The 133690-nt window shown below is 40.8% G+C and overlaps 11 protein-coding genes and 4 non-coding genes across 18 annotated transcripts in view; 6 read left to right on the top strand and 9 right to left on the bottom strand.

Moving 5' to 3' along the window:
- Positions 1 to 9912, top strand: part of LOC118115653 (uncharacterized protein C4orf54 homolog) — a 9951-nt gene extending 39 nt beyond the window's left edge. Inside the window, exons 1-2 of one of the 2 annotated variants that reach the window (XM_035166959.2) lie at positions 1 to 4172; positions 6821 to 9912. The exon at positions 1 to 4172 is cut by the window's left edge and continues 38 nt beyond it. In XM_035166959.2, the coding sequence (XP_035022850.1) occupies positions 114 to 4148 (4035 nt within the window). In that variant the 5' untranslated portion in view covers positions 1 to 113 and the 3' untranslated portion in view covers positions 4149 to 4172; positions 6821 to 9912. The other variant, XM_035166968.2, reaches the window with a different exon arrangement.
- Positions 9913 to 11809: 1897 nt separating this feature from the next.
- On the bottom strand, positions 11810 to 25351 carry LOC118098027 (microsomal triglyceride transfer protein). The gene is made up of 19 exons (XM_035141410.2): positions 25263 to 25351; positions 24762 to 24830; positions 23122 to 23309; positions 22801 to 22944; positions 20301 to 20408; positions 20096 to 20212; positions 19423 to 19562; positions 19190 to 19340; positions 18419 to 18576; positions 18120 to 18288; positions 17743 to 17850; positions 17324 to 17536; positions 17001 to 17212; positions 16798 to 16895; positions 16399 to 16520; positions 16063 to 16290; positions 14986 to 15110; positions 12780 to 12950; positions 11810 to 12683 (listed from the first exon to the last, which is right to left on the bottom strand). The coding sequence occupies exons 2-19, from the start codon at positions 24814 to 24816 to the stop codon at positions 12536 to 12538; spliced, it is 2655 nt and encodes an 884-aa protein (XP_034997301.1). The 5' UTR covers positions 24817 to 24830; positions 25263 to 25351; the 3' UTR covers positions 11810 to 12535.
- A 3140-nt stretch (positions 25352 to 28491) lies between these two features.
- Positions 28492 to 38537, bottom strand: LOC118116443 (tetraspanin-5). Its single transcript, XM_035168144.2, has 10 exons — positions 38058 to 38537; positions 36924 to 36974; positions 35227 to 35373; positions 34954 to 35124; positions 34722 to 34847; positions 32817 to 32864; positions 31990 to 32106; positions 31838 to 31899; positions 30752 to 30804; positions 28492 to 30649 (listed from the first exon to the last, which is right to left on the bottom strand). The coding sequence occupies exons 1-9, from the start codon at positions 38139 to 38141 to the stop codon at positions 30792 to 30794; spliced, it is 819 nt and encodes a 272-aa protein (XP_035024035.1). The 5' UTR covers positions 38142 to 38537; the 3' UTR covers positions 28492 to 30649; positions 30752 to 30791.
- Positions 38538 to 42085: 3548 nt separating this feature from the next.
- acer2 (alkaline ceramidase 2) lies at positions 42086 to 53243 on the bottom strand. Its single transcript, XM_035168133.2, has 6 exons — positions 52827 to 53243; positions 52369 to 52483; positions 49799 to 49940; positions 48936 to 49073; positions 43226 to 43363; positions 42086 to 42648 (listed from the first exon to the last, which is right to left on the bottom strand). The coding sequence occupies exons 1-6, from the start codon at positions 52938 to 52940 to the stop codon at positions 42462 to 42464; spliced, it is 834 nt and encodes a 277-aa protein (XP_035024024.1). The 5' UTR covers positions 52941 to 53243; the 3' UTR covers positions 42086 to 42461.
- A 2226-nt stretch (positions 53244 to 55469) lies between these two features.
- rps6 (ribosomal protein S6) lies at positions 55470 to 59925 on the top strand. Its single transcript, XM_035181005.2, has 6 exons — positions 55470 to 55572; positions 56192 to 56323; positions 57744 to 57954; positions 58313 to 58459; positions 59262 to 59419; positions 59789 to 59925. The coding sequence occupies exons 1-6, from the start codon at positions 55567 to 55569 to the stop codon at positions 59882 to 59884; spliced, it is 750 nt and encodes a 249-aa protein (XP_035036896.1). The 5' UTR covers positions 55470 to 55566; the 3' UTR covers positions 59885 to 59925.
- A 2177-nt stretch (positions 59926 to 62102) lies between these two features.
- trnas-uga lies at positions 62103 to 62184 on the bottom strand. The gene has a single exon. It is a non-coding gene; the product is annotated as a tRNA-Ser (tRNA).
- Positions 62185 to 63696: 1512 nt separating this feature from the next.
- On the bottom strand, positions 63697 to 63778 carry trnas-cga. The gene has a single exon. It is a non-coding gene; the product is annotated as a tRNA-Ser (tRNA).
- A 643-nt stretch (positions 63779 to 64421) lies between these two features.
- On the bottom strand, positions 64422 to 64503 carry trnas-cga. The gene has a single exon. It is a non-coding gene; the product is annotated as a tRNA-Ser (tRNA).
- Positions 64504 to 66065: 1562 nt separating this feature from the next.
- On the top strand, positions 66066 to 73609 carry LOC118123118 (WD40 repeat-containing protein SMU1). Its single transcript, XM_035180261.2, has 12 exons — positions 66066 to 66189; positions 67351 to 67561; positions 67648 to 67800; positions 67893 to 68009; positions 68691 to 68813; positions 69368 to 69487; positions 69696 to 69812; positions 70001 to 70128; positions 71025 to 71151; positions 71277 to 71438; positions 71855 to 72007; positions 72183 to 73609. The coding sequence occupies exons 1-12, from the start codon at positions 66164 to 66166 to the stop codon at positions 72282 to 72284; spliced, it is 1539 nt and encodes a 512-aa protein (XP_035036152.1). The 5' UTR covers positions 66066 to 66163; the 3' UTR covers positions 72285 to 73609.
- A 667-nt stretch (positions 73610 to 74276) lies between these two features.
- dnaja1 (DnaJ heat shock protein family (Hsp40) member A1) lies at positions 74277 to 79951 on the bottom strand. 2 transcript variants are annotated; one of them, XM_035180274.2, is made up of 9 exons: positions 79805 to 79951; positions 78785 to 78946; positions 78069 to 78267; positions 77678 to 77782; positions 77214 to 77441; positions 77004 to 77118; positions 76563 to 76678; positions 76219 to 76319; positions 74277 to 76057 (listed from the first exon to the last, which is right to left on the bottom strand). In XM_035180274.2, exons 2-9 carry the CDS (start codon positions 78914 to 78916, stop codon positions 75824 to 75826), a joined length of 1230 nt encoding a protein of 409 aa, XP_035036165.1. In that variant the 5' UTR covers positions 78917 to 78946; positions 79805 to 79951; the 3' UTR covers positions 74277 to 75823. The 2 variants fall into 2 exon arrangements, with proteins under 2 accessions (XP_035036165.1, XP_035036174.1); XM_035180283.2 differs by having other exon boundaries at positions 79815 to 79938.
- On the top strand, positions 79879 to 82999 carry aptx (aprataxin). The gene is made up of 7 exons (XM_035180298.2): positions 79879 to 80139; positions 80761 to 80807; positions 81030 to 81308; positions 81399 to 81458; positions 81551 to 81777; positions 82276 to 82379; positions 82471 to 82999. Exons 1-7 carry the CDS (start codon positions 80010 to 80012, stop codon positions 82623 to 82625), a joined length of 1002 nt encoding a protein of 333 aa, XP_035036189.2. The 5' UTR covers positions 79879 to 80009; the 3' UTR covers positions 82626 to 82999.
- A 1164-nt stretch (positions 83000 to 84163) lies between these two features.
- trnai-aau lies at positions 84164 to 84237 on the bottom strand. Its single transcript has one exon. It is a non-coding gene; the product is annotated as a tRNA-Ile (tRNA).
- Positions 84238 to 84719: 482 nt separating this feature from the next.
- On the bottom strand, positions 84720 to 87782 carry scpp1 (secretory calcium-binding phosphoprotein 1). The gene is made up of 9 exons (XM_035177116.1): positions 87617 to 87782; positions 87361 to 87418; positions 86927 to 86974; positions 86554 to 86604; positions 86408 to 86434; positions 86253 to 86294; positions 85988 to 86029; positions 85816 to 85875; positions 84720 to 85375 (listed from the first exon to the last, which is right to left on the bottom strand). Exons 2-9 carry the CDS (start codon positions 87412 to 87414, stop codon positions 84947 to 84949), a joined length of 753 nt encoding a protein of 250 aa, XP_035033007.1. The 5' UTR covers positions 87415 to 87418; positions 87617 to 87782; the 3' UTR covers positions 84720 to 84946.
- Positions 87783 to 90382: 2600 nt separating this feature from the next.
- On the top strand, positions 90383 to 96275 carry sparcl1 (SPARC-like 1). 2 transcript variants are annotated; one of them, XM_035178213.2, is made up of 12 exons: positions 90383 to 90504; positions 91464 to 91519; positions 91606 to 91671; positions 91755 to 92039; positions 92076 to 92801; positions 93249 to 93357; positions 93710 to 93831; positions 93929 to 94049; positions 94144 to 94280; positions 94666 to 94814; positions 95322 to 95470; positions 95690 to 96275. In XM_035178213.2, the coding sequence occupies exons 2-12, from the start codon at positions 91466 to 91468 to the stop codon at positions 95716 to 95718; spliced, it is 1947 nt and encodes a 648-aa protein (XP_035034104.1). In that variant the 5' UTR covers positions 90383 to 90504; positions 91464 to 91465; the 3' UTR covers positions 95719 to 96275. The 2 variants fall into 2 exon arrangements, with proteins under 2 accessions (XP_035034104.1, XP_035034096.1); XM_035178205.2 differs by having other exon boundaries at positions 91755 to 92801.
- A 7767-nt stretch (positions 96276 to 104042) lies between these two features.
- Positions 104043 to 105987, top strand: odam (odontogenic, ameloblast associated). The gene is made up of 9 exons (XM_035169894.2): positions 104043 to 104102; positions 104197 to 104232; positions 104326 to 104373; positions 104522 to 104758; positions 104835 to 104891; positions 104990 to 105112; positions 105616 to 105648; positions 105749 to 105832; positions 105952 to 105987. The coding sequence occupies exons 1-9, from the start codon at positions 104043 to 104045 to the stop codon at positions 105985 to 105987; spliced, it is 714 nt and encodes a 237-aa protein (XP_035025785.2).
- The last annotated feature ends 27703 nt before the right edge of the window (positions 105988 to 133690 follow it).

Here is a 133690-nt window from a genome sequence, read left to right as displayed (position 1 = left end):
CACTCGCCCTCCTCGCCCTCCGTCCTCCCCTGTCCCTCCAGCCCGCAGAGTTTTCCGTCCTGTGTCAGGATAACATCGTAGACGAGGACCACCGGACGGTGAGACCGGACTCAATGGAAGCAGCGGAGGAAACTCTCACTTACCTACATGACACCGGACTTCACAGGAAGCTGCTCCCAGGGGACACGGGGGACAAGAAGAAGACGGAGCTGGAGGACATTAAAGGCCACGAGTCCAACTATGTGGATCTGGACATGAAACCGGAGTGCGCAAAAACTGTGAAAGTGACTTTTACCGGCGAAGGGAACCAGCTGTCTGTCATCAAATGCGACGGCTCGAAGCAGAGCACCGGGGACGAACGGGGCGACCCCCCGCCGGAGACCCAACTCCCAGACTCCGATCAGGGCTCAGAGACCGACGCGCGGTCGCTCCAGGACGAGCGCGACCCGAGCGACTGCAGCGAGCATGTGCGCAGCGAGAGCGACGAGCTCCAGTACACCGACCTGTACCTGAACAGTAAGACCGAGTCAGACGACGGGGCCAGCGCCGTGCTGTCCGACCACAGCGGCTCCGACACCGTGGAGGACGAGTCCCACTACATCACGACGCATGAGATCCAGCTGACCGAGCTCGACCACGACGTCGACTACGACCTGGGCCGCGGCACCTGCTGGGAGTTTGAAGACGACAACCTGGTTTACTCCTTTGTGGATTACGCGTCTTTTGAGAGCGATGAGACGCAGGAGGGGACTCTGATCCTGGAGGGCAGGAGTCAGGGCAAACCGCAGGCTAGTCTCGGGGGAGCGGCTGTCAGCACCGAGCAGGAGGAGAGTGATCTGTGCGCCAGCTCTGATGAAAGCCTGTGCAACAAACCCCAAAGCGGAGACGCAAATACTGGGAAAATCCATCTATCCATAAAAGCCACCTCCAGAGCAGTGAACGAGCCGGTCTGTGTCCCCGAGAGCCACTTCTCCTTTGTCGGCCCCGGCGCCAGAGCGGGGCCCTTGAGCGACAGGGCCCCATATTTCATCCCCGCGCCGGGCCGTCAGCACCTTGCAACCAAACTGAGACGGAATGAGTATTCCAGCGGAGCCTCCAGCTCCATTAGTGAGCTGGATGACGCTGATAAAGAGGTGCGTAATTTAACGGCCAAGTCTTTCCGCAGTCTGGCATGTCCATACTTCGATGCCATTAATCTTAGCACCTCCAGCGAGTCCTCCATGTCGGAATATGGGCTAAATAAATGGTCAGCCTACGTGGACTGGAATTATGGAAACATATCGCGGGGGGGAGAGCGCAGCGTAATTGCGCAAAAGACTTCCAGCACAACAGTGGAAATGAATAACACTGTGGAGAGTAAGAGTCACGATAAGCCCACTACAGACACGAAATCACCACAAAGCAAAATGTACGCACTGAACAAGAGAACAACTTTTCAACAAGCTTCCAGCAAAAAGATCCAAGTGAAAGATCCAGTTCAGCCAAAGCAGCAAGGGGTGACTCTGAATTTCCGCTGTAATGTTGAAGCCCCTGAAGGCACCAGGCGTCCAAAATGCTCCAAAAATCCAAGATCCACCGAGGACAGATCCGGGTGTGACATGCAGTGTCATCTCACTGAGAGCCCAGGGGACACGCACAAAAGGGCCATTTTTGCATCAAGTTTGTTGAAAAATGTGATTTCCAAGAAGATGCAGTTTGAGAAGGAGCGCGAAATGGAGAGGGGCGACAGACAGATCCGTGACAGACAGAGGAGCCTGGGAAGAGGCTTGCAAAGACAAACCTCAGAGTCAGGCTCAGGACTGAGCTATAACTCTGCTGATGATCACATGGAGGGCAGCAGACCCAGTTCCTGTGGCTCTGCAGACGAACTGAGAGCCAACAAAGCCCCAGAGGAGTCTCCAAAGGCATCACTCAGCCACAGTCAGAGCAGTGCATTCAATTCGCTGAAAGCAGATGAGCCAGAACCGGTAAAGGAGGCTGAGCCCACAGCTGTAAGTGACACACAACACACCACAAAGGAAGGATTAGACACCAGCAGCATGCTGACAAAACTGATTTTTGTTCCAAGCTACCAGCTTCATTCAAAAGAGAAGGGTTTTGCAGAAGACATGAGCCACACACCGGCCTCAGGCACAGCGGCCGGCCTGCAGAACTTTGAAAAAGATGAAATTGGAAAGGGGGGAAAACCGCCTGAGATAAAAATACGCCTGAGAACCGTGAAAGAAAATAAAGGTTGTACATTGAATATTGCCAGCCTGTTAACCCCTAAAATAAGTTACAACTCTGTTAACACGTTCGGGGCAGCAGGTGAAGCTAAATGCCACATTTTATCTGCAACGGATAAAATGCCAAACTTCACAGTCAGAGACATAAGAGACACCAAATGCAAGTTTCAAATGCCGATATATCGTGTCAGGGATGTGCGTAAACTGGTAAAAAGCTCATATCGCTTTGTTTCCCTGGATAATAGTGAGAGTAAATGTTCCACAGCAGCAGAGAAACTTGAGGAAAAGGGCAAAACGGAGCCAGTGAAACATTTATCACCATCTCCGATTGTGATTAAATGTCAGTCTGTGAAGACAAATGTTAAATCACAGGCAACCGAGGGGTCACAGACCCAAACGGAGACATGTGAAATAGCTCAAAGTGAGAACGCACCATCTCATTGCGTGACGAGCAGGGGGCCACCTATCGTTTCCAAGCAGCTACACGCTGACCAGTCAGACATCCAACCGAACGCTGAAACCAAACTGACAAAGCAGAGGCACGTCCCAGGGGAGACGGCGGAGTGGAGAAATGAGCCCACGATACCAAAGCAGGCCGCGATAGAGAAGCTGAAAGCTGCAGTCAAAACAATGGAGCAGCTTTATGTGTTCGATAGAAATGAATGGAAGCGTAAAACTCAAGCTCCACAGCCCATCACTGACAGCCACGTGCGCTCGCTTATAGCCAGAGAGGAGCAAGGAGGAGAGCAGCTGGAGGCCACGAGCACCGACAGGATCCCTCAGGCCACAGAAACAGGGAGCGGAGCTGTTGATGTAATCGCGGTCCCATTTAACGCCGACACTTTTACAACACAATCCCAGCAGAGTAAAATATTCAGCAATAAAAGCGTCCTTCATTTTGGCAATGGCAACCAGGCACGTGTCAGCATCAGTTCAGTTAGAAACTCTATTCCACAAAGTTCTGCGCCGCAAACATCATCGACTATGAAAAGCTCCAGGGCACCGGCGGCTCCACTGTCGGTGAAAATAGGGCCCCCGAAACACGTCCAGGTGCAGCAGGGAAAGGTCAAAATCATTCCCACTAATCCCACTGTCACACACGGCTGCACAGACTCCGAGAACTATTTAACCATCCCGGGGATGGGGTACACAAGTGAAATCAAACTCTCAAAGGAGGGGAGTCAAGCCCACACAGGTGAGGGCAACATACCTGAGCAGAAAAGGTCTCCGTTAATCATGGAGTACCCAGCTGCGAGCATCTACCATCACTCTGCAGCGCCAAAGGCGACAGGGCCGCAACCCCAACAGCAGGTGTTGTGCTTCTCCCCCACTGCATCTTCGATCAGGGAGGCCGCCCCACAGACCCAGCGCAAGATGCTTTTGGACCCCACAACAGGACATTATTACATGGTGGACACTCCCATACAGGCCACCACCAAGCGACTGTTTGACCCCGAGACAGGCCAGTATGTGGACGTACCCATGACCCATTCACCAGCGTCCCCTGTCACCCCTGTGCCTCTCTCCTTGTCCCCCCTGACACTGGGCCCAGGAGCGTTCGCCCCAACATACATGATCTACCCAAGCTTCATCCCCTCGCCAACTCTCCAGGCTCAGGCCGTGCCGCCACAGTCGCCGTGCCAGTCCGAGGACGCAGGCGGGTACAAGATGAAAAATGCCAGAAGTCCAAGGCTGGAAACGAACACGACAGGTGCAGAGAGTGTGTATTACAGTGCGACGGGAGAGGCTCCGCAGGGGCCGCTGAAGCTACCTGTGAGTTTGGGACACGTGACCAGCAGAGGAGGTGGCGCGAGCTCAGACAGGAAGCCGGTCATCAGCATCACGACGCAACAAGGTCCAAGAATCATCGCCCCTCCTTCCTTTGACGGAACCACAATGAGCTTTGTAGTGGAGCATCGGTGACCAAGAAAACACCTCAGCATCCATGTAAGCTCGCACAAGTTCCACTTTCAGAGTGACATCTACTGTGTGAATGATGAGATCCCTTCTAACCAGAACAGACACAGTAGAGTTTTTAACGTGTTTTCGATATTTAATGTTTTTTGAAATCTTGCAGACAAATGCACAACTAGAGAAAGATATTCAATTGTGTAAGCCATTGTAATGCAAGTTGCAGTTTTTTAAGTATCACAATAAGCAGTATTCAAGTACAGTATGAGTAACTTAAGTTGTATTAAGAACAATTTTAAAGTATGAAACCAAGTTACATTTGCATCCAAACCCTCAATGAAATGAATATAAGACGGACAATGCAGCACACAATCTGTATTTTCTACAATCCAGTTTTGGAAAAGACACAAATAGCTGCACAAAGGCACTTATATACTTCAGAAACTTTTACATGAGGTTTTTTGTTTGTACTTTTTGTGTTGTAAATGCTGCTAAATCAGAAGTCTGGCGTGGACGCTGCAGTAGTGGTATGTCAGTGTTAATAGACATGCTGTAGCTTCTTGACAGGTAACCTTACTCCACTGAGCTCAGGCCGGTCTCGCTGGGAGATTGGATGTTCAGCCGCGGCTCACACCAAGTTGGTTGAGATCCCTTTTCTCTGCATTACACACCGTCGGGCTATTTTGATAGCGTGAGGCGAGTTTGTTTACACGGTTTATTCTCATGCCTGAAAAGTGTCACAGGAAACTATTCCAGTCAGTGACACCTCCGTCGAGTTATTCTATAATCGGTGTTATAAAATGCTTTAATTGCTCAGGTAACGTTACACTTCTTTAACGTGTTTGTTCCTCGTTCGTGACATTTCGTGAGACTTTGTCACATCTGAATGTGTTGGAAACAATTCTCTTTAAAATACTGACATGAAATGCTCGTCCAACAGTTGGAAGTCCAAACGATAATATAACATTCAATATTTATACTATAATCATGTCTGTTTAAACAAATAACAGCCGCATTTTATATGACTAATCTGATATTTTCGACAAGATCCATGTGGGAGTTGTTCATAGATTGACAGCTGAGACAGGGCTTTAACAAGGTGTGACATCCTCTGCCCTTAACCCTCAACAAGAGTAAAGGAAAAACTACAAAAAAAACTTTTAACAGGGTAAAAAGAAGGTAGAAACCTCAGAGAGAGCCACATGTGAGGGATCCCTCTCCCAGGACAGAAGTGCAATAGATGTCAAGTGGAAAGAAGAACATCATCAAGACTATCGCTTCACAGCCAAGCTATCAAAAACCAAACCTTCTTTGGTCTCCATTTGTGATAAGCAGCATCAAAGTTAACTCGTTTGTGGCTTCTATTTCCATTACTTCTACTTCTTTGCTTCTGCTGAAGTCAGCAAGCTAACCGGCTATAACCCCGACCCCGCCAGCCTGTCTTGTTATTAACGATTGCGAGTAACTGTAGCGTTGGATCTGCCCTGAAGAATTAGCACTTCTTAGGGAGCGAATTATAAACTTGGCTCTTGTAAATGCAAGGGTGGCTAAAGCTCTTGGCAAGGGATAGTCCACAAAACACGCTCCTGGCAAGAAACCACGTTCTGCGGCAGAGAAAACTTACATCGAGTAACTTTAATAAAAGTTATTTATTACACATGACATTTTGGCATGTCATAGCAAGAAACAGCAGGTGTAACTACGGACATTAATCAGGTGTCTATTTCATTCAAGTGTCTCACAGGCAGCTAAAAGAAATGAACACTTCAATTTCCAGTTATCAATTTGAAGCTGGTGTGTGGTGAAGCCTGCAGTAGATCATTGCCGTAACCCACTCCTTATTAATGAGTTTCTCGGCAATAAGAAGTACTGAAAGATAGACACATAGAAAAAGAATCATCAAACTGTTAATTGACTTTCAGTCTCTCCTACACCTATAGATACACACTTACAACCGGTCACAGTCCATTCACAGCTAATGTGTCAGAGCAATAATACAACTGCATGAGCATGAGGGATACATATCAGCTGGGTGTGTGGCAGGCAGGGGCCTAGCATGGGGTTGAGTAGTGGTGTGAAGGGGAACACAGGGTATGTGTGTGTGTGTGTGTGTGTGTGTGTGTGTGTGTGTGTGTGTGTGTGTGTGTGTGTGTGTGTGTGTGTGTGCGTGTGTGTGTGTGTGTGCGTGTGTAGTTCGTCGGGGTAGTGGTGGGGGTCTTTCGGGCGGAGGGACGTGGGGGCATCGCTGAGATAGTGATGCAGGAGGAAAAGGTCAGGCAATGTAAAGTATTTGTTGTGCTGATGCAGGGAGAGGACAGCTGCTCGCAGAGATCAGATGCTGCTGCAGCTCCAGCTTGGAAGCAAGTCTGCAGGGCTGAGATGGGGTCAACTTTTTATAGCCCCCTCCCCCTCTGCTTTTTCCTAAACAGGGAGAAGGAGGCGGAGAGCTCTGCCGACCTCCAGCACTCCTACGTAAACAAATCGAGTAGCGTGCCCCCAGAAGTGAGCTGGCTGAATCTGGTCAGCTGGTTCACAACCAGGAACTGCAAAGTGAAAAGTCACTGCACTTTAATGGCTCATGGCAGCGCCCTCTTCCATTAACTGGATGAAAACTAAATATTCTTTCCCTCTTGTATCATCAACTTGAATATTGAACTACTTTCATTTCTTCTTTTTATTTTTAGACATCTCCTGTGAAGAATCTGGATTCAATCACCACCAAGTGCAGGTTTGGTCCCCCCCCTCACTCCACCCTGCGATCCACTCCCCAGGACAACTTCCAACAAGTTATACCCCCCTTTTGTTGTGTTGTTTATCCTTGCGGCAGACATTACTGTATTCTCTATGCATTGCAGCACTTTGTAGGGTACATGGATTCAGCCACATCCTCTGGCTGATGCTCTGCCATGTTGCTTTATGAATCAGCTTTGAAATACTTTCCATTCAGCTGCTGTGTAGAAAACTTATCTCTGCTGAGATGCTGTTTGGGCCCTGCAACATGTCTATTCAAAAGGAAACAAGGCAGGTCTTCTGTTACAGTTCAGTGTCACTCATCATCGGCAAAGCCGCCATTTTATCACTATGACTTAGGCTGTCTTTAAAGCAAGTCTGTATAACTTTCAAAAGGAAAATAATTACATTTTCCTCTTACCAATGAAAAATTATAATGCAACCTTGCTCAAGGAGACATTGCCAGGAGACATGTTTGTTGCTTCCTGCTTGTCTCTTTGAAAAGATGGACAACATGGCCTTACAGAGAAGGATATTTATCTTACCTTGCTTGTTAAAGTTTTAACAGCAAAGTATAAATATAAAAAGGGTTGGCTGGGGTTTTTGCTGAATGAATGGGCAGTGTATTTACATCCAGTATCTGGTGCTCATCATGAATTCATGGTTCCGGGGAATTCAGTGCATTCACTGCAAGTTATAAAGCCGTACATTAATCCACACAATAACATAATTTATCACAATAATGACATTTTACAATGTGTATTTTACACAATTTTCTCAAAGACAGGGACCATATGTCTGCACTGAACCAAATATATGCAGTAATGTTGAATTACATTATATTTTCTATCATAGTAACTTCAGTCAGAGGAGGATTTGAAATGATTTCTGGATTTCAAAAAAACATATTATAGAGTTTTCCAAGTTAACCAGTAGCCAAATTATAAATATATTACATTAATGTGTACCATGTTACTACCCCATCACTATTTTTTCACAATGACATTTCCATGTTTGTAAGAGCTGGTGGCTCAAGTTCTACTAAAAGTACATGTTTCCTTTGGGTCATGACTCACAAAAAGCTGCTAATACCTGCACGACTGATGTGCTGTGTGAATTGTTTGTTAAATTCTAAATGCACACATTTTGTATGTTACAGTGAAAAGAGAAAAACACCGAGTGTGTTGCTCAGATGTAGCAGAGCTGGGACTCTGGTTTAACAGTGTACTTAGGTCATTAAGTAGTGTTGGGCCTAATGAGTCAGAACCAGCTCAGACATTTAGGGGATAACTTCCTCTACTGGTCTTAGTTAATTTTACACTTTTGTGTAATGAGATGGGAGCGTGAATGTGTGTTTGTGGGTGTGGGTGTGAGTTATGTGTGGCATTTCAGCATTCTGTGATCGCACAACAAGGAGTCATGTTACTTCACTGTAGACAGCAGCATACAGACTGTACATGTACTGTGTCCTTTTCCCTTGTTTAAACTACTTGACCTTTGGCTTCAATATACATAAAGTGAGGTTTTTGTTATATTACACATTAACTGATGACACCCGGATAAGAATTTTTAAAAAATGGTTTATTACTTTCTGCACAATGTAGTTCTGTTTCCTTTTGAATACACATTGGAGCATGTAGGCCATTTTGCTTTACTTGACTCAGTTTTAAGAGCATCCCCATGTGGGAATAATGCAAAACATAGATTGCTATTTTTAGCATGTTTCAAAACTAAAGGTATTTGGAGCTGCTGGTCAGTCTGTGTACCTTAATCCTGTAAAATACATATGTTATTATGCCTCTGTGAAAACAGACTTTATTAAAAAAAAAATACCCTGTGAGTTGATTATGAATTCATGCAGTGATTTGGAAGATTTGTTGTTGATTGAGCAGTAGATTGGTTCGTAAATTGCTGTTGCAACATTTAATGCATTTTGCGGTGAAATGTAATTCAAAATTTGTACATTTAATTAGTGACATATTGTCATTCTTAATAATAATATTTTAACTATTATTTTAAATGAATTTTCCTTCAAGGCCGGTGAGCACAGTGCACATAAAACCGTTATTTATTTAGAAATAATAAGATCCGTTGTATAAAACTGATAAATTTTGCCTATGAATCCTAAAAAAAAAAAACTTTGAACCAAATTGAGAGATATGATAGTCTACCTCCTGCCATAGAGTTTTTAAAGTATGTGTTTGAAGAGCAAGTTGCCAAAGGTGAAAGATAATTAACATATTTTACTAATTTCAGATTATTTATTTTAACAGATTTACATATCATTTTAAAACCCTGTGAACAATAACGTCAGTCACAAATATATTTTGATTTGTAAGCTCCAATAAACCAGCTATTCTAATGTTGTCCTGAACATAAAATTCACAAAACGAATTCTTCTGATCCTTATTAGTTTCTTGTATGACCTTTATCTGTGAATAATAATGTACTTAATGCACTTGGATTGTCACTCTTTAGTCGCCCGCTCTGACACCAGGGAATGGCTGTAAACCTTGGTGACAGCAGGAGCACTATGTCGATTTATTGTAAAGTGAAACATTTGTAATGGTTTCTGATGAATCTTTCCCAAAGATGCACTGTAATATAGATGATATCATGTGTTAAAACATTCTTCCAGGTGTCCTTCAACAAGCCTGATGACTTCGAGGTTAAATATATGAGAAACGGACTGTGTCGATGCTTGCTTTTGTATGAAGAAAGATGGATAAGTGGAAGTGAGATGGTTCGAGGCAAGTGCATAAAGTTTGTAAAGGTTTGAAGTAAAAAGGGGGCACATATTTGAATGAAATGCCTTCGTGGCTTCACAGTCAAAGTGACATTGTACTGTGTTTTATGTCTGATACCAACCGTGTTGCATGGCTGCCCCCGAAAAAGACAGAGGTCAGGATGAACAGCTCGGTACCTTGAAAGCAGGAGTAAGTGCTGTGTTTGCACTTACTCACTTGAGAGTAATGGCTATGATGAATGTGTGTAATGTAGACTGACAAGCCTACATATGTTTGCAATAAATTCAAAATGCAAGCTACTCAACATGTTTGTGTCCTTGATTTTAAATCACTTTCAGGCCTAATTTTACACTTTTTATTGGAAGAATTACATAGAAGATTCATATATTTATATTTGGGAAGTTGGAAAAGAGCCAACTTGAATGATTGATTGATTAATTTATTAATAAATTGATTGATAAATGTTAATAAATGATTTTTTAATCTTCAAACCAATAAGTTGATCAAACAGTAGATGGGATTGTATATTTCACAACATGGAGACCCCCAAATCATGTTATTATGTATTAAAGGTTTATAACTGATCTTAGAAATGTAAATGAATTATGTATTTCTTATTAATGAATCCAATATAAAAACTAATTAATCCTCTAAATGTTTGGTTAAAAAGAAATGGTGCCATTGATTGAGGATGAATTGATCAAATTTACCAAAAGAAAAAATATAAAATATTACCAAATTATGTTGCAATTTTCCTCAATAAAGATAAAACTGTGGCTACATTGACCAATATATACAACCATGCATGAGTCCATCCCTCAATACTTAAACACTGGTGGATATTCCCTCCCAAACACTTTTCCTATATTGATTGACAGACTGTTCCTGAGCATTAGCACATATTTTTCATTCTGTAGTTTAATGTGTATCTATCTTTGAATCGTCTTCCCTTCAATCACCCTGACCTAATTATTGTGGCTGTCTGAGGTTTGATACATGGCCGATAGGGTTTCACCACAAAAAACACGGAAAAGTTAATGACACGGGTCAAAGGCAATCAAACAGATTTATGCCAGCAGAAGTACACATTTGGCATCTGCTAGCCTGCGAGGTTAGCTTTCTGGTGACACTGAAACATCACCCGGGCCGGGGGCTTAAGTTTAACCTGACAGTTTGCTGCTGTGTTGATTCGGTTGCCGTGGATGCAGCGAGACTGGCAGACACTGGTTTGGCCCCAGCTGCTCTCGGTGGTTTCTAAAGAATCTACATTAAGGCCCAGTTGTTGTGTTTGGATGCCAGCAGGGGCTCTGATGTCACCGCTGTGACACAAGAAAAGTCAAGATTGATTGCCTCACCTGGATCAACAAGATGCACTTAGGACACTCAGGAACATTTTGTCACAAACTACCAATAAAAACTTGTTTACTAGTGAAGCTAATGCTGCTGACAGAATCTTTAAAACGTGGAGCACAACGAAAAACGTACCTTTTAAAATCTGTGCGATAAGATCTAAGGTCAATTTTAGTTTTCCATCTTGAAATATCTCATCTCTTTCTACACTTGAAACCATCAGAAGAAAACACAGATTTTCAATAAGCACAACTGAGTCTAGAGCCATTATCAAGCTCTGTGAGGCCTGCAATGCCTTTAGCTTATAATGTTAGCCTGCTAATACGCTCATGCTGACAAAGTTAATATACTGATGTGTAGCAGACATTATACTTTATTTAACGAATTCATGATAATAGTTCATCTTCTTAGGGATACTAACATCGCTAACTGGCACTAAAACAGAGCACAGTTGAGGCTAATGATTTAGTTTCGCTGGTCACAAACCATAAGCAGTGGTGGAAAGTAAGAGGATCAAATCGGATTCATCCACTGGTAAATGTATTGCTTTTCTGTCAACTTTATTTGACATCAAGACATACGCTCTCTTAAGGTTTGTGATCATAAAATGTATTCAAAAGGCAATTTAACACAATATTTTTAAATATACATTTGTGGATTTTAAGCCACATTATAACGTACTTTAAATAAATATATTATGTACAATAATCTACTCATGTTCTAAGCAGCACTCATCATGACAAATAAACTGACTTTGACAAGGAAAATATGTGGAATGTCCCTTTAAAGACAAAAGGAACAACATTTGTAACTGTTTCGCTAAATCCATGAGCCAAGAGTCAAAGGTATTTCCAAGTGTTTCCAGTTCATGTTTATTGTCAGTCGATTACAAATCAAACAAACGGATCCCTAAATATGGAAACACAAGTTCAGCTGGTGCAGCAATGTACAAAAAATAGTTTCAAGTGTTGATGGATTCATTGTTTTATAGATATAATTTTCATCTGCCAACAAAAGGGGAAGGAAGGAAGGATGGATGGATGGATGGATGGATAGATGGACAGATGGATGGATGAATAGATAGATGATGAATGCATAAATAAAACACTGAACTGCTCCTCCACATTAAATACATTTAATTAAAAAACAAAGGAATGTTAACTAAAAAGAGAATTTCTGTTCATGGGGAAGTTAATTCATTATCTCCAGTGTGATATTTACATGCACTCTACATCTTCACTGTAGCTGTGCTGGGGAAAAATTACATTGGTACCATTCGTGCTGAGTATTACACATCAAGTAAAACATTCAGTATGTGCCTGTCATAAATACATTTTCAAAGAAATCCATATAAAGACAATGCAAGAATTCCCGATTTCAAACAAAAGGTCAAATTAAAATCACTTAAATACTCACAGGAATGTAAACACAGCATGTGTTGTTACAAAAAACATTCACCAATTTCCCCTCTTGCAGTCATTCACTGCTGGAGGCTGAGGTGTGCTATGCTGTCTGAATGCAATGAATCCTCTCTGAGTGAACATTAGCTCCTGGACACAGCGCGTGCTGTCTCTACCAGCTGGAGTCAAAAATCTTCTTGCACATGTTCGAGTTCTCCTGGTGAAGAGGGAATTCAGAGCCGGGGAGCAGCTGCTTCTTGCTCTTGCGCGTCATCACGTTCTTACCTGATGACAGGCTTTCATATCTGGTCAGGTGTTCACTGAAAGCAGAATATTAAGAGTCACAAGTTAGGTTTTGTTGATTCAATATTTAAACCCCAATTAATCTTTTGTATACTGAGACGGTCGTGCAGTACCTGTAGGGGAAGGTAGTTTTGTCCATCTGCATGCACACCAAGAAGGGATATTCAGAGAACTGGACAGTGGTGATGAAATCCAGCGAGGCCTCTGTTTCAAAGCTGACCTCCACACCTGCTCTCATGAAGTCCATGTCCACTGTAACATTACCAGTGACCACGAGCGCTCCTCTGAAACCACAAGTAGGGGAAAGTCAAGTTAAAATACGCTAAACGGGCAAAGCTAACACATTGTGCCGGTTTCACAAAGACAGACTATGAATATAGTTGAATTCATCCGTTGCACAAAATTTGCAATTTTGCAATGAATTCTGGATAAATCGAACATGCTTCACGATGCATCAAACCATATAATTCCCTTCACTCCCCCAAAACATGTTTGTCTTCGGGCGCCCACAAGCTCAGCTGCTAGCTCACTCATGCTACCAGATGAGCTAGCAGGCACCCGGCATTCAAAGGCTTGAGTCCTCGTGCTGTGGCCACAGGTTCGGTTCAGACAAAGCCTTTTGGTGCGTGTCTTCCCACATTGTCTCCCCCCACTTCCAAACATCCGGTGTTGTCCCATCGCAAAGCAGTGCAGAGCTGTAGCAGAGCTGAGTTGTGGGTGCTAAATGTGGCAGGACTACCTCTCTTTACTCAGGCTTATCATTTCCCTGTGCGATCTAAAACAACTGACAGGTTACAGCGGTCTGTTAATCTCTTTTCCTTCTCAGTGCTCAATCATCAACAGTTGTCAACAAACCATGGATTATGAGACTTATTTGACTTTTTTTTTCAATGCTGCTGGACACCAGGTGTTACACTTTTGTTTTAGTTGTAAGTTACTCTTGATAGGCTCAAAATAACTTTTCTCTGACACTGGCCCCTTGATTTCCTTGTTTGAGGCCATGTTTGTGTTCCAGTGTCTCAGAAGCTCAAACACCGAACAAGCAGAGAGTTTAACCACCGTGTGCCAACTTCACCTTAGGTTCCAAGTCTGTGCCAGACCTGTTGAAAATCCAACCTCTGTAACTTTGCTCATGGAGACATGCCTTGGCAGAGATGCCAGTGTGGTTTGTTCTGCGTCTATAGATAGCCTGCCAGTCTATTATCAGAGTGGAAGAGGTACAACTATGCTGATCCATTCACCTGCCTCTGCCATTCCCCTGCACACACGGGTCAGATCGTTCTGCAGTGCAAACCCAAGACCCTCTGAAACCCATGTGACAGTGATGAAGTGCAGAGAAACTGAGAACATGTCTTAAATCACATTAAATCTCATTTTTCCTGTAATGCTGGTCAAAAAATATGGATTGTATTTATATATTTATTGTGTTGTAATCTCCCAGAATCATGGATTTTTTTGTTGCACCTAACTTAGATTTCTATATTCTTTCATTTCCATGTTTTGCAAGTCAATCTGTGATGAAAGTTTACACATAGGGCTGTACATTTAATGCATCAATATTGCAAGTGTAATCATATGGTTATATGTCTATATACTCTATATATAGATTCAAATGTGCATGCATTGCCAGTGCAATATACAGGCTGAAAAAAGTTTAGACTAAAAAAAATATTATTTTCCAGTTAGCAAAGAAAATTCTCAGATGTATTTAAGTCAAAGAATATGAAGAATATGACAAAGTGCTTAGAAAATCTCACCATATATGAATGTTTATAAAACCTGCAGCAGTGCTGTTCAAACCTGCTTTCATCACCAGATGCAGCAAGTTAAGAGGCACTGGTGTAATGACGTGCTCTGCTTTCAGCTGCCATTGACTGTAAAGTTTTAAAATAGGGAGCTGGACAGAGTTGATGTCATGTCCACACAAACGTAGAAATGAGACAGGTGTGAGGCACCATATTGGAGCATGTCCAACGTGCCGGTGGAAGAAATGAATCAGACGGTACTTATAGCCTTTCTAAAGTTCACATGAATCCACCATCCACAGGAATCTGTTCGCAGCAGTCACAAAGGTTCGTTTTCTAGGAATTATCTGTCTATCACAAAGGCCTTTGCCCTCTGTTAGATCACCCTGTACATATAGTTCTTCACAAACGCACCCAGTGAGATAATCTATCGTTCAGCACTTGTTCTCGACTCTGTGACCCACATACAGTATGTAGCACGTAACAGTACGTTATAGGTTGTCAGGCGACTAAGTTTGGCCACTGGACAAAAGCACCTGCTGCGGCGGCAGAGTGCATCGTCTCTGGAACGTACCTGTTGTTGACGCTGGTCTTGGACTCTCTGTACCACAGACTGATCTCCATGCCTCCAGAGATATCGATCGCTAACCCTCCTTGAAACTCTGCATTGGCCTTCAGACCAGACTGCAGCTGGATGACCTGGACCGGAGATGAGAAGAAAATAAACAATGGAAGATTTGATTATGTTGCACTCTAGATTTTAACACATAATTGATAATTGGGATTCAGGCATGATTTCATCAAACTGAGCAATAGTCGGTGCAATCCTGTTTTCAAATTTCTTATATTTCCTGATGTTTATATTGTATGTTGACACATTTAATACTTTTGTACTGATATTTTGTACTTTTTTACTGTCCCCTATATGTTGTAACACCAACTTTCCCCATAGTGAGTCAAATAAAGGATCATCTTATCTTATCCTATCTTATCTTATTCATACAGAATATGTTTTAAGGTTAAGGATTAGGACTGGTGACATTGGCGGCTGTGGCTCAGGAGGTAGAGAGGGTCGTCCACTAGCGTCATTGTCGGGGGTTTGATTGATTCTGTAGTGTCCATGGGCCACTGAACCCTTGATGACTGTGCAGATAGTGTATGTATGGTGAGTGATAGAAGAAGCGCTGTGTGAAGCGTTGTATGAATGTCTGTGTGAATGGGTGAATGTGACTTGTACTGTAAAGCCCTTTGGGTAAATCATCAAGACTGGAAAAGTGCTATATAAAGATACTCTTTATTTCTTTATTTTCATCTAATCCTATGAAAAGACCAAATTAAGTTATGAGTTTTTCCCAATGTAGCCATAGTCTATTTATCATTTGAGTCAGTCCCCCATTCATTATCCAAAGAACAATAGCCCCGAAGAAATGCACTGTTACTGTTTACTAAAATACTACGAAAGGCTGAAAAGGCTTCAAAACTGAAAACATGTATTTGTGATCTAAAAGATTTGAGTCTTTGTCAGAACCAGTGGATTTGGTGACCAGCGCCACAGACAGGGCAGAGAAGTCAGAAAGTGTTGACACACCAACACGTGTAGCCCTGATTCCCACCACCAGAGTTCGCTTGTTTCATGGTCGTGACTCGTTACCTCAGAGTGGTCAGTCAGCAGGATGAGACCCTTCACTACGTTCATGGGATCCCCGGTCATGGAGAACATTTTGGACATGAGGTCACTGTAGCCCTTGAAGAATGTGACGGGCCTCAGCTGGACATCGAACAGCAGCGCCGACATTCCGGCAAACGACTCCAGGTTTTCCTCTCCCTCGTCGGGTGTGGCAGCGATCAGCGACTCCAGACCCTGCGCCTCAATTGCCACCTAGAATACCCATACATCTTACCAATTAGGAAATTTCACTTACACGACCTGAAATTTAAATTTGATCGTACAATCATTCATATCTAATAATTTCTGTTATTTCTTCACCTGCAGTCCATGTAGCATTGCTCCTTTACTAGCACCATAAATATTCATGTTGCTTCTCCTCAGGATCCCAGAGCCTGAATACAGGATGTCCAAACTGTATGTGGACGTCACGTCAGCAGATTCTGCAGAGAATGGAATTCTGGTTTATTCATGTGCTCAAGTTAATCATTAAAAGTACTCACTTAGCATCTATGTAGCTGTAATGTTACAAGTCTTATTGCACAGGAACCTGGAGGAACAGGGCTCCATGATCAGTCTAATGGGCTCAAACATGTTAAAGCTATAATGCAGTCAGCCACCAGGGCGCGATCAAGATGGTTTGGCGTCACTTTTAGGAACTGCCGGGTCGTCCATCTTTGTTTATAGTCTATGGCTTAGAGAAAACGGTTGATTACTTACGAGTCATGAATCCTGAGTAGGAAGATGATGACCCAACTTTAGCAAACCGGTTGTAGTTATGGGAATTCATGTCCTTCATAGCTTGGCGTATGATTTTGCTGAAAAATGTAGAAAGCAGTTTTGAAAATCAATGTCAGTTTTTACCCACTTTCTATCAAAAAGTATATAATCTGTGTTACTCCACTGGATTTCCCTCAACACACCTGGCAGGCATCTGGAAGCGGAGAATGTCCTGGATCTTAGACAACATGTACTTGTTCATTTCATGAGGCAGGTTTCCGATGGACAGGAGCAGGTTCTTGACCTCGGTGTAGGACGGGTTGCTACTGAGGATGACGTCCGCAGCAGCAGCTCGCACGTTCTTCTCGTAGATGCGTCGATTCTGGTGGTAAACCCTGTTCACTGTCCGTTTCACCTGAGGTGAAAGGGAAGTACATGGATTCAGATTCTGTTCGACGCTAATTAAATCCACACATTGTTCACATCAACACACATCAGATCAAACTAAATGTTTACTGCTGCGTACCTCATCGGTCATGAGCTCGATGTCGTATCTCTGCAGGGAGGTGAGGGCGATGGTGCTGTAGGCTCCCACCTCTGACTCTGCATATTTGGTGAAGATGGGAATGGCCTCGGGGAGCAGAGAGTTTTTCAGAGCCAGCAGGTACATCTGCACCTCGGATGCCACCTTTGTGCTGTCAGGGCCGTCCAAAATCAGCCTCTTCACCTGCACCACGGCCTGAGAGGTAAACGTACACAAGAAGGTCGTCAGTCAGCTCATGGATCCACTGAGGTTTCATCAAAGGTTCAGACAATCCAACATATCTTACATCCTGACATAAAACGCGTGTTTCAAAATAAACTTTGCTGCTTTAGATTTAATATGAAGTTGTGAATTTGAATGAATTTGTGTTTGTATCTTCTCAGATGGTATCTTCCACTTACCGGTAGGTTGCACTCTCCTTTCTTACACAGTTTGTGGATCAGGGCTCCCATAATGATCACCACCGACTCTTTAATGTCAGGGCTGCCGATCTTTCCTTTAGAAATGTCCTGAAAAGGAAACAATTCTGATTAGAATTCATAGAAAACATTACATGCTGGCATATAATTTATGAATATCACAAATTGATTTTTGATTCTCAAAACGAATTTGTCAAAATTTCCCAACATGTTTCAAACATGACCATATTTTGGGGCAAAAATGTATATATGTCGCGTGGTTCTGAAGTGCAAAACACGGCAACAAACAAAAAAAGACACAAAACAATAAAATAGAAAATGTTCATGTCATTAACTACTGACAACTACATGCCACTCACCAGCAGAGACTGGAGCATCCTCTCATTGGGATGTGAAGCGAAGCCGCATGCGTAGAGAAATCTCTCCTGCAGGACCAAACCTTTGGAGTCGGTGAAGTTGAGGAATTGAAGCATGGCATCCAGAGACGCAGCAGTTTGGGAGGAGGTCACAGCATCCACCACCTGAGGTCTGGTAGCAGCAGGGCGACATAAAAACAGAGTAATAATAAGTGAATCCTCTTAGATCATTCAGAGGAACAGCAGAGCGGTGGTGTCAACAGGAGGTAAATGATGTAGGAAAAGAGGAGGGGTTGCTTTACAGAGATGTCTTGCTGGCACTCTTCAGGACTTTGAGGATCTCGTCCTTGGACGCCTTCCGAATGCTCTGGATGAGGGCCAGGAAGCTGCGTGGAGCCATGGATTTGGACAGGCTCGCTGGCTCCAGCTGCTTCTGTTCAGTCTGCCAATGTTCAAAAAGCTAGGAGGACAGACCCAGGAGAGGGGATTAGAAGACAGATCTTCTTCAGTCACTAATTACAGTACAGTTATATACAGTATCCATTAATTAGTGGTGCTTTTTAAGAGTAATTTGTAATAATATTCAGGAAAACTCAAAAGGGAATGAAATGTAAAGTTTACTGATTGAATAATGTTCTGCAGAGATCTTATTGAAACTGCATAAGAAAAAATACTGAAAGACTTCATATCCTGCAACTTATAATGACTTGTAAGAATTTATAAATAGTAACCAGCACATTTCAAATTTTTCCTTCAGTGCACACTTGCACCCCTCTGGTTGCCCGTGGCTAAAATGAGGGGCGGTCATGCAGTGATATTGTTTAGAATAAGTCAGTCTATGTCAATAAAGACAAGTGATAAGTCAGTGAGACAGGTTTTTAAAAAAATATTTGGTTGAGCCAAACTCAAAGGACCTTGTTTAAAACCTGAAGAATCATCTTTGTGCTTTCATGTCTTGAACAAAACGACAAAAATAAGGCATAGATTTGCCAGAATTATTCTTACATATGCAGAGTTGCAGGCAGGAGCTCCTAAATCTATTTTTAAGTATGAAAGTGAAGGTGTGAACTCACTGATGGACAACCCTTGCACTGGGCTTTGAACTTCTCAGCCACGATACCAACAGCTGCCAGTTTGTCATCGATTGACTTGACGACCCCGGCGGCGTCTTTCCCAGCAGCTTCCAGAGGTCCAGCCCCCGTGCCTGTCAGTGTGAGGCTTTGCCTGTAAAACAAGAAAATTCAAATGTACAGTCTGCTCATACGAGACACAGAACAGCAGATTTATGTGCTTGTAAGGTATTTACCTGGACACGACTCTAGCTGCCACAGCTCTGCGAACGTTAACGCCCAGGAAGTGGATTTCTTCAGCCGCGGCAGAGCGGATGAAACCATCCTCAAGAGTGAACACTGTGACAGAACTGGACTTCCTGTTCACACCCAAGACCTGAAGGGGGACATGTCGACACGGGATGAGCGATTCAGCAACATTCATATTTTAGCACAATTTAGTTTGTTTGTCTGATCAGAGACTCTATAGATGGACGACATGACGGCTCCCCAAAAGTGAAGCCAAAGTGTATCGATCGCCCCCTGGTGGCTGACTGCAGTATAGGTCATAAACCTTGCCTCCACCATGTTAGTGGATAGGACATTGACCCAATGATAAGTCAAAATGCACGTCACATGAAATTCTATCAAAGGTTTTTTTCTGTCATTTTGGATAGTTCTTATCACATTTTGGTTTTAATTAGTTATCTGATGTTATAAAATGTCATGATAGTCAGTTGAGATTGACTTGCAATTGCTCGAGCTCGTGTATCAGCGAGACCTTGACACAAGGAGTAAATAGGACGTGAGGACATGAGGTCCGAAGACAAATGATGTCAAGATGGCAGCGTTCGTATCTGGGATATTTTGGCTTCATTTCTGGACAGTGTCCATTTTTATATACAGTCTAAATTGTGGACGCTGACTGACCTGACTGTGTGTGGTGAATCCAGTCTCGGCCGTCTTACACGTCTCCAGGTTCTTGGTTCTCGTCACTTGACCTTGAGCTGCCTTGTACGCGACTATGCACCGTCCAGACACATCGTTCTGTTCAAAGACACAAGTCAAGATGTTACATGTCTTCAAATATAAAATAAGTACATAAATGCGACGGGAGAATTGTCGCGCAATTTACCTCGATGACCTTCCCAGTACTGAGCTGTAGTTGCAGTAAGCTGGCCAGCCCTCTCTTCAGGTTTTTGATGGTGACAGGCTCAGCCCAGTAGGAATAAAATGCTTTAGCCTACAGCAGATGTGTGAAAAGAAAGCAACATGTTAAACAGAATTTTATGATTTCAACTGTGGAAGTTTTACATGCACTGTAGGTAAAGCAGCTATTGATGCAGCCCTGTACCTACGTGCTGCAACCCACAAAGGCTGTGAGGGTGTCAGCTTTCCCTCCACACTTGTGCACATGACACATGACATCAGGTCCTATTTACAGATCATTACATATAAAAAGAACATATATTCTTTGAAGTGCAGATCAAAAACACAGCAGAAATACTTTGGTATTAGCACATTGCTTTTGGAGAAAGAATAAATCCCAAACATAAACTAGAGTTTGACTAATACGGGATAATGGCGGCGGATGATGATATTTAATAGGTTGAAGAAAAATCTTGTAATGATATATCAACCAATGTTGTTTTCAGCATAAATATATAATATAAATAAACATTTATGATAATTATTACTTGGACAATTGTAGTGAGTGAAGTTAAAAAATAAACTTAATTTTCTCTTTAAATTACCTTAAATACACCTTTAAATTCTGTACAGGAATGTTTTTGTACTTATCTGCCAACGTAAAAGGATAACGATAATGATATTACTAATGATAATGACAAGCTAAATTATATCATGGGTCATGCTACTGTATCAGTCAGGTGTAATAGAAGCATGTAATTGGTAAAACATGAGCACACAGCCCTGACCTGTGAACTTCTTTTAGAACATTTTATTTGTTTTTGAGTCATCGTCTAATAAACAACACATTCACATCACATCACACCACCAGCTCTCCCATGACGTTTCACTTTGGTTGAATGAACTCGTGTCCTGGTCATGAGTGTAGAAAAGTGGCGGATTACATCACCCCACACCGTCGCCTATACAGTATGTAATTTATCTGTGGCGCTCAACCACAACATCAGATAGGAGCAGCAGAATTAGACTGTCCACTGCTGCTCTGTGTATCTGCCACAGCCTGCCACTTTTATAAATAACCAACAACACCAGGGGAGACACTGATCTATCATGTTTCACACACACACACACACACACACACACACACACACACACACACACACACACACACACACACACACACACACACACACACACACACACACACACACACACAACAACGGCTCCTTCGTCCAAACATTAGACCAACATTGAGCCTAATAGGTGAAATCTAAGCCAACATGTAAGTGCTGCTTTACATTAGGGAAATTTAAATATTGTTTTCTCATATGGAGATAAGAAACTACTCAGACAATTTGTTAAAATTTGAAATGACACTCAATAGAGCTCATACCTCCACCAGGGCCAAACAGGAAATATAAAGAAAAAAGAAGGTGGTCTCAAATTTGTAAATGATTCATGTTGTCACAAAACATAGTTAAAGAAAGTGAAAAATCCTGGATCTTCCCCTTAATGTACATCTGCACCAAATTTGAATGGGTTCTTCTCAGGCCCAGGCCACAACTCTCCAGCGATGAGAAAGATGCAATATGTTCAGTTTGATGTTGACAGGTCTATATGCTCCACTGTAGGTTGCAGTACAAAACATTTGTATTTGTACTCTTGGAAACAGTTTCCTCAGCAGTATTTACCATCATATCATTTTTCTCCAGGGGTTTTAAATGGCATATCTTACAACCAGCGTATTGCTCATTTATTATTGGATGATATGACATGAGAACAGAGGATGAGTTTGGCTGAAGCTCAAAAATCTCACAACTAATGACGTCTTATCATTCACTGACCCTCTGAACCTGCTGACCTTTGCACACACACACACACACACACACACACACACACACACACACACACACCTGGGATTTCCCCTGCCAGCATCACCACTCCAGCACACAAAAAGTGAAACGTAATAATTCACTGAAGACAACAACTACAATTGGCTTCTGAACTTCTAATGTCACTTAAAGTAAATATCCCTCAAACGAATAAGACTCTTAATTGGTTGACAATAGAAATAAAACATAATGTGTACAATCACAGGTCTTTTGAGCAGTTTCTTATATTTTTTCTTACTGTCCAATACAAATGCCACTAATTACAGGTTAGTGTTGAGGTTAAGTGGGTAAGGTTGAAAATTATGGGTTAGGGTGAATATTATATTACATATATTACTCAGGAAGTACTACTTGGAGTGAATACATTAATGTTTGCCAACAATATTCCCCCTAATGGTAAAAGGTAAATTACTTTGATAGTAAAATAAGAGAAACTTTCTCAACAATAAGAGCTTGTACAGATGATACAAGTTGTAGCTTATGTTATATCAATGTATTTTGTTTAAATACCAAGGATTTTGACTTTTGCACGGCTAAAAATCCTAAAAATGATGAAAATGATGCTTTGGCTGAAAAGAAAGTCTCTTAACTCACCTTTCCATTCCTAAGATGCAACATGAAAGGTTTTGTCAGAGCTGCCAGTTTAGTTTTCCCCATAACGCCTTCGACTGTTGATCCATGGAGGACGCTCTTCTTCGCAGATCGATGGGACGCAGGCTCCAGCCTCACATTTGAGATCTATTCAACAGAGATTCATCTCATCATTCAAAGCCTCCAGTTCTTTTTTTCACACCATCAGTTACTCTGAAGAAAAGGGCGTGAGCCGACTCAACGTTTTGTTTACAGTTAAAAGTCAGTTAATTGAAAGTTTAATAAATGCACCACATAATGATATTCTGTTGTCTCTCTTCGTACCGTCAGTTGGATCAGCTGGTCGTCCTTGTTGCTCGGATCCCTCCACACCAGGTTGGCGTCCACATCACTTGAAATCCTGTATCCGGTGCTGCCCTCTCTCGACCCCCGGGCCTTGTCCACCAGCACCTCTGTGGTGTAGCTGAATTTGTACAGCTGGTTGTTGTTGAGCCGGGGTCCTGCAGCACCACCTGAAGAAACACAGGACACACACATGAGCGGAGGAAGTCAGAGTCATCTGCAGAGAGACTCTCGACTGTTATCTTATTGCAGTGTGGAGACACTGAAGGTCTAACTGTGCAGAATCTTTATATCTATTTTTTTATTACTATTGTTTGCCAAAAGAATCGCTGCATCTGTTAAGTAATATTTAATGGGTTTCTTCAGAGCAATCGTTTGGTTTCACTTCACGTCAGCACCTTAAAACATATTCATTTTAGTCTTTAGCTGTATCTTCCTATTTTAATTCATTAAACTTTCTATTTTGTCCGACTTGTTTCTCATATTGTTCTCTTAAGATTCACAAGGAGAAAGAGGTGAGACGAGACATTTAGTGAGTCATACCTGAGACTTAAGGGAGATACATGGAGACTTAAGGGAGATGCCTTGCTAAATGTATTAATGGCTCTCTATATCTCCCTTAAGTCTCAAGTATGACTCGCTAAATGTCTTGTCTCGCCTCTTTCTCCTTGTAAACTATAGGAGAAATATTTGGAATCATATGTCAGATAAAAATAGAAACTAAAATGAGGCTGAAGTGAGAATCACACTGAGCAGCAGAAAAGCAAACTTAGAGTAGTAAACTTTTGTTGCAGATCCAGATCAGGGGTCGAACCCAGGATTTGTTTTATAATCTTCTTTCTCATTGTATGATGGGGCGTTTTCACGATTTTCACAGGGAATAATTCATGGATCTAGTTGTTAAAAAAGGGCAGATTTAGGGAACTGATACTATGAGTGTGTGAAAGCTGCTGCTGCTTGATTGAATCGAAGGAGACCGGTAAAGGTATACGCTCTTCAAAGTAACTCACACAGCAACACAAATCTCGTACCTTCTGTGTTCGGAGCTTCTTAAAAACATTTTGTATTTTTCAGAATTTGACCTCCGCTAAACACACCACTCTGTTTCTCATCCTGTTTTCAGTTCCTTTTCAGAAAGACCCTCCCAGGATGCACTACTGAGGTGATTCAATCACTGGGTGTGTTCACAGTGTGCTGCAGATAATAATCTCTCCTCTGAACCTATTAACGACAGGCTCTTGGGCAGATATGACATTAGGCCCACGAGGGAAGACAGACTGACGTGTCAGTATATGATTTCTTCACCGGTCACTGGGGGACGTGGAGCTAATTTCGACAAATAAATGAATGAATGAATCTGGATCAGTTTGTCTTTAGTCAAAAACCAAATGAGATATTTCAAGAGGCAAAACTACTTACTACATACTACATACTTTTCTGTTTCATTATTTCCCTTGACTGTTTTACAGCTGTTTTGGAGGATAAATGTTTTTGACCTAGATTATTTTCTAGCTTCTTTATAAGAGATTAACTAAGAGGATCCGCTCACCTCCAAACATCCCAAGTAAATAAGCACACAGAGAAAAATAAATAACAAAAGTCACAACATATCATCCACTCACCTTTGGCAGAAGCTGAGACAGCTGTACAAAGCAAGAACACAACAAGAGGTAACATCGTGTGTCCTCTGTCTGCAGCCAGATGGATCAAAACCGACACACACACACAGAGGAAAAGAGACAGTGTCAGTAGCAGCAGAGGGCCAAAAAAAGAAAGGCAAAGCAGGTCCGATCTTCTCCTGTCAGGTTTTATCACAGAGGAGGGCAGACTCCAAACTCCACGCTCAAGTACTAAGTACGAGATAACCAGCGAATGATTAACCTGGGGCCGCACTGATTCCACAGGGACCTCTGCTATTGGCAGATGCAGCCAGGTGCCCTCTTTTATTACAGTGGGCCGGCTGTGATTGACTGATTGATCAATGTAATGGGATTATCTGATCATTCAGCTCATCAGTAAGTGAGACTTGACGTCTGGATGTTAAAGTTTCCAGATGCAAATGTCAGCAAACAATAGGTTGATGTTATTTTCGATAGAATTCATGAAGAAGCATGTATATTTACCAGGAGGTGGCGGAGAGACGTCCTCATGTTTAGCACCTTTCACCCAATTCCTCCTCAGGATGAACAGTCAGTACTTTGTCACTGGTGAGTCTTGGTGGAGGAAGTGGGCAGTCTCACTGAGGAACCAGCCCTCCAGCTCATATTGCAGCAGCTGAGGACGACCGAAGGTTTCGCAGATTTCAGCCTGTGTCCCAGAAAATGAATAGACGTTTTGTTCATTTGTTATATGAGCTCACAAACAAAATGTTTGAGCTGTGGGAGATGGAGGATTGCAACCTCCAGCTGTTATTCCACTGGTGTTCCTCATCATTAACATGTGAATGGATGGATGAGGTTAGATCAAAGGCCCCAATCACCTGAAAGGTCCCCTTAAAGTTCCCCTCACTTTCCCATTAATCATTTTTCATCACTAGGACGAGAAAAACCTCTTCACACCCACTCAACTGTCTCTGTTTCGACAGAATAGATCAAACACTCACTCAATGTTTCTCTCACCTGTTTCTTACACTGCACTGTTTTCACTGAACTTTAATTTCTTATTATTTTATTTTATTCAACTCTCTAACTCTATTTAATTGCACTCCAGATGCTTTTTGTATTACCTTTGCCAAGGAGGTTTTGTTTTGTTTTACTTAGCAGGTTTCGGCAAAAACTCCTGACAGAAAACAATGAAACTTGATTGAAAAGGATGTGATATGTGTTAAACCTCGGTGGAGGTGAGCACCATTCCAGTTGTCTCATTATTGCTTTTATAATTTGTCATGATGCCTTTTAAACCTTGTATAAAGCATTTTATATTCCTGTGCTGTTAAACTGTGGTATACAAAACTGTTCTTAGGGTAAAAAACTAAAAAAGTTCAGTCAAGTAGGCTACTTTTTAACAATGTGTTTTAGTTTTTTAGTTTTTACCATAACTTTCTGTCCTTTGTTTGTTTCATTGTTATTGTTCATTTTCCTACTTGGCAAAAGTTGTCTTGGGTATAGGTGTTATATAAATGAAATGTACTACTATTATTGTTAAAGTTTTGATTTATCACAGAACTCAAGAAAGGAGTCAATAACAGTATGAAGCAAAACTAAATCCAGCCAGTGGGTGTCAGTGTTTGTCTGCTGACATTAACTGTCTCCCTCTGTATTTACTGGTCTGCAGCCTCTGTGGGTGAATCTGAAGACAGACAGAGGATCAGCTCTCCTCTGCTTATCTGATGACTCTCACTCTCCTGAAGATGGAGACGTCTCCAGCTGTCAGGAAGCTGCTCTGTCCGTAGATAACACTTCTGATGTCAGTGTCCAACTTCAGCCAGAAGTCATGGAGCTGCTGCTGAGCTTCTCCCCTGAACACTGATCATCCTTCACAGGAAGTATGTCATGACCTGTGGCCACACTGGGGGAGGAGTACTGCCTCTAAAAAAATGAAATATTTCCCCCTCATTTTGCGACACAGGTCAAAGTTATAAATATAAACCAAATATAGCAAAAACAGAACAGAATACACTAAAGTACAAAACAATTACAATGGTTACAAAACAATGTAAAATAATGGAACAACATATATTCAAATAAACAGATACACAATCATACCAAGTACAGTGAATTGTTGAGATGACTGCAAAGTGATAAAACATCCCACAGAGATGAAAAATTATCATAAAGACAAACAAAATGATCAAAGGGATGCAAAATGACCACATAAAGACAAAATAATGACCATGAAGGGACACAAAACAGCTACACAACGACAGAACATGACCACACAATGAAGTCAGAGGGAGATTTCAGCCAGGGGGCGCTTTGTACATGCCCAGGGACCCATTGTATCATAATGACCTCCAGTCACAAGTTTCGATGAAGCAACATGTAGCCTAAGAGGTCACTATTCTAAGATGGAGCAATATTAACTTCATATGGCAACAATCAGTTCTCAAACCAAGCGGGAGCCAGTGGAGAGAAGAAACATCATTCAAAAAATGAAAAGGTCAATTACACAAAGTCAATTTTCACTGGGGGCTCTCGGGACAGGGAGTCTAAAAGTTTCATGGGGCGACAGAGCTCAGCAGACTTCTACTGTGTGAAAACTGTTTTCAGGAGACACAACGTTACTATAGCGACGTCTCTGGTTGTGTGATGATAAATGAAATTCACTGTAGCGTTTGGTTCGAATACATCTAACATCTGGATGAGACGCCTGCACACACATTAATTCATTACATGGGTTATATATCAAACCACAATCATGTCGCCAGGATAAACAACAACTGCAGAGTGAATGAAAGCGTTTGAGAGGAAGACTGATTGCATCAGCAGCAGTGAGTCTGATGTTGTTTTTCTATGCAGTCCAGAGAAGAGCTGCAAGTGACTCTGAGGTATCTGGTCAAAGGTCAGATCAGAGGTTTGTAACCAGCTGCTGATAACACTGCAAACACACACTTATCTGAGCTGCCTATCTACTTTAAATAGCTAAATACCTGTGATGTGTGGAAAGAAAAGAGTGCGTGTATCTGGATGGGATGTGACCATCTACCGTATATAAACTACACACTGATGACGCGTCTCCACTTCCTCCCACGATCCGGACATGAAGCAGAAACATATTGAATACAAATGCTGCCATCTTGCGTATTTGGAGTCAGAGTGTGCTCAGTAGCAAAGGGGGATGAAGCTGCTGTAGCGAGCTCCCACCAACACACACTTCACCCGTTTTTTATAACATCAAAAAACGAATTAAAACCAAACATAACTAATAAACTAATCAACCAACCTTAAAGGAAAAATGTAACATTACTGTGAACTACCTAAAATGACAGAAACATCTTTGAGAATAAAATACTTGAGGTGGACTTTGCAGCCAGCCACCAGGTGGCAATCAAGACCATTTGGCTTCACTGTCAGGGAGCTGCCATGCCGTCCATCTTTAAATACAGCTTGTTGTTGTGGTGGAGGTGAGAGGATGTGGACGATATGTGTGTGTGTCACTGGTTTTAAAGGGATGATAACCTCCTTGGCTTGGTTGTGTTTGTGTGGATGTGAGTGACTTTTGTCCACAGTAAACCCTCCATTGTTTGTCCTGTTATCATTACTGAATGATCCAGGAAGCCCCCTGATCCCATGGGCCTCTGGGTAAAAGGCTTTACTTTATTGTTTTTAGAATTATTAGAAAAAATAAATGTTGCATGTATAAGTGTGACAGAGAGCAACAAAAAAACATCACATTGCCACACAGACAAAAATGTAGAAAGAAACACATTTATTTAAGATATATATTTACAACTTGTCACGGTTCATTTACAAGTGTTGGGAGTACACATGAAACAAAATCATCAGGGGTATGTAGAAGGTACAAGTATGGCACTGAGTGGTAAGAAAGAGTGAGATCAGTAAACACCAACAATCATATCAAGCTCTTTAGTGGGGAAATAAAGATATTTGACATGAGGCTGCTTTGTACATTGATCAGAAGATTTCAAACTGCAGACATATACTGTTTAACATCCTTTGTGTAGGTTCAGGAAAAGCTGTGCAACCTTCACTTAATACTAGAAAAGGCTGCTTATACTTCCATGCTCCTGTTCTGCTTAGAGAAGCTTTTAACTGTAAAAGAACACACATATATATAAATCAGGGCATAAACAGCTATAATTTTCTTTAAATAGCTCAAAACTGAACTCTTGCATATGCGACATGTCGCTGTTAAAAGTTGTGCGACTGGGCAGCAAAGACAAAATGAACTCCAGTAGTGTAGCGTTGGCCAGAGCAAATTAAAATACTAGCTGAATCGTCACACTGTAAAACTGCGACGTGTACCGGATGCAAGACTTCAGATTCGAGCTATTTGCATTTCGGGGGAAAAAGAAATTAGCACGTTTATCCGGGTGAAACTAATATATTTTAAAGACGTGGCATCGGTACATAGATTTGCGTACTTCGCCGATGCCTGACCCGGCATTTTCGGCACTATCAGAGGCATTTCAGATGCTGGTATGGGAACACGTCTAGTTCTGTTATACTGTAGATTATAATGTGTAAAAGTCAAAGCATATAAATTGTATCTTAGTTTCCAAGTTTGCAGTTAAAAATGATGCTGGTGCGAGCGTCCGTGTGCTCTGATTTCAAGTACAACAAGATGTATTTATAAAGTATTTCTACGTTCATCAGGAGCTGCCAGCACGTCTTTTGTTTATGAGCCTTGGAATTAGCTTGTTTCCTTATTTTCCAGTGAAAACTTACAGATCAAAACAGGGGGGGGGGGATGACAACAAAAAGTACACCATCATTTAGGCAGATTTCATCAAAGAAACAAATCAATTAACAACAATTAAAAGAAATTTGAGAAAAATTAAAGAATAAACACTGATAAAAGGGATAAAGGTAAATGTGCAAGGAACGGCACAACACTTAAAATGTGCTGAAACATTTTTTTTCTGTCAGGCTGCTTTTGGACAAGATGAATCTGACAAATGTGAAGCACCATAAAGTTACAGATGCAGTTTCAAAGTTGTATTTTTTAAGGAAAGTGCCCCCTCCAGTGGCAGCTGCGTGACTAAAATAGTCAGTCGTGACATAAACTGAGTGACTGCAATGAGCATCATAACTTCATATGAAGATTAAAGTGCATAAGGCTGAGTTGTTTTTTTTTAATTATTATTTACATGCCGCATCTTCTAATTTCTTTCAGAATATTTAAAGATTTGACGTCACTGCCAAACTCATACAAACTGCAATTTTACCTACGACATCCATGATTTCCCTTCGTATTTCTACCTCAGCCCCACGAATCTGTATATATCTCTATGATATGAGTGTCTTCAACCCAAATATGCAAATACATTTTAAAGTAAACTCTCCGTAGCTTTTAAGTAAATTTCCCTAATTAAACATTCAACAAAGTGCTAACCAGCCGATTCTAGTGACAAATATATTTTTAAAATACTTTACATCAACGAAATAAAGTTAGGAGAGCCAATGTCCTACAAGTAGACAAAAGGCATGCAGTGCATTTCCAGAATCACTTCAGCTCTGTACACAACCCTAACATGCAGTGTTAAAAACCTGCAGCTGTGAGACGTATAAAACCACGAGCCTTTTATAAACGAAGTGCTACCTCAGAGAAAATGACAAATATACCTTCACATGTCCCGTCTACAAGTTCCATCATCATCACAGGCTGGTCTCCCACACTGTGTGTCGTCACACCTGCCAATACTGCATTTATACTGCATAAAGAGCTACAGCACATTTCAGAGGTGGTTCTTCATTCAAAAACAGGCCACGGATAACTCTAAAAATAACTCTAAGATTTACTATGTACATATGAAAGAGACTCGTCTTTGCTGGACACATCAACTGATTGATTTATTTCCGTTCAGTGCTGTTGTCCAAACTGCTGAGTCCTGCAGAAGAAACAAACTTTCAGTATAATGCGGCCCGCAGGGGAGGGATGGGGTCGATTAGTTTATTCTGAAATGTTAATGATGGAACAGAGTAGTACGAACCTGGTACATCCGTCTTGCCTTTGGTGCCTCTGTGGAGGTCTTAGGTGAACAAACTGCACAAAGCAAGTGGGCAGTTTTAAGAACAATCGAGAAATAAAATGCACAGATACAGAACAAGACTTGCTGACAGCTCTTTGAGGGGGTTACTAAGGTTAAAGCAACACTATGCAACTTTTTACTTTAAAAAAAAGCAGCTTTAAAATGAGTTTGATGGTTTACAGACTTGGAATAAGGAGAATGGAGCCTCTTTCATTCCCACTCCCCACCCTGGACATGATCTACTTGCTCTATGTAACATTGGTGAGAGGGAACCATCTCCTGTTCAAGAGTAATGCTGAACAGTAGATCAGTTTAAAAGACATTCAAAACCAGTGTTTATCTACAATATTCAGGGAAACTTTTATAGTATGAAGAATTCTAAACAGACTTTGGTGTATTTGATACAACTGCAGCTCTTCACCATTCAGTTGAGTTTCAGTTTGGACTGGGCCAAAAATCTTATCAAGATAACATTTTCAAATCAGTCAATATTGATAATCATCAGAATAAATGTCACATTATTATTTATTTTTTAGTTTAAAGGCAAATTCTTGCTCCTGAGTAAAGGTTGTGGTTTTAAACTCTTCTTTGTGGTTTAGGATTATCCCTCCTCGATGTGGTTGCACAATGGACTTTACAGATATATACTGGACTTTTGTTATATTGCTACTGATGAGAATTATATTGTGATCATTATTGATATTGTTTTATCACCCAGCCCTAGTTCTAGTTCTAAAAGTGGGACTATACGCAGTCAGAGCTACGGTTAACCCATTGACACACTTTGTTTTTTCTCGACATGTAAACAACACGAGTGCTCAGACACAGAGCCAAACAGAATGAATCACCACGTGTGGCTGCAGGGGGCGCTGTTACTGGGTAAAAGTTACATAGCGTTGCTTTGAGTGGAGATTTCTTGCAAGGTGATTTAAGTAAGGACCCTAGAAAAGGCCACAACCTGAACTACATCAGTCTCAAAATCCATTTGTCCAAGTCAGTCCAAGTACATATTTCCCTGAATTGATTTAAAGAACTGTTGATACTCACCAACTCTCTCTCACGGCGTCAATGTCACTCACGAGATTCTGCGCCAAACAGATGCCGAAAATCTGAGACCAAAGAAACAAACCGACATGTCAGATTGATGAGAAGTCGACAGAGATCAGATGTCAGAGCAAACCGCTGACACTGTTCCTCACCTGCAGTAACGCGATCCCAATAAAGATGCCTGCCACCACCGTCAGGTTGTCTTGAAGCCACTTCTCAAACTGAGGGACGCAGCCTTTGATATAAATGAAAGTTCGCTGCTCAGAGTCCTGGAAGAACAAAACACACCGGTCAGACCAATAATACAGCCTGATAATCACATGCAGATGAAATGTTTGGGCTTTTACTTTTATTAATCCTTGAAAAGCTTAAAATCTTAGAATTACTGTACAGCTGACAACATTTTTATGAAGCTTTTTTTAAAATGGTACCACATTATTCTTATTTTCATTACCTGGTTGTTAACACACACACACACACACACACACACACACACACACACACACACAACACACACACACACACACACACACACACACACACACACACACACACACACTCCACTCGCTGTTTTCCTTCTCTGACTCATTAAAACTGCTCCACTCTGCCTTTTTTTAAAGTCGAGAAAACAAACAGAGCCTTCCCCTTACATTATGCTTCTGTGGAGTACGGCCAAAGCTAATGATGCGCGGAGGGGGTTTGAATTCCCATTGCATTGCTGCAGCATGAGTAATACCACAGGAGCCAGTGTACTGATGCAGGGCCAGCTGCTGTGTTTTAGGGGAGTGGGGAGTTTTGGGGGAACACAGTGAAAGAGGAATATTGTTCCTGGGGTGGGGAACCTAGTGACCTCATCTAGACATATAAACTTCACTGAGGTAAAATAAGCGAGAGCAGCTCACACTCCTCGTGCTGTTTTATGGCTCCACTATGGTTTCAGACAAGGGGGGGTCTCAGGTTCTGCTAAGAGTTGTCTCACCGCTTTTGCTCGGATGTCGTATCCACACTGAGTGTTGATGACGTCCTCCTGTGAAGAGAAGTCAGTTCAAGTCAAGATATTTACAGAAATATAAAGTGAGCTTAGTGAGTTGATGCTGCCTGTATATGGACGACATGATGGCCCCTCAAAAGAGAAGCTGAAGCATCTCGATCGCCACCTGGTGGCTGGCTGCAGTATGGTCATAAATCTCGCCTCCTCTATGTTAATAGTGGGACATGGACCCAACTAAAATGTCAAAGTACAGGTTACATAGTTTTTCTCACTGATGGTTTTGTTCATTTTATTAACTGTTAACTGGTTGTATGGCATTTAATGAAAGTAAAAAAATATAGAAAAACTCCAGCCTCAGCTTTGTCTTATCAACTCGCTTTATAATTTGCCTGTGGCGTCATGTGCTGCATACATAAGCAGCACATGAACATAAACTGCATACAGCAACAAGTGACATGAAATCATAATTAAAATATACATTAGAACAAAACACTGATTTGTTATAATAAAACTTGGCCTAAAGATGCTCTGGTGTGTCTAATGTTTGACACACGCAGAAGTCAGTGTTCACTGGGTGTGTTAACATCCGGGAACATGGTGTTATCTTCATTTCCTGTTGGTGCAAATCATCATGAGGTGTTTCTCTGAAAGAGGGTGACCTCGCTGGAACGGCACGTCCTTATGTCAGCAGATGAAAACAGACTTTTGTGGTAAATGTTCTGCTGCTGTCACTGCTTTTCACAGTGGACAGCAGTTTTCTGCCAAAAAAAGTGCCACGATTTAAGTGAACTCCTCCCAGCCGCTTTGCTGCGCTGGCAGAGTCAGAGAGGTCTAAACACTGAGGCCTGGACATCCTGTTGGAAGTCAGCCATGACAGCCGACAACGTCAGTCAGGCTGCTGGAGGACGCTGATAACCAGGCTATCTGTCACAGGGAGGACCTTCACAATATCCCCTCCAACTGCAGACAGGGTAAACGTTTCAACATGTTAAACAGAGACCTACAGAGATTAAATTCTACCTAAGAGAAACAAGAACACCGAATTACACCCATGGCTTTTTAGTGTTTTACCATAAAAGGGTATTAACTGGTTGTGAATTAGAGAGACTTCCAGTTAAATCTTTTATTGTTTAAGGCCTGGTCCCCTGTCATCATTCTCCTGTCAGTCTTAGTCTCATGAATCCATTAATACTAGTGTAGTACAAGTCCTACAGACGAGATTACTGTAAACTTTCTAATGACCACTGCATCTCTCTAAACATCTGTTATGTATTCCCTCAAACACATAAACATCCAAGATCTCTCTCTCTCTCTCTCTCTCTCTCTCTCTCTCTCTCTCTCTCTCTCTCTCTCTCTCTCTCTCTCTCTCTCTCTCTCCCTCTCTCTCTCCCTCTCCCTCTCTCTCCCTCTCTCCCTCTCTCTCCCTCTCCCTCTCTCCCCCTCTCCCCTGGTGTTCCTCTGTCTCTCGTCTCTTTTCTCTCATGTTCTCTGGTGCTGGACCATCGGCCGTCCAGAGACCTCTCTCCCTCTCCTGGCTTTCAGTGCCTCATTCCAGATGTTTTGGATCTGGATCTTCATCCTCCAGGATCAGCCTCCTCCTTATCTCTCTCTCTGTCCCCCTCTTAGTGTTTGTTTCCTTCTCCTAGACGTATGAATGCTCTTGTATAACTGCTTTCGGACATGCACTGGACTCTGCAGTTCCTCCGTAGTTTCTCTGAGTATTTGTCCGAGTGAGCCACCTTTTCTCCACCTGGCCTCCTAGTATAGAGTCCGTTTTTGATGAGGGTCTGAGCACAGATTGTGTCATAATGCAGCACAGATTGTAAAGCCCATTGAGACAAATTTGTGATCTTAATAACTTTGGCTTGAGTTGTGTTTTTTGGTGACACATACCGCTGGATCTTTGGTGCAGCAAGAAAAGGGCACTCCACATTTCTCTCGACTCGGGTTCGAATCAGTGCAGTTGAAGTATATGTTCAAATTCCAGTCATCGGCTCCAAACGCTCCACAACACTCCCACTGCGAGTTTAAACAGACAAAAAAAACCTCATGTATATGATTCTCACAAGGTTAAAACAACACCGAGGTGAAATCAATACTCAGGATGAGGAAAGATCGTGCTCACATATTCCTGGGTGAAGTCTATCAGGTTCTGCAGGTCAATGTCGTCCCTGTACGCGCGTATGTTGTTGTTAATGAAAAAGTTGAGCTGGTCCTTGATCCAGTCTTTGAAGACAAAGGCCAGGACTCCTGCAGTCAGCTCCAGGAAGAAGATGATACCCAGGAACACGGAGAACTGAAAATACACAAACATTCACAGCTCTCTGAATTCCACTAATAATATTATGACACCAATGGAGGACTTAACCCCCTCTGACGAAGGCTTGAGGGAACGTACAAACTTGAGGAGGAAAGAGTTTTCCCGCAGCGCCCCGATGCAACCGGCAAATCCCAGGATGAACATCACGCCACCCACCACGAGGAAGAGCCACACGGGGTCGAAACCCCCCAGATCCGTGATGGACGAGATGTTGGAGAGAACGCCCTGGTGAGGAAGTAAAAGAGTGAATGGACAGAAGGGTCCCGTCATTGAAAGAGAAATAGTTAGAAATCCGATTTAAATCCATTCTTGTTAGCGAAGGTAAATCTAAGCTTCCATGCTTATAAACCCTTAAACTAGAATCAATCTGAAACTACTATCACATCTGTACAGTTAATATGTAAAAGGAACCAGCAGCATGTTAGCTTAGCTTAGCACAAATACCAGAAATGGGGATAAACATCTAGCCTGGATCTGTCCAGATTTAACTAAATCCTCTCTAAAGGCCTTAAATTCATACACAGTAGCTTGTTTGTTTAATCCACATTAAAACAAAGTGTTAAACTAGTAGCTTCCTGGTTAGCTCCTGGCTAAGAGAGACCCCAGCACATAGCACCTTCCATTGCACTTCAGTTTGTGTTTGGATTAAACAAACAGAAACATGTTGTGTTGATAAGTGAGCTCTAAAAGTGCAGATAGGTGGATTGTGTTACCTTTGGACAGAGCCAAGTTTGGTGTTTGTGCTACGTTAAGTCAAGCTAAGCAATGTTTATCTTCTTATCTAACTCTTGGCACGAATGCATGTTAGCTGAACTAAAGTAATAAAATGTAAAATATTCTCTGTTCCAGCTTTTCACGTGTGAGGATTTTGGCTTTTTTTTTCGTTTGATGTGAGAGTAAATTGAATCTCTTTGGATTCTGGATTCATTCAAAACAAGATATTTCAAAACTTCCTCTCTGGCTTTAAGAAATTGTGGTTGTCATTTTTTTACTATCTTTGGAAATTGTACTTAGTTGCAGTCATGTGTTGAGCATTAATCGTAAAATATTCGAAATCTTTAAAAGTAGAGCCGGACTGTTTTTTGGGAGCTGATTCCAATATTAGGGCGTAAAATATTCCCATACCAATTTGCAGGTATACAGAAAATTTGGCCAGATGTCGTTATCAAACCCTTCTGACAAAGATTGAGGGTTTATACATTTTAAAGTTTAAATGATAACACACACAACCAAAATATATAGAAATGTATGAAAATATATATAATATATAGAAACATATTATAAAATACATTATTTGACTTTTGTTACATAAAATATAAATGCAAATTCTTTCTGCATTTTTCATTCTGTTGAATGAAAGTTTTCATTGGTGCGTATCCAGAAAAATAAACTCTTATACCAGCGTGTCTGTGAATGGCTCAGCTCGGCCAACTCTGATTGGCCAACTGATAAATCAGACGGGCTCTTTTTGGAAAGTCTTCAGTGAAATCCAAGACTTTCCCTGGACTGTGTGTCCTCTTGTTACAAAACCACTACTGAGGCTACACAATGAATGAATCTGTGAAATGCATCAGATCCATTCAGAGCCTATTGTTCACAGGGTTGTCCCACCGGAAATCATGACATTCCTTTCTGATTCAGCCACTGCTTCCATTCTGTGCAGACAAACGGGTGTAACGACCAGTGGTGAAGGTAAATGACACCACTTAGTTCATGGATTTAAGTATTTGCACATGTCTTTGAGTGAAGAGATTCACAGTGTTCTTAAAACTCACCTTCTCGCTCCATGCCCACAAGCCAATGCCCAGAAACGCCACTCCAAGGAACTGACGGAGAGCAAGAAGAGAGAGAGAGAGAGCGGGATTATTTTTCTGTGACTGCAACATGTAGTGATCACCCAGAAGCACGGACACAGAGAAACCACAGAGAGAGTTTCCTGGCTCGGGTCCATTACTAAATATTTCTCAGCTCAGTCTGCAGCCAGCTGGAGACTCCCACATTAGAAAGCATCTTTAAAACGGCCCGAGCGGATTAGTACGAGTTTCCACCTACAGTGGAAGAGTTCAAATCCACAACTCAAGTCAGGATTCAGGGCATTTCGCTGTAAATCACATTATCTCAAGGCAACAGAACAAATTGAGCACAACAGGTGAACTGAAGAACAATTAGCAAATTTCATTTTATATCAAAATAATGTAGTGGGCTATTTTCAGCCATAATCAGCCCTTATCCATATTAGTGCTGTAACATAAACCTGGTTACGGTCATGTAACGTGTATCGTGTATCGTGTATCGTTTATTGTGTATCGTGTATCGTGTATCATGAGTTGCCCTGATATCCAGTCTGAATCGTTAATGAACTACATTACTTGAGCCATTATGTCTGACACCACTTCTGTTCCTCAGTATACTACAGAAGAAGCCAGTCTGGTTAAAAATGGGCCTTCCAGAAATTCCTCATAAGGTCAATGGTGTTTTCCAAACCACAGGAGGTTTGTTTTCTCTTTCTTTTTTTCCACTCAGGATGATCATTACTGCTCTGCCTCTGCTGCCTCCACCCAAACACCAGTGACACCCTGAAATGTCCTCACACGAACAGATGATGTTATCTCACTTCCAGAGGAAACCACGCAGCCCTTCATCAGAGCTTCAGCGAAACCCTGATGCTGCTGACAACACAAACAACACGGTGCGGGGGGAAAAAACAACAAAGGCAGCTGATACACGGAGCAAGTGCACATCAGGAGCAGGGGAGGAAAACATCCGTGATCACACAGCAGGAAAAAATAAAATAATAAAAAACACAAAGTGATGACAGGGGATTAGAAATCAAAGCTGCTGCAGATGGAGAACAAAAAGCTGTCATTTCAGAAAGAGGAGCTGAGGATTCACGTGCAGGCCGGACTCACCCAGAATATGATGTTGAATCCGAAGATGAAATACTTGATGCAGCAGCTCACCTCCTGAGCCTTGAAATGCTTCCCTGACATCATCTGGACGCCTTTCTATTGTGATCGTCCAACCTCAGGGGGAAATGAATCGCATCGATGATCCTCTGAGCGTCTGGCCGCCTTTTCTCCTCCTGGAAGAAACACCCTCTTTATTTCTAAAGGGCTCGACAGAAAGCGAACAGCAGCAGCGGCAGCGGCTCCGCTCCGTCTCAGCGTCTGACAACAAACATCATCTTCTTCATCTTCCTCATCGTGAATCTCCCGCTGATGAAGAGGCAGCGCGGCCCGAGCTCCTCCGAGGATGCACCAGCTGATCCCAGCTCTGCTCTCCAGCGGTAAAACCGTGCGATAAATCCCCCCGAAGTCAAACCGAGTCAAGCCGAAGGTCTCCTCTCCCGCATCTGAGCCATAATACAGACATGGCTGTTCTTTGATCGACGCGTGCGGGGGAGCCAATCGGGGGTCTCCGGTGGTCAGCGGAGGCGGGACTTCCTCCAGCACAGCGACCGCAAATAATCTGGAAATAAAACACGTTATGATATATAATTAATTAGACTATAATTTATTCATAGAGCACTCATTAATTAAGCTGATATGAGAAAAAAATGAATGTTGAATTATAACGTTATTATACCTGTTAAACAATGAAGAGCCAACGTGTGTAATAGCCCACATTTATTATGTATTCCATATATTGCATACATAATGAATGCAATATATAAAATACAATATTAAATATTTGTTTTATATAATATCTATTAGATTATGAAAAAATGATAGACTAAAACTGTAAAATAAAATGAAATGGAGTTTATTTCTGCAGAACAAAATAACATTTCTTGTGAATAATGACCTGAATTTCTACATTTCTATTCATTAATTTGAGTATTACATACATAATTAATTTCTTAATCTTTCCCAATCTGGTCTAAAACTGTCTATTCTCTGTTCATATTTTAGTATTTAAATAACATATTCTTACTTCTGTAATTTATTTTCAATGAGCCTCAGGGGAAATATAAATAAGGAAGTGATTTAATGTTCATGTCTGCTTTTATATTCCTCACTGCGTCCACAGTCAAACTAAACATTGGATTATATCATGGGTATATATTTTTATTGATTAATTTAAGCATGATTATATATTTTAGTAGTTTGATAACATCGCCTTTTAACTTATAAATAGTAATATAAATAAAGAAGTGATTTAATGTGTATTCTGCTTTTATATTAAAACCCTGGTGTCAATGTGCAAAATAAATTAAAAAATAAAATCTCAGCCACATAATTGGTCACAGTGTATACATATTTATGTCCACATTAACAGTATGTGGTAGAAGTCTGTGTATATGTAAGTTGTTTTGTGGGATTCCAGAGACAGTCTGCTGTGTAGCGCAGTGTTCACATACTCTTACTGTTCATTGTGTTTCTGGTTCTCAGTGCAAAGGGCTGTCAGTGAAAAGACTTTGCGCCCTAGTGGCAAAAACTGTCAGCTGCACCCTAGTGTGTCCGTCCATATCAATTCATGCAAATACATAGAGCTATAAAATGAATTGTAAATATTATTGAAGCATGCATTATAATTATTTTGATATTGTGTTGGTTTTGTAAAGAAAACACCATTAGTCAGTTTGAGTATATAAGTTTATTGCATAAAATAAAATAATACCTAATGTTCTAGTCTATTACAAATACTTGTTTATAAAACAGGATAAATTATGAAAATAAATATTTTACAGTTTGTCTGTACTGTCAATGCAAGCAGGAAAAAAAAAGAGATTACACACAAGTCCATAAAAAAAGACGACTCATTGTTAGGTGCTCATGATCATACCTCATGCCAAGACAAACATCACAATGCAGTGGGCACCATTAAACAGACACCTCGGATCACCCCAAGTCTTTTCTAACTTAATTCTCAACTTGTTTATATTAGCATACAGACAAAAACACCAACAAGGACTATTCTCAGGCACCACAACTACTTAGTTCACATTGTCAATATTGTCCAAAAAGATACAAAATAAAAAAAAGAAACACTGTTACAATGTTTGACAATACAAAAGGTAGCAATAGTACAATATTAAAATAATTCACCATTTAGGCCGGTGCTTTGATTTTGGCTGCACTTCACTTACAAAAATATAAGTTGCTTTGGACGAAATACTTGTTTTAAAAAAAAAAAAGTCACTTGAGAAAAAAAGGAAAATGGTAGTTTTCTTTGTGAAGTGTAATAATAACCCTTCATGTAAGGACAAATTATTTTAGTGGTCTGGACTCCCAGAAGCATTGTGAAACAATTAGTTTAACAGCTTGAGGCAGTTTTTAAGAACAACACGTACAACAATGGTTTGAGGTGAAGTGAGCCTGGTTTTGCTTTGAATCATCCAAACATATTTCCCTTTATAACTCTACATAAAGACTCTATTCACTTTTTAATCCAAGGGCAATGTTAGAGTTTTAGGGTCAGAGGTAATAAAAGCTTAACTTTATTATTTGACCTGCAATAAGCTACATGTACTACTTAATAATAATACCTTTATTTATAGAGCACTTTTTAAAATCTAAGTTACAAAGTGCTTTACAAATAAAGTGCTTTAATGTGACCAATACACTGTATTTCCCCTTGTAGATGAAACAGTTTACGGCACATCACAAACCTTCACTTGCCAGTAATCCATTATCCCGATTGATTAAGGCTTTTTTGCACAATTCACATAGTTTCAATGACATTTAGCAAAATGTCTCAAAACACTGAGCCTGGAACCCTGATGAGCAGTGGAAGAGGTGAGATGTCTGGGTGAAAAAAAATCCACATTCACATCTGTACATTAGCAAGTTAATCTTTGAGTAAATATCTGTAATGACCATGTTCTTTAATGCAACTTACCCAGAGGCTTTGAAAACCATTTTTCATCTTGTGCAAAATAAGAAATGTTTTAACTTGATTTGTCAATTCTTTTTTTAATACATTCTGATTTCACATTCTGGTTCTTTTAGATTTTGGCCAATATCAATGGGTACCTATTGATTGAGTACTACATCAACAATATGCTTTTCGTAGGAAAATAATTAGATATTACATTGTTAATAAAATATATATACAGGAATATATTAAACATTTGTCATATACTATTGCAAACAATCACTGTGGCATGCTGGAAGAAAAACACACCCAGACTAGAGAGAAGCCTTTTGTGTTTCTGAGTTTTTCCATGAAAATGCCAGACGACACAAAGGGCAGGTTCAACAGCATGAAGCCATTATGTATTAGAAATACACATGGCTTTGTGTGAATAACCTTCTCATAACACTTCTGTAACATCTTGAGAACTAGCCTGTTGACGCTTTGAGTTTTAATGCATTATGCATTTATCACAGTTACTGAATCCAGTGTTACATTGTTTGTGATTATGGTTCCCTAATGGCCTGACTGCACCTATGAGATGCTATATTTATGTTCATAAAGGCAAAATAACACTTTATAAAGAGGTTTTGTGAGTTACTATAAAAATGTACAAAATGTCTCCTGCAGAGCCTGAGAATGCATGTCGAACACTGTAAAGGTTTCTTGGCTTGGATATTGTGTTGTGTAGAAAGTGACTGTGTGTCATGTTGGACTCGTTAGCTGCTTTCAGACATGCACTGAACTCCGGGTAATCGCCGGCCATTCTCCAGAGAGAGAGTATGTGAGAACGCCAATGTCTGAGAGGACTTTGGACTTGCTCTCTGCTCAGCCCCCTGGTAAAAAGTCTAGAGAATGTGCAAATGAGCCGATGTGAGAGCACAGCGAGTACAGAACAGTGACGTTTCGAACACCCGACAGATGCCAAAATTAAAAAACAAAAAGAATACAAAATATCTCAGGATGAAAAATTGGCGCCACACACACATAGAAGACGCCGACAGAGATGTCAAGAGAGCTTTTGGCGAAAAGAGTCGACGTCAGTGTCGATGTGCTGCAAACAAAAAATGTGTGATCTCTGCAGCGGAGTTAATATGTTACGTCTTTCTGTTGTTGTTGTGAATCGTTGTGAAAGGAACCATCTGGAGAAAGTCCGGAACCAATTGTGCGGACATCCTCCGGAGTTCATGTCTGAAAACAGCTATTTTGTGACACCTGTTGCTCTTTGAGTTGCATAAACACTGCTGTGTAATGAAGACCGGACCAGGGAAGGAACCAGGAAAAGATGAATCCCCTCAGTTGGCCCACATGTGAATCACCTACATCATCCAGTCACCAGAGCACCGGTGGATGTCAGCCGACTCACGGCTGCGGTGGATGTATCGCGTCGTCTTGCTGTTTTGAAGACATCCTGGTGAGAAGTGTGGGAGCACAACCCGCTGAGCTGTAGACTCACTTTATGTCACCTTGACGGCAGCCTTCCTGTGGACAGAGAGCAGGGAGACGTAGGGCACGCCGATGAAGGCCCACTTCTCGTTGGGCCAGAACATGATGACGGGGCCTCGCTCTGGGGCCTCGGTCGCGACGTCAAAGTAGGCGAAGCAAACGCAACCCAAGTAAGAGGCCAGACAGATGAGGATGTGCCTGTAAGAGCAAGAGGAGTCAGAATGAACCAGACTGTGTGAGAAATGATTTGCTAAATATATCTGTGTCTGCAGGTGTAAGATGTACAGTGTTAATCTACTTCTCATCAGGTTATTTTAGTCTGTGTTTTGTCCCTTTGTTAAACCCTGAGGACTCACCTCTCTTCCTCTAAATTACATATTCATCTCCCAATTAATTCCCTCCACTCATGAAACACACAAACTACGACCACTACTACGCTACTGTACACTACACAATGGTGTAATCAGCCCTTATCCAGGGTTAGGATACACAACTCTGAAGATAAATGAAAATAAATGTGTCACAGGTAGACTGCAGTTCAGAGGTGGAAATAGTCAGGCCTGACATTGACTGCTTAATTCCTTCATTTCGCTATGTCTTTTAAAAAAATTATTATTATTATTCAGCTTTTCTATTTCAAGTAAATGAAATTTCTAAAATGTAATTAAAATGTATATTAATTTCCCTTTGATGGTCACAAGAGTGCATTCATTGTCAGTAAACAATCATAACCCTGGTGATGTCCCATAAAGTGCTGAGTTGGCTATGAGCTCACCAAGCACAGTGTAAGTAGGGGAAGTTGACAGATGACCACATTTCACAGAAGATCCTGTCACTGATCCAGCAGAGCAGAGCCAGCATCCACCACATCCCTGAGATCAAGCCCAGCTTGAACACACGAGGGTTTTCACACCTGCAGTGACCGAGGAGAGAACACTGAGAACACTGTACAACTCTAAACACACACACACACACACACACACACACACACACACACACACACACACACACACACACACACACACACACACACACACACACACACACACACACACACACACACACACACACACACACACACACACACACTGCAGGAAAAAAACAAAGCGCAGACTTGCATATATTGCTGCATTATTATATCATCAAAAAGCACCATCAGCACAAACAGATGTGATTAATCTTGTGGATGCAGACCTTTGAAAACGTATAATCTGTAGAATTCAAACATTTTTGGGAATGTTTTTACAATAAAACAACATTTAAATATAAACATGTTGAAAAACCAAAACTGATTGATATATGTATCAAGTTATTTAAATTTTTAACAAACATTTGCCTCTTTGAACATCCAGTAGATACAGAGCAGAATTATCATTAACTTGAAGTTGTTATTATTTGGACTTGGTGAATGTGAGTTTGCATTTTATCTCTAGATTTATGAGATCTGGCTCTTTCACTCTTAAGTGCTCGACAGCTAGTTGCTGACTAGATCAGATCAGATCAGACTGACAGAAATCCACACTTTATAAACAGCAATTAAAATAGAAGTAAATGCTGAACTACTTTAAGTAGCTAAATTGCTAAACATACGTAAAATATACAATTTATACATTTTATACCTCTAACCTATAACAATAATAATAATAATAATAACTATTATTATCAGTGTTATCTTTTGAGAATTTAAAATATAATGAAATAAAAATTGAGATACAATAAATGTTATGTTTTAAATTGTTGTTGCATCTGGAGCCTTCCCAACATATTCATATAGGGTGGGGATGATCTCTTTCAGAAAACACCTTCTATTCACTTCTGATGAAGGGATAAATGTGTTTACTGACTGTGTTGACCACTGTACGTAGAGGGAGCTTTTATTATTTTCACCTGAGCTGTCCATACCAGTGTGTTAGGTTGTAGATGTAGCACATTTATCTTTAGATGACATTATCGACGATTTGTGAGTGACAAGTATTTGTGTCGACATCCAAAATATCTCCAAGTGGACGCCGCTCTGACCTGGAGATACATGAGCTAATCCTGGGTGCTGCTGATAAACTATTCTTAGTCCTGTCCTCCTTACACACGGGGCACAGCTGAGACAAATGCCGAGTGCCAAAACAAAGACAGGGACTATACTGAGTGATGATGCAGCAGAGGAATAGTCACAGTGACGCAGTTTGTCCCCTCAAGACACAGCATTTGATGAAGTCATAGCATTTCAGCAGCCTTTAATTTGGGTCACTATTGTTTCAAGGGGAAAGGAATGTAGAGACGGCACAAACTCTTTCCAGAAAGCACTTACAGCACAATAAGATTCAGACAAACAAGAATAATCGTCACTCAGCTGCACAAGCCGGGGAAATCTTAAAGTATGACAGCTTCAAGCAAAGGTTTTTAAGTCCGACTCTGTGGACCTCCTCTCAGACAAAGCTTGGAAAAAGACAAACAAAGCTGAGGAGAACTGCAGCGTTGGTTGGTAATTCTGAGTCTGTCACTACGAGCAAAGAGATATCATTGTGAATCCCACACAAGCCGGGCTGATCCCGGCATATGTGAATGGAAGCAAAAATATATCTTATCAAAAGTGGTCCTCTCTGTTGTGTTTTATCCACCTCAGCTCTGCATGTGAGTACAGCTGCGTCTCGGGGAGACTGTGAGCATCTCACTGCATGAGACTGAAGACTGTGTAAATGTGTAAACTGATTCCAGTGCATCCAGCTGGAAAACACGTCGACTATGTGATACTACTGATAAAAAAAGATTTGATCCTCAGCGGCCTGGAGGTGAAGCCTGCCTTTCCATCTAGAGGAGCTCACTGGGCTCACAGACAACTGGCTAACTACAAGCAGCTGCCACAGAACTTTATTAAACCTACATCACACAAGTGGAAGGGAATCAATGTCACAGACTGCTGTAACTCAACTCTAGCCAATGATGGCCATGTAGACTGCTAGCACAGGGCTTGTTGTTCTTTTTTACGAACAACAGAGGCCCTGTCTTGGACATGCTTCATACTTCAGTTAAATGTACAGAACAGTTAATGTGCAAAATGTCCTGCTTGAATCTTCGTTTAAAAAAAAAGGGGGTTGTGGCTTTAAGGAATGTGTGTTTTATAACTCATTACTTTTTAAATATTGATGCTACATATTTGACATTTTAAAGAATCCTTCAACAAAATTAGACTCTAAAATGGTTTGTCTAGAGTTACATATTTGCTAAGTTATCATTTGGTGAAAATTGTGGTTAAAAATTGTTGATATCTTCACACCGAACCACATCAGATGTTTAAAATGTACATGTCATCGTCGGCTACTTTCTTGGCACGTGTGTATATCTGAAGCATAAGATAAATCATTTCACATCTATATTGTAAGGGCATATTGCCAATGTATGACAAAAGTCTACCTTAAAAGGCCTGGAAAGAGTGGTGAGCTATAGGAGCAGATACATGAGGAAAAGATGGCTACGTAAACTGAAGAAAACAAAAGTCATTGCAAGAGAAAAACACGCAAACCCTTGAAAACCCTGTTGGATCCCTTAATAAAAACTGTTTGGTTCAATGTACCTCACATTTGTGCATTTACTGTCTAAAACATGCTGCTACTAGTGCTATGCTAGGCTAGTAAATGTGCTATAATGGTCTTCCTCTTCTTACATGGTCTCACTTAAAGTTGAGTCAAGTCAGTCAATGAACCAAACAGTTCCTTACATAACTGGTCTGGAGAGGGAGCAGAAAAATGGGTGTCATGGCTCCTCAACAGCAACAGGAAGTGCAAAAAATAGATGATGTCTTCCCAGAGGGAAATAAACTATTGAGTCGTTATCAATATAGTTATATTCTACGTCAAGTGTTGGAGGTGTTCTATGGTCACATGGGAGCGAGACCTGGCTTAGCATCAGGTATAAAGTGCGCTGACCTCATTTACTGACTTTCCATATACACAGTGAACTGGTTCAGCCAACACCTCTTCCTGCCGACAGAACCATCTCCTCGCGGCTGCATATCTGGGATACTGAGACGATTTCAGCTCAAACATAAGCATGTGAGATAAGAACCATGACACAAAACCGGGACTTCTCCTCGGACACAGTGTTAGTGAGGGAATGTGATGGAGAGTTTGACCAGTAGAGGTGAAGATAAGTAAAGGAAAGGTCCGCCTGCCTGCAAGTCTGCGTGTCTGCCTGTGAGTCTGCCTGCCTGTCTGCCTGCCTGCCTGCCTGTCTGTCTGTCTGCCTGCATGTCTGCCTGCCTGTCTACGAGTCCGCCTGCCTGTCCGTCTTTGGGTGGAGATCTTCTAAGATGCTTCCCTCACTCTGGGGAACGGACAGGAAGAAGCTCCATAAGATCTGTGTCTCAAAGAAACTAAAGACGCAGCGGCTCTTTACTGGCAAATTTAAATGTTATGTCAGAAAGTGAAGTGATACCTTGTGATGGTGAAATAAAAAATGCAGATGAGAAGCTATTGGAAAACTTTTACAGTGTAATTATAGCTATTTAAAACTTAAGTTACATAGTTGTGGTAACCATTTAAGCTAACGTCACTCACCAAACTGCTGTAACAAGCCACATTCTCTAAGACTTTTTTATATATATTTTTTTTTGGCCTTAAATTTTTGTAATGTGCAAAATGTGCATCTTAAACACTAGGCCATCAGATGACTATTTTAAGTTTCAACTTAAGTTAAAATGTCTTTTCAAAGTTAATTATTGCCCGACTGCTTATGATTCTTGTGTCATCTGAAATCTTTTTAATAATGTCCCTATGTTCGAAAACCTAAATAAGAAACTAGATGAATACATATTGTTGATACAGATAGAAAAAAATGGTCAAAACTACAAAAACAAGACTCAAAGTTGTATTAAACTGAAGTCACCTTTTAAACACTAACAAAATACAGAATCTTTGTTTTTTAATAGTAGACTTGAGCATATTAATAGGTGGTATGAATATAAATTATATTTTAAATGATAGCATTTATATTTGCCAGTATGTACACATGAAGACATTTGTAAATATGAATGGATACATATGTAAGTGAAATTATACAAGATTATAAATAGAGCATTTTTAATTTGGTTGTACTTTGAGGTTATTTCTTTTTCAGCTTTTTAGGAGCCATGCAAAACAGCAGAGGGTTAAATTATGAATGGAATGCAATAGTTATTTCATTGGCTGCTAGAAAATATTCTAGAGATATCTTTTCAGATATTTCATCTTAACTGACAGGAGAACAAGCGTGAAATGGGGAAGGACACACAGGAGGTCAGAGCTGAACCCACGGCAGCTTCAGGAAAACCCAAGGTCTTGCATGCCAATCTAAAAATAAACTTTGCTGTCATGTTTGCAAAACTTTTTTCAGACATAAACACTTGGTTTTGTTTCATATTTTTCCTTTATGAATAACTCATCTATTACAGCAGAGCATTGCCTGGTTTAATTGCTTCAACACTAGGATATCCGAAACACAAGTTGTTTTTGTCCAGCTGGAAGTACCTTGAACAGGGGCCAACAGTAAGAGAAAAAGCGAACAGAAACAGAATAGTCTGTCCGCTCTGATGGCAAACGTCCATCAGCCAGGGCCACAGGAATTCTCTCCCACTTAGCAGAACAAAAACATCAATAGCCAAGTGGCACCGGCAGCGAAGTCAAGAGTCACTAACAGGTCGAACAATGGATGACTTCAGGTTAGAAGACTGGCAGTGGTGAGTAAGGGTTGTGGGAAACGGAAACAACAGAGCATGGCTGCGCATATTGGACACACACGCTCACAAACACAATGATAGGCAGGAATGTCTTGTGTGTTTTCAGTCACATTCCTTCACATCACACAGCCCTATAATTTGCTTGGAACAGAGGACATGTCATTAGGCCATGTCAGTACAAAAGGCCCAAAATGACCGTTAATATTCTGTAGACACCGTTACATGTTGACACTTGTTAGAGTGACAAATACGTCAACAGCAGCAGATGTTTGTGGTGAAGAGTAACTTGCTGCTGTTGGGCTTTAAATGTAAACTCTAGTTTTAACTGTATATGCACATCAACACGTCACCAAATCAAATAGGGTTTCACCCTTACATAGAATTTAGTTGTAATTTAACTTTTGTGTCGGGAACTGAACTGACTGAACTATTATTAGCTTGATATATGACCTGCTCACAATGAGGAGTGCAGGTAATACGTCTGTGTCATAATGGAGAACACTGGAGGATCTGAAATGTAATAACAAACTTTACACTCTGGAAAGTTTGTAACCATAAACTTACAAAAACGTTAAAAGTCATTAAAGTCATTATGAACCATGTAAAATTAAAGATGATGACCATCCGGCTCTGTTGTATGGTGTTCCTGTATCAGGATTAAACCCTCACCATCTCAAACCCTGTTCTAATGTTTGAAACATTTTCACCAACATTGGCTCCATCCCTATGGGACCCTTGAAGGATAAGTGTTATATTTGATGGAGGTTTTTTCACCAACCTTCTCAGCTCAGTGATGAGCAGTGCAGTGCAGGGGATGCCCAGTGTCATGAGTGACACCGAGTTGATGACAGGTTTGACAAAGGCCAACCCCGTGGTGATCCCTGACAAGATGCCGATGACCACCTTGAACCTTGACCTAGATGGAGAAGCAAAATAAATCTGAATCTGCAGCAATGTTGCGCTTCTATCAACATTGATATGGAGAACATTGTGAAACAGAAGGAATGTGGACTCAAAAAGCACTTTGACACACTCATCCAGATAATAGACGAGAACCACTGCAGCTACAAAAGGCTGTGGAACATTTCAGTGACGGCCTGAAGTGAAAGAGCAGACATGGGCGCGACAATGGAAAGAGAAGTAAAGACATGTGATGCAGCTTTTTCTGGTGTCAGCTATCTTAGACAGGCCTATTATTAAACAGCAGTCACAGCAGTGGACACATCATATGACACAGTGGAGGCCAACAGGGAGCTCCTGCAGATCAACCTGCTCAACCCAATCACAGTGGATCTCCTCAAACTGATATTAAAAGTGACACCGAATTGAGGGGAAAATGTGGAAGAACCTGACGTGAACTCAAATTTTACTGCATCAGAGTTCTAAGCTAAATTTTCCAGTCGTCATCTGAATTAACTTTAAATCTGTGTAAATCAGCTGCTGTTGGGATAAGTTTGAGAGTAAATGTGCACACATATAGCACATTAGCACACATAGTTTGAAACCGTGGCAATGCATTGGTGCAGACAGACATTGTCCTGGAATTTACCCTCCTCTGATAACACGTTTACACACTTAAATGCTAGTGTCAAGCTTTTTAAAGATGGTTATTTTGAGGCAAGATCATACGACTCGACATACCGATCCCTCCTGAACATCCGAGGCAGGTATCTCTTGGGGAACCACATGCCAATGGCGCACATGAGCACCCATAAGATGGCCAGCTCATCCAGCATCTGGCCCAGGAAGCTGAGGGTGGCGTGAAAATATGTCGATCCAATACCTGGGGGAAAGAGACGCAGAAACAAACAAGCGTTAATCAGAAAAATGACAGTTGTTCAGTGTGTTAATGAGCCTTGATAAATGAGATTTAACAACATCCTTGGAAAAGGTAACCGAAAAACATCCATGACTGTTTATAACCCTGTGTATTTTTACCCAAGGTGCAGCTGAAATGTTCCTAATTCCACTTATCAAATGGGAAAGCAACCAAACCAGTGGAAATTTTATAAATGTCATCTGTAAACAAAAGTAGATCAACAGAGTACAGCCTTAAAACAACATACATCAGGGAGATTAAATGTTTCCGAAAGAAAACTGAGTTCAGGGGCAATGGGTCATCCTCTGAACAAAAGCAGCTCAGAGAGCGAATACTGAGAAATGTCTGCTGTTTAAAACTAAGAGACACAAAGTAAACAACTAATCTCAACCAGTCACTTGGACCTTAGCATTAGTATAACTGTGAAAAATGCTGTGGAGGGACAGAGACGTCATTGCCTCTCTCTTATCACTGTCCAACAGTCGTCTTACTATCAGCACTATCTGCTTTCATAACAGGCTCCGCTGCAGCAGAGTCAAACATTTCAACTTCTGATCCCAGACAGAACTATATAGAAAACTGTCATGGAAGAACTGAAACAAGTATTTGCTATAACTTTGTGTTACTTAAATGACAACAATCATTTGCTCTGACTTCTCGCATGTAAATATGTTTATGTAAAAAAAAAAAATTCTTTGTCCTCCCAAGCTATATAGATTTTTGATGGCAGATATATGGGTGTAAAAAAAGATATATATATATTGGGCAATATTTATATTAAAATTATGCAATGATTCCTAAGAAGTCGTTACCAAATCCGATAATAATAATCATTATTAAATTAAATAATCATTATTTTCAGCCTTCAAAGTGTGGGCATCTACAGGTTTTCTTGTGTTAAAGTATGGTTGGATCCTCTATCAGCCTGAGATTACACTGCCTTATTCCCCTGGCACTGTTTGGAAAACACTCAGTCAGCAAAGATAACCTGACACACGTCCCCATGCTCCTGAGATGTGACCTCAGTGGATGTTGGGGGTGGGGGGTGGGGTGGGGGTGGGGGGGGGGTGGGGGGGTGGGGAACTCAGCCGCAGTTGAATAGAATTTGCATAACGGACTCATCCACGAGTACTGATGGAAAATAGTGTATCTACTCTCAAACGTTTTATTAATGTGCACACACAAGCTTAATGTAAAGGTACAAATCCCAGTTTGAGAGTACATTGACTCTTTTCTGATCCGCAGTTTAAGTGTCTGTGGCTTACTCAGTTAAATGCTAATCCTTTTCAACTGCTCCTGAGAGCTGACCTTGGTGGATGTTGGCAAAATACTGAGCGGCAGCTGAACAGAATTTGCATGCTGACTTGGTCGCAAGCACTTGATCTTTGGCTGAGATGTCAAATAGTGTATTTACTCTCCAACCAGTCTTTGTAACTCTATGTTGCGTGGTCCCACACATGTCTCCTTTCAAATCCTGTTTAACATCTACGCCCAAGATCAGCGATCACACTGAGAAGGGATAAAACAGGTTCAGGTTTGTTCACTTGTTGACGTCCATTTGAAATCTTACTTATCTTGTTGCATACCACAAATATTTACATACAGTACGTGGCTCAGGTCTTCAGCGCTGCAAACATTTTCTTTAGAGTATGAAGGCTGTTTAAACTTCTCGTTAAAGTTAGTTTATATATGACTACATAGTCTGCAGCCAAAACACCTATATATACAGTCTTCAATGTAGAGCTGTAGCTCATCATTCATTATTGATTAATCTGCTGATTACTTTTTCTTGATACATTTTTTAAATGAATAAAATCAATTAGAGCCCAAGAAATGTATCAGTTTTCCAATAGATAAGATATATGCCTTTCACAGACATACATGTATCAGTGTTTATTTCTGTCGTTATGAAAACTTTAATTCAAAGAATATACAATGCAGAAAATATGTGCATTCATTTTTACATTTTAAATAAGAAATTCAAGTTCTGAATACATTTTGTTGTATTTGTGTTTCCTTTTTATTTCTAATTATTCATGATAGAGTTTATGTTTAAACTGTTAAATATTTTACCTCAATAAATAAGCCTCAACATGCAACTTCACCACTAGGTGTCACTAAATCCTACACACTGAACCTTTAACACAAGAAACTTTGCAAAAGGAGAATTTCGGCCTTAGTTGTTGCATTTAGTTGAACAGATTGGTTGAACTTCATGAGTGTTAGCTTGTATATTATAGTTGGGTACCATATATGTTATTAAATGTTTCTGTACACCAGTATAAATACATTTAATAGATACTCATGGGAAATGAAGCAGAAGGAGTGTCATACAGCTGCACACTATAAGATCGAGAGCTCACCACACAATAAACACAGTCAGTCCACTTACCGACCACAACAAGCAGAATCCATATGAGGTAAATCCCACTGTTGAAATGTGTTGCATATTGGCGGAACAAGCACATTAGTATGGGCGGCAAAACAAAAAACAAAATGTTGCTGATCTGAAATGATAAACAAAGGAAAGCAATGAGCAGAAAAAACATAAACACATATCATACATGTTGCTCACACGTGACAACATGCTGGTCAGAAGAGTTGACCAGTGTGTGTGTGCGTGCAGCTGAAATGCAGAAAAGGAAAAATGTGTAACATGATGCTAACAGTGTGATTCTGAATCTGAGAAGCATCATAACATGTTTTAGTCAGTGAGCCTTAAAGCTAGTCTGTGAATAACGGTGGGGCAGCAGTGCAGCACAAAGGAAAACAAAGAAGCTGTAAACAAAACTGTCAAACACAACAACAATAACAACACAAACATCGTTGGCTTTGTCTGTCAGAACCGACCGTGTTGTAAAACTCAGCGATGCTCGGGTAAATCAGGTAATTGCCTTCGCACCAGTCCACATCGGAGCTGCCAGCCTGCAACTGGTCCCAGAAAATCAGATTAACGTTACTCATGTCCGGACGAGTTGTGTCGGAGGGACCGTGCACGGGAGACAGCGGTCCTCCGTCCGCCGCGGAGATTAACAAATTCAAAAGCACCGGAGAAAATCCTGCCAGTCTGTCTGTTGGAGCTTGTGGAGCTCCGGCTAAACGTGATGGTGCAAGAGCCGACACGTATCGTACACGGGACAACGCGAGACACGGCAGGGACCGAGGCTGAGCAGCATAGTGGAGCCGCCGTCGCTCCGCACAGTCTCCGGGTGTCGTGACCGTGACGCTCCGCTCTGTCAGCTGAGCAAAGAGTGCACAGCCGCCGCAAGATGGTTCCCCGCTTCCGTGTTCCTCTCACACACGTGACCACGCGCCCGCCGATGTCACGTTGTGGATTATTTCCCTTTATATAACGTCTTCTTGAACGTATGGAAGAACATTTCCACCACTGGGATGAAGGGAATAAAGATCCTCCAAGTCATTATAGTGAGAAACGTTTCTCAAAATAAATGAGTATGTCATTATTATGCTGGAAGTGTGGAATCTACTTTGGTTTAGGTTTTGAGATAATACAAACAATAGTCACAATGTGTAAAAGTGAGTTTTGCTTATGCAATATTTATCTATTTAGTCTTTGGGCACATTTTTTTATGGAAGCCCATTTCCGCAACTGTGATGAAAGATGTAAAAATCCTTTTTTATAGTATATTATTTATCATAATTATGGGGGAGGCCTGCCAGACCGCCCACAGTACGGCCATGTTGCGCCGATGTTGTTGTTGTTGTAATAAACACATTCCAAGCACTCAATTTAATTGCATTTTATTTTTATGGCATCACATAAATTATTTCAATGAACTCTTGGTTACATTTGACAGGGAGAGTTAACTGTTGTTTTTAAGCACTATATCACCCGTACAATAAAAGATTCAGAACCGCACATCATTTGACAGAAGCAATGACAGCAGCATCAATAAGTAAAAAGTTACAATAATAATAATAATTTATAATAAATGGCCGAGTAGAAGATCTGGATTGTGCAGCTCTGGAGTCACAAACCTGCAGAATGAGAACCGGGAGACAAGGTTTCATATTTTTCATTTAGTAGAAAGACATTGAATCATTACATCAATCATTTCATCAGCCTGAATCAACACGGATACATTACAAACATTAAAATAATGATCTATCAGAATCCACAACTTCAAATGTACTTCATAACACATTTCATAATCTCAAAATGGACTTTGGACTCTGGAAATACAAACATTGCCACCGACAGTAACTTAAAACATTGAATTTATCGCTTTATGGAAAATACAAGAGTCCACTTCTTCAACAATGGTTGTTCAATCCTCATTGACTTTAAAATCGTCATTGAGATTAAAATCCTTAGTAGTGACAGCAGGCTGTCGGCCTAGTCACACAATATTTACTTCATGATACTTCAGTATAAAACATGACCCTTAGTGATTCAGTGACTATTTTTCAACATGTAAAGATGCTGTAGAAACTTTTCTTTAATGTTGAATAAACTTCAACCACAAAGAAACTTTTCATGTTGAATAAACAAACATTTCTGTCTGTAAACACACGGAGTTACAATATAAAGTAGTGAGAAAAGACAAAGTCTGAATGATACAATAGAGTCCAGAGATCCACTAACAAACAAGATGATAACACTTTCAGGGATAAACAACAAAAGACTAATCAGTTCAACACATTCTATTTCTCAGACTTTGAGCAGAGTGAACCCTCTTTCCAATACAAAACAATACAAACACAAACAAAAAAAACACACACAAAGATTTCCTCTACTAGTGAAACATCTTCTTAAACAAATGTCTAGAAGAACAAGAAGTAAAGTGACTGTTGGACCGAATGTTCACAGGAGAGAAGAGTCTGAGATCAGCTGTTTGGAGACAGAGCTCCTACTGGACCAGATGCTGTGCGGCCATCTCTCCACAGGGAGGCGCCATCATGACTTCTACTCTTCCGTATTTAAATGATTCACGCATCAATTAAAAAGTGTTAAAAGGAAAGATTGGAGACTTTCTGTCTTTGATATTATTTCTTAACCATATTTATTATCCATTTAATACTCACTCCTCTCTGTGGAATTCAATGGCTATTGTGCCAATAAATTCCACTGGATATATTCTGTATATAATTTCTATTATATTTATATTTTATACTTCCTTGCTCTTATATTGCTGGTTTACTTATTCATTACTTTTACCAATGACTATTTTTTTTACTATCCATATTAATACTGCACCACAGCAAATCTCCCCATAGTGGGATGAAGAAAGGAACATTTTATCTTTTCCTATTAGCAGTCATAATTTTACTACCTATCTGTCTGTCTATCTATCTATCTATCTAATTCGAAATTAACCTGATAATTTAGCACATGCATCAAAAATCTCCATACTCTACATATTTATATAAATATACAGAAAGTAGATGAATAGTTCATTCACTCATTTTTTTAGAGCTTTATAATTTGTCCTATAACCTTCAGCTCGAGTCTGAGCAGAAAACTACAAGGAGCCAGTTCTCGCGAGAACTCACCGGGCCTATGTGAGAGCTCGGGCAGGATATCCGGCCTCTTTTCCGTGGCGGACCGTTGCAGGGTCGGTTTGGCAAAATGAAGGTACAGCGTTTCTCCAACTCTATTCATCTGCTCACTGCTTCTTTATCTGAAATATTCCTGTGTGATTAAAGCCGTGATCGTGAGCTTTGAATCGGATCCGTGTGCTGGAGCCGCCCGGGCTCTGACACCGAGGATGAGCTTTGATTGTGATGAGGGCTAACGCAAGTGAGCGGTGGAAAACATGGCGGAGCACGGGAGAGAAATGTGCCCCGAGCTCGAGTCTCACTTTACCGCGATAACTCAAGAGCTCAGTGGCTCAACAGCAGATTGAGTCTCCACCGTGGCGTTTTAATATGTCGGTAAACTTGTATTATTGTTAGCAGCCGTCAGAGCTAACGTTAGCGGGCTTTTAGCTAGTAGCCGGCAGATAAGCTAACAGGCCTCCGCTAGCCTGTATCTCCCTCTGATTCAAACTAACCCGTACATGTAGTAATTCATTGTAGGTCTTCTCTTACTCATAAATCCGCCACTATCTCCTCTTAAGATGCCTGTAATTACACGTTATACTCTCCTAACTTTAGCCACCTGCATGGTGACCTGTCATGGCCGACGTGGAGCTTAGTTCAATGGAAGTTTAACAATAACCTCACCACTCTGGTTTCTCTCTCTCTCTCCCCAGCTGAACATCTCTTTCCCCGCTACTGGCTGCCAGAAGCTGATCGAAGTCGATGATGAGCGCAAGCTCCGTACCTTCTACGAGAAGCGTATGGCCACTGAGGTGGCTGCTGACCCTCTGGGAGATGAGTGGAAGGTGAGCACTGATGCATGGTGTCTTCAAACTGTCAGTCAGACCTGAGAAGAGTGAGATGTTGTTCATCATCCAGGTTTATGGTATCTGCATCATCGAGAAACTTCACAGATGTATCGCTGCACATCATTTTGTACATGTGTAACTCAGCATGGCACACCAGTAGACCCTTCTGACTGCTCAGTAGTCAACAAGGTGGGACAGCGTGTTGCTAAAGAAACCGGTGGAGCTGCTCCAGATGTGACCAGTCATTTTTATCTGTCAGATCAAAACAGCATGGCTCTTTCAATTCCCTTCTGCCCTTCATCAAATGTCTAGTTACCCTCGGAAGTTCAAATCTAAGCTGCTTTTAGACGTGCACTGAACTCTGCAGTCTCCAGAGGAAGTGCCTGAGTGAACGCACATGTCAGTTAGATGCTCGGCAGTCTCTGCTGACTTTCTGTCTGGCCTCCCTGTTTAATGTCTGTAGAAATCCAGAAGTCCATGTGTGATTCACTGAGCAAGTTGATGGCGATTCTAACACGTGACGGATGCAAAAAGAAATATCTCCGGTTCAGAAAGTGGTGACATACACATGGAAGACACTGAAGAGGCCAAGAGAGTTTGTGGTGTTAAGAGAATCGTGTGATCTCTGCAGCAGAGTTAATACGTCACTCTCTACCTCTGCCCGCTGCTCCACCTCTCACCTGAATGATACCGAGGATTTGATGCTGTTGTGAATGAGTCTGTGTGAAAAACAAACCTCTGGGTAAACTCTGCAACTCCCTGGATTTTACCAGGTGGAGCTGGGAATCAAACCACCATTCCTGTAATTTAAGGGCAACTTGGTCAACAGTGCCAACGCTGTCAATTTCATGTTTCTTTTAGTCACTTAATAATAATTGAAAGTTGATAATTTAACTGCATTTTTACTTCTCAGCCTGTATCTTGACATAAACCTATATTGTTAATTTGGTAGGTTTTCTCTGAGTCTGTGGCCATTTTCAGACATCTCTGCAAAATCGGGTTTGTCTTTTACACGTGGGAATAGAGATGGACACGTTCACAACAGGACAATCTGAGGTGGTGCCTGGGTAGGGCATGAAGGAGGCAGGACATTAGATGTACATTTTGCTGAAGAATTCATGTGATTTTTCACCTCAAACTTAATCATCAAAACTGACCTTGAGGTGTCATCTTCATTGGTGTTGAATACACTCAGGAACACATCCGTTTTGCATCCGTTGTGTGTTAGAAACGTTATCAATATGCTCACTCAGATTCTCCAGAGATTTTACTGGACATTTGCATTCTCACATACAGCCCCTCCAGATAATTTCAAGATAATACAGAGTTCAGTGTATGTCTGAAAGCAGCTTTTGTGTCCAGGTCAACCAAAATGGAAAATTGCAGAAATAAGAATTTGTTGTCTTTACTTTTTCAGGGTTATATGGTTCGCATCAGCGGAGGCAATGACAAGCAGGGCTTCCCCATGAAGCAGGGTGTGCTGACCCATGGTCGCGTGCGCCTGCTGCTCAGCAAGGGCCACTCCTGCTACCGTCCCCGCAGGACCGGCGAGCGTAAGCGCAAGTCTGTCCGTGGGTGCATCGTTGATGCCAACCTCAGCGTTCTCAACTTGGTCATCGTCAAGAAAGGTAACGTGTTCACTGTTAACCTGTGAAACCAGGTGTTTGTGCGGCTGATGGCACACCAGTAGATCCTTTTTGATTGGCCTGTAGTCATTAAGGTGGGACAGCGTGTTGCCAGAGTAACTGTGGAGCTGCTTTCCAGATGCGACCAGGCCCTTGACCGTGGGTGGTTGAACTGCATTGCTCTCTCATTGTTTCCAAAAGTATCGCAAATTATTATGAGTATATTTAGTTTCCAGTTTATCATCTAGTGAACATTACACTTATCAAAGACATGTTCGAGCTGTCAACCGTCAAATTTGTAGTTATCTTGTCTGTAATCAACGTGATGGACTCAACGTGCCCTTCACCTGGTTGTTCTCAGGTGAGAAGGACATTCCCGGTCTGACCGACAGCACCGTCCCTCGTCGTCTGGGTCCTAAAAGGGCCAGCAAGATCCGCAAGCTCTTCAACCTGGCTAAGGAGGATGATGTGAGGCAGTATGTTGTGAGGAGGCCCCTTTCTAAAGAAGGTAGGAGTTGGGTTGTTATCCTATTTCTACCTCCAAGTGTTGTACTTTGGGATCACTGATGTTAGACAGTACGACTCTGGATTTGACTGGAACTGAAGCTTGCAGCCATTTTGTGCCACGTATTGAGTGTTTTGATCAGTGGCTGCAATTTAAAAAGAGACCAAATTGAAGTGAAGGATGTTAAAAAGTGAGCAAAATATTGATTTAAACTGCTTTAAATGCACCAATTAGTGGATGGTAATAGAAGGTGTTTGCCTTTTTGAAATTGTATACAATCGTTTAGTTTGAAAATATAAAACTTGCATATTTATAAATTGTAGATGTTTTGACCTTTTTATTATGAAGCCCAAAATACTTAAATCAGTTTTTGCAGGTTGATACAATCCAAGGCTGTTAAAACTGCTTATATTCCACCCACACTTCTTAGCATTCATTCATATTAAATAAACTAATCAGTTATTACAATACATGGTTATTGTGATAAAGGCACTGTACTAATACACTGGACGCATGATGTTTGCAGATATTGTTAATACGAAGGCTTCCTGTACTTGAGTGTTAAGTTAAATTGTCCACTGCCGACCAGACTCCATGATCCAAAGTTTGTGGAAACAAGTTCAGTGTTATTGGATAAAATAATAATTAAATGGTGACATTCTGTATTTCACATCGTCTGTGTTAATAAGATCAGTTCAGCTGTTGGAGAGCTGTGTGAACATTCTTCCATGTCGCCCAAACCTCATCACCACACCAGGCCTTTAGCTGCACCATTGATTAACTGCTTGTTCCATGTCCTCTGCAGGCAAGAAGCCCAGAACTAAGGCTCCCAGGATCCAGAGACTGGTGACCCCTCGTGTGCTGCAGCACAAGCGCCGTCGCATTTCCCTCAAGAGACAGCGCACCCAGAAAAACAAGGAGGAGGCATCTGAGTACGCCAAGCTGCTGGCCAAGAGGATGAAGGTATGTCATTCTTTATTTATTAGCACTGCTTGTATCCACAATGTAAATATCAGTGACAACAAAAACAGATCTAGTAAATATTTATTTAAAAACATCTGTTCTACTGAGTCCAGCTGGAATTCATGTTCGACGCTGCCAGAACTTGAAGCTAAAATGCACTGATAAGAATTTAAAGATGTTTACACAACATTACAACTACTGCACTAAATAAAAATCACATTTTGTGAGTGACAGATCTTAAATCTGGCGAAGTACATTTTTTTATAGTTTAAACGTTTAGTTATGCTTGGAATTATTTTAATATTGTTTGGGTGCAAATGGCTGCTGTGTTGAAACCCTTTGCTGACGCATGTTTGTTCCTGCGAACAGGAGGCCAAGGAGAAGCGCCAAGAACAGATCGCCAAGAGGCGCCGTCTTTCTTCTCTGAGGGCATCCACATCCAAGTCAGAGTCCAGCCAGAAGTGAAATCACACAGACAAATAAAACAATGTTTTGCTGAAAATTTGGCTGGTGTCATGTGATTCATTCTCATTTTTCAACACCTTGAGTTCAGACCAATAGACCATGAATATTAGTCAATTATTGAAAAGTTGTAAGTTTGCCAGTTGAAGTTGGCCGACTGAAAATTATACATTTAATGTATGGTAGGTGCAGAAACGCAGTAACTGAACAATATCCCAACCTCTGTTTTCTTGTATTGAGAGTTAATGAGATCTCATACTACACTGGGGTTCCCACACATCCTGGAAATTTGGAGAAAAAATATCCAAATAATAATTGCGCTAAAATGTTTATATTTTTGCTCCTTACGTAATTTTTTCTCTCACCTGGATGTTTTTCATCGGCCTGTTTCCACACTTGGAAAATCACGTGGTGAGTTAAAGACTGAAATTTAAACTTTGCTGTGAACTTCATCGGACACCAACCTCAGCATTCTCAACTTGGTCATCGTCAAGAAAGGTAACGTGTTCACTGTTAACCTGTGAAACCAGGTGTTTGTATGGCGGATGGCACACCAGTAGATCCTTTTTGATTGGCCTGTAGTCATTAAGGTGGGACAGCGTGTTGCCAGAGTAACTGTGGAGCTGCTTTCCAGATGCGACCAGGCCCTTGACCGTGGGTGGTTGAACTGCATTGCTCTCTCATTGTTTCTAAAATATGTAAAAATTTACTAAATAAAAAAAAAATTGCTGAAAATTTGCCTGGTGTCATGTCATTCATTCTCATTTTTCATCACCTAGAGTTCAGACCAATAGACCATGAATATTAGTCAATTATTGAAAAGTTGTAAGTTTGCTATTTGAAGTTGGCAGACTGAAAATGATACATTTAATGTATGGTAGGTGCAGAAACGCCTAAATCTACAAAAAAAGACTATTTAAAGTAACGGGACAATATCCCAACCTCTGTTTTCTTGTATTGAGAGTTAATGAGCTCTCATACTACACTGGGGTTCCCACACATCCTGGAAATTTGGAGATAAAATATCCAAAGAATAATTGTGGTGAAATGTTTATATTTTTTTTCTCACCTGGTGGTTGTTCATCGGCCTGTTTCCACACGTGGATTTTCCACGTGGTGAGTTAATGACTGAAATTTAAATGATCATCTCTCCACATAAATTCTGATTCAGAGGAAAACCGTGACTCCTGCTCAGGTAATGAATGAATCAGTCCTCACCATGGACTGTGTGGTCTTCACCTGTTCAACTGTTTTCGCCACATGTCAACGCAGCCTTTAAGTAGCTCTGCGGAATGGGGCGGGGTCTAATCAAGCCGATACTAGATGGCAATTGCACCATCTGCTGGACGACTGTAAAAAGTGCAAAAACAAATCTCAACTATATATAATAGTAATTTATATTTAAAACTACTTTCCACCAAGTAAATGTGTATGGGGGAACTGTTGCGTTTCACTATACATTTTAAGGTCTCCACAATAATATGTTCATGATTTGGCACTTAAAACTGAACTGAATTGAATACCTTTTATTTTAGTTCACTCATTTTTTGCCATGGAGTTTTATGAAGCCCTTTGTAACCTGTGTTGCAAAGTGCTATACAAATAAAGACAGTATTATTTATCTTTTATCTATTTTTATATGCATACATAAATATATCATGTCAAGCCAGATCCTCCCCCTTGTTTCATTTGATAACTCCAGTGCATATATATATATATATATATATATTTGGAGATTTGGAAATTTGGAAATATATATATATATATACACACACAAAATAAAGACAATGAATGAAGAGAGGAAAACATAGAAATATTTAAAGTAGGCTAATGTATCATGAAGAATTAGTGAGAATGGATTGGAAGAGCCTTCTTGTTCTTATATCGATGTTTACAACTGGTCCAGGCTGGTCAGATCAGACAGGTAAGATCTTTTTCTTAATGTAATGCTCCTCAGATACAAATTTATTTAAATAGCACCAAATCACTACAAAGGCTCTTTTTGAAGCAGGGACTTTAAAAAACAACAGAGAAACCAAACAGCTGCAACATTGATGTTCAGTATCGTGCCATTCTTACTCTGTTTTTAATTATTAATGTTGGACTGTATGCATCCACCCTGTGTTTCTCTCCAGTCACGTAATCCCCATTAATTTTCTACCAAATTACAGCCGTCTTGAGAGTCTGATTTATAATAAGACGTGTCTGAGCCAGACATCCTCGCTGTGAGCAGGATTTGAACCTGCGCGGGGAATCCCCATTGGATTTCAAGTCCAACGCCTTAACCACTCGGCCATCACAGCTCTGAATACAGACTCTTGATCTGTCTGGAGCTGTACTTGGTGTAAATCTTGGCAATTCTGATGTTGATAAGGGAAGAAATAACCCATTTCAAACTGTATATATATTTATTCATATGCTACAGTTTTTATTCATCTGCTGCTACCTGGTCCTCTACATATATTCTTCATTCACTTTAACTGTACATAATTTATGTCTGTATTACTTACCTCAATGCACTCCGACCACTTTAATCATTCAGTATGTATCTACGTTCTTACAATCAGTTTTCACATCCGTTATCCTGTTCATCGTCTTTCACAGTCATAAAGACTACTCTTACTTTATAGGTTTAGTTTATATAATTTATATATATAATTAGTATACTGCACGGATTTTAAACCGTCCATGAATATTGCCCTGATGTCATTGTGGTTTTCTTTCTTGTTTTTACTTGTGTATTAACATGCTAAATCTGTTTTGAATTTGAATTTGAAGGACCAGGCTGCATAAGATAAAAATGTCAGGTCCAATAGGTCAGTTTGGGGAATGTGTGATGGTTTCAGTCAGTCGTCAGTCAGACAGTGGGTTCCTGCATCGAACAAGATGTCCCATCACCACATCACACCTGGTTCCTGCAGCACCAACTGAGATGATACCAACCAGGTGAGCTTTGAGGAAAGATCCACAGAAGATGCTGATTTAATAAAAATCAGGACTGATGAACACTCACTACAGCTTGTATCATTTCAGGAAGATGCAACGATAGCATGTAGACAATATGATTATTAAGTATCACAGCTCGGCTGGTCTTTAACCGACCTAAATTCACTCACACTACTCCGCTCCTCCGCTCCCTTCACTGGTTACCAGTGGCTGCCCGCATCCGTTTCAAAACATTAGTACTTGCGTACCGTGCTGCGAACGGATCGGGTCCAGTCTACATCCAGGACATGGTCAAACGTTACACCCCAGCCCGTTCACTCCGCTCTGCTTCTGCCAATCAGCTTGTTGCTCCCTCACTGTGAGCTAAACACGACTGTTTGCTGTCCTGGCTCCTAAATGGTGGAATGAGCTCCCCATGGACATCAGGACAGCAGAAAGTTTACACATCTTCCGCCGCAAACTAAAAACACACCTCTTCCGACTATACCTACAATAAACTTTTAAACTAACAATTTAGTAGCACTTAAATGGCACTTACTTATAGCACTTTGTAGTTTTGCTTTTTTGAAGAAATTGTACTTTCTTGATTCTTGTTGTTCTGGGTTTGTACCCTCATGGTTGAATGCACTTATTGTAAGTCACTTTGGATAAAAGCGTCAGCTAAATGAAATGTAATATCACGTGTTAAGGCACAGGTGTATGGAGCCACAGATCATCACTTCATCTGACAGAGAGGATTTGAGATTTGAAAACCCTAGATCCTCTCCCTGATACAACTCCCAAATATCATAAAGCTACTCTGACTGACCAGGGACAGATTTCTCATCTACCTCACTACTCACATAGCTGTTCTTCCACATTTGTTGGATCGCTGTGAGCAGGATTTGAACCTGCGCGGGGAAACCCCATTGGATTTCGAGTCCAACGCCTTAACCACTCGGCCATCACAGCTCTGTGACGTAGCTCAAATATCAAAGGTAAAATATTCTATAAGAATATGACGGATCAGAATATGAGATGAAGGTCCAAAAGTCAGTTTGGGAATACCTGCATCAAACGAGGCTCCCAACACATCACACCATGCTTCCTGCAGCACACAGAGAATAACCACAGAGTCGAGCTTTGAGAAAAGATCCACTGTGAATATTAATTATCAATGAAGTGAAAAATATCATTTTTTATCATTTCACTCACTACAGCATGTGAAAGTACAGGAAGATACAGTGATAGATAGTAAACAGCATGGAGGCAGAGATTATGTTTGTCAGCTGGTTCAGGCACAGATGTAGGCAGCTACACACACTATATGCAGTCCTCCAAATTGTACCTGTCACATGGGGGAAGGTCATTGCTGTGATTGTGTGTGATTTGAACCTACGTGGGGAATCCCTCTTGCCTTAACCACATAATCATTGCAGGTTTGTAAGGAGCCGAAATATCAAAGAGAAGAGTTGCTGAGCAGAGATTATGTTTGACAACAGGTCAACATGAGCAGGATTTTGAAAATTTGGCCAAACATTATATGAACCTGTCTGACCTGGAGGAAGAGCAATCCTAGCTATTTCTTTACTCAGACTACAGTTTTGAAGGTTATCGCTGTGAACAGGATTTGAACCTGCGCGGGGATACCCCATTGGATTTCGAGTCCAACGCCTTAACCACTCGGCCATCACAGCTCTGCACACCTGTCAAAATAAAAAAGAGAGTGATCGTATACCTCACTCTGACTCTGAAGGATCAGGATCTGAAAGGCGAAGGTGTCAAGTCAAACACATCTATGTCAGTTTAGGAATCTCTGTGATCGGTCAGTTCCTGCATCAAACGAGGTCCCCCCCCCACCACAATATGTCCCCCCACCACACAATATACCTGATGTCTGCAGCACACTGACATCATACTAACCACGGAGATGACCTTCCAGGATGGATTTACAGCGAATGGTGATTCTAATGCCAACACAAGGATGCGACCTTCGAGGGACACAAGGGTGAAATGAATCCTCCTTCTGGGCTGCGGCCTGCTGCTGCTGCTGCTGCTGCTGCTCTGCTGCGGCTGCTTGCTGCTGCTGCGTGCTGCTTCTGCCGCGGCTGCCGCGCTGCTGCACGCTGCTGCTGCTGCCGCCGCGGCTGCTGCTGCTGCTGCTGCGGCTGCTGCTGCTGCTGCTGCTGCTGCTGCCGCTTGCGTCTGCGCTCGCGGCTGCGCTCTGCGGCTGCGGCTGCTGCTGCTGTTGCTGCTGCTGCGGCTGCTGCTGCGGCTGCTGTGACCACTGGTCTGTGAACATCTGCAGGCAGTGAGACCACGAACACTACATCTGAGAGCAGGTCTGTGAGCTAAGTGCCGTCGAGGATCACTGACCAACAGGATTTGAATAAAGCTGAAGGTTACAGAACAGGGCTCAATGTGACAACCTCCACCCTGAGTCAAAGCAAGAAATATCTTCATCCTCGTCTTCATATCTGACTTGTTGCAACTTAATAACACTCATAGATTTAGTTGTTTATTCATATCATTTTCTGTTTTAATCTCATTTAAGTCCAGTATACATTACGTATCTTTATTTGCAGTAATTCTGTTAAATTTTGTGTGAAAGTATTTGCATACTCAAGTATGAATCTATGTGTGTGATTCGTTGCTGTTGCTGTTTTAATGCTGCAAAGATAAATCCTCTCCCAAGCACCTGCTGCTCACCAACAGGTCCATGTGCAGGTCAGGGCCTGTCTGGACAGAGGAGGAGGAGGAGAGATGAAATGAATATCCTCACTGAAGAGGCAAACACTCATGACCCAGTGCACCGTGTGTTACTACAGGGGAAACACAGCGAGGACAAGGGATCAACTTGGAGAACTGACAGTGTTCTGAAGGCACAGACGCACACAGCTCTGTATCTGCATACTGATGAGCAGGACTGATGTGACTTCCAGTCAGAGGACGTTTAATGTCTTTGGCTCATGCACAATGGATCCTGGAGGCGCGCATGCACGCTCTGAGCCACGAGCTTCTGTCGGTGGTGCTGATGCTGATGCTGCTGCTGCTGCTGCAGCATCACTAGAGCACAGACACACAACGCGCCCACAAAAATGTTGCTTTCTTTACATCCTCATGCGTCAGGGAGGAGGTGTGCAGCGCCACGACCCTGCGAGGCGGCGGCAGTCACACGGTTTGAGATTGCTTCTGCTCTGCAAGAAAACGAAAAAAAAACAGAAAAGGCGCTGGAGACACAAGAGGAGCACGTGTAGTGGGTGGTCCTCAGCACACGCATTTCACGTGGCTCTGGCGAGAAGCGAGCCGCCACTCCGTCAGTCCGGTGCTGCAACAGCGGGGGACAACACCAGCGCCATGGCCGTGGAGATGGAGCCCTCGGAGTGAGTGTCCATTTAATCTGTTCAATAATAAGTTTTCAGTGAGGGTCTGAAGAATAATAACAAGAAAAGCACATGTTTGACTGTGCGAAATAGAAAAAAAATAGTTTTTCTTTAATATTAGGAGGCTGCGGGTGTGAGAACCATTTGTGCATTACGCATTCAGTTGGAAGATTGTGTGTTTCACTGATTGAATTCCCATGTGATGTTTGCGTCAGTATACAAAGTGGATGCTCATATTAAATGTGTGATCGTGTGCATTTGGATATAACATGTGCTTAAATGTGTAATTTAAACATATGCGTCTTTTTCAATGACGCTTGGTCAGTGCAGCTCTAATGTTGCGTTGAGCCATTTAACCTGATGTTCTTACTGATTGTACTGAGAGAGAGAGGGGCGTGCCCAGGCTGGTTTGCGGTCACTACACACACAGAAGCACGCACGCACACACACACCCCCACACGCACACACACACGTACATCATTGTTGTGAGAATAAAAGTGATGTTGAGGTTGGTTTCTTATAGCGGGAGGTTAAATATTCGAGTAAATTCTGCACTAAAAACAGGCTCAGAGCACCGGTGGGCGAATTTCATCTATAGTCATAAAGCAACTGCAGTGATCCTTAGAGTCACATAATGGGAGTTGTGGAAACACCCAGCAAATGACTGGAAAGTGGGAGCTGAAAGTCCCCATGACACAGGATCCATATGTTATTATAATAAGATAAATAAGGGAGACTGTATCAGCAGCAGACTGTCAAAATCAGGTATGGTATACAATATAAATATGAGTATGAAAATGGTATGTGTTCTATATATTTAAATGGTTACAATTTCACAGTAGTATAATAAATAGTAGTATACTTGCTTTTAGATTTTTTCTTTATTATCTATTATTCTTTGTTTAATAGTATGGGCATTTATTTTGACGAATGTGCCAGAAAATCTGTGTCCCCGGCTGGAGAATCATGTAAAGTGTCCATGTGTTTGCTCAGAATCGTTATCAAGTGGATGTGATTGACCCTCTAAAGAAATTAAAAGATACTCAGAAATCCTGCTCAAATCTAGAATCAGTAAATCCTGAACGCAGCCACTTGAACAACTACTGTTCCCCCCTCGTATAAACATTTGAGTTGTAAGAGTCTGCCCTCTGGTCTCTGCAGTGTGATCCGCCTGATAATGCAGTACCTCAAGGAGAACAACCTCTACCGGACCCTGACCACCTTACAGGAGGAAACCACCGTCTCCCTCAACACGGTGGAGAGCATCGACAGTTTCATCGCAGATATAAACCGCGGCCACTGGGACTCTGTCCTGTTGGCCATCGAGTCCCTGAAGCTGCCAGACAACACGCTGATCGACCTCTACGAGCAGGTGAGCATCAAGTTTTTATCAGCTAATGCTTTTCTTGGCTGGATTTGTTTTTTGTGTGAATTGGCAGCATGTGATCCGTCCATCAGGTTGTGATGGAGCTGATTGAGATGAGGGAGGTGGGAGCAGCTCGCTCGCTCCTCAGACAAACCGACCCCATGATCATGTTGAAGCAGACTCAGCCGGAGAGATACGTCCACCTGGAGAACCTGCTGTCGTGCTCCTACTTTGACCCTCGTGAGGTGAGACCGACGAAGGTCTTTCACCTACTTATAAACAACATCGTAGATTAACAGGTGCTTTACAAAGTCGTGTCCTCTTCCTCTTAATGCAGGCGTACCCGAAGGGGAGCAGCAAGGAGAAGCGACGCAGGGCGATAGCTGAGGCGCTGGTGAGGGAGGTGAGTGTGGTGCCTCCTTCTCGCCTCATGGGACTCCTGGAACAAGTTGGTGTGAGTATTATGATCGATATTCTTCTTATTAGTCCTTATACTACTAATATGATAAGTGAAGCAACTTCAGCAAGACCTTTATTCTTTCTCTGTTTCACTGCTGTCATGTATGATCCCACCGGGGGGGGGTCTAAGGGGGGGGGCAGGGTCCACCAGTGAAACCCACCTCGACTTGAGGCTCTTAAAGACCCAAAACCTTTTCTTTTCAATCAACTTTGTTTTAATGATTGTCTCCTCTATATTCTCAACTACACTCTTACAATCAAGTTTAATCATAATTAAAACCGTAAAATGTCAACACTCACCAGCAGTAATTCCAAAACAGAGTTAGGCCATATCAAGGTGCCACGTCCTCTGTTTGTAACCCTCGACTAGAGTGAGGAAAACCTTTTTAAAGAACCTTTTAAACTGCAGAAACCAAGTCACAGGACGGACAGAAGTGCAGTAGATGTGCTGTGTAACAGAGCACATCGACAAAATAACATGAAAAACTTCTCAAACATTGAAACCTCTAAAAAAAGTCATTAAAAGTGGAAGAAAAGTGAAAGATTCTATCACTCTCTTCGTTGTGAGCTGTTGCAGGACCACAGCACCATTGGTTCCCTATTTTCTGAGCTCCTGAGTAAAAAAGCCACAACGTCTCTGTATTTTCTCTTGACCCTTTGTCATTCTGGTCCACAGTCGCTGAGACTACAGCAGCTTCCAGGTCATCTCTCCCCAGAAAGCCCCATCGACACGTCTGGCAACAAGGAGAGACATGTGGTGAAAGAGAGCTTCCCAACGCAGCTGTACCGACACATCAAGGTAAACAGCTCAGAGCCTGATGGACAGAGCATCACTTGTTCTTCTGTAACTCTGTCAAACTGCAGAGGTACTCAGTGCATTTTGAGTAAATGATTGATTGATGAATTGTTTGCAGTTATTTTGAATGTCCTTGTTCGTTAGCCTCACAATACATGGGGTGCGCACACACACACACACACACACACACACACACACACACACACACACACACACACACACACACACACACACACACACACACACACACACACACAGAACTAATTGCTTCACTCACCTGAAGGCACTTATCTCAGGCTCCGGCTGTGCTTTCATCACTTGCTTCCACATGGAGCCGCCCGAGTTGCTCGTCTTTGCGTTTCCCTGCCCAAGGTTACGAGTGTGAGAGGTCTGGCCTCACAGCAGCTGCACAACTTCATCTCTCCCTGATCTCACTTCTTTATAATGTGTTTTTATTTCTCTGTGTTTCTGGATGATTTACTGCAAACTGATCAGGGAAATGTGTTTTCTGGGAGGAAAGTGCTGACGAGTCACCTCTGTGATTTCTTTATGTGTAGTTTGGACGACGGTCACATGTGGAGTGTGCCTGTTTCTCTCCTGATGGAAAGTACCTGATAACCGGATCGGTGGACGGGTTCATTGAGGTGTGGAACTTCTACACTGGAAAAATTAGTAAGGTAAGTTTTTTTCATATCGTAACACATATCGTAAAAATATGGTTTTAAGTCCATATGCTTAGTCTGTTAATGTTGTTTGTATTTATTTTTCAATTGTTTTGCTGTTTGCTGTGTGCGTGTGTGTGTGTGTGTGTGTGTGTGTGTGTGTGTGTGTGTGTGTGTGTGTGTGTGTGTGTGTGTGTGTGTGTGTGTGTGTGTGTGTGTGAAGGATTTAAAGTACCAGGCACAAGACAGCTTCATGATGATGGATGATGCTGTGCTGTGTATGTGCTTTGGCCAGGACACCGATCTTCTGGCAACCGGATCTCAGAATGGCAAAATAAAGGTTGGACCATGTTTATATAGTAAAACACTGACTTTCTCTAGATTTCGCCCTGATTGCAAACAACTAAAGTGACTTTCAAGCTAATTTACTCAGTATGAAAATGGAAAATGGTGCAGAAACTTAACCAGTAGTCTTGATGTCCGCTCCCTAAAATGAGCATCTGTGTGTTTTGGGCGTCTTGGTCGTAGGTGTGGAAGATCCAGAGCGGGTTGTGTCTGCGCAGGTTCGAGCACGCTCACAGCAAAGGTGTGACCAGTCTGTGCTTCTCCATGGACAGCAGCCAGATCCTCAGTGCCTCATTTGATCAGACCATCAGGTGGGGGCAACAGTAACGGTACTGAGAAGCTTAAACTGAACACGAAATAAGTCAAGGTAGAGGCCTGACTAGTAGTTTAGTATAGGAAGTATGGGCACGGTAATGTCATGCTACACTCACAATCAAGGTAGTGACATTGCTCATTTAAGCCATATTTGACCTTTAGAGAAGCTGTAAACAAACTGTGCCTACTGAGTTGAGAGCATTGCAAATAGTTTACATTTAAACAATGTTTTATTGAACATTAAACAGAGATAAATAGATAAATATAGGGTCAGACTATTAGAGGTTAAAAACTATAAGTTAAGAATTATGCGATTTGTTTATTTCAGGTTTTTTCTAGTTATTAATTGTCCACTTAAACATTGGTTAATTACAATTTGACTGACTTGTTTTTTAAACATTTAAATAACTCCATAATTCCATTGGGACGCCACACCTCTGCAGTGGATGCAGATAAATACGCAGTTTCCAAAAAGGGGAAGAATGTCTTTGGTTCTCTCTCTGTCTCTGTCTCCTCCTCACACAGCCAAGGAGTTGAGCACATGTGCTGTGTGGGTGTAGTGGACAAACCATGTTCTCAGGCACAAAGCTGCAGCGTCGCATTCCTCCACTCGCTGGGATTCGGAATTGTTTACATACGCAAAAATCACCCTCCCAGAGACGGAGTGAATCAGTGAGCATTAGGCTTTTTGTCATGGTTTAGCTAATCTGCACCCAGTCCCTCCACAGGGGCTAAAAATAACATCTGCAGCTCAGCAACATGTTTTATCTGCTCTTAAAAAAAAAGAAATCCCCTCATGAGTGGAATAGAAATGGTTCTTAATGAGTCCGAGCTGCTCTTTTATTTGTGATGGCTTTTGTGATGCTAAATTATCCAGCACTCTCGTTTTCAGAATCCATGAACTGAGGTCAGGAAAGACACTCAAGGAGTTAAATGGCCATTCATCGTTTGTGAATGATGCATCCTTCACTCAAGATGGATTCCACATCATCAGCGCCTCATCTGATGGCACCGTGAAGGTAGTATGAGCTGTGACTGTATGGAGCCAGATTAAATGATTGACTGAACCATAACTCAGGTCTGAGAAAGTGCTGTAATATGCTGACGTGTCTCACTGCGGGTTTATTCCCTGTCTGTTTTCTAGATTTGGAACACGAAGACGAGCGACTGCATCCACACTGTCAAATCTCTGTCCCAGACGTCAGAGGTCCCCATCAACAACGTGATTCCTCTTCCCCAGAACCCAGAGCACTTTGTGGTTTGCAGCCACTCAAGCAAAGTGGTCGTGTTGAGCATGGACGGTCAGGTGAGAGATCTGTGACCTATAAGCAATCCAGAATAATCAATCAAATCTAAAAGCTGCTGTTGTATCGAGAGAAGCTCTATTCACAATACAAGAATTAGTCTCATATTCAATGATAAAGGAATTAGGCTGCAGCTATCACTTACTTTTATTCTTTAATAATTTGCCAATAATTTGTCCCAAAAATTTGCCACAGTTCAAGGTTAACCAAAACCCATATATATTAAGTTTATTATCGTATATGACGAAAAAGCATCAAATCTTAAATTTAAGATTTTTTTATGTTGTTTTTTTTCCACCCACACACAAGCATACGTACATACATATAGGTATACACAAAATATATATTTTTAGTTGTGCTAGCACCCACACAGTGCCCATAGATCGCTGTAGAACTGTCTCCTGCTCTGTCTCCTCAGACCGTGAAGACGTTCAGCTCAGACAGGAAGGAAGCCACAGACTTTGTGTGCTGCACCCTGTCGCCCCGCGGGGAGTGGATTTACTGTGTGGGAGAGGATCTGGTCCTGTACTGCTTCAACTATACGACAGGGAGGCTGGAGAAAACGCTGACCGTAAGCTCATTATTCAAGGGTGTGAGAGGAGGCAGCTCTCCCACACTCTAAATGTACTCTATGGGAAACAAGTGTTATTTATCGGACTGTTGCTGTGTAGCCTTCCTGCAGGGGGCTAACATGTAAAACAAGGAACGGAGAATGTGTGGTGATTTGTGTTCCTCTGCACCCACAGGTTCATGAGAAAGACGTCATCGGCATTGCTCACCATCCACACGAGAATCTGATCGCCACATACAGTGAGGACGGCCTCCTGAGGCTTTGGATGCCGTCGTAACATGGACGACCTACAGAGCGTTAAGTTCTTAACCAATTCATTCTTTTCTTTTAAATTGGACTGTAACAACTTTAATATTACAAATATGAATCCGTAAGTAAATTATAAAACAGGGAATGGACTGAGAAAACAATCTCACTACATGTTGCATATAGTAGCTGTTCCAGAGCTTTCGATCATATCACATGATCCTCATTAATAGATTTTTTTCTAAGTTTTCATGGAATTGTAAAACTGTGATATGACCAAAACTCCAGAGCAGCTGCTAAGACTTCTGGTGTGATTGTTTCGTCAGCCGCTGTTTCCACAGTCAAGAGTTTAATTTTGACATTTGAAAGTTTGAGTTTTTTGATATTGTTAAATAAATACAGTTTATTTGGTTTCAAAATGTTAAGCTAAAGAAGGTTTTTCGCCATATATTTGTGAAAGCGGTTTCATATTAAATGTGACAAAAAGCTAACTCAAAAAAAAAGTTGGTGAATGAAAGAATAAGATCATAGATATTTCCTTTTTTCTTATTGTCATAAAAAGAGTGGAATCAAGTTATTGTTTCATTTGGTCTTATCCTTGTATTTACTGACAATAAGAAAAAAATATATAATATCAATAATATCCAATTGTAAAACTCATCTATTGAACTTTATTTTATTGAATCTCAATGAATACTTTTGCCAATAATTTATAAAATGAATCATTTTAGGCACCGTTTATCATGTTTTGATACTCCACGCTGTTCACAGTCTTCCTCGTGGATCCAACTTCACCAGAGCAGTTTAAATCCCCATTTTCATCTCTTCTGTCTTTATTAGACATGAAAATGCACGATGGTGAACTGTCGTGGAAATATTTTTAACAAAAAGCCGCCTCGTGTTTGGGCATAAACAAACAATTTCAGGTAAATGATTTGTCAAGTGTTTGGTTAATAACTATACTTTTGTATTTTTTGATTCACTGATGATTCAGATGTAATAATTTGTTTGCATGCTACCTCAGTTACACTGTCTGAATGTGGCGCTAGAGTACGTTTAGTACTTCAAAATATGCATGACGACTAGCAGTGAACCTCGGTTGAGCTCCAGTGTCACGTTCTGTATCCTGTGTGTGTGTAATAAATGTTTTCACGTGATCACATCACAGTTAATAACTGGTGGGAAACGCACACCTGCAGGAGACGGAGCTACTGCCTCGACCTGTCACTGTAATTAATGCCATTGTTGTACAATAATGTTGAGTCACTGCACTTTATTTTCTATATTATCTCTGTTGTGTATATCACACTGCCAGCAAACTGAAAATTGATTATCAATAAAAAACTTAATTTGTCATTATTGCACATAACACTTCACTGAGCTATCTGTTCTCTTAATGACCAAATATTTGAATTTCCAGAAAAACCAAAGTAAGAAATTATAATAAGTGTATAATTCATTTAATCTTTTTAAATCAACAAAACAATGCTTCTCTTTATATCGTCATTATTATTATTATAAATGAATATTGTAACAGTGGATTGAAAATGCTTAATTTTACAATGTTCACTATTGTTTCTCGTTTCGTTATCATTAATATCCAGGCTATATTTGACAGTTTAGACGAGGGATTCCATGGTTGATTGATAATTTGAGCATCACTATTAATAATGCCAAATTATCAATTACAATAACTAATGTGCCAAATCAAATGATATTGAATTTATTGTTACAGAAAAATAAAAACAGTAAAGATTCACATTTAGAGGCAGAGGCGGCTGATTAATAATCCAGATGTCAATCATTAAAATAATCGATAAAATAATAACTTAAAGTCTTCGACTGATGTCAAGTGTCCCGTTGCACAGCGGGAGGTTGGCTAAATGATAATAGTACTATTCCAGTTTTTAATGTAATAAAACAGTAATTTAATGGTTTAAAATAAAACACATTTTCATAAAGATCAGTAGATTTTCTGGGGGGAAAAATCCCTCTGACACATCTTAACGCCACAATTTAGAAAGACCATCAAACTGCATTTAATTAGAAAACATGAACACAAACAAGTGGATCATTGGTCCTAACATGCAAACAGTCAAATTAAGACCTTGACAACACTTAAAAAGTTAAATAGCCCAAACAGTTTGACGAACCATAAGTTTGCATCTGCTTTGAAGAATAACAATCAAACAACTGTAAGGAACCTCGCCTCTGTGAGCAGAGTTGTGTTTTACAATATCCAAGGCAAAATTAACAAACACATGAAAAAACTGCATTATCATGTCGCTTCAAGTTAAGTTCTGATAAGGCTTTCAACAGGCAGACACTACAGAGAGGTATCAGCTGGGCCGACTTCAAGTCCAGTATGGCGTTTACTATTAATATTAGAATCAAGGTGAAAAAAAAGACACTTAATGGGCCGACACCAGCAAAAAGCCTTCAAGAAGATACTTGAATAGAATGTGTTATTCTAATTCCAGATTTTGGTCTGAAAACGAGATTAGAAAATGTACTGAAATCTACATCTTGCAAAGATTTTAAAATCACATATCTGGAAAAAAAATTCTCAACATTCGACTTCTTAAAAAACAACTAAAACATCTGTCACACGTTTTTCGTTTAAGCTTCAGTGCAACTTGGCACTTGAGAAATTCAATATGTATTTTGGAATTAGGGGCCTGAATATTTGATCTTAACTGTACAACAGAATTACGTTAAAATACCTAATGAAAGTGTGAGTGAAGTTATCTAGATGAACAGTTTCCGGAATCCTTTTTCAAAATAAAGTGACTTCTATTGTCTCCGAGTACCTACCCTGCTGTGTGTATGAGATGTTCCCCTTTCCACACATGTTGCCAAAACAAAAACAACGGTGGCGTCACAACAATTCGACAACTAACTGCATCTCAAAAGTACAAATATTTAACTAAACTTAAATATTAGTTGGAATAATCTACATTTAAGTGGCTTGAACCTAAATACTCTCTTGCCTGAATCATTACAAACCTGTCACATTGTCAAAATTGTTTAGAAAATAGCCCTTTAAAAGGGTAAAGTATCGATGCATATCCCTCTACACCACCACCATCTGAAGATTGGGTCAACACACACACACACACACACACAAGCGATTGAACGAGTCATCAACAAGTAGTTCACAACAACTGATTTAGTAACACTATAAAAGGTGGAGGTTATCTTCAGATGAATATTGGCCATCAGTTTTAGTGGAACTGCAGAAGAAGCAATCAGTCCTGGTTTTTCTTCTACTTCTATGAAACCAGCCCTCGGTCACAGTGTGATTGGGAAAAATATGAATTTGAACAAAGGTCCCAGAGATGACGAGGAATCAAACTCACCCGCATCCAAGTTCAGTTTTAGAACTTTGACACTCCACTCAATAAATCTACATATGAAAATAAATCAGGAGGGTGTTCGTGATTCAACTTAAAAGAAAATGTCAGTTATGATTTCAAGAAAAGCAAAAAATTGCTCAACTTTTCAAAAAAGGTGCTTTTCTTCAGAGATGAGGGTTTGGGTGTCTGGAATGAGAACAAAGCAGTGGCGGGTTTAAGACGTCTGACACTGAACACCTCCCGTGTTGGAGTAGTCGTCTTCATCCACGTAGTAGTACTGATGGTGGTTCCGTTTTCTGTTCTCCAAGTCACAGTCCTCCAGGTCGGCGTAGATGTAGAGGTCGTCGTCCATACGGTCTAGCTGCTCGGCATCCACTTTTTCCGGGAGGTAGCCCTCCAGCTCCTTCAGCTTGGTCTCAGGGAGGAAGTTGGCTTTTGGGAACACCACCTCATGGAAACAACCATGGTAACAGTTAAGCACCATGACTCGACAGTTTGTGCACAAATGCTAACTTCTTATTGTGTATGTGAGGCTGATTTAAAATGATTTCCTTTTACAGAAATGAAACATCTGTATCTTAAAGTGGATACTGAAAAATATTATCTTACTGAAAAGTGAATAATGAGGCGTCCCTTCTCAAACGGTCTGCGATATGTGGGCATTCCTTCATTCACGACGCACTTTGTGTCTCCAGGCTTGATCAATTCTCCTGTGAAAACAAATCAAATAAAAACATGAGTCAAATTACTCATAAAAAACTGAAAACATTATTTTGACCCATAATTGGCTAAATGATGATGGAATTTTATTTCCTGGAGGCCAACACAGACTGTGACAAGCCTCAATTCAACAAAATCTAACATTTTGTTTGATCAAATTCAGGTGAATGATTGTAACTGTCAGACATCAGCTCTGATTACCAACGAGCTGTGCACTGAATGATGGGATTCACCTGGATGTGACGTGATGAGGAGAGTTCTGTTGTCCAGTGTCTGAACTGGTTTCTGGAAACCACACAAAGCTTCAACCAGCTGTAACTCCATGGACATGGTCAGGTCCTCTCCTTTCCTAATGACAACAGCAAGAACAAGTTCAGGACAAAAAACAACAAGGTTTACGGGGTGAACTGGATCATTTAAAAAGTGTAATGCTGCGCTTAATGTAGATTGTGAAGCTTCTAATTCAAATTTAAACAGGCAACAAAGTCAAATGTTGCCTCGAGCAATCTTTTCAAATTTTACTCTCTCAACTGCGTAGCAGGAATTTATGCCTCCTCTGACTTATTTGTAATGTTTGTCACGTATCTGTCACCTTTGCCATAAAATCACCATCATTCAATCTGCTACCACAGAAAACATCAGTGACAGACATTTAACAAGAGAGAATATTTGACCTGGTGAAACGTGGATGTTCCCGCTGGTCCAGGACAATGACGATATCACCAGGCTCAAGTCCTGGCTCCTGATCACCCTCTCCATGGAAAACAATCTTCTGACCATCTCTCATTCCTGTTGCAGTGGAATGATCAGGTGTTGTTTTAGTTTGATCTCAAACCAGCCATAAACATATAAAAACCAATACAATTAGATTATTGCTCACTAACCTTTATCGATGTGGACCTCCAGGATCTTCTTCTGACGCATGATCTTCCGGCCTGCACATGTTTTGCAGCGATCCTTGTGGCTGATTCTCTGTCCTTGGCCCTGACAGCTGTGGCACACTGTGGACACTTGCTGCACCATCCCAGGTATTAGCTGGTGCATGCGGACCTGCATGCCTGTGCCATGGCAGGTCATGCACATCTGTGCCGCTCCTTTCCGACTCCCTCGACCTAACAAAAAACAAAAGGGAAAAAAATGTTCAATCTTTGTGTTAGACTTAGCTTATTCCAAGCTATAAACTGTGTTGACCTGGAAAGTAAGGTCAGGAAGACTGATGTGTTTTGTTATTGGACAAAGAGCCTTTTTATGCCCTTCCTGGGTCTGCGTGTGCTGAGAAGTGTGCCTGGAATACCAAACGAGTCGGCAGATGAGAGTATATAAGTGACTTGTGTAGTCAAAGACGTACCTTCACATCTCTCACAGATAGTATTCTTCTGCAGGTTAAGTTTTCTTGTAGCTCCGTTATGAAGATCTTCCAGTGTCACTGTAATCTGATGAACAATATTCTTCCCTGGTTTGGAACACAAACATTATATTATGAGACAAATAACAGAACAATATCATTCAATGCTAAATGACTCTTTAATATCAGTTTCTTTACATATTATGTTTTTATACAAACAAGCCTAAACTTCTGCTACCAATCCAAAATTATAAAAAAAAAAAAAAGGTTAGAAAAATACTGATCAAGAGAATAATGCTATGGAAGAAACGGCATAGTCACAAATAAAACAATTGATGTACAGCCAGTGTAAAGACCTATTCTCATCAGTGATTATTTTGATATAACCACGTACCTTTTCGCTCTCGGTGCATCCGACTGCCTCCACCAAAGAACAGGTCAAAGATGTCCATAGGCGAAGCAAAGCCCCCCCCACCACCACCACCACAGCCGCCGGTTCCTCCTTCCTTTATCGCCTTTTCACCTCCACGGTCATACACCTCCCTCTTCTTGGCATCTGACAACACCTCGTACGCCTGTGAGATCTGCTTGAACTGTGACACAAAAAGAGACGAGGAAATACAAACTTGGGATTAAACTTTCTGGCAATACACAGCTTATACAACAGTATCTAACTTGTTATTATTGTGTGCAGAAAAATGAGAATGAGTGAGTTCTTTAAATATTACTTTAACATGCCCCGTACAAATACAACAAGAAAATATTTATATATTTAATTTCTGTGTCATAGATACATTTGGTCCATCCCTTCTTGGGATTACAAGAGACCTTTTATTTAAAAACATACACATCTTCATCTGGTATTTTATTTAGAAAAAATGAGGAATAATGAAAAGAAAAAGAGACGACACATGGAAAAAACTGAAAGATTAAAAGCAATCCCAATTCAACTCGCTTACAGAACTATTACGTATCTGTAAACTGACAAAATAAGATAACTGGTTAACTTAGAAGTTGCCCAACAGCTGTTTTCTATTTACTCTTATACAACTATTACACAATAGCAAAATACAGATGTTAATGATAATGGCTGTAATGAAAGATCCTTACCTTCTCTCCTTCTGTGGGATTTTTGTCTGGGTGATACTTTAAGGCAAGTTTGCGATAGGCTCTTTTCAGTTCGTCGGGAGTCGCATTAGGTTTCACACCCAATGTGTCATAGAAGCCGGTTTCCTTCACCATGTTTGCTTTTAACAGTAAAACCTTCCAACACTAAAAGAAAGTGAAAACACAAACAGTATTTCAATTGTCAGTCCTGAACACGTAATGGCACCAAAACGAAACTGGAAAAATGACACATTTTAAAGGCCTTTTTAAGTAAGACTAGAAAAACAGCACCTGCAGCAAACTGATATTGAACTACATCTAAAGAGAACAGAGTATCAGCAACACTGCAAATGTTGTTGGGGTGGTTCCAGGGAATTGAAACTGAAACTAGTAGAAGGTGAAGGAACAGGCCCTCCCAGCCCCACTGGGTACATGTTGAACTATGTGTGTGTAAACAAGAGGAAAAACACCACTGACCTTTAGAGGAGTGGGTGAACGGGTCTGAATGAAAACTACATGTCCAGATCCTTTTGAGAAGAGGGGGGGTCCTCTAAGCATTAAACACTTAGGATGGACACACTTGTTTTATGAGTTGATGACATCGAGAGTAACCAAAAGCTTTAACGTTTAAAGAAAGGCCGATATTAAACATCTGTTTGCCACAGTAATTCAACTCTCTTCAATAAAAATAAAGGTGATAAGATCAACCACTTCACATATAAAGTGTAATAACAGGATGTCAGACCCTGGGTGGATAACAAGCAGGGGGTTAGCTGCTTGTTTCGCTAACTGATGTTATAACTGACCACTTCTCATGGACGCATTGATGAATCAGCAGCTACCTGTTACTGAGCTCAGGCGGAAAACAAGAACGTTTCCACGTCCATCAGGCCCCACGTACTTTAGCACTGGTAGCCCGGCGAATGCTAACACGCTAGCTACCCTGCTATTCTGGCACCAAAACACAAAAGAATCATTCAAACGAGACAGGAGGATAAGAAAAATGAGTGTCGGTTGTTTCACCTTTTCAGACCTTAGAAGAAGTCAGTCACGGGAATCCTCACAAGTTCGAGAAGCAGACTTCGGCTCGCGATGCGACGCTTCCAGATTCTTCCGTGTGACGTCACTTTCCCGCGACCGGCGGAGTCACCAAAACAAGCGTGTGGCGCCGCCAGCGACAGGTTTTGAACAATAAGTGGAAAAAGGACGAGTTACGTGTGATGTTAAAATGCCGGTTTGTTGGCTCGTTAGCGAAGAGAGGCGTCACAAACCCATTCAGCTGCCCCACCTGCAGACTGTCGTCCTGGGTCGAGGTCCACAAACCACCATTAAAGACAAGAAGTGCTCCCGACAGCAAGGTAACACTGACTGGGTTAGCATGTAGCTAAACGTGTCCAGTTCAAATACACCAAACAGCAAACGATATGAAGTCAAGTTCAATTAAACATTGTGTGAGAATGTTTGAACCTGACAGGAAAGTAACGAAGTACATTAAAAACTACAGTACTGGTACTTGTACTGGTGCTTCCATCATACAGAGGATGTTACAATGACATACAATACGAAGACCGGTTACAAACAAAACTATCCAAATCTGTACATTTCATTGTTTCGTCAATGGACAAAAATAGTTGTACAGCTAAATGATTTGTCATTCAGGAAAAGAATTAGTTCATGTCATTTCAAAATGACATGAAAGATTCTAGATTCATTTTCATATTTAGTGCCGTTTCATTTTTAGAAAAGGCACAAATCTAAAGACAAAACTTTTACCATACACATTTACCTTTATTGATTATGTAGATTCACATTTATCAACCCGAGCCCCTCTGGTATTTTCTTAGGATTGAATAGAATGTTTGTTTCTTTAACATTTGTTCTGAAATTCTTTATGCATTTTTGTGTTTTTTTTGTACATAACATTTAAAAGGATTCAAAGCACATTGCAACCTGTTAAAATGTTATCTCTCCCCAACCAGTTGAATTGAAAGCAGAATGCAACAAAGGTTATGTCAAAGTTAAACAGGTAAGACACATTAGAAAACATTTATTTTGTTTCCTGTAAAATCAAGAAAACAATACGAATCATGTCTTATTCCGAATTTAATTAAATAACTTTAGTCCTTGCTGTTATTTTGATTATCTATTGCTCACCATTTTGGACACACAACTTATTTCAGTGATCACTGAATGTTCCTCCACAGGTTGTGTGACACTCTGTTTCTCATCTCTATCTTTTATTCCACAGCTGGGTGGGAATCCCACCTCCGTAGACTCTGTAGTGGTGGGTGCAGACAATGAGGTCAAAATGAAGCCGGGGCAGCAGCTTCATATCGTCAATAAGCTCTATCCGTACACTGTACAGTTCAAGGAGGATATCACTGGTAACCACAGTGGCACCAAAAGACCTCGGGAGTCGGCTCCAGAGGACAAAGAGAGCCAGAGAGAGGCTCAGAAAATGAAAGCAGCCAAAGAGACAGAGAAGGTCTCTGTGTCAGTCAGTCCTGGAGAAGCTACAAAAACCAGTGTAAGAACAAAACAAGTGTGTGTCTTAATATTGCAGAGCTCATGAACGTATGTAATACAAAATAAACATGTCGTCTGAAATCTATCGTAGGAAAGTGTTGGTCATTGGAGCCAAGGTCTGAAGACGTCGATGCAAGACCCAAAGATGCAGGTAGCGATTGTAAAAAAAACTGATTTACAGCTGGTGTGATGCTTACACGTGGATTGAGGTTACTCACCAAGCCCCTCCTTCCTTTCTTCTAGATATACAAAGATGATAAAGTAGTCGTAATCAAAGATAAATACCCCAAAGCTCGCTACCACTGGCTGGTCCTCCCATGGCAGGCCATCCCCAGTCTGAAGGCGCTGCGTGACGAGCACTGTGACCTGGTGAAACACATGCAGCAGGTTGCTGACCGGATGGTTCAGCAGTGCCCTGATTCTAGCTCACTAAGTTTCCGCACAGGGTACCATGTCATCCCGAGTATGAGGTCAGTAATATCTGATGCTTTATCCCATTTCATGCAAATAATGTACATTTTAAATGGTTCTTTTTCAATGTTTTCTGGAGGTTAGGGTTTTTTAAAAAAAATACCATGAAATTAATTCAGTTCTGGTTCTCAGCAAAACGATTTTAAATTACTCTGTTAACACAGATTTTTAAATTTGAATCAGAATGACATTAATTACAGAACATGAGAAAGGGTGCAAAACAACCCTTCTTGAATCACATACTAAAGAGAAATAAGAAGTCATTCATTGATGATATACACATGTGTAAGCATTACCCTAAAAGATTGGAAAATGGCAAGAAGTTAAAATAGAATATACCCCCTTATAATAAATGGAAAATTATTTAAATTATAAGCACTTTCTGCTTAATACAGAACACTGCTATCTACAAATTCAAGCCTGAAGTTCATGAGGATGATGATCAGCGGATACTGTATTTGATGTTGACACATTTTGTGTATTATTTTCTTTTTCAGTCATGTTCATCTCCATGTTATTAGCCAGGACTTTGACTCTCCTTGTTTAAAGAACAAAAAACACTGGAACTCTTTCACCACTGACTACTTCATTGAGTCTCAAGGTGAGAGTAACTTCACTCTGTTTTGAACTTTCCTCACTTCCTCACTCAGTCGGACACTTTGCTGCAAACGTGCACTTTTCTTTATCTGCAGATGTCGTTCAGATGCTTGAAACCAATGGAAGAGTCACAGTGAAAGAAGGCAGCAGTGAGTTGTTGAAACTTCCTCTCCGATGTCACGTGTGTCGCAAAGAGCTCCCCACTATACCAGCTCTGAAGGAGCACCTGAAGTCTCACTTTCCCAGATAACAGTGTTTCCACAAAGAGGACACAGTCACTCACATGTTCAAGGTTCAAAACTTGACTTTTGCTGGTTAATTATGAGTTCTAGTTTTGTAAAACATGCTTTGTTGAATATTGTTTATAATATTTGTGACTGTAACACAATGTTTATGATCATGTCTTTATTTCAGTTTATCGTTTGTTAATGCAGATGCATGTCATTCATGCTGGATGTCTTTAGACACGTTCTGTTCTTCCTTAACTTTCAAACATGTAAATATGTATTATTAAATGTTTTGTAAGAACAAAATCTTAATATTTCTTTTGTTAAAAATTGAAGACAGTTGTGTTCTGATCAATTTCAGTACAGATTTGAGAAAGAAAATAAAAGGTTGGACTTATCCGTGTGAATTTTCTCCAGCAGTAACTATATTTTTGGGTACTCATGAGCCTCCACCTGCTGCAGAAATGAAAGATAAAATACGAAAATGGTTGCTACGCTAGTTTGCTTGAAATTAAGATTGAAAACATGTTTATGTGTTTAAAGAGAAGACCGAAGTTCCAAGTGGCAAAAGCACGAGAAGATCTTACCTCAGAATTGAACTTTTAAAAATAAATGTACATGTTGCCAACCTGGAAATAGAAATGTGATGACTCAATAGGATGCTGTGAAGATATCACTTCTCTTTTAGTTTGTTATTTGTTAGTCAAAGTGCTCTGTGTTGTGTTTCTGTCACAACTGCTGGCAACTTTCTTTTAAAAACTGAGCAGAGGTCTTTTCTTTATTGGTGAAATCACCGGTGGAGGATTTCAGGAGCTTTCACCAAACACAGCAGCATGAAGAGTTGACTTTGTCGCCATCTGGTGATACATTTTTATCCAGGCAGAGAAAAAAATATAAACACATTATATTGATGTACATGTGTCTATATCACAACGGTATATCACCATCATGTTGTAAAGTACAGTATCGCCCCCGGGCCACACCAGCAGCGTGTCATGGTTGCCAGTTGTTCAGAGAGAGAAAGAGATAGAGAGAGAGTATAGAACATATGAAAGTAGGAAACATTATTTTTTATATAGAAATAAAAAAATTCTCTTAAGTACTATAGTATTCTATAGTTGTGCAATATGTACAGTTAGTGTTTTTTTTTGCTACGGGAAGTTAAAGTGAGAGAGAGGGAGAAATAGATCAAAAGAGAGACTACTACCCATAACCGGAAGTTCTTTAGTTAACCTTTAATATGACTACAGCCTTTGTGGGTTTTTTGGTATAACTACAGTATTTCCTTGTATAAAAGTATACTATAGTATAGTGTGTACTCAATAAATACCAGTACTATACAGTATGACGCCGTGCATCTTCTGCTCCTGCAAATATTTCACAATAAAAATCTTTAAAAAAAACCAAATGAACGGATTCAGTCAACAGAAATGCAACTGTCTCTTTATTAAGAAGCGGGTAGGCTACAGGAAGTGTTGCAAACATTAAAGTTCGTGTCCTATTGGACAGATTAACAGTTCCGGAGCCAGTGTGACATGTCGGAGAAAAAGCAAAACGTCAGTGGCCAGTACGGGGATCGAACCCGCGACCTTGGCGTTATTAGCACCACGCTCTAACCAACTGAGCTAACCGGCCATGTGACGCAAAGAGGGAATTCTTTTTTATATAGGCAGACAGATGAAAGGAATTTTTGGGTAATGTTTCGACATTGGTTTGAAACTACATATGAACTCAAGACTTCCAACATATAAGCGTGTGATTGAAATCTATTCTGTCTAATGTCGCTGGTTGTATTTGCTGGCTGATTGTTGGCTTAAAAAATCTAATGTTAGGATTAGGAGCTTTCAAAACAATCTCACTAGCGAGCATCGCTAACCACATGGAAGATGTTGTATTTTACTTTGAAAGTAATAGTAAGAGTCTGATCACACGTTTTGTGTTAATATTAATGAAGTAGTTACTAAAAGTGAGTTCAAATCAAAAGAGGTTGACTGAAATTATGAAGATGCATTCATTGAAAATACTCAAGTAAATGAAGTGTAATGTTACTTAGTAATTGTGTTACTTTCCTTTACTTGCCATGTCTAAATATATTAAAACATGCAAGTCCCCAATACCAGGGTTATATTATTTGTTTATTATTATCAAAACAAAGTAAATACTTGGCTACATCATAATAATAGTCACACGTAACACAATAAATCAGCTGCAGGTAACAGTATAATGCAGGAAATCAACATTCAGAAGCGATGGGCAAGAGGAAACATGAGAGTCTTCATTCAAGTCATTTATAATGGTTGTGTAGTTCATAGTGGGAAAATTAAAGCTGCACGAGTGCACGTGATCATCTCCGTAGAGTCAGCTCCCTCTCGTCGTCGTCCGGCGCCATCAGATTGTCCACACCGTAATGGGCGTCGTCTCCTATATCGTGGAAGAGGTACTCGTCGCTTTCACAGCTCTGGGTTCCATTCACACAGTCACTGGTTTTCATCTGCTGGACCTCGGCACTGTCGCTGTCCTCTGTGCTCTCGCTGGTCTCGCTGGTCTCGCTGGTCTCGCTGCTTTCACTGCTGCTGCTCTCGCTGGTGGTGGGAGCAGCGGTGGCCTCACTGGTGTCTGAGCTTTCACTGCTGCTGCTGGGATTATCCACCTGATTATCAATCGTGGGGGTGGGCTCCAGGGTGCTCAGCTGCTCCTCTTGACCTTTGACCTCTGTGCTGCTGTTGTCCTCGCCGCTCAGGTCTTGCACGACATGAAAGACTTGAACCCAACTCTGATGCAGAAAGAAATGACCGACACAGTGTTACTCATCTGTAATATCAGTTCAGTCTTTTTCTAGACATAATATGTGATTATGTACATATTTCCTATATTTTATTTTTCATTTTATTCTTTATTGATTATATACTTTCACATGTTATCTTGTCTACCTCATTTTAGCTTATCTTATCTTATCTTATCTTATCTAATTGTTTGCTAAAAAGTCCGCTGCATTAACAAAAAGGTGCCTGTTGTGTTGTTTCTGATGCCCTCAAGTTGCCAAAAAAACAGTTATTGCAGGTTTAAATTGAAGAAATATGATGATTAATTTTTCTATGAAGTTGCAATTTGATATGATTACGTAAATAAGTGGTTGAAACATCTTATCTTGTCTTTTTTCGTATCTTATCTTATCTTATCTTAAAGCGAGAGTTTTAAGAGCGTGTAACTCACCCTTCGAACATTCTCCTCACTGCTCATGCTGTTATCTCTGGTTTCAGTCATCGAGTCACTCTGTGGAAAAACAGTGAATAATGAGTGGAGACCCGAAATATTATTGCACTATATGGTAACATTTTGCAAATGAAGTAGGTTTGGTAGAATATTATATTTTCTTTCATCTTACCCCATCTGACTCATCTGACTGACTGTCACTCTCCTCCGATGTCTGTTTTTTTTTTTTAGGAAAAGAAACAACTCGTTAGGCAAACTTCTCTCCATATTTCTCCTTTATTTCTTTTAACTTTCACTTTCACTTGATCTTATTATAATTATCTTCATTTTTACGAGTATAGGGTTTGTCATATGATTGATTTGAGATCATGAACCCAACAATAACAGGCTTAATTTATGCTTTAAGTATATGCAGATGAAGTGTTTGTACAACCCACCTTGTCCTCTGATGTGGATTCTAACGATTCTGATTCTGAACTCTGCAAACAAACACAGATGACGTCAGACACATTTTCAGCAGATCGATTACATCAGAATAATATGATTTTTCTTCAGGAGTTTTGCAGGAAATAGAAAAATCTGAGTGACTCACTTGATCTGAGTTACTTTCTTCAGAGCTCTGCAAAACAAAGAGGAGTAAAAATCCATTAAGGTGGAGCTCAGCAGTCAAACACGATGCTGAAAGGCTGCATCTGAAAATAATCATTTACTCATGACTGTAATACACGTAGACAGTACCTGCTCTGAGGTGTTATTTTCAGACGATTGTGAAACAGACGAACTTTCAGTCTGAGGAAAAACAAGAAAAGAAAAAAACGTGACCACACACCCCAGTATGTTTAATTATACCCTTTAACTGCGGCATCAACAATTATGACATTCATTCAAGACTCATCCATCATTTAAGACCCAAAAGCAGTTGCTGCATAAATGGTGCAGACATGGGAATTGTCTTGAGGTCTTGAGGAGTCGTAGAATAACCGCACCTATTGTTAGTTTTTCTGCTGACTGTCACAGAAAGCCTGCAGTCAAATGATTTATGGGTAAACTGTGTGGTGTTTTTTGTAAAGCACAGCTCCACCAGGAGGAGTTCATATCTGATGGCACTCACCGAGTTTGAATCAAGCTCACTTGTGTCCAGAAGGGCATTGAAAGAAATCTGTCAGAGGAAACACACACAGGCAAGAGGTGAGGACATTATTCCACAGATGGTGGATCTGTAAGATGCACATGATCCATCAATGGGGATTTGTAGGTATTTTACAATATATAGGCCCGTTGTAAAATACCTACCAATCCACATAGTTTTTTTTACTTAGCTTAAAAATCTAAATACAAGAAACAGTGCAGGTCTATGATGATATTTGACATTTGTTATGCTATTCTGCAGACTTTTTGTAGTATTGTTCTGAGTATGTTATTACTGAGCCACTGTATTAATAGTGAATATATTAAAAGAGTAATTTTTCAAAGTTTATAAATGTGGCCAAATTACATAAGTAACACCCAGTTTCAAGAGCTTTATTTTCAGAGATTCGTACTTACTGGGTTGGCAAAAACTGCTCCAATGAGGCAAAACGTTATGATGGTGATCTTCATTTTTCTGCAAACATGATAAGAAAAACATAAACTTAGCAACATGGTAAAACAAAAGCACATTCAAAGCTGGAAAAGGAAAACTAAGTTTGGAGATATGGTAATAAAAGAGCTAGAAATCAGTGCATGCATAAACAAATATGAGTCACGAGCCAAAGCAGAGAGTTGAAAACAATCAATATGTCATAATCAGTCAATACATTACCTTTCTTTGTCTGTTGGATGGAGAGCGGTGAAGGGGTGAAGTTAGTCGTCCGTCAGCAGCAAACAGGAGGAGAAGCCAGTGTCTGTTCAGTCCCACGTATGGAAGCTGGTGGTTGAGGCAGTAGGAGCTGGATGTGTGGATCTGCTGCAGGAAACTTCAAGCTCTGTATATAAGCATCTTCAATTAAGTTGCATCACTTCCTTCCGGATGTCTCTCTCTTTCTCTGCCTCTCTCTCTCTCTTTCTCCTGTCGACACGCAAAAAAGGTGTGTTTGTTTCCGGAGAGAGCGAGCTCAAAACATACACATGATGACACAATGCACGCAAACACACGCACATGCACACACACAGAGCTGTTTCATTCAGTCACTACATTTTCTCCACGCCCTCTCAAGCCCTTAGTGAAATATAGTTCAGCATGGGAAACCATAGGGTTTGTGGCCTGTAGAAAAAACAAACTCACCCACTCAGAGGGGGAAGGACGGCGAGACAGGGACCTGCCTGTTTCCGGTGTGGAAATGGATGTTTTTAATTTAATATCTAGTCACCCAACAGGTTCTATTTTTATTTATTGCGACAAGGTGTATGTGGGACGTAGAGCCTTGCTCAAGGGTAGATGCAAGATACTTGGAGAAACTTGGAGAGAATTTGAGATAAATGGAGAAAATTAACCTTTTGCCATCTTTAATAGGCTTGTGACGGCTTCATGTATCAAACATTCTCATCAGGTCTTAACACACTAACGATACTTTAAACTGAAAACAAGCCTGTTTGTAACCTAACTTCCTCACTGTTACACGATGTTATTGGAAATAGGATTTGTTCTTGGAAATAGCTTTAGAAAGCCTATATAAAGAATTATACATGTTCCCTCCTGAGGCTCATAACTGTTTCCTGGATGTCCTTATATGGTCAGGCCCAAAATAAGATTAGAGAATTCCTAGTTTAACCTCACTTCGGATTCCAGCCATGCAAAAGAAACTTGTAATTAGACTGGATGTTCACCCGTCTGGAGCTGTTTGCCAAAAACCACAGCTACCAGCAGTTGTAAGATCCTGCTTCAGCAATGGGAGGGGTGAGGAGACGATGATTTAGGCTTGATGAAGCAAACAGACCGGCAGTCAGCAATGTCCTCACATTCACTCTTTAGGTTATTTACGTTTTATGATGTATTAACTCTTTCAGTTGGGCATCTGTTACATCTACGTTATTGATTTTCTTACACGGCAATAGATATTTACAGCAGGACAACTGTATTTCAAATCTGGTCCTCAAGGGCCGGTGTGCTGCAGATTTTCAATTGTCTGAGCCATATGGGCCAAATATGCATTAGAAATTAGAATGGATTAGAAATTCTATAACATGTGTGGGTGAACCTGAACAGTTTCTATAATAACTGGAGTGGCATTCAGTTCAGCCGAACATCCACCAAGGCCCAGCAGTCTCCTTAAATTCAATCAAATTACACTCACTTATAGATATCAGTTCCATAAAAATGCCGGATTTTTTCATCAAGATCCATGAATTATTCTCTGGGAAATCGGTGAATACGTCAAATAACATCCAATCTTCCATTGTCCGTTTGTCAGGATCTTCACCAAATTGAGTTATATCTTGGCCCATGTTCCTTCCACCAAGTATTGTGGAAATCTGATCTGTAGTTTTTGCGTACACCTGCAGACAAACAAACAAACCAACAGACAGGGGCGAAAACATAACCTGCTTGGCGAAGGTCAAAATATTGACCAGAAACCAATGATAAAAATATTCTGTTTTTAATACTGAAAGCAAAGTTTATGTTCAACCCTGGAAACAGTTGACAAAACAATCTCAGCGCCTCCTCGAGCTTTTGACCACATCACATGATCTACATCAGAAAATGGAACTGGCCTATAGTACCATGAGATAAGTGGATTGAATTTGAGGATAGTGTGAGAGAAATAAAGGCTCCAGGTTTCAACCAAACTTTTTATTCTGACAGTATTGGTTGGTGATGTTACAGAAACAAGTGGTGCTTGTGAAGATCATGTGAATAGAAAAGAATATTGCAAATAAGAGTATGAATTTGTGATGTAACAAATACTATGAAAACTAAGGAAAGAAACTGTTCTGAGGTCTGCCAGTCTGTCTTTTGATACACCTGTGCTGCCCTCCAGAGGACAGGAGGTTGAACAGGTGGTGTTTGGATCTTTCTGGCTCTATTGTGGCACAGACAGAAAAAACATGGGGGCAACCAATGAAATCTTGCAAATTTGAATGAATACGGCAAATAAAAGGTGCCATGAACGTGACTATTTGAACTACTCTGGTCTAACTGCCGCTGACATATGTTGTTACTCAGTGTGTGTATTGAAGCTTCAGAAACACAGACTTGTAAACACAGTGACATCTAGTGGTCTATTTTATGTATTTCTTGTGTCATGAAACCATCTTTCATGTGACACCCAAGTGGTTTCTGATTTTATTCTGTCATAAACAAACAAATACATAATATATGTACATAATACACTTATACAAATGTAAAAAAAAAACAACGTAAAAAAGAGGAAAACACAACATGTTGGGATTCACCATGTTTTTTTATGTTACAAGTTTATCATCAGTATTGAAATTGAATTTGTTTAAATCTGTCAAATGCTGTTTTCCCCCCTTTCCCCTATTCCCATGAATAATTACCATATCGTTCTTTTTCTTCTTTTTTCTGGCAGAACATCAACCAAAGTGTGGGGTCTCTGTCCCCCCCCTGTTGCCCAAAGACCCTCCCAAAGTCCAAAGTTGGCGTTAGCGCCCGAGACCCAGAAAAAACAGGGGCCATCTTCACAGGTTCAACACAGGCACATTCTGGTGTTTGTGCTGGATTCTACTTTCTCTTGCAACTGCCAGCCTCAGGTAAAATCCTTATTACTGACACTTTTACACATGTTTGACAATGAACCCACAGCGTTTAATCCATGTGTGTGTCTGTGATATCTTGTTAACAAACTGGTTTTCAGTTGAATTTGTTCGATGTTAAATGCAGCGATGCCCGGCTTGGCAACATTGTAGCTTCTTTGGGAACGACTGCTTTTGCTTTAATGCCTTGATTCTTTTTATGATGTATGAATAGTGAATATTTTTATTCTGTCTGCTTTAATGTACCGATACTAATATTTCATGTAATACAGACAAACTGAAATGTTGTTTAATTACCTGTATTTTCCCTTTTAGATATGTTTGGAATTTAAAAAAACTAATTTGAGTTTTGTGATTTGTAATCAAATACAATCTTAAGAATATTGTAGAGGAAATAAATGTCTGCATATGTCCTTTGCAACATTACTTATTATTATTAAACTAAATAATATTGAACAACGCATTAGTTTCAGGGAATTTTCATTCACGCCCCCACCTGCACCCAGTTATTTGGTTGATCCATGGAGCTATTGTTCCCCTGGACAGGCCCAGCGATGTCTGTTTTGTTTCCGTCCACACAGACAAAAAGTTTGTGGACTTAGACAACTTTTTTCCAGTCTGGTAGCTTCTGATGTTTACTTAAGCTCTGAATGTGACTTTTGAGAGAGAGACGCATCTCAGAGGCCTGTTGCCGTGACAACAGTGGAGACAAATAGCCGTGGCCCTGCTCGTCATGAGCGTGTTGGCAGCATACTGATGCACTCATGTGATTTGACTTTGAAAGATGTGCCAAGTTCACGTCTTTGTTGTGGCCAGTTAGAAGTCAAGATATAATGTGTTGGTTATGATGAGCTTTTTATGTTTTGGTTTAAAAACTGCTTCATCTTAATGTAAATTACATATGATCTATTTTATATTTCTGTCTTGTGTTTAAACTGTTAATTTCATTGTTTCAGGTATGAGGGCCTGCTTACTTTTCCTTTGTTTACTGGCAGCCACACTTGCCCTGTCTGTGAGTAACAAAGTTATTATTAATTCTTCTAGTAAATGTGATATTTGAATTATTTGACCATCATTGATTATACTTGTTATGTCCAGGTTAAAAGTAAACATCATGGAAAACATCATGGATTGCACAAGACGTCACACACAGCCAAAGAAAAGGTAAAAAGTGACTCTGATACAAAGTTTTATTTGAATGAGATGATTTCATGCTTTAATTTCTTTTCTTCTTCTTTCTGATTAAGGATGCTATCACAGAGGAGGCCAACAAGCCACAGGTCTTACCCACTTTAGTGACATTGGAGGCCAAGAGCCAGGATCGGGAGGACGAGGAGTTGAGCTCCGAGGGCAACGCTAACGCTAACAAGGAGGATGGAGAGATTGAGGCGACTGAGAGGAGAGATAAAAGCACTGCGCTCCTGTTGAGTGAGGAGGAGCTGGTGGACCTCCTGAATAAAGAAGCTGCAGAGGAAGAAGTGGAGGAAAGAGAGCTGAAGGAAGAGGAAGTGGAGTCGGTCAAAGGCAAGGTGGAGTCTGGTGAGGCCGTGGAGGCCAGTGAGGATAAGGAAGAGGAGAAGTTGGAAGACAACTTGGAAGTAGGGGAAGATGACGGGAAGGTGAAGGAAGAGAAGTTGGAAGAAGAAGTGGTGGAGGAGGCGAAGAGGATGCCTCACAAGGGTGAGAAGGAAGAGTCTGTTGGCAAAATGGCTGACAGAGTTGAGCAGTTGTTGGAGGAAGCAGAAGGCAGCACGGAGCTGGACATCCCAGTCGATCTCGACTACGCTGCCGATAGCAGCGTCTTACAACCTCTGCAGATGATATCAGCTAAGATGGAACCCCACACTGATGACACCCAGCCTCCATCAAAAACAGATGTTCCAGATGTCACTGAGAAAGAGGTCATTGAGAAAGAGCTGCCCACCATTGACGAGGACTATGACCAAGACGTACAAAACACTGAGGCAGCGCACAGCGAGGAGGCGTCCGACGTGGACAAGCTGCGAGACGACAAAGAAGCTAAATCTAAAGAGCCGAAAAGCAGCAGGGAGCTCGAGTCAGGGTCGAGTCCAGCAGCCGGAAAGGAGGAAGAGAGGAGCAAGAATGACAGCGCGGGTCATGGAAAGGGAAAGACGAGGAAGCAGAAGAAGAACCAAAGGGCGAGGAAGCACTCTCCTCAACGAGAGGAAGCACAGTCGGGACAAGAACTGAGCCAACAAGAACCTCAGGAGTCTGGGAGCAGCAGCACTGACAACACAGTGCACAAGGCGAAGAGGAGGAGGGCGGGAAAATGGGTAAATGATATGTGTACACGCACTTCCTGTTGTGGTGAGCAACTTCACTTTAGGCAGCTGTTTATAGTAAAGAGGCTCCAAAAGCCACTGCACGATATCTAATCAGCTGATAGGAGACAGGAGGCGGTGGAGACCAAAAAAAGAGTTTACGTTCACATGTGGTCAGAAACATGGCTCCAAATGAAAGATCACTTGTTCTCTTGTCGACCTTGTTTTGACTATCTTATATCATTTTATCTTATATCATTTTATCTTATATCATCTTATCTTATCTTACCTCGGCTCATCTTATAATTGTTTGCTAAGAGTGTTGTTTCTGATGCCCCCCCAAAAAGTGAACAAATGGGACATTTACTTTTTTCTGTGAAGCTGCAATTTGATATAAATAAGTGATTGAAACATTAGTCATCTGTTCCATGTCTCATGAAGTTGCACTTGCTTCTCCAGGGTCCGTTGGTAGGAATGAATCCAGTGCAGATAAGAGCCACGGTGGATCTCTACCCCAGCTCCAGGCCCTCTCTCACTGGAGGCGCACATCACCCAGAAGCCCCTGCAGGTCGGTTTCTAATTCATGGTTCCCCATACTGCACTAACCCAACTCTCTCATAGAGGAAACTGCTGACTGCTAAACATTTTTGCTCAGACTTCCACATGAATAGCACCACCCTGCTTCGCGGTCACTACCATAACACAGCTCTGCAGGCTTAAGGAGTGAATAAGAGAGATCAAGTTGAATTGAATCCTTAACAAACTCAAATAGCTGTGGAATGCAGGGGGGGGGTTGACGCTCAAAGTCCTCACACTGTAAAATAATACACATAAGCCATTCAGGAAAAAGGACCTTTTATGATTAAAATTCAGACAAAGTATAAATTGATTGTTGTAACACCATTTGTCTTTCCTTCTAGATCCATGTGACAATTTCCGCTGCAAGCGCGGAAAGATGTGTAAACTCGATGCCGACAATAAACCAGGCTGTGTGTGTCAAGAGGCGTCCCAGTGTCCTCCCAGTGTGAATGAGTTCGATCATGTGAGTATATATAACCTGTTGCTGGGTATAAGCTGGAATCTTTAGCCCCTGTTTTCATGATATTGAATTCTGATTGTGGTGTTCATGTTCCACGTAGGTTTGTGGGACAGACAACAAAACATACATTACATCGTGTGAGCTCTTTGCTTCTAAATGTAACCTGGAGGGCACCAAGAGAGGGCACAAGCTTCACCTGGACTACACCGGACCATGCAAATGTGAGAAGTAACCACTGCGCTCTATGGTTTGATCATTTCATGGCAGTGTGAGGAGAAATCATTTGACGCTGCTCTTTATGCCTCTTCCTGTCAGTGATTCCTCAATGTGTGGACACTGAGCTGGTGCAGTTTCCTCTACGGATGAGAGACTGGCTGAAAAATGTGCTGCTGCAGCTCTATGAGCACGACTCCATGTCCCCTGGCTTCCTCACGCCGAAACAACGTTTCAGAGTAAGACTCAGTGATGAAAATGAATTCATGCAGCTGGGATTCTGAGGCTCCTTAACATTATGGCTACTGCCAAGGAGGTTATGTTCTCACCGATGTACGTATCTTGGTTTGCTGATTGGGGCCTGAGTCTGGGAAGAACCCATTACATTTTGGAGCAGTTGTGGATTAAGAGACAGGTCCATATAATAATAATAATAGCAATAATAATAATAACAATAAAAATAATACAATTCATTTTATTGCACCTTTCATGACACTCAAGGTCACCTTACATCAGATAACATCAACAGCAATACACATACAATCATAATAAAACATACAGTCAACAGCAGAAGTGCAGTCTATACTTCAGGTAAGTCAATCTGTGTTGTCCTGTTTTCTGTAGGTGAAGAAAATCTTTGAGAGCGAGAGGCGTCTTCATGCTGGCGATCACTCTGTTGAGCTCCTCGCTCAGGACTTTGAGAAGAACTACAACATGTACATTTACCCAGTGCACTGGCAGTTTGCTCAACTCGACCAGCACCCGTCTGACAGGTTCACCTTCTTATTCCTCCTCATCACCTAATTTACTTGTAATTATGAAAGGATTAGAATCACATCGCTGATTGCAAGTTTATAACCTTGATGTGTTGAGTTTTACAACTTTCATCCCAAATATGTCAATTATCCAGCATCTGATATGAAATTATAATCATTTTGTGTGAAAAAGATTTGAAATATTTAATGAGACACCAAAACTGTAAAGAAACTTATGGTGATTTAATTGGTGGATTTGACTTTTTTATGTTCACAGGTCACACTGAACCATATACAATCTGTATAATTGATTATATAATTTCAAGGAATTTTATATGTCTAATTTAATAGTGAAAAAATTTAATAAAATCCTAATTTGTGCAGATAAAGTAAATTTCCAAGACAGCTTAACCTGGAAGAAAGATCTTATCGTACCTATTGTCAAATATTAAACAAACCCCTGGGGTCAAATCATAAAAGCCTTATTACAATGATGAAAGTCTGATAATGATTTGCTCTGTGCAGAGTGTTGTCCCACTCGGAGCTGGCACCGCTCAGGGTCCCTCTGGTGCCGATGGAGCACTGCACCTCCCGCTTCTTCCAGGAGTGTGACGCTGACAAGGACAAGCAGGTGTCCTTTAAGGAGTGGACCTCCTGCTTTGGCATCAAGAGCGGTGAGAGCAGCAGCATCAGTCATTAACTGACACCTCAGAGATATTATAAAGCTTCTTTTATCTACTAATCCTCACAGAAACACATTTATGGCCTTATCGAGCACATATATCAAGATTTTAAGAACAAGCAGCACCTTGAAATCAACCCTCAAACCTCTTTTGTATTCATTTCTTACTCAGTTTTAATGTACCTTTAAACTCCATGTATTCTCTCCACAGAGGACATGGATGCCAACCTGCTTTTCTGAGCTTCGTCTTGAACGTCACCTGCTGCACGAGCCTGAGGAGGCTCCTCTGACGGAGCAGCCTGGGAGAGAGAGAGAGAGAGACGCCTCCGTGAACCACTCAGCTCCTTTTCTTCATTAACTCATTTTACCTCCCGCTATATAGAGGACAAATGTTGGTGTGTGTTCAGCTCAGTGCTGTTATTTTGTGTCAGGCTAAGGTTGTGTAGTTGTTCTGGGGTTTAGACTCAGCTGCCTTTTAGAGTATAAGAGTCCTGTTTAACCCGTTTTGTTTTTAAATCCAGAAACTGTTTTCTAATGCATTCCGAACATGGGGAGAAGTTTACAACAGCTGACTGGTAGAGAAGGTCTCGTGCAGTTTAAAGTACAAAAGAACTTTGGTTTGTACGTTTGAGTGATTAAGTGCAGAATTACTCTTTAATTCAAAGTCAAGTAGAATCCCATACCTTGGTGTTATGCTAGTAAATGTAAATCAATAACTGTGTTGCTTAATTTAGTAGCAAAATCTGTAAATGTTTGTCTTTTTCACTGTATCTCTGATTAAAGCTTTACGGACAGCAGAGGTCTTCACAGTATTCCCCTGTTGTTTGTGTTCATGATTCTTTACAGTCCTGAAATAAAGTTATTCGTATTCATCATATTGGTGGAACGCGGCCGACCCCGGGGACACATCGGTTTACGCTCTAATATCATTTTTTTTCCTGATGCCACCATGACATGACAATACGACCTCATGGTGAAGAGAAGGACGGTCACTGATACCTGGTTTGGGTTTGCCACATAATCCTGAAAAATGGCCCTCTGTAGGGAACCAAAGCAAAAAATAGCCCTGAGCACGGTCATGATGATTACAGGGACTTGTTGTTATGAGACAAGGTGCAGGACTCTGATTGGACGTCTCCTCACAGCATCTGATTCTCTCTATATAAGTGAGCAGAGAGGCAGCGTTTCACCTGTGGACTGTCTTCTGTCACTGAGATAAATCATGTTCTGTTTACTGTGGCTGCTCTTTCAGGCCTGGGCTGTTGTGGTGGAGGGGGGTGTGTCCTCTGGGAGTGCTGAGGCTAACGGTGTAGTGAATAATAATGGCGGAGCAGCAGCCGCAGGTAACAATGCCAACCCTGGGGCCCAAAATGGGGTCCTGCTGAACGGTGACCCGCTCGTGGTGCGTTTACTCCAACTTGGCGGGACGTTTTTCATCCAGCCAGTTGGGAACCAAGCAGGTCAGGCTCCTCTGCAGCAGCTCATTCCCACTGGAGCTCTTCAACAAGGTGGAGTGTTTCCTGTGGGCCAGACAGGGGGAGTGAATGTGAACCCACAGGGGCAGGTGCGGCCCCAGGCTGGGAGGGGAGGCCCACTCACACTGTTCACCCTGCTGTCACAGAGGAACGCCGGGGGAGACCCACAGGGCGCCGTGTTGACCCCCGGCCAAGTGCAGCTGATCTCGCTGGCCGGCCTGAACAACCAGCAGCGGCAGGTTCCAGCTGGTGGGAGCGCAGCCGGCGGAGTGAGGTTTCAGCGCTCAGTGGCAGCTCGCCTCAGGGGGACACAGTCCCCGCTGATGAAGGTGAAGGCAGCAGAAGAGGAGGAAGAGGAGGAGGAGGAGTGCTCTGGGATGGAGGAGAAACAAGTGAAATGAGACCACGCCGACATCACATCCATCTAATGATTCATTCTCATGTCTACGTCCTGTCTCACCATCTCTTCAAGCCTGAATGTTAACTTTATAAATCACTGTCACAATGACAAATGAACAATAAATAAATAATCCATATTAACTGTTGACTCTATGTTGTGTTTTTATTCTAAATAAAGTAACAGCCCATACTTGACACCCTGCAGCTCAAAATATGTCACAAGTGTGCTCGAGCAAAACAACCATAAAACCTTATGGGTGTGGCTCCTCTGATGCTGATGTTATTTTTGTGTGCCAGTGTGGTTTAAAGCGTAAATTTATATTTACAGTACGCTGGTTACAACATGGTGATTTAGGTCTGAATATGAAAAACATCCCGTCACTTACATCATGGCAGACTTCCTACTGCACACTTTGACGCCTAAAGATAGATAGATAGACAGATAGACAGATAGAGAGATAGATAGATAGATAGATAGACAGATAGATAGACAGACAGACAGACAGACAGACAGATAGATAGATAGATAGATAGATAGATAGATAGATAGATAGATAGACAGATAGAGAGATAGAGAGATAGATAGATAGATAGATAGATAGATAGATAGATAGATAGATAGATAGATAGATAGATGGATAGATAGATAGTAATGTGTAAGCTGGCTCGCTGTATTGGTTTTTATGTGCATGCAGTTGTTCAAGTTCCATCTATCCATTTTCTACACATCTTATCCTGAAACAATTGTGTGTGTGTGTGTGTGTGTGTGTGTGTGTGTGTGTGTGTGAGTGTCTAAAATCTGATGAAAAAAAATGAAATCTACATGTAGTTATTAGGAAAGGTCATTTGTCCTGACATAAACTGCAAACAGGAAGAGAATGAGTCTTAATTGAAACAGAATGACAGGGTGTAATTAGCCTAAAGCTGCAGGCCAGACTTCCACAGAGGCTGTTTACCTGCTGTGGTCTGTCGAGTCAGCAGCTGCTGCTCCGGAAAAAAAAAGAAAAATCCTCCCCAGACAGCCTCAGTAATGTGACAACATGCCCAGCCAGCCGCAGCAGGACCAATGTAACGGCTCCAAACAACATGAGAAATTGTGCTGATGATATATGACACACACACACACACACACACACACACACACACACACACACACACACACACACACACACACACACACACACACACACACATACGTTAAAATGTCAAATGTCAAAATGTAAAATGAAGCATCCAATCTACCTCACATTTATCTTCTCATTTAAATATAAACTACAGAACATGATCCAGTAAATGTTCAAGCATTTCCCTCATGTGTGCACAAACACGGGCAGATCTGGTTTCAGCTATAACGACTTTTTTAAAAATTAATTCCTTGCTATGTCGTTCCTGTTTTTGGTTCTGTTTTTGTTGTCGTTGTGCATATTTCTTTATCCCTCTTGAAAAAGAGATATACATCTCCACGAGATTGCATGATTAAATGAAGATCAAACAACAAAATAAATAAAATGTGAAATTTAAGGGCACACGCGTGAACCAAGGCGCTCCACAATGATGTCAGTTGTTTGCCTCGTGGCCACAAGCTGCGACCTTTACCAGCTTTAAGTTTAGCAGCTTCCAGAAAACCTCCTCAAACCCTCCACAAGACACTGAATCACCCTGTTATTGTTTGTGGTCACTCAGCTGCATCGAGGACAATGTTGAACAGGGTCAAAGAGTCTTTTGAAAATAGGTGGATCACTGTGCTTCATTTCTTTAAATCTCATATGGTAGAGAAAAAAGATGTCATATCAGGAGTTCAGCCATGACACACAGGTGACAGGTCTGTCAACAAGTCCGTTTCCCTTCGCTCTAATTGGCTCATAATAATCCTTGGGACTGATAAAAAGATCACAGAGCAACTGCAGTGTAGTCCTTCTCGGCACATAACTTTTAAAGGAAGAACCAAAATAAAAGGTATGAGATCTGAGATTAGAATGATACAAATGATGGAAAAGACATGTTCTATCTAACTTAATATACACGTGTTACTTAACATCTACAGAATTTATAAATACGATAAATCTATTCTGGTCTTTTTCAAAGGTTGAGATGAAGCTTCTACTCCTCACAACAGCACTTGTAGCCACCATCTGCTATGTGAGTATCTATCTATCTATCTATCTATCTATCTATCTATCTATCTATCTATCTATCTATCTATCTATCTATCTATCTATCTATCTATCTATCTATCTATCTATCTATCTATCTATCTATCTATCTAACGAATTGTCTCCTTGCTTACTACAGGTCAGTGCAGGAAAGGTAATTCATTTTAATAATTTATGCGTGATAAGCACAACAATCCAATAATTCATAGTTAGCCGTGATCAGTCACAAACCCTCTCTTTGTCTCTGCAGACCCAGAAGCTGATTGCAGCCATGAATGCAGGGTTGATACCTGGTATGAACGGAGGTGTGGTAAATGGAGTGAACCCTGGGATGATGGCTGGAGGCCTGAACCCGGCCATGGTGGCAGGTGGAGGGGTGGGCTTCATCAGGCAGCCGCAGTTTGCACAGGTCAGTCAATCAGGTTTCCAATTCCATTTTTTGTCGGTATAGCGCCAAATCATAATATACATTGTGTCAAGGCACTTTGTATAAGACAAAAACTTTGAGCAACAAACATTGTTGTATGTACGGACAGAATGTTGACAAATATTTTGGTAGAGCATTTTTGATAAATGCGTCACAGTGGTACAGTGGGTAGCCCCACCGCCTTACAGCAAGATGTTTACTTGTTTGAATCCCAGTTTCACATGTGGAGTTTGCATGTTCTCCGTGTGTGTGTCTAGTTCTTAATTTGCCATCCTTAACTTTTTAAATTCAGATTGCTCTTATATGAGATTTTGTCTTATATGAATATGTGAAATATGAAAATTTTTTGAAATCTTCAAATTCATGAAAATAATTTTGCAGTAATATAAGAATAAACCTTATTTCTGCTTTACACTTCAAAGTTTGTTCCTGGAGTTCCTGCCTTTGCTTTACCGGCCCCTGTTCCCAACATGTACCCCGTCCCTGCAGTCAATGCGGTCAGTGGCGTCAATAACACATCATCAAACCTCATGTTACGTTGTTAGATAGAAAACCAGGCAAAATGTTTCATGTGTCCTTTTTTTAAACCTTCTATCAGTTTCCTTTCATGGGAGTCCCTCAAATGGTTCAGATGAATCCTGCTCAGCAGCCGTTCATGGGAGTCCCTCAAATGGCTCAGATGAATCCTGCTCAGCAGCCTTTCATGGTAAACACTCTCCTCTGTCTTTTAAAACAGTTTATATGATGATAAGCAGAAATATAACAAACAAGGCATCACTAAATCTGGATGCCTTGCTGTCTTTCTGTAGGTTAATACAGGAGGAGCCGTGCCACAGCAGTTTCCTCTTCAGCCTGATCCTCTGAGAAGATTCAGGGTAAGAAATAAATAATCTGCCTTTACATCTGCTCTGTGTTGAAGAAAACCGCTCAGGCTAATTGTTGTTCTTTGAATTTTCAGCGTCAGATTATGAAACAGGAGGACAACACGAAGACCACTATGGATACTCAGGTATAAGATTAAATCATTCACTAAAGAAGGTTACTTTTCAGCGTTGTCTGATTCACCAACCTTGTGCTCTTTATTTTCTCAGATTCCAGCTCCGACTGACAAAGCAACCGCAGCTCTGTGTGATGACCACGATCAACACCAGGATGTTTAAGATAGCACTGGGAGACAGAGTGTTCCAATAAAACCGGACTTGTGTGATTTTGACTATAATGAACCTGTGTGTATTGTGTTTTATTCAGAAACACTCATATGAATCTCTGACTGCACAATAAATCTACTTGAAATCAAAGCTTGTTTGTTAGATGCTTCTGAATTTACACCAGCACATTATACAACAAGGAAAAGTTCATTAGTCAACTATAATATGCAATTTACAGTGCATCTCTGCTGCCATCTAAAGGACAATGATGATAAAACAAACTGTACAATAAACCACAACTCAAATGTCTAATGAATACACATAATAATAATAGATAAGGGTGGGTACACAATATGCATGAAGTAATAATGAATATATCTTAATAAATATATCATAAATTTACAGTTATACATAATTGTTCTGCATAAAAGCTTGGTAGGGTTTAACATAGAAAAAGGTTTCTAGGTTACATCAGAAATACTTTTTTATGAGACTGTCTTGTGGACTAAACAACTAAAGTCTAGACAATCTGTTAGACAAAGGCCATTTTTAATGAGAGACATTTTTATCTGTCAGTGCAGGAAAAGCACAGATGATTGATGTCTGAACTCCATTAAATGCCTCAGTGTTGGTATCCTTGAATTGTACAGACTGGCTCACAGACAGACTGTGTGGTTCACTTGTACAGAAGTGTTTTTAATGGTTTGAATAACTCCCAATAATATTAATCATAATAGTAATATTTAATTTGTTGAGCACCTTTCAACGTACCCAAGGCAGCTTTAGAGAGTTAGGAAATAAAAATAAAACAAACCAAGGACAAATACTACTACTACTACTACTACTACTACTACTACTACTAATAATAATAATAATAATAATAATAATAACAACTTTATTTGTATAGCACTTTTCAATACAAGTAACAACGTGCATTAACAATCAGAATACAAATAATATTGGTAAAGATACAGATAAGAAAACGTCATAGACTTCATGCGATTAAAGCTCTTTTTATGAAGATATGTCTTAAGAAGAGAGATAAAACAGTATAATAGTGGTAAAATCCAAACAGAGATACAGAAGCTTGTGGTCAAACACCTTTGTGAACAATAGAACTGTATCTGTAAGTCAAAATGTCTGCTGTGAAAAAGGCCCATTGCTCACATTTCAAGTTCAAATGTCAATAAAACAAATGTACAACTGAGTGCAGAAAACTCAAAAGCATTCAAATGCACTAAAAGCAGTCACTAAAACATATGACTTTATATGGAGCTTTGTGTCAGTCTTTCTGTGGGGAATCCAAATTCATTACATCGCCAAGGAGGGTATGTTTTTCGTCTGTGTCATGATTCTGCCGTCGGAAATTCTGTGAACTATTGTGACTGTTTTGTACGAAAAGGTTTTTACTGTTGAATGCGAGTTCTGCTTTTCCTGTTTTATTTAGATTTTTTTGCTCCTTGTGTATCTCTACATTTACTTCCTGCCTTCCTGTGTCCAGTTTCCTGCCCATGTGAGTGTCTGCACCTGTTCCTCATGTGTTTCACCTGTGGTCAGTCATCCCTCTCTGCCCTGTGTATATAAGTCTCTGTGTTTCCCCTTTGTCTTAGTTTGTCTGTTGACACATGCTTTGTGTTTCAGTTTGATGTATTCATTTACCTCCTGTATGTGCACTGATAACCTGCCACCTGAGACCGTAAGACTCTTTCTTTTTCACATTAAATTCATGTTCAGCACCAATGTTTTTGTGCCTTCAGGTCCTTTCAGCTAGAACCCCAAACAGTCTGCATCCATGTGTTTGTTTGTTAGAAGGATTACACTCAAGAATTTTCAGCCAATTTCCATGAGATTTTGAGAGGATAAAATAACCCATTACATTTTGGTGCAGCGCTTTTTTCACTTTCTACAACATTGTGGGATTTGTGTTGTTATTTTTCGACATTCCTTGACTTCTCAGATGAATTCATGGGCTGTGTCCAAAATCACTTACTCACTCTACTTCACTATATGGTGACTTCTACATCCAGGACTATATAGTGAGCTTGTCGGCAAAATAAAATAAAATAAAATCCCGTGTATATTTCTCGGTTGGTGACCATCGGTCGCAAATTACTTTTCACGATGCATTGTGGGATACAATGAGTGCACTATATAGGGTATAAGAAATGTCAGTAAACATTTGCACAGCACAACAAAGTGGCAAAATCTCTATCTAGAGGACTATATTGTGATTAGTGAGTGATTTATAGGTGTGTGTGCAATCTAGTGCGGAGGATTTGCTCTACTGAGTGAAATTCATGTTTTTGTCTCATGAACAACATGATCCCAACAGTCATCCATTAACACCCATGATTTGCCAGTGATACGTCAACATCAGTCTGAACAGATGTCTCAGTCTAATCTCTGAGCTTCCGTCTCCTTTTTGCCAAAACTCCTGTTCAACATCTCTTAAAACAAACTGAAGTGCCACCCTTTAATAAATCAATATAGACACATACATTCAGGTTCGATCTATTCAAGGAAAGCTGCTGTTTTTTCTCAACACTTGATGTGAAGAGTGTCGTACAGTGCACTTGTAAATCGTGGATCTTCGGAGACCCGTTAATGACTTGACACAGACCGTGTCATGGCGTTTACAGACATGACATACACCTAATAACACACTTAGCTGCCCGGTGTTGTAAGTGTCTGAGCCTGATGCCATGAGAAACGCCTGTCACACTGACCACACCGTCTGGACAGGTTGGGGGGGGGGGCGCTGACAGCTCACATGGGGAGAATTTAAAAGGGATATGGACGAGGTGAGGAAGCAGCAGCACAGAAAGGCAAAGCAGAGCCAGAGAAACGGTGAGACCAGTTTGTGGAGCTTGTTTCCCTGAAAGTTTTCTGTTTCTTGGTAAAATGTTTCCATCATATGGTTTTTTAAACTCATGCCTCATGTTTTCAGACACTGTCGGACATCATGAAGCTACACATTGCCCTTCTGTTGGTCGGTCTGTTGGGGACGAGCTGTGCTCTACCAGTGAGTTACTTGTGTTGCTCTGCTATGCATCGCTCATATTGCAGATTCTGAAATGACCTGATAAAGTTACATTTCTTCATGTTCTCTTTAACAGTTGCAGATTGGAATCCTTGCAAGCAACAGCAATGAGGTGAAATAGTTGTTTTAAGCATTTATGGCTGTTGAGTGAAACAATATGTCAGAAATAATATGAATCTAATTCAATATGTGTGTGTGTGTTCAGATCCTGAGACTGAATGCACTCACTCTTGCAGCTCTTGGACAAACACAGGTGAAGACTCGCTACTGCTACTTCATAACCTTTTGACAATTTGTTACCCTGAGTTATGGAATAAGTTTCCCCCTTAGCCAAATAATTAAAAGTGTTGTTTGCTTTGGAAAATAATATATAAGCTGAAAAAGAACCTCTTCTCCTCCAGGCGTCTTCATTATTCCCCCAGTATGTTCTGCAGCAGCAGCAGCTCACTCCTCAGATGGTGAACTTTAACCCGCAGGTTGGCGGCCCTTTTGGTCCCCAGGGGCCTCAGCTGCTGTTCCCCAACCAGGGCAACCAGCTGACCCCCATGTTTTTCGCCAACGGGCAGCAAGAGCAGTTCGGGCCCCCACAGGACCCCAACGCTCCTAATGTCCCTCAGCAGGCCCAAAACCCTATGCAGGTACGACAAGGCCCCTGTCATAGTTACACATCTCAGTCGTGTGAAGATGTTAAATATTCTTTTAAATCTCCCTTAGATGTTTCCACAGTTCCAGTACCCTGGGTATGGATTCCCTCAGCTTCCCAGACAGCAGGTATGAATCAGACATAGTGTCTTGTTTGCAAATGTCAATCTCGCCATTTAGCTGCTCCCTTCAGATTTGTATCAACGTGATGAATCGATCATCCGCAGGGCTTCCAGTACTTTATGCCTTCTTACGGATACCCCCAGCAGAGGAACAACGTGGTGCTGCAGCCTAACACCCCTCAGCAGAACCTGGAGAGAAGCACACAGAGGCCACAGCTCCCTCTGCAGGTCAGACAATTTAAAATGAACACAGTGGAGAGGAAAACAAGAGGCTTAGATGAGAGTTTTCAATTTGTATCCAACAACAAACCTATTCACAGAGAAAAAGTCAAATGGATCAAATATCCAAAGTTTTGTATGATCTGTTTTACTTTGAATTAAGTTTTTGATCTTATATGTGGACGGCGATGAAGACTTGAGTGACTTAATAACACACCTGCAGATGTTGAGTCATGACTGTGTGGATGTGGTAACTGTGGCGCAATGACAACTGTCCGCTACACCGACCACACACTGTCTGTCTGTCTGTCTGAGCGGTGGCACAGATCATGTCACCCCAGTCTCCTCTGTTAACTGATGCTGTTAAAAACTCAACCATGCACGTGTCATTTCCCAGTGCGACTGCTAGCATTTAATTTGTTTATTCTATGTCTTCTTGTTGCTAAATACATGCACATACTTAGTACTTGTGTTATTTTTTTGTAATTTCATTTTCTTTCCTCCTACTTCAGCAAGCGTCCCTGCCAAAGGTGCAGACAGAAAGAGTGAGTGCACGACAGAAACTCTTACAAATTTCAGCAATAAACAAAAAGAAAGTGATTAGTCATCAGTAAATTCTAATCAATGTGTTTTCATTTATATCAGACATGGCCACTGGGGACACAGAAAGAGGCGACTACAAATCCTCCTGATCCTCGTGGAGACGCTTCTGGTCCTGGGATTGATGAGGTTTGTTGTTTTTACAGTTACAATGTTTTACACACACATAATACTATCATTTACTGCACAGAATCTGACTTTTAATAATGTGATATATCAAACAGTTGCTTCTCTGGTTGTTTCCCCAGGGTCACTCCAACTTCCCCTTCCTGTTTGAGCCTTAGACGAAGTCACCTGGGAAATAGCAACACGTGAAAAGAGGAAAAAAAAATTCCATGTGTTGTGTTTGTCTCTGTCTTCTAAATGCAATTTATTTGTGTTTGTATCATAAACTGAAACAATTTTGTTTCAGGAATTTGCTCCTCTTTCATAGCCTATATAAATAAAGACATTTATCACAGATACTTGTTTCAGAGTTTTATTGTGGTACACAGATATTTGGCTTCTACAGCACAAATTAGGAATAACATGAATGATTTAAATGAATATAAGATGGAAAGTGTGAACCACGATGTCCAAGACTTGATGAAGTTGGAGAATCAAACTTGGATCTTTTAGTTTCTTTCTGAGCAAAGAGGTAGGCAAGAAAATAACTGTTAGTCATCAAATTTAACTTTTTATGAATCATCTTCTCAAACAAGCTCACTGACGTTCATCTTGAAAACGATAATTGAAATCTCTGAAGTTTCAGATGGCTCAGTAAGTGACGCAGAAGAGTGTGGATGGGGAGCGGGAATTTGACATTTTAATGATTATTTTTAGAGAATGTATTCAGATAGATATATATATATATATATGGTGTTACATGCTGTAAAATAAATGAAAACATTTTAAAGAAATAAAAAACAAACAGAAAGCAAATCTACAGATGTGAGCTGATTTTAATTGTATCACAGTTCAAAGCGTTCCCTCCAAAAGAGATGGCACCATATAGACTTGTCTCCTCTTGAATGTGTCCTATTAAACATATTCATGTCATTGTGTTTAATTGTTGACTTACCAGTTCCCTTCTCAACCCGGTCTGGCCCGGGACGAATCTCTCCAGTGTGATTTGGATTTGAACGCTCCCCTCTCAGGCTAAAGCACAGAGAAAGTGATGAGTACAGTAAATGACTAATTTGTAGTCATGTGCTGGTACAACACTGTGTGGCAGCAGGTCTCGATAATCTCGATATATTGCGTGTATATATTTATATATGTAAAACATTTAAAGCAACATTTTATGGGAAATAAGCTACTTGGTGTTCTAGTTGTGATTCAGTTCACTCATACAACTGTGTAAGTATGACAATTGAGTCTTTAATTTAATTAATCAGTAGTAAGATACCACTCACTCATACAACTAATCAGTCAAAGTCGTTAACAGAAGTAACATAGAGCTAAAATACTCCTAACCCAGCTTGAGTTGTTTTTCAAATAATGTTTCACTGTTTCTCATCTGTTTCTTTTCCCCCAATATCAAGACCTGTCCTCACCTGAACATATTTCAGTTTCCTGTCACTTGTAAAGTGGTTTTCAATGCTGCTAACTTTAGTTCAGTAAACTAGGCCTGTTGCCTTTCATTTACCGGCAGTGGAGCAAGGCATGTTTACATTCTGCTTCATTGTCTTCATCATCTCTAGACACATGCATCTCTGAAGAACTCTCTCCTCTCACCAAAGTTACCACCCCTAAATATATATTTTTACCATCAAGATCCATGAATTAGTCGCTGGGAAAACAGTATTGAAAAATGACGTGAGGCAAAAAAATAAATATTTGATTCCCCACTAGCATTGAAGTTCGTCCCTGTACCAAGGTCTGTGGAAATCCATGAAGTTGTCAATGTGTAATCTAGTTTACAAACAAACAATATGATGAAGAACATCTCCATCGACTCACATGAGCAGTCACTGCTGCTAACACAAGTAACACTGCGACAATGAAGAGCTTCATGGCGTCTGATGAACCTGCGAAAAAAATATTATTTAGCTCAAACCTCATAAACCTCATGTAAATGTATTATTCCCTGAAACAGACGAGACATTTCATAAATCATGAGTCACTAACAGTATAGCATCTACGTGTCCACTCACCTGCATTGTGCAAGTACGAGGCATTAATGCAGATCAGACATCCAATGTTGAGAAACTTTTCTAAATGTTTTAGTAATCCTCGAGGATTTGTAAAACAGCAGCGTACTTCACCTGTCGTTTTTTTAATAATCCCCTAATTTACTTTGATTCCTTTTCTTAGCAACAGAAAGAGATGACGATGATGTGACCAGCAGCAGCAGCAGCAGGGATTAATGACAATGAAATAAAAACGTTACATTTCATTATGTGAATTACGTGCATATATGAGTTACTTAAGCCGCCATATCCACCATTGTCCGAGAACAAGAGTGAGCAGACAGAAAAGCCCGTTGACTGGGTGTTGTCTGTTCCCTGTCTGATCCCCTCCATTTGTAACCATAAGACCAGGTGTTTCCACGTGTTGCATCTGTTGACCCACGTGCCAACACCAAAGACTCACGAATAAAGACACTAAACGTCTTTCAGGACGTTAAAACGTTCAGATTTGGTAAATCAAAAACACAACAGTGTATTTATCTGTAATAGGAGATATTTTATAGAATATGGTGCAGGTGTGGTCACAGGCTCTGAACTGTCACCACACCTCGACATGTCCAACGGAAAAAGATTTCCTAATAACGACAATTTCCCAACAATGTCACTGTTTGTGTCAATGACAAAACATCCGTTCCTGCACCTGTATATAAGAGAAGCTCCACAGTCCCACTCACTACAACAACCTCCTCAACCAACTGAGCAACAGTCCACTGAAGTTAAGAAGACTTGACGGTAATAATATTATTATTGCATTATTGTTAAAATGTTTAAACTGTGGAAGTCTGAGTGTATTTCTTGTTCTTCTGCAGATATGATCACTGGAACCATGCTGAAGGCCGTGCTTGTCCTCGGATGCCTCCTGAGCCTCACTCTGGCTGAACCGGTGAGAGAAACAGTCTTACTCGCAATATAAATTACTCCCATTTTTAATGGTATGATGCAGGAAATATCCAACTTTTAACTTTTGGATTTTTTTCAGTTGCACAGGGCCCACCAACGAGTTGCCCGCTCTGATTCTGATTCTGATTCAAAGTCCGGCGAGGTGAGTGTCCTCTCTGTCCTCAGGACCGTTCATGTAAAAGTCTTTGGAAAATCCTCTGCTTCAAAACTGACGATGAATGTTTTTCATTTTCCTCAAGGTCAATCCGGGCGGAGGTCTGCCCACCCTGACTGCAGCTCAGTGGCTCGAGCTCATCCGCGCCCTCTTCCCTACAACTGCAGCCACTACTACGACTCCAGCAACCACTACAACTACAACTGCCATTAAAAAGTAGTGAAGGAAGTCCAGTGATATCTGATGTGTTTCCACACTTGTTCAAGTTAACAAATGGATCAAAATCACTGTTTTCTGTGTGAAATCTGCTGAATAAAGTTGATACATGGAAAAGATGTTGACTAAATGTATAGTTTTTCTTAAAATCCAGTTTCAGAAATAGTAATGAAACGAACAAATAAAGTTAATGTATAATATACATATATATATATACAGTGCTTTACAGTACAGTTTTGCTATTCACCCATTCACACACACATTCATGCCATACATCTACATGCAGCACTTTCTCTATCACACATCACTGACATAACAAAGCCATGAGTTTCCAATTTTGGAAGATACTGTACAATCTACCTCCTGAGCCACAGCTGTCCAAAGTGGTAGTTTAAGTGACCTTCTAGTTCAAGTTAACAAATGGATCAAAATCACTTGGTTGAATCTGCAGAATAAAGTTCATCAATGGAGAAGACGTTGACTCAATGTTATTAAAATCCAGTTTAAGAAACATAAATGAAACCTCTTGTCCCTCTGAACCTGAAAAGTGGTCATTTAAGTTCCATTGTGTAGCTGTAGTGACGAATGGTTTCACATTATTGTGAGGAGCTATTTTTAAGTGAAAACGTTTGAAAAGTTGCATCATTGCATCATATTGAATTTAATATTAAATGTGCAAAGATTCTAAAAGCTGCAAAGGAGGAAACGTTGAAGGTTCTCAAAGTAATTCTTACTTGTATTGATTTCTGAGTGTATCACACCATATATCCAGTCTCAGCACCTTTACTGTTTCCTAATATTTCTGTGTGTGGTCTGTGGTCATGGACACACCACAGATGTGGTTTCATCACATTTCACACCAATAATAGAAATACAAAATCACAGCCCACTCTGACAGCTGATTGGATGAGTGACGGGGGGGGAATATCTTTGAAAAGTGGACTAGGAGAGATGAAGAATCACTAAAATAATCTTCAGCATTAGACACATCACGTCTGTCTTTAAATTCTCTGGTTCAAGGTAAGGGTTTCTTTCCTCTCAGGATTATGTATATTTTCTGAAATAATGCTCACTGTGCAATTAAAAGCTGATCTTGTCATTTTGTGTTGCTCAACAAAGGATTCGGAGATGTTCTCATCGATGAAACTGTTAACTCTGTTCTTCATCGTGTTGAGCTCCTCCGTCGCTGTGAGTATCTAATAACATGAATCATCAGATCCGCCCAAAAGTCACGTGCTTTGTCATCGCGACGGTGGTGTTTCTGTCAATTCAACTGAGCTTAGTTAAAAGAGTTTCTGTTGTGAAATCGTTTGTTTGAAGGTCTCCGAGCTGAAGAAACGAGTTTAGCGCTCAGACGACAGTGATGAGGTCAGTATCGGAACATGTGCAGTAACCCAGTCAGGACAACCGCGGGAATTTGACTAAATATTCCGCCGTATGTCTTCAGCTTTTGTTTTTATCACTTTGTTTTTCAGATGAACCAGAACTACATGCAGGCTCAGTTCCAGCCTTTTCCTTTCCACATTCCAGTGCCATTCCCAGTCCCACCTGTCCCTCCACCAGTCGTCCTCCCACTGCCCACACTGGGGAAATGAGACGAGCACCTGAGTGACTGAGGAAAACCTGCAGCTGTACTATAAACTATAGTATAAACTATAAAAACAAATTTCTAACATTTACTATAAACATTGTCCAACTGCGATAAATGATCAATAACGAAATGTGTGGATGAGTGATCGACTTCTTTGTGTTTTGTTTTTCACTTTAAAGATTTATTTTCAACCATTAGTGTGACTGTGAAGACTTTTCACTCGTCCCAGCTGACGGGGGATCAAGGAAGGAGCTGAGAAACAAAATGTCAGCATATCAATACACGAGCTTCCAGTTGTTGATAAATCAAAACTGTTGTAGTTTTAAAATGAACACTAGAGTCAGGAGCTCTGGAATTTCAATCAAGTGTCTAACCTCTACTGAGATCAGCTCCAAGTCTAGAACAAGCCAGTTGAAAGATTATCCCCGAAACACATTATTTCATCATATTTTTGGGAAAAAGACAAAATCAATATACTAACTTATATAATCAGTGCAGCCTGCAATAAAAGGGTGTAACTAACTAAAAATGGGGTTGATGAAAGAACATATGAGTTAAAAAATGGGTCGATAATCATGGATGTACTGTAAGTGATATATCATCATTTGAGTTTGATCCATGCAATACCTGTTCTGTTATTTGTGATGGGGAGCTATTTAATGCATGTTGCATGTGTCATGGTGCCAGGTGTGGTTCCAGACTGGCCTCACCTTGAAATGCAGGGAGGAAAATGTCTTAATAATTGCAATTTCCCAACAATGTCTGTTTGTGTAAATGACAAAACATCACCAACTCCTGTGTTCGTATATAGAAGCTCCACAGTCCAACATCCTACCACAACCTCCTCAACCAACTGAGACACAGTCCACTGAAGTTCAGAAGACTTGGCCGGTAACTAAATTTATTATTAATTAAGTTGATGATATGATTTTCCTTTATTCCCTGTGTTAATAGGTGGGATGCTGATGAAAGTCTGAGTGCATTTCTTGTTTTCTGCAGATATGATCACTGGAACCGCTACTGAAGGTCGTGCTTGTTCTCGGGTGCCTCTGAGTCTCACTCTGGCTAAACCGGTGAGAGAGCGATCTTATATTTAATATCAATTATTCCTATTTTATGCTGATCAACGTTTAACTGTTGAATTTTACAGAACCCACTCCCGGTCGCCCGCTCTGATTCGTCCTCTTCCTCCAGACTCCGGCGAGGTGAGTGTCCTCTCCGTCCTCTGGACCGTTCATGTAAGAAAGATCTGGAAAATCCCCAGCTTCGCAACTGACCATGAATGTTTCTCATTTCCTCAGCGGAATCAGCCTGGAGCCGGCTCACGATGACTTCAGCCGGAAGTGGGTCAAACTCATCGCCCATCCTCCAGCAGCAAACTACGGCTGCAACTGCAGCTACAACTACAACTACAACTGCACAGCCACCACCACGACTACAACTCCAACCACTACACCTACAACTACAACTGTTGCTCCCTACATAGATCTGATCAGCAGAGATCGATCAGTGAAGGAAGTCCAATGATTTCTGATGTGTTTCCACACTGAGCGCAGAAAAACAACCGGATCAAATCCCTGTTTTCTGTGTAGAATCTGCTGAATAAAGAGGATTCCCTTCATGGGGAAAAGATGATGACTTAATGTGTTTTGTTTTCTGAAAAAGCAGTTTTAGAAACATTAAAAACCTCTGAACATTTTGAACATTAACAAAAGTGTTAACTAACATAATTTTGGTACAGTAGGAAAACAAGTGATCATAGTTTGAATATTATTTATAATGCTTCTTTCACTTGAAAGTATTTTAATTTCATCTTCACCCATAAGTACGACTGTGACGAGTTGTCACAGCTTTAGCTGAAGGCTGCAGTCGGAGGAAGGAGCTGAGAAAGAGCTAAGTCTGCAAATCAACACATGAGTTTACAAACTAAATCAAAAAACAGCAAACATTGGACACCTAGAAGCAGAATTCTTCTTTAAAAGTATACTCCTGAATATACAGTGTTTCAAACCAGATTTAGAAACTGGCAACTGCATTGGACCATTGTGAAAACTCTTGACTTTCAAAAGTAATATTTTTTTATCTTTGGGAACTGGATTACAAGTGCAGGTGGAAGTAATGAAAAGTATAAATAGGTACAAATAGGTAATAAAAGTACATCAAAACAAAAAATACAAACAAGTACACAAATGGCTGAATTACAATGGAGTGAAATGTAAACTCTTGATATTAATTGATTTGATTCAAATGTTGTGTTTGATAATTTTTCCGTCGTGCATTTATCATTCATCACTAGTAACAGTCTCAGTGGTAAAGTAACACAATACAAAACCTCTCTGATGCGACTGGAGTAGCGGCTTCTTCGGAATTGGGGTCAGTGTCAGAACTGAGCTTTGGGAGCTTACAAGCAGAGGAGGTTGTGGCAGGTTCGATCTTGTCCTGTTTGGATCTGCTAGGTGCGTTGTGGTTAAGCAGCCAACAACATGCAAATATGTTCCTGTTCTAATGTTTACTGTTCATGTTTTCAAACATGCCTCAGGCGTGCAGGAGTTTTGAAAAACAATATTCAGAAATCATTCTGTTCTCATGTACTCAATGTAAGCCCTTTTTCAGTTGCCCTTGCTGCAGCATTGACTTGGGGGCAAGTGCCTCGCCAGAGCAGTGATCCCTCACAAATACAGCTGGTTGTTGTTGTTTTTGTTGGGTCTGTTGTTTCACAGGTGGTGTTGCTTTGCACTTCATTCTTTGCAACGGTTCTTTGAGATAAAAGATCAGGACTGTTTCACTTTCTCTGCTTCTTATACTCACAGTTTGCATTTCATCCAATTCAGCAGCATGACATTGATGGTCTGTTTCTCCCTGTGATTCCTAAACAATCAAGTCACTGGCTGGATTTTACTTCAACAAACAAATCATTCGTCCATTTCTCTCAGAAGACAATACAGCGAATCTCCTTTTCTTTTAATGACAGTTGCTTGACCTTGTCTGAGATGATTTGTGATTGTAACCTTTTAACCTCACAGTTACTCTCAAGTGTCATTGTTGACAAGCTGTCAAAGAGAAGAGGACCTGGTGTCTCGTGCTTTACAAGAGAAATGGACAAATGATTACTCTGTAGTTGAAGCAGAGCAGAGAGACACAGCGATCGAATAGACCAGTCTCAAGGTAATTAATGTGGTGCCCTGAGTGTTGCTGCAGAGCTGGTAGCACCAGACAGAGTCAAATAGTTTCAAGGAGGTATCAGTTGTCTCAACAAACGTGATCGCAGAAGATTGTTGATATTGCACAAAATGATTTTACTGAAAAACACAACATAGGTTGAAAATCCCCGTCTTTCTCTGTGGCCTGCAATGGGAAACAATAGACAAATTCTGCACAACTCAGTTTTAGTTTATTGGGATTACTGCTGAGTTTGATATGAGGAAGAAATTGCTTGGATTTCAAGCCCTCATGCTGTTGCAAGAGCAACTGGGAAGGTCAAACTCTTTGATACAAAAGCCTCTTATGACATCTGAATCGCCCAGTTTACAAAACTCCTTCAGGGATTTAACACGAGATTCCAGAACACGGAAAGTAAACAAAAGGAACTGAATATATTTTAATGTTATTTAAGGTGTGTTCATTTCACGGGGGGAAACAATAGCCGAACTGTCAACACCTGGAGCATCATACACACACCCGTCTACAAACCAGTCATAGATGCAGCCCAAGTAAATGACAACTGGACGTATGTCATAAGCCGTTTCAGACATGATCGGCTAAAATCAGGAAAGAATTAGCTGCCAAGTTTACATTATTCAGGAGACAGGTGGAGCAGCCGGGGTGCAGCAGACAGAGAAAGGAGGGTGACGTATTATCTCAGCTGTGGAGATAATGTGATTCTTTTACAGAACGGTGAGACCGTCGTCAGCTCTTATCACTAAAACTCTCCTGACATCTTCGTCTGTGTGTTCTCACGTGTGCTTCCTGCTTTGATATTGTTTTTCTTTTGTCTTTTTCATTTTGCGTCTGTCGCGTGTTAGAAGCGTCATCAAACCCCCCCCTCCCCCCACTCGCTCGCAGTGAATCAAGGGGATCCCCTACTGTGTTCACACCTCGACTTTGCCTGGATTTATCCTGCCTGAGTCTCCTGAGAGTATAAAAGTCTGGACAAACTGTGGAGGCGTCTCACTTGGACATCTGTGTTTACACATGCACCTCCTCTGGAGAAAATGCGGAGGAACGGCAGAGTCCATGCATGTCTGAAAGCAGCTACACAAACCTCTTTGGTCGCTCCCTTAATTACAATGTGAACCCAATCATTTCTAAACAATTAACAAAGACATGAACCGGTTTAGACCATGGCTCGGTCTTTCTAATGAGAAAACACCCAGAAGATACTGGTAGCCCAGATCTCTAATAGAAGAAAGGAAGCTATTAGAATGAAAATAGTAGTAGTAGTAGTAAAGATTTCTTTTCACCCATTAGTGTGACTGTGAAGCTGGCAGAGGGGATCGAGAAGGAGCTAAGAAACAAAATGTCCAGCATATCAATACATAGCTTCCAGTTGTTGATAAATCAAAACTGTTGTAGTTTTAAAATGAACACTAGAGTCAGGGCTCTGGAATTTCCAATCAAGTTTCTAACCTCTACTGAGATCGCTCAAGTCTAGAACAAGCAATGGACCAGTTTTAAAAGATTATCCCCGAAATACATTATTTCATTATATTTTTGGACAAAGAAAATCAATATACTTTTGACAACTTCAGATTTGTATCTCTGGGAATTATATAAGTGTGGAAGTAACTGAAAATGGGGTTGATGAAAGAACATACGAGTTGAAAAATGGAGTCGATAATCAAGATGTACTGTAAGTGATAAATCATCATTTGATTTGATCATGCAATACACATTCATATTTATTTGTGATGGGAGCTATTTAATGCATGTTGCATGTGTCATGGTGCAGGTGTGGTTCCAGACTGGCCTCACCTTGAAATGCGGGGAAAATGTCTTAATAATTGCAATTTCCCAACAATGTTTCTGTTTGTGTAAATGACAAAACATCTGCTCCTGTGTTAAGTATATAAAGAGAAGCTCCACAGTCCCACATCACTACCACAACCTCCTCAACCAACTGAGACACAGTCACTGAAGTTCCAGAAGACTTGGCCGGTAACTCAAATTATTATTAATTAGTTGATGATATGATTTTCCTTTATTCCCTGTGTTAACTCGGTGGGATGCTGATGAGGATTTGAGTGCATTTCTTGTTTTCCTACAGATATGATCACTGGAACCATGCTGAAGGTCGTGCTTGTTCTGGGTGCCTCCTGAGAATCTCACTCTGGCTAAACCGGTGAGTGGTGATCTTATATTTAATATCAATTATTCCTATTTTTATGCTCACGATCAACGTTTGCTGTTACATTTTTACAGAACCCCCTCACAATTCGCCCGCTCTGATTCGTCCTCTTCCTCGAACTCCGGCGAGGTGAGTGTCCTCTCCGTCCTCTGGACCGTTCATGTAAAGTCTTTGGAAAATCCCCAGCTTCATAACTGACCATGACTGACCTCATTTCCTCAAGCGGAATCAACCTGGGAACCGGCTCACGATGACTTCAGCCAGTGAGTCAAGCTCATCCTTGCCATCCTCAGCAGCAAACCACACAGCTGCAACTACAGCTGCAACTACAGCCTACAACTGCAGCCACCACCCACGACTACAACTCCAACAACCACTACACCTACAACTACAACTGTTGCTCCCACTACATAGATCTGATCAGCAGAGATCGATCAGTGAAGGAAGTCCAATGATTTCTGATGTGTTTCCACACTGAGCGCAGAAAAAACAACTGGATCAAATCCCTGTTTGTAGAATCTGCTGAATAAAGTTCATACATGGAAAGATGATGACTTAATGTGTTTGTTTTCTGAAAAAACAGTTTTAGAAACATTAAGGAAACCTCTGAACATTTTGAACATTAGCAAAAGTGATGACAACACTTAATTTTAAGTTACAGTAAGGGAAAACAGTAAAGTCATAGTTTGAATATTGTTGCAAGCAGCTGTTTCACTTGAAAGTATTTTTAATTTCATCTTCACCCATAGAAATCACGACTTAGCAATGAGTTGTCACCAGCTTTAGCTGAAGGCTGCAGTCGGAGGAAGGAGCTGGAAAAAATATAAGTCTGCAAATCAACACATGAGTTTACAAACTAAATCAAAAACAGCAAACATTGGACACCTAGAAGCAATTCTTCTTTAAAAGTACTCCCTGAATATGCAAGTATTTCAAACCAGATTTAGAAACTGGACCATTGTGGCTCTTGACTTTCAAGTAATATTTTATCTATTGAAACTGGATTACAAGTGCAGGTTACTACGAGGGTGGACGTAAAAAGAAAGTATAAATAGGTACAAATAGGTAATAAAAAGTACATCAAAACAAAAAAATAAAAACAAGTTCACAAATGTGTGTACTTCATTCTTTGCAACGGTTCTTTGAGATAAAAGTTCAGGACTATTTCACTTTCTCTGCTTCTTATACTCACAGTTTGCATTTCATCAGTTGTGGCATGACACATTGATGTTGGTCTGTTTCATCCTGTGATTCTAACCCTGCAAACAAGTCACACTGGCTGGATTTTGCCACAGCAAAATAATCATTCGTCCATTTCTCTGGGAAGGCAATGCAGCGAATCTCCTTTCTTTTTATGACAGTTGCTTGGCCCGCTTGTCACCAGATGATTTGTGATTGTAACCTTTTAACCTCACAGTTACTCTTAAGTGTCATTGTTGACAAGCTGTCAAGAGAAAGAGGACCTGGTGTCTCGTGCTTTACAAGAGAAATGGACAAATGATTACTCTGTAGTTGAAGCAGAGCAGAGAGAGACACAGCGATCGAATAGACCAGTCTCAGAGTCGTGTATAGTGCCCTGGTGTTGCTGCAGGCTGTTGGCACCAGACAGAGTCAAATAGTTTCAAGGTGTCAGTTTGTCTCAACAAGACAGTCACTTGAAGAAGATTGTTGATATTGCACAAAAATGATTTTGAAAAACACCAACATAGGTTGAAAATCCCGTCTTTCTCTGTGGCCTGCAATGAGAACAACAGACAAATTCTACACAACTCAGTTTTAGTTTGTGGGATTACTGCTGGGTTGATATGAGGAAGAAATTGCTTGGATTTCAAGCCACTCATGCTGTGCAGAGCAACTGGGAAGAGGTCAAACTCTTTGTTACAAAAAAGCCTCTTATGACATCTGAATCCTTGGTTGCAAAACTCCTTCAGGGATTTAACACGAGATTCCAGGGCCGCGATAAACAAAAGGAACTGAATATATTTTAATGTTATTTAAAGTGCAAGTTCATTTCACGAAACAATAGCGAACTGTCAACACCTCGACATCATACACACCGTCCTACAAACCAGTCATAGATGCAGCCCAAGTAAATGATGACAACTGGAGCGTATATCATGGCCGTTTTCAGACATGATGTCGGCTAAAATCGGAAAAATTAGCTGTAGAGTTTACACATTATTCAGAAGGAGACAGGGTGGAGCAGCCGGGTGCAGCGGACAGAAAGGAGGTGGCGTATTATCTCAGCTGTGGAGATAATGTGATTCTTTTACAGAACCGTGAGACCGTCGTCAGCTCTTATCACCAAAAACTCTCCTGACATCTTCGTCTGTGTGTTCTACGTGTGCTTCACTGCTTTGATATTTGTATTCTTTTGTCTTTTTCATTTTTGTGTCTGTCGCGTGTTAGAAGCGTCATCCAACCCCCCCTCGCTCGCGGTGAATCAGGGGGGATCCCTGCTGTGTTCACACCTCGACCTCTCCTGGATTTATCTACCTGGTCTCCTGGTATAAAGTCTGGACAAACTGTGGAGCGTCTCCTTGGACATTTGAGTTTACACATGCCTCCTCTGGAGAAAATACGGAGGAGCGGCCCAGAGTCCATGCATGTCTGAAAGCAGCTACACAAACCTCTTTGAGTAAAGCTCCCTTAATTACAATGTGAACCCACATGTCAACAATTAACAAAGACATGAACCCTAGTTTAGACCATGGCTCGGTCTTTCTAATGAGAAAACACCCAGAAGATACATTAGCCCAGATCTCTAATAGAAGAAGGCTATTAGAATGAGAATAGTAGTAAAGTAGTAGTAAGAGATTTCTTTTCACCCATTAGTGTGACTGTATTTGACGGGGATCGAGAAGGAACTGAGAAACAAAATGTCAGCATATCAATACACGAGCTTCCAGTTGTTGATAAATCAAAACTGTTGTAGTTTTAAAATGAACACTAGAGTCAGGAGCTCTGGAATTTCAATCGAAGTTTCTAACCTCTACTGAGATCAGCTCCAAGTCTAGAACAAGCAATGGACCAGTTTTAAAGATTATCCCGAAATACATTATTTTATTATATTTTTTTGGACAAGAAAATCAATATACTTTTGACAACTTCAGATTTGTATCTCACCAGGAATTATATATAAGTGTGGAAGTAACTGAAAATGGGGTTGATGAAAAGAACATACGAGTTGAAAAATGGGTCAAATAATCAAAGATGTACTGTAAGTGATAAATCATCATTTGATTTGATCCATGCAATACACATTCATATTTATTTGTGATAGGAGCTATTTAATGCATGTTGCATGTGTCATGGTGCAGGTGTGGTTCCAGACTGGCCTCACACCTTGAAATGTGAGTGGAGCGAAAGATTTCTAAATAATTACAATTTCCCAACAATGTTTCTGTTTGTGTAAATGACAAAACATCTGCTCCTGTATTCGTGTATATAAGAAGCTCACAGTCCCACATCACTACCACAACCTCCTCAACCAACTGAGACACAGTCCACTGAAGTTCAGAAGACTTGACGGTAATAACTTTATTATTAATTAAGTTGATGATATGATTTTCCTTTATTCTCTGTGTTAACTCAGGTGGAATGCTGATGAAAGTCTAGGTGTATTTCTTATTTTCCTACAGATACTTGATCACTGGAACCATGCTGAAGGTCGTGCTTGTTCTCGGGTGCCTCCTGGAGTCACTCTGGCTAAACCCGGTGAGTGAGCGATCTTATATTTAATATCAATTATTCCTATTTTTATGCTACGATCCAACGTTTAACTGTTGAATTTTACAGAACCCACTCTGGTCGCCGCTCTGATTCGTCCTCTTCCTCAGACTCCGGCCCCGAGGTGAGTGTCCTCTCCGTCCTCTGGACAGATTCATGTAAAAGTCTTTGGAAAATCCCCTGCTTCATAACTGACCATGAATGTTTCTCATTTTCCTCAAGCGGAATCAGCCTGGAGCCGGCTCCGCGATGACTTCAGGCGAGTGGGTCAAGCTCATCCTCGCCATCCTCCAGCAGCAAACTACAGCTGCAACTACAGCTGCAACTACAACTACAGCTGCAGCCACCACCACGGCTACAACTCCAACAACCACTACACCTACAACTACAACTGTTGCTCCCACTACATAGATCTGATCAGCAGAGATCGATCAGTGAAGGAAGTCAATGATTTCTGATGTGTTCCACACTGAGCGCAAGAAAAACAACTGGATCAAATCCCTTTTTTTCTGTGTAGAATCTGCTGAATAAAGTTCATTTACATGGAAAGATGATGACTTAATGTGTTTTTGTTTTCTGAAAAAACTGTTTTGGTATTAAGGAAACCTCTGAACATTTGAACATTAACAAAAGTAGTAACAACATTAATTTTAAGTACAGTACGAAACAGTAAAGTCACAGTTTGAATATTGTTGCAAGCAGCTATTTCACTTTAAAGTATTTCTAATTTCATCTTCACCCATAAGTACGACTGTGACGAGTTTGTCACCAGCTTTAGCTGAAGGCTGCAGTCGGAGGAAGGAGCTGAGGAAAAATGAAGTCTGCAAATCAACACATGAGTTTACAAACTAAATCAAAAAACAGCAAACATTGGACACTAGAAGCAGAATTCTTCTTTAAAAGTACTCATGAATATGCAAGTATTCCAAACCAGATTTAAACTGGACCATTGTGAAAACTCTTGACTTTCAAAGTAATATTTTTATATGTTAGAACTGGATTACAAGTGCAGGTTACTACGAGGGGTGGACGTAAAAGTATAAATAAGTACAAATAGGTAATAAGTACATCAAAACAAAAAATAAAAACAAGTTCACAAATGTGTACTTCATTCTTTATAACGGTTCTTTGAGATAAAGTTCAGGACTATTTCACTTTCTCTGCTTCTTATACTCACAGTTTTTGCATTTCATCCAATTTAGCAGCATGACACATTGATGTTGGTCTGTTTCATCCCTGTGATTCTAACCCTGCAAACAAGTCACACTGGCTGGATTTTACTACAACAAAATAATCATTCGTCCATTTCTCTCGGAAGACAATACAGCGAATCTCCTTTTCTTTTTGTGACAGTTGCTTAGCGCTTGTCACAGATGATTCCAATGATTGTAACCTTTTAACCTCACAGTTACTCTTAAGTGTCATTGTTGACAAGCTGTCAAGAGAAGAGGACCTGGTGTCTCGTCTTTACAAGAGAAATGGACAAATGATTACTCTGTGGATGAAGCAGAGCAGAGAGACACAGCGATCGAATAGACCAGTCTCAGAGTCATTAATATGGTGCCCTGGTGTTGCTGCAGAGCTGTTAGCACCAGACTTGAAGTCAAATAGTTTCAAGGTGTCAGTTTGTCTCAACAAACAGTCGCAGAAGAAGATTGTTGATATTGCACAAAAATGATTTTACTGAAAAAACACCAACATAGGTTGAATATCCCCGTTTTCTCTGTGGCCTGCAATGGAAACAATGAACAAATTCTGCACAACTCAGTTTTAGTTTGTGGGATTACTGCCAGGTTTGATATGAGGAAGAAATTGCTTGGATTTCATGCCACTCATGCTGTTGCAGAGCAACTGGGAAGAGGTCAAACTCTTTGATACAAAAGCCTCTTATGACATCTGAATGCGTCAGTTTGCAAAACTCCTTCAGGGGATTTAACACGAGATTCCAGGGCACGGAAGGTAAACAAAAGGAACTGAATATATTTTAATGTTATTTAAAGTGCATGTTCATTTTCACACGGGGGAAACAAAAGCCGAACTGTCAACACCTCGACATCATACACACACCGTCTACAAACCCAGTCATAGATGCAGCCCAAGTAAATGATGACAACTGGACGTATGTATAAGCCGTTTTCAGACATGATCGGCTAAAATCGGAAAAGAATTAGCTGTAGAGTTTACACATTATTCAGAGACAGGTGGAGCAGCCGGGTGCAGCAGACAGAGAAAGGAAGTGCAGCGTATTATCTCAGCTGTGGAGATAATGTGATTTTTTTACAGAACCGTGAGACCGTCGTCAGCTCTTATCACCAAACTCTCCTGACATCTTCGTCGGTGTGTTCTACGTGTGCGTCACTGCTTTGATATTTGTTTTCTTTTGTCTTTTTTTTTTCATTTTGCGTCTGTCGCGTGTTGAAAGCGTCATCAACACCCCCTGCTTCCTTAGAGTGAATCAAGGGGATCCTGCTGTGTTCACACCTCGACCTCTCTAGTTGCTGCCTGGTCTCCTGGTATGAAGTCTGTACAAACTGTGGAGGCGTCTCACCTGGACATTTGAGTTTACATGCACCTCCTCTGGAGAGAATACGGAGGAGCGGCAGAGTCCATGCATGTCTGAAAGCAGCTACACAAACCTCTTTGGAGTCGCTCCTTAATTACAATGTGAACCCACATGTCAACAATTAACAAAGACATGAACCTGGTTTTAGTGCATGGCTGGTCTTTCCTAATGAGAAAACACCCAGAAGATACTGGCTTACAGCCCCGATCTCTAGTAATGAAGGAAGCTATTAGAATGAGAATAGTAGTAGTAGTAGTAAAGATTTCTTTTCCCCCATTAGTGTGACTGTGAAGCTGACGGGGGGATCGAGGAAGGAGCTGAGGAAACAAATGTCAGCATATCAGCTGAGCTTCCAGTTGTTGATAAATCAAAACTGTTGTAGTTTTAAAATGAACACTAGAGTCAGGAGCTCTGGAATTTCAATCAAGTGTCTAACCTCTACTGAGATCAGCTCCAAGTCTAGAACAAGCCAGTTGAAAGATTATCCCCGAAATACATTATTTCATCATATTTTTGGGAAAAAGACAAAATCAATATACTAACTTATATAATCAGTGCAGCCTGCAATAAAAGGGTGTAACTAACTAAAAATGGGGTTGATGAAAGAACATATGAGTTAAAAAATGGGTCGATAATCATGGATGTACTGTAAGTGATATATCATCATTTGATTTGATCCATGCAATACACATTCATATTTATTTGTGATGGGAGCTATTTAATGCATGTTGCATGTGTCATGGTGCAGGTGTGGTTCCAGACTGGCCTCACCTTGAAATGCGGAGGAGGAAAATGTCTTAATAATTGCAATTTCCCAACAATGTTTCTGTTTGTGTAAATGACAAAACATCTGCTCCTGTGTTCGTATATAAGCTCCACAGTCCAACATCACTACCACAACCTCCTCAACCAACTGAGACACAGTCCACCAAGAAGTTCAGAAGACTTGACGGTAACAAATTTATTATTAATTAAGTTGACGATATGATTTTTCCTTTATTCTCTGTGTTGTTAACTCGGTGGGATGCTGATGAAAGTCTGAGTGTATTTCTTATTTTCCCTACAGATATGATCACTGGAACCATGCTGAAGTCGTGCTTGTTCTCGGGTGCCTCTGAGTCTCACTCTGGCTAAACCGGTGAGAGAAGCGATCTTATGTTAATATCAATTATTCCTATTTTGTGCTACGATCCAACGTTTAACTGTTGAATTTTTACAGAACCCCATCACAGTCGCCCGCTCTGATTCGTCCTCTTCCTCCGAACTCCGGCGGGTGAGTGTCCCTCTCCGTCCTCTGGACACGTTCATGTAAAAGTCTGGAAAATCCCCAGCTTCATAACTGACCATGACTGTTTCTCATTTTCTCAAAGCGGAATCAGCCTGGAGCCGGCTCCCGCGATGACTTCAGCCCGAGTGGGTTAAGCTCATCTCGCCACCATCCTCAGCAGCAAACTACAGCTGCAACTACAGCTGCAACTACAACTACAACTGCAGCCACCACCACGACTGCTCAACAACCACTACACCTACAACTACAACTGTTGCTCCCACCATAGATCTGATCGGCAGAGATCGATCAGTGAGAAGGAAGTCCAATGATTTCTGATGTGTTTCCACACTGGCGCAAGAAAAAACAACCGGATCCAAATCCCTGTTTTCTGTAGAATCTGCTGAATAAAAAGTTCATACATGGAAAAGATGATGACTTAATGTGTTTTGTTTTCTGAAAAACAGTTTTAGAAACATTAAAACCTCTGAACATTTTGAACATTAACAAAAAGTATTAACTTAACACTTAATTTTAAGTTACAGTAGGAAAACAGTAAAGTCATAGTTTGAATATTGTTGCAAGCAGCTATTTCACTTGAAAGTATTTTAATTTCATCTTCACCCATAAATCACGACTGTGACGGTTGTCACCAACAGCTGAAGGCTGCAGTCGGAGGAAGGAGCTGAGGAAAAATGAAGTCTGCAAATCAACACGCTTGAGTTTACAAACTAAATCAAAAACAGCAAACATTGGACACCTAGAGAAGCAAATTCTTCTTTAAAGTACTCCTGAATATGCAAGTATTTCAAACAGATTTAGAAACTGGACCATTGTGAAAACTCTTGACTTTCAAAGTAATATTTGTATCTGTGAAACTGGATTACAAGTGCAGGTTACTACGGGGTGGACGTAAAGAAAAGTATAAGAAATAGGTACAAATAGGTAATAAAGTACATCAAAACAAAAATAAAAACAAGTTCACAAATGTGTACTTCATTCTTTATAACAGTTCTTTGAGATAAAAGTTCAGGACTATTTCCTTTCTCTGCTTCTTATACTCACAGTTGCATTTCATCCAATTAGCAGCATGACACATTGATGTTGGTCTGTTTCATCCCTGTGATTCTAACCCTGCAAACAAGTCACACTGGCTGGATTTTACTACAACAAAATAATCATTCATCCATTTCTCTCGGAAGACAATACAGCGAATCTCCTTTTCTTTTTGTGACAGTTGCTTGACACTTGTCACAGATGATTTAATGATTGTAACCTTTTAACCTCCCAGTTACTCTTAAGTGTCATTGTTGACAAGCTGTCAAAGAGAAGAGGACCTGGTGTCGTGCTTTTACAAGAGAAATGGACAAATGATTGCTCTGTAGTTGAAGCAGAGCAGAGAGACTGTGATCGAATAGACCAGTCTCAAGAAGTCATTAATATGGTGCCCTGGTGTTGCTGCAGAGCTGTTAGCACCAGACAGAGTCAAATAGTTTCAAGGTGTCAGTTTGTCTCAACAAACAGTCGCAGAAGATTGTTGATATTGCACAAAAATGATTTTACTGAAAAACACCAACATAGGTTGAAAATCCCGTCTTTCTCTGTGGCCTGCAATGAAACAATAGACAAATTCTGCTAACTCAGTTTTAGTTTGTGGGATTACTGCTGAGTTTGATATGAGGAAGAAATTGCTTGGATTTCAAGTCACTCATGCTGTTACAGAGCAACTGGGAAGAGGTCAAACTCACGATACAGAAAGCCTGTTATGACATCTGAATACGCCAGTTTGCAAAACTCCTTCAGGGATTTAACCACGAGATTCAGGGCACGGAAGTAAACAAAAGGAACTGAATATATTTTAATGTTATTTTAAAGTGCATGTTCATTTCACACGGAAACAATAGCCGAACTGTCAACACCTCGACATCATACACACACCCTGTCTACAAACCAGTCATAGATGCAGCCCAAGTAAGTATTGACAACTGGAGCGTATGTCATAAGCCGTTTCAGACATGATCGGCTAAAATCGGAAAAAATTAGCTGTAGAGTTTACACATTATTCAGGAGACAGGTGGAGCAGCCGGGTGCAGCAGACAGAGAAAGGAGGTGACGTATTATCTCAGCTGTGGAGATAATGTGATTTTTACAGAACCGTGAGACCGTCGTCGCTCTTATCACCAAAAACTCTCCTGACATCTTGATCGGTGTGTTCTCGTGTGCTTCACTGCTTTGATATTTGTTTTCTTTTGTCTTTTCATTTTGCGTCTGTCGCGTGTTAGAGCGTCATCAACCCCCCCCTCCCCCCACTCGCTCGCAGTGAATCAAGGGGGATCCTGCTGTGTTCACACCTCGACTTTGCCTGGATTTATCTGCTGGTCTCCTGGTATAAAGTCTGTACAAACTGTGGAGCGTCTCACTTGGACATCTGTGTTTACACATGCCTCCTCTGGAGAGAAAATACGGAAGGCGGCAGAGTCCATGCATGTCTGAAAGCAGCTACACAAACCTCTTTGGGTGGCTCCTTAATTACAATGTGAGACCCAATCATTTCTAAACAATTAACAAAGACATGAACCCCGGTTTAGACCATGGCTCAGTCTTTCTAATGACTTACCCAGAAGATACTGGTAGCCCAGATCTCTAATAGAAGGAAGCTATTAGAATGAAAATAGTAGTAGTAGTAGTAGATTTCTTTTCACCCATTAGTGTGACTGTGAAGCTGACGGGGATCGGAAAGACTGAAATAAAATGTCAGCATATCCAATACGAGCTTCCAGTTGTTGATAAATCAAAACTGTTGTAGTTTTAAAATGAACATAAGTCAGGAGCTCTGGAATTTCAATCAAGTTTCTAACCTCTACTGAGATCAGCTCCAAGTCTAGAACAAACAATGGACCAGTTTTAAAGATTATCCCGAAATACATTGTTCATTATATTGCTATAAGTGTGGAAGTAACTGAAAATGGGGTTGATGAAGAACATCACGAGTTGAAAAATGGGTCGATAATCAAAGATGTACTGTAAGTGATAAATCATCATTTGATTTGATCCATGCAATACATTCATATTTATTTGTGATGGGAACTATTTAATGCATGTTGCATGTGTCATGGTGCAGGTGTGGTTCCAGACTGGCCTCACACCTTGAAATGCGGGAAAATGTCTTAATAATTGCAATTTTCCCAACAATGTTTCTGTTTGTGTAAATGACAAAACATCTGCTCCTGTGTTCGTATATAAGAGAAGCTCCACAGTCCCACATCACTACCACAACCTCAACCAACTGAGACACAGTCCACTGGGATTCCAGAAGACTTGACGGTAACAAATTTATTATTAATTAAGTTGATGATATGATTTTCCTTTATTCCCTGTGTTAACTCGGTGGGATGCTGATGAAAGTTTGAGTGCATTTCTTGTTTCCTACAGATATGATCACTGGAACCATGCTGAAGGTCGTGCTTGTTCTCAAGATTGCCTCCTGAGTCTCACTCTGCTTTAAACCGGTGAGTGAACGATCTTATATTTAATATCAATTATTCTATTTTAATGCTACGATCAGCGTTTAACTGTTACATTTTACAGAACCCCGCTCACGAGTCGCCCGCTCTTATTAGTCCTCTTCCTCAGACTCCGGCGAGTGAGTGTCCTCTCCGTCCTCTGGACCGTTCATGTAAAGTCTTTGGAAAATCCCCTGCTTCATAACTGACCATGAATGTTTCTCATTTTCCTCAGCGGAATCAGCCTGGAGCGGCTCACGATGTCTTCAGCCGAGTGGGTTAAGCTCATCCTTGCCATCCTCCAGCAGCAAACTACAGCTGCAACTTCTGGCCTACCTTCTGCCCAACTACAACTGCAGCCACCACCACTACTACAACTCCAACAACCACTACACCTACAACTACAACTGTTGCTCCCACTACATAGATCCCAGTCAGCAGAGATCGATCCAGTGAAGAGTCAATGATTTCTGATGTGTTCCTGGCGCAAGAAAAAACAACTGGATCCAAATCCCTGTTTTCTGTGTAGAATCCTGCTGAATAAAGTTCATACATGGAAAGATGATGACTTAATGTGTTTTGTTTTTTCTGAAAAAACTGTTTTAGAAACATTAAAGGAAACCTCTGAACATTTTGAACATTAACAAAAGTGTTAACTTAACACTTAATTTTAAGTTACAGTAGGAAAACAGTAAAGTCATAGTTTGAATATTGTTGCAAGCAGCTATTTCACTTGAAAGTATTTTTAATTTCATCTTCACCCATAAGTACGACTGTGACGGTTGTCACCAGCTTTAGCTGAAGGCTGCAGTCGGGGGAAGGAGCTGAGAAAAATAAAGTCTGCAAATCAACACATGAGTTTACAAACTAAATCAAAAACAGCAAACATTGGACACCTAGAAGCAGAATTCTTCTTTAAAAAGTACTCCTGAATATGCAAGTATTTCAAACCAGATTTAGAAACTGGACCATTGTGAAAACTCTTGACTTTCCAAAGTAATATTTTTATCTTTGGAACTGGATTACAAATTGCAGGTTACTACGAGGAGTGGACGTAAAGAAAAGTATAAATAGGTACAAATAGGTAATAAGTACATGAAACAAAAAATAAAAACAAGTTCACAAATGTGTACTTCATTCTTTGCAACAGTTCTTTGAGATAAAAGATCAGGACATTTCACTTTCTCTGTACTTATACTCACAGTTTGCATTCATCAATTTAGCATGACACATTGATGTTGGTCTGTTTCATCCTGTGATTCTAACCCTGCAAACAAGTCACACTGGCTGGATTTTACTACAACAAAATAATCATTCGTCCATTTCTCTCGGAAGACAATACAGCGAATCTCCTTTTCTTTTGTGACAGTTGCGACGCTTGTCACAGATGATTTAATGATTGTAACCTTTTAACCTCACAGTTACTCTTAAGTGTCATTGTTGACAAAGCTGTCAGAAGCAGAAGAGGACCTGGTGTCTCGTGCTTTACAAGAGAAATGGACAAATGATTACTCTGTGGTGAAGCAGAGCAGAGAGAGAGACACAGCGATCGAATAGACCAGTCTCCAAGAGTCATTAATATAGTGCCCTGGTGTTGCTGCAGAGCTGGCAGCACCAGACAGAGTCAAATAGTTTCAAGGTGTCAGTTTGTCTCAGCAAACAGTCGCAGAGAAAGATTGTTGATATTACAAAAATGATTTTACTGAAAAAACACCAACATAGGTTGAAAATCCCGTCTTTCTCTGTGGCCTGCAATGAAACAATAGACAAATTCTGCACAACTCAGTTTTAGTTGTGGGATTACTGCTGAGTTTGATGAGGAAGAAATTGCTTGGATTTCAAGCCACTCATGCTGTTAAGGCAACTGGGAAGAGTCAAACTCTTTGATACAAAAGCCTCTTCATGACATCTGAATACGCCAGTTTGCAAAAACTCCTTCAGGGATTTAACCACGAGATTCAGGGCACGGAAAGTAAACAAAGGAACTGAATATGTTTAATGTTATTTAAAGTGCATGTTCATTTTTCACACGGGAAACAATAGCCGAACTGTCAACACCTCGACATCATACACACACCCGTCCTACAAACCAGTCATAGATGCAGCCCAAGTAAATGATGACAACTGGACGTATGTCATAAGCCCAGTTTTCAGACATGATCGGCTAAAATCGGAAGAATTAGCTGTAGAGTTTACACATTATTCAGGAGACAGGTGGAGCAGCCGGGTGCAGCAGACAGAGAAAGGGAGGTGACGTATTATCTCAGCTGTGGAATAATGTGATTTTTTTACAGAACCGTGAGACCCAAATCGTCAGCTCTTATCACCAAAAACTCTCTGACATCTTAAGTCTGTGTCTTCTACATTGGCTCTTCCTGCTTTGATATTTGTTTTCTTTTGTCTTTTTCATTTTGCGTCTGTCGCGTGTTAGAAGCGTCATCAACACCCCACCCCACCCTCACTCGCGGTGAATCAAGGGGGGATCCTGCTGTGTTCACACCTCGACTTTGCCTGGTTTATCTGCCTGGTCTCCTGGTATAAAGTCTGTACAAACTGTGGGCGTCTCACTTGGATCTGTGTTTACATGCACCTCCTCTGGAGAAAATACGGAGGAGCAGCCCAGAGTCCATGCATGTCTGAAAGCAGCTACACAAACCTCTTTGGAGCCGCTCCTTAATTACAATGTGAACCACATGTCAACAATTAACAAAGACATGAACCCGGTTTGAACCATGGCTCGGTCTTTCTAATGAGAAAACATACCCAGAAGATACTGGTAGCCCAGATATCTAATAGAAGGAAGCTATTAGAATGAAAATAGTAGTAGTAGTAGTAAAGATTTCTTTTCACCCATTAGTGTGACTGTGAAGCTGACGGGGATCGAGAAGGAGCTGAGAAACAAAATGTCAGCATATCAATACCTGACTTCAGTTGTTGATAAATCAAACTGTTGTAGTTTTAAAATAGACACTAGAGTCAGGAGATCTGGAATTTCAATCAAGTTTCTAACCTCTACTGAGATCAGCTCCAAGAGTCTAGAACAAGCAATGGACCAGTTTTAAAGATTATCCCGAAATACATTATTTCATTATATTTTTTGGACAAAGACAAAATCAATATACTTTTGACAACTTCAGATTTGTATCTCTGGGAATTATATAAGTGTGGAAGTAACTAAAAATGGGGTTGATGAAAGAACATACGAGTTGAAAAATGGGTCGATAATCAAAGATGTACTGTAAGTGATAAATCATCCATTTGATTTGATCCATGCAATACACATTCATATTTATTTGTGATGGGAGCTATTTAATGCATGTTGCATGTGTCATGGTGCAGGTGTGGTTCCAGACTGGCCTCACCTTGAAATCTTGGGGAGGAAAATGTCTTAATAATTGCAATTTCCCAACAATGTTTCTGTTTGTGTAAATGACAAAACATCTGCTCCTGTGTTCGTATATAAGAGAAGCTCCACAGTCAACATCTACTACCACAACCTCCTCAGCCAACTGAGACACAGTCCACTGAAGTTCAGAAGACTTGAAACGGTAACAAATTTATTATTAATTAAGTTGCTGATATGATTTTCCTTTATTCCCTGTGTTAACTTCGGTGGGATGCTGATGAAAGTTTGAGTGCATTTCTTGTTTTCCTACAGATATGGGATCTACTGGAACCATGCTGAAGTAAATTGCTTGTTCTGGGTGCCTCCACAGAGTCTCCACTCTGGCTAAACCGGTGAGAGAAGCGATCTTATATTAATATCAATTATTCCTATTGCAATACTACGATCCAACGTTTAACTGTTACATTTTTACAGAACCCCATCTGCAGTCGCCCCGCTCCTGATTCGTCCTCTTCCTCCAGACTCCGGCGAGGTGAGTGTCCTCTCCGTCCTCTGGACGTTCGTAAAGTCTTTGGAAAATCCCTGCTTCATAACTGACCATGAATGTTTCTCATTTCCTCAAAGCGGAATCAGCCTGGAGCCCGGCTCCGATGACTTCAGCTTGATGGGTCGCTCATCTCGCCATCCTCAGCAGCAAACTACAGCTGCCTTCACAGCTGCCTTCTAGCTACAACTGCAGCCACCACCCGACTACAACTCCAACAAGCCACTACCTACAACTACAACTGTTGCTCCCACTACATAGATCTGATCAGCAGAGATCGATCAGTGAAGGAAGTCCAATGATTTCTGATGTGTTTCCACACTGGCGCAAGAAAAACAACTGGATCAAGTCCCTTTTTTCTGTGTAGAATCTGCTAGATAAAAGTTCATACATGGAAAAGATGATGACTTAATGTGTTTGTTTTCTGAAAAAACTGTTTTAGAAACATTAAGGAAACCTCTGAACATTTTGAACATTAACAAAAAAGTGTTAACTTAACACTTAATTTTTTAAGTTATTGAGAAAACAGTAAAGTCATAGTTTGAATATTGTGCAAGCAGCTATTTCACTTTAAAGTATTTTAATTTCATCTTCACCCATAGAATGCGACTGTGACGAGTTGTCACCAACTTTAGCTAAGAGGCTGCAGTGGGAGGAAGGAGCTGAGGAAAATGAAGTCTGCAAATCCCAACACATGAGTTTACAAACTAAATCAAAAAACAGCAAACATTGGACACCTAGAAGCAGAATTCTTCTTTAAAAAGTACTCATGAATATGCAAGTATTTCAAACCAGATTTAGAAACTGGCAACTTCAACAAACTTTCAAAGTAATATTTTTATCTTTGGGAACTGGATAACAAGTGCAGGTTACTATGAGGGCTGGAGGTAAAGAAAAGTATAAATAGATATAAATAGGGAATAAAAGTACATCAAGTACACAAATGGGTCAATAAAAATGGAAGTGAAATGTAAAAAAGTCATAAATTATCAAATGATTTGATTCAAACGTTGTGTTTGATCATTTTTCCCATTGTACATTTATCATTCATCACTAGTAACAGTCTCAAGTGGTAAAAGTAACACAATACAAAACTCCTGAACACACATCACACTGACCTCTCTGATGCGATGACTGGAAGTGACGACGACTTCTTCAGGTTGGGGTCAGTGTCAGAACTGAGCTTTGGGAGCTTTTAAAACGAGAGGGAGGTTGTACTTGGGTTCGATCTTGTCCCTGTTTTGGATCTTAATTAGGTCACGTTGTGGTTAAACATTAAACAACATGCAAATATGTTCCTGTTCTAATGTTTACTGTTCATGTTTTCAAACATCTTGCCTCAGGCGTGCAGGAGTTTTGATGTTCTGTTATCATGTACTCAATGTAAGCCCTTTTCCAGTTGCCCTTGCTGCAGCATTGACTTGAAGACAGAAATTCTTCCCTCATGTGAAACAGTGATCCCTCACAAATACAGCTGGTTGTTGTTGTTTTTGTTGGGTCTGTTGTTTCACAGGTAAAATTGTTTGCTTTGCACTTCATTCTTTGCAACGGTTCTTTGAGATAAAAGTTCAGGACTATTTCACTTTCTCTGCTTCTTATACTCACAGTTTGCATTTCATCCAATTCAGCAGCATGACACATTGATGTTGGTCTGTTTCATCCCTGTGATTCTAACCCTGCAATCAAGTCACACTGGCTGGATTTTACTACAACGTCCATTTCTCTCGGAAGGCATTACAGCGAATCTCCTTTTCTTTTTTTTTACACAGTTGCTTGACGCTTGTCACAGATGATTTGTGATTGTAACCTTTTAACCTCACAGTTACTCTTAAGTGTCATTGTTGACAAGCTGTCAAGAGAAGAGGACCTGGTGTCTCGTGCTTTACAAGAGAAATGGACAAATGATTACTCTGTTGTTGAAGCAGAGCAGAGAGAGACACAGCGATCGAATAGACCAGTCTCAAGAGTCATTAATATCAAATAGTTCCAAGGTGTCAGTTTGTCTCAACAAACAGTCGCAGAGAAGATAATTGATATTGCACAAAAATGATTTTACTGAAAAAACATACATTGAAAATCCCCGTCTTTCTCTGTGGCCTGCAATGAAACAACAGACAAAGACAGGTTTTGTTTGCGGGATTGCTGCTGAGTTTGATATGAGGAAGAAATTGCTTGGATTTCAAGCCACTCATGCTGTTGCAAGAGCAACTGGGAAGAGGTCAAACTCTTTGATACAAAAAGCCTCTTATGACATCTGAATACGCCAGTTTGCAAAACTCCTTCAGGGATTTAACACGAGATTCCAGGGCACGGAAAGTAAACAAAAGGAACTGAATATATTTTAATGTTATTTAAAGTGGAAATGTATCTTCACACGGGGAAACTGTCTTGGACTGTGTGCGAGGCACCAACAGGATGTCTTGTCCTGTTAACACGAGAATCCTTGTAGACGTTTAAGGGAACAGCAGTTCACTGAACGTGCCTTAAAGGGAAAGTTCACCCAAAAATGAAAATTCCCTTATTATCTACTCACCACTATGCAGATGGAGGTGGTGGGTGAAGTGTTTGAGTCCACAAAACCCTTTTGGAGTTACAGGGGTAAACAGTGTTGCAGCCGAATCAAGTAAGTATTTGATATTTGTTTTCTTTTGGTTTTTTC

This window comes from Hippoglossus stenolepis, chromosome 2 (assembly GCF_022539355.2).
Source record: "Hippoglossus stenolepis isolate QCI-W04-F060 chromosome 2, HSTE1.2, whole genome shotgun sequence".
NCBI classification, from domain to species: domain Eukaryota; kingdom Metazoa; phylum Chordata; class Actinopteri; order Pleuronectiformes; family Pleuronectidae; genus Hippoglossus; species Hippoglossus stenolepis.
Note: the sequence above shows the minus strand (reverse complement) of the source record. Positions and strands in the feature narration are given on the sequence as shown.

What these genes read in the sequence shown, in the direction of transcription:
- LOC118098027 (XM_035141410.2), bottom strand. Translation starts at nt 24,816, where the DNA reads ATGTTACCTCTTGTTGTGTTCTTGCTTTGTACAGCTGTCTCAGCTTCT. An exon ending in TCGAGCTCATGACCGATGAG is followed by an intron (nt 17,213 to 17,323) that starts GTACGCAGCAGT and finishes CTTTCACCTCAG; the next exon opens with GTGAAACGGACAGTGAACAG. An exon ending in CTACTCAGGATTCATGACTC is followed by an intron (nt 16,521 to 16,797) that starts GTAAGTAATCAA and finishes CATTCTCTGCAG; the next exon opens with AATCTGCTGACGTGACGTCC.
- LOC118116443 (XM_035168144.2), bottom strand. Translation starts at nt 38,141, where the DNA reads ATGATGTCAGGGAAGCATTTCAAGGCTCAGGAGGTGAGCTGCTGCATC. An exon ending in GATTCAACATCATATTCTGG is followed by an intron (nt 36,975 to 38,057) that starts GTGAGTCCGGCC and finishes GCTCTCCGTCAG; the next exon opens with TTCCTTGGAGTGGCGTTTCT. An exon ending in ACGACATCCGAGCAAAAGCG is followed by an intron (nt 32,107 to 32,816) that starts GTGAGACAACTC and finishes TTGTTCTTCCAG; the next exon opens with GACTCTGAGCAGCGAACTTT.
- acer2 (XM_035168133.2), bottom strand. Translation starts at nt 52,940, where the DNA reads ATGAGTAACGTTAATCTGATTTTCTGGGACCAGTTGCAGGCTGGCAGC. An exon ending in TCGCTGAGTTTTACAACACG is followed by an intron (nt 52,484 to 52,826) that starts GTCGGTTCTGAC and finishes TTATCATTTCAG; the next exon opens with ATCAGCAACATTTTGTTTTT. An exon ending in CTCATCACTGAGCTGAGAAG is followed by an intron (nt 43,364 to 48,935) that starts GTTGGTGAAAAA and finishes CGGTCACTGCAG; the next exon opens with GTGTGAAAACCCTCGTGTGT.
- rps6 (XM_035181005.2), top strand. An exon ending in CTCTGGGAGATGAGTGGAAG is followed by an intron (nt 56,324 to 57,743) that starts GTGAGCACTGAT and finishes TTACTTTTTCAG; the next exon opens with GGTTATATGGTTCGCATCAG. An exon ending in TGCTGGCCAAGAGGATGAAG is followed by an intron (nt 59,420 to 59,788) that starts GTATGTCATTCT and finishes TCCTGCGAACAG; the next exon opens with GAGGCCAAGGAGAAGCGCCA.
- LOC118123118 (XM_035180261.2), top strand. Translation starts at nt 66,164, where the DNA reads ATGGCCGTGGAGATGGAGCCCTCGGA. An exon ending in GACTCCTGGAACAAGTTGGT is followed by an intron (nt 68,010 to 68,690) that starts GTGAGTATTATG and finishes TCTGGTCCACAG; the next exon opens with TCGCTGAGACTACAGCAGCT. An exon ending in TCATTTGATCAGACCATCAG is followed by an intron (nt 70,129 to 71,024) that starts GTGGGGGCAACA and finishes TCTCGTTTTCAG; the next exon opens with AATCCATGAACTGAGGTCAG.
- dnaja1 (XM_035180274.2), bottom strand. Translation starts at nt 78,916, where the DNA reads ATGGTGAAGGAAACCGGCTTCTATGACACATTGGGTGTGAAACCTAAT. An exon ending in GGAGGTCCACATCGATAAAG is followed by an intron (nt 77,119 to 77,213) that starts GTTAGTGAGCAA and finishes CCACTGCAACAG; the next exon opens with GAATGAGAGATGGTCAGAAG. An exon ending in GAACATCCACGTTTCACCAG is followed by an intron (nt 76,679 to 77,003) that starts GTCAAATATTCT and finishes TGTTGTCATTAG; the next exon opens with GAAAGGAGAGGACCTGACCA.
- aptx (XM_035180298.2), top strand. Translation starts at nt 80,010, where the DNA reads ATGCCGGTTTGTTGGCTCGTTAGCGAAGAGAGGCGTCACAAACCCATT. An exon ending in GAGAAGCTACAAAAACCAGT is followed by an intron (nt 81,309 to 81,398) that starts GTAAGAACAAAA and finishes AATCTATCGTAG; the next exon opens with GAAAGTGTTGGTCATTGGAG. An exon ending in TGCAAGACCCAAAGATGCAG is followed by an intron (nt 81,459 to 81,550) that starts GTAGCGATTGTA and finishes CCTTTCTTCTAG; the next exon opens with ATATACAAAGATGATAAAGT.
- scpp1 (XM_035177116.1), bottom strand. Translation starts at nt 87,414, where the DNA reads ATGAAGATCACCATCATAACGTTTTGCCTCATTGGAGCAGTTTTTGCC. An exon ending in GAGCAGTTTTTGCCAACCCA is followed by an intron (nt 86,975 to 87,360) that starts GTAAGTACGAAT and finishes TTCCTCTGACAG; the next exon opens with ATTTCTTTCAATGCCCTTCT. An exon ending in AATCCACATCAGAGGACAAG is followed by an intron (nt 86,030 to 86,252) that starts GTGGGTTGTACA and finishes AAAAAAAAACAG; the next exon opens with ACATCGGAGGAGAGTGACAG.
- sparcl1 (XM_035178205.2), top strand. Translation starts at nt 91,466, where the DNA reads ATGAGGGCCTGCTTACTTTTCCTTTGTTTACTGGCAGCCACACTTGCC. An exon ending in CTACACCGGACCATGCAAAT is followed by an intron (nt 94,050 to 94,143) that starts GTGAGAAGTAAC and finishes TCTTCCTGTCAG; the next exon opens with TGATTCCTCAATGTGTGGAC. An exon ending in CTGCTTTGGCATCAAGAGCG is followed by an intron (nt 95,471 to 95,689) that starts GTGAGAGCAGCA and finishes TTCTCTCCACAG; the next exon opens with AGGACATGGATGCCAACCTG.
- odam (XM_035169894.2), top strand. Translation starts at nt 104,043, where the DNA reads ATGAAGCTACACATTGCCCTTCTGTTGGTCGGTCTGTTGGGGACGAGC. An exon ending in CTCAGCTTCCCAGACAGCAG is followed by an intron (nt 104,892 to 104,989) that starts GTATGAATCAGA and finishes GATCATCCGCAG; the next exon opens with GGCTTCCAGTACTTTATGCC. An exon ending in CAAAGGTGCAGACAGAAAGA is followed by an intron (nt 105,649 to 105,748) that starts GTGAGTGCACGA and finishes CATTTATATCAG; the next exon opens with ACATGGCCACTGGGGACACA.